A 123,016-nucleotide genomic window follows, 5' to 3' on the forward strand; every position below is an offset into this window, starting at 1 on the left:
AAATCTAAATCTGGATATGAAATGTCACAAGTTGTGGCATGGATCCACAAAACAACCAGTCTTGGCTCGGTCAATTCAGATTTTATTTCCCAGATCACATATCTCGCTGTAAATCTATTACGGTGTCAGCAATGTGAGGACCTCATGGTCGACTAATAAGGTCAAAACAATGTGCTGGCCTGTATCAGATCTCTCTGTGATCCACAGTAAAGGTATGAGGTCTTCACCTTTCAGCATGCAGTGTGAAGTCAATGGAGGGATAAATGTAATATGAATCTAATACATTTACAAGGAGAAACACTTGGATCAAATGGGGAGCTGTTGTGTTTCACAGAAAGATTTACAGATCTTTAGACAAACAAGTAGTCAAAAGTATTACTTCCAGCCAGTGACCTTCTCCTAACATGGCCGTGATCCAAAACTGGGTGTCAGAAATACATGCAGCCTAATGTCGTTTAGGATTACTGTATGACCCTGCGTCATAGAGATATTATCAAACCTGCTGAGCTGTTCTTGAAACTCTTTGATCCCAATACAGTCGATGGCAGAGTTACAGGAAGTGTACCTAAGCAACAGATAATTTCCAAGCCCAATATGGCCATGTTCAGAAACAGGTGTGCCAGAAATCGCTGAACTCCCCTTCAGCTGCAGCTGCTGGAACACAAGTGTCTCTGGGGGAGCAGGGGACTCTTCCTAGCTAAGGCTTCTGGAACAGAAAGGACAAGTGACAGCCCAATCCACTAGACGACCCCTCCAACGATCACTGTTTAGAAGTTAAACCCTTCACATCAAGTCGCACAATTGGAAGACTGATTTAAATTATGGGGAAATTGGGAAGTGTTCCTGTCTGCCTGTGAATGAGTTGAATAGAAGGTGTTGAATAGAAGTTTGTCCAGTTTAACTGCTGCTTTGGTAATAGGCTAGACCTCTATGGCAGCTGTTATATCTGGGATGACTGAAGACCTGATGATAGGAGCCTCTGCTTTATAGTCCTGCAATTTATCCCACTTAAGAGTTGTCTCAACTTTAATATCACAATCATCTCAATAATGTTGTACTCAATTTGTTGGATCGGGACCAGTGTTGTGTTCCGTGTAGCAAAACATTCCAAAACATACTACACCCTACCAGTATTTCAATCATCTTATCCACTCATATTGCTGACAGCGATGTAACTGCCTCAAACTGTTATTACACTCTGAAGTTAACCGCATAGCAGATGAGCTGGCTAATAAAATGATATATATATCTGGAGGCTGCTGAGGGGAGGACGGCTCATAGTAATGACTCGAACGGAGGAAAATGGAATGTCACCAAAAACACTATGTGTTTGGTGTCTTTGATACCGTTCCACTGATTCCGCCCCAGACATTACCATGAGCTAATCCCCAATCAAGGTGCCAACCTCAAGTATTCAGACCCCTTGACTTTTCCCACATTTTCTTAGGTTACAGCCTTATTCTAAAATTACACACAATACCCCATAAGGACAAAGCAAAAAAACATTTTTAGAAATTGTTGCTCATTTATATAAAAATGTAAAAATACTGAAATATCTCATTTACATAAGTATTCAGACCTTTTACTCAGTACTTTGTTGAAGCACCTTTGGCAGCAATTACAGCCTTGAGTCTTCTTGGGTATGATGCTACAAGCTTGGCACACCTGTATTTATGGAGTTTCTCCCATTATTCTCTGCAGATCCTCTCAAGCTCTGTCAGGTTGGATGGAGAGCACTGCTGCACAGCTATTTTCAGGTCTCTCCAGCGATGTCCAATCAGGTTCAAGTCCGGGCTCTGGCTGGGCCACTCAAGGACATTCCGAGACTTTACCCGAAGCCACTTCTGTGTTGTCTTGGTAGTGTGCTTAGGGTCATTGTCCTGTTGGAAGATGAACCTTCACCCCAATCTGAGGTCCTGAGCTCTCTGGAGCATGTTTTCATCAAGGATCTCTCTGTACTTTGCCTCGATCCTGACTAGTCCCTGTGGCTGGAAAACATCGCCACAGCATGATGCTGCTGTATACTGTATATATATATATATATATATACATACTGAACAAAAATATAAACACAACCATTTCAAAGATTTTACTGAGTTACAGTTAATAGAAGGATATCAGTCAATTGAAATAGATTCATTAGGCCCTATTCTGTGGATTTCACATGACTGGGCAGAGGCGCAGCCATGGGCAGGCCTGGGAGGGCATAGGCCCACCCACTGGTGAGCCAGACCAAGCCAATCAGAATGTGTTTTTCACTACTTAAAGGTATTTTTTTTACAGACAGAAACACTCCTCAGCACCCCCTCACCCTCCTCAGACGATCCCGCAGGTGAAGAAGCTGGATGTGAAGGTCCTGGGCTGGCTTGGTTACACATTGTCTGCGGTGGTGAGGCCAACTTTCAAAGTCTCTAAAACAATGTTGGAGGCGGCTTATGGTAGAGAAATTAACATTTAATTATCTGGCAGAAGCTCTGTTGGACATTCCTGTAGTCAGCATGTCAGTTGCACGCTCCCTCAAAACTTGAGACATCTGTGGCATTGTTTGGTGTGACTTAACGGCCTATTTTAGAGTGGCCTTTTATTGTCCCCAGCACAAGGTACACCTGTGTAATGACCATGCCGTTTAATCAGCTTCTTGATATGCCACACCTGTCAGGTGGATGGATTACCTTGGCAAAGGAGAAATGCTCACTAACAGGGATGTAAATAAATTTGTGCATAACATTTGAGAGAAATAAGCTTTTTTTGTGTGCATATGGACCATTTCTGGCATCTTTTATTCCAGCATATTTTTGTTCAGTATATCAATATATAAAATATATATCTCAATATACAACTGAACAATAATAGATACCTTTACATTACAGTTTTGATATATTTCTAAAAGACAACTCTAGCAACTTTTAGAGACACAGAGAAATTGGTTGACATGTAAATGAAGCAAGTTCTTCGTTCCAGTTCACATTCTTCAACGTCAATCATATCTCTTCTGTTTTCAAACATCTGCATTCAAATGTTCTTTGTGTCTCATATGTTGCAGATACTGTCTGTCAGGTAGAACAGGAAATCATGTTGTCTCTATTCAATACATTTCTATCAGCAATGTTCAGAACATTCAGATAGAAATATATTGTGAAGAACAGATATGGCTGTCTGTCAGATAGAACAAGGAATCATGTCAGCTCTATTTAATACATTTCTATCAGCAATGTTCAGAACATTTCACCTCACTGAATACACCCTGTTTGTTCAGGGTCAGTGTCCACCCAGCACATCAGTACAAGAAGCCCCATATCTGCTGGATACACTAGTTGAGCAGGGTGACCATCTGGAAGGATCCCATCAAGGCCTTTTCATTTCTTGGACTGTGCTCTCGTCTTCACGACAGCCAAGGTCTTTTAATGTGCAAAGATCTTGCAAGATATATGACCTGTGTGTTTCTTGGCTTTGCCTCAGGCCTCAGGAAGGATCGTATTAGGATGTTTTCTATAGAACTGGCTGGTTTAGGATTTCTGCTGCCACCATGGCCCATTGGTCAGAATTAATACCTCTGTAACCCTATAAAATGGAATCGGCCATTTCAAATCGAATCAAATTCTATTGGTCACATACACATGTTTAGCAGATGTTATTGCGGGTGTAGTGACTGGACTTGACTATGATCAGTATTTCTGCTGCCACCATGGCCCATTGGTCAGAATGCAATGAGGGGACGGAGATTAAGGTAGGAATCCAGGTTTAGGGTATTTATTACACAGTGGAACACAGAGTTCATAGGGGAGGGTTTGGAACGGATGTTGATTAAGGTTTAGGAGTTGGAGGTTGAAAGGCCGATAGGAAGGTTAGGTTGTGGAAGGATGTGGTGGTCTGGGTAGGAAGGTTAGGTTGTGGAAGGATGTGGTGGTCTGGGTAGGAAGGTTAGGTTGTGGAAGGATGTGGTGGTCTGGGTAGGAAGGTTAGGTTGTGGAAGGATGTGGTGGTCTGGAAGAGAAACAAGAGGGAAAAATATTAGGAACACAACATACTACATAGACTGAACAGTAAAGAGCCCAGTAAACAGCTACACAGGTGACCAGGTAGAGAGAATGGACTGAACAGTAAAGTGCCCAGTAAACAGCTACACAGGTGACCAGGTAGAGAGAATGGACTGAACAGTAAAGAGCCCAGTAAACAGCTACACAGGTGACCAGGTAGAGGGAATGGACTGAACAGTAAAGTGCCCAGTAAACAGCTACACAGGTGACCAGGTAGAGGGAATGGACTGAACAGTAAAGTGCCCAGTAAACAGCTACACAGGTGACCAGGTAAAGGGAATGGACTGAACAGTAAAGTGCCCAGTAAACAGCTACACAGGTGACCAGGTAGAGAGAATGGACTGAACAGTAAAGTGCCCAGTAAACAGCTACACAGGTGACCAGGTAGAGAGAATGGACTGAACAGTAAAGAGCCCAGTAAACAGCTACACAGGTGACCAGGTAGAGAGAATGGACTGAACAGTAAAGTGCCCAGTAAACAGCTACACAGGTGACCAGGTAGAGAGAATGGACTGAACAGTAAAGTGCCCAGTAAACAGCTACACAGCCCTTTTCTACTGCCTCAAAATTCAATATAAAAATGTTCTTATCATCCAAATTTCTAAAGTGAAGGAACAAATTATAGACACATTTCCAAAATTAATGTAAAAATAAAGATGTCTTGTTTTCATATTTCTTCACACCTCAGAGTTAATACTTGTTGGATTCACCTTCGACAGCTGTAATCACTGATACTTTTCACAACTCTTAGGGCAACAGAGTATATTCTTTGTTTCTGTAAAACATGGTTCAAGATGAAAAACGTCCAGAGAGGACCCCAAACACTTCTGTTATACTGACCCCAAACACTTCTTATTCTGTTATTCTGACCCCAAACACTTCTTATTCTGTTATACTGACCCCAAACACTTCTTATTCTGTTATTCTGTTATACTGACCCCAAACACTTCTTATTCTGTTATACTGACCCCAAACACTTCTTATTCTGTTATTCTGACCCCAAACACTTCTTATTCTGTTATACTGACCCCAAACACTTCTTATTCTGTTATTCTGACCCCAAACACTTCTTATTCTGTTATTCTGTTATTCTGACCCCAAACACTTCTTATTCTGTTATTCTGTTATACTGACCCCAAACACTTCTTATTCTGTTATACTGACCCCAAACACTTCTTATTCTGTTATTCTGACCCCAAACACTTCTTATTCTGTTATACTGACCCCAAACACTTCTTATTCTGTTATTCTGACCCCAAACACTTCTTATTCTGTTATTCTGTTATCCTGACCCCAAACACTTCTTATTCTGTTATTCTGTTATACTGAGCCCAAACACTTCTTATTCTGTTATTCTGACCCCAAACACTTCTTATTCTGTTATTCTGTTATTCTGACCCCAAACACTTCTTATTCTGTTATTCTGTTATTCTGACCCCAAACACTTCTTATTCTGTTACAGTGTCTCCTGACCCCTCCTGTCTCAGCCTCCAGTATTTATGCTGCAGTAGTTTATGTGTCGGGGGGCTGGGGTCAGTTTGTTATATCTGGAGTACTTCTCCTGTCCTATTCGGTGTCCTGTGTGAATCTAAGTGTGCGTTCTCTAATTCTCTCCTTCTCTCTTTCTTTCTCTCTCTCGGAGGACCTGAGCCCTAGGACCATGCCCCAGGACTACCTGACATGATGACTCCTTGCTGTCCCCAGTCCACCTGGCCATGCTGCTGTTCCAGTTTCAACTGACCTGAGCCCTAGGACCATGCCCCAGGACTACCTGACATGATGACTCCTTGCTGTCCCCAGTCTACCTGGCCATGCTGCTGCTCCAGTTTCAACTTCCACCTGACTGTGCTGCTGCTCTAGTTTCAACTGTTCTGCCTTATTATTATTCGACCATGCTGGTCATTTATGAACATTGAACATCTTGACCATGTTCTGTTATAATCTCCACCCGGCACAGCCAGAAGAGGACTGGCCACCCCACATAGCCTGGTTCCTCTCTAGGTTTCTTCCTAGGTATTGGCCTTTCTAGGGAGTTTTTCCTAGCCACCGTGCTTCTCCACCTGCATTGCTTGCTGTTTGGGGTTTTAGGCTGGGTTTCTGTACAGCACTTTGAGATATCAGCTGATGTACGAAGGGCTATATAAATAAATTTGATTTGATTTGATTTGATATTCTGTTATTCTGACCCCAAACACTTCTTGTTCTGTTATTCTGACCCCAAACACTTCTTATTCTGTTATTCTGACCCCAAACACTTCTTATTCTGTTATACTGACCCCAAACACTTCTTATTCTGTTATTCTGTTATACTGACCCCAAACACTTCTTATTCTGTTATACTGACCCCAAACACTTCTTATTCTGTTATTCTGACCCCAAACACTTCTTATTCTGTTATACTGACCCCAAACACTTCTTATTCTGTTATTCTGACCCCAAACACTTCTTATTCTGTTATTCTGTTATTCTGACCCCAAACACTTCTTATTCTGTTATTCTGTTATACTGACCCCAAACACTTCTTATTCTGTTATACTGACCCCAAACACTTCTTATTCTGTTATTCTGACCCCAAACACTTCTTATTCTGTTATACTGACCCCAAACACTTCTTATTCTGTTATTCTGACCCCAAACACTTCTTATTCTGTTATTCTGTTATCCTGACCCCAAACACTTCTTATTCTGTTATTCTGTTATACTGAGCCCAAACACTTCTTATTCTGTTATTCTGACCCCAAACACTTCTTATTCTGTTATTCTGTTATTCTGACCCCAAACACTTCTTATTCTGTTATTCTGACCCCAAACACTTCTTGTTCTGTTATTCTGACCCCAAACACTTCTTATTCTGTTATTCTGACCCCAAACACTTCTTATTCTGTTATACTGACCCCAAACACTTCTTATTCTGTTATTCTGACCCCAAACACTTCTTATTCTGTTATTCTGACCCCAAACACTTCTTGTTCTGTTATTCTGACCCCAAACACTTCTTATTCTGTTATTCTGACCCCAAACACTTCTTATTCTGTTATTCTGACCCCAAACACTTCTTATTATGTTATACTGACCCCAAACACTTCTTATTCTGTTATTCTGACCCCAAACACTTCTTATTCTGTTATTCTGACCCCAAACACTTCTTATTCTGTTATTCTGACCCCAAACACTTCTTGGCAGCTGGAGGCAAAGATACACGTTGCAAGAAACATCACCCATAAAAACCTCAAATCAGACTTTCTGTAATGCTCTCGCCAAGTAGTAGAGGGACTCCCTGAACAAGTTTTAACCAATTAGTTAAGTAACGATTTGGCAAAATTCCTTTAAGTAGTGGAACACTATAGTACAGAAGCTACACGTACCATTCGTGTGTCTTTCAAAAATGTTATTTGGGTCATCAAAGATGGTACACGTGAGCCGTGGCATGGTGGCTTATTATTCAAAACGCATGTGATCTAGACGTTGAGCTGATCTACCTACACCGTATATACACCATGACATCTCATGATTTTCACTGTTTAACCTGGTCATGCTCCTGGCAACCGCCAATTGCACATTGTGCATATAGTCTGGGATTAGGTCCCTCCATTATGTCAAAATGTTCAAGCTGAGATAAAATACTGGGGCCATTAATTCCCTTTCCAGTTTTGCCAGACTATAGTGCTGAATCTATAAACAAGTCAGACTGATTTCTGAGTCGACAGTTTTCCTCAAAAAGGATATGCACGTGTTCCCTTTGCTACTATAGAACCCTCTTCCCTTTGCTACTATAGAACCCTCTTCCCTTTGCTACTATAGAACCCTCTTCCCTTTGCTACTATAGAACCCTGTTCCCTTTGCTACTATAGAACCCTCTTCCCTTTGCTACTATAGAACCCTCTTCCCTTTGCTACTATAGAACCCTCTTCCCTTTGCTACTATAGAACCCTCTTCCCTTTGCTACTATAGAACCCTCTTCCCTTTGCTACTATAGAACCCTCTTCCCTTTGCTACTATAGAACCCTCTTCCCTTTGCTACTATAGAACCTTTTCCCTTTGCTACTATAGAACCCTCTTTCCTTTGCTACTATAGAACCTTTTCCCTTTGCTACTATAGAACCCTCTTCCCTTTGCTACTATAGAACCCTCTTCCCTTTGCTACTATAGAACCCTCTTCCCTTTGCTACTATAGAACCTTTTTGGAAAAAAAGAGCAGCCAAATGACCAATTAAACTGTTTAAATGACCCATTAAACTGTTTAAATGACCCATTAAACTGTTTAAATGACCCATTAAACTGTTTAAATGACCCATTAAACTGTTCAAATGACCCATTAAACTGTTCAAATGACCCATTAAACTGTTCAAATGACCAATTAAACTGTTTAAATGACCAATTAAACTGTTTAAATGACCAATTAAACTGTTTAAATGACCAATTAAACTGTTTAAATGACCCATTAAACTGTTTAAATGACCAATTAAACGGTTTAAATGACCCATTAAACTGTTCAAATTACCAATTAAACTGTTTAAATTACCCATTAAACTCATCAAATGACCCATTAAACTGTTTAAATGACCCATTAAACTGTTCAAATGACCCATTAAACTGTTTAAATGACCCATTAAACTGTTCAAATGACCCATTAAACTGTTTAAATTACCCATTAAACTGATCAAATGACCCATTAAACTGTTTAAATTACCCATTAAACTGTTCAAATTACCCATTAAACTGTTTAAATGACGTTTTGAAGAAGAGGTCTGTCAATTAAAGAAAAGACTCTGCGAGTCACAAAAGCAACTTGAGTTTTTTTTCTCCATTTTGACACCTTGATCTTGCAAAGTAATACATTAATCTACGAAAGGTTTCAAGTACGTGTTCATGTGTGGCTTTTGGAGCTCAAAACATGAACCGCAGACAAGGACGTTTGTTTCTCAGACGTACAGGAAGCTCATTAGAGGAGCGGCCAAATGCTGAATGAAGAGGATTCAAACACTTGAACTCCGTCACAAATGAACTGAAGGGACAGATTATCAGGGGAACTTAGAGGTGACAGTTCCTCATACATCTCCCCATCATATACAGTAAGTATATACCCCTTGACTTTTTCCACATTTTGTTAAATACAGCCTTATTAAAACACATGTAATCCCTCAGCAATCTACATACAATACCCCATAATGACAAAGCAAAAGTAGGTTTTATTTTTGCAAATGTATAAAAAAAAATGTTTTAAGTCTTTGTAAGAGTAAGAGTAAAAGTAAGAGTCTTTGCTATGAGACTCGAAATTGAGCTCAGGTGCATCCTGTTCCCATTGATCATCATTGAGATGTTTCAACAACTTGATAGGAGTCCACCTGTGGTAAATTCAATTGATTGGACATGATTTGGAAAGGCTGTCCCACATATAAGGTCCCACAGTTGACAGTGCATGTCAGAGCAAAAACCAAGCCATGGGGTTAAAGGAATTGTCCTTAGAGCTCAGAGGCCGGATTGTGTCGAGGCACAGATCTGGGGAAGGGTACCAACATTGGGAAGGGTACCAACAGTGGGAAGGGTACCAACATTGGGAAGGGTACCAACAGTGGGAAGGGTACCAACAGTGGGAAGGGTACCAACAGTGGGAAGGGTACCAACAGTGGCCCCCATCATTCTTAATGGAAGAAGTTTGGAACCGCCAAAACTATTCCTAGAACTGGCCGCCTCGCCAAACTGAGAAATTGGGGGAGAAGGTCCTTGGTCAGGGAGGTGACCTTCCAGAAGGACAACTCTCTCTGCAGCACTCCACCAATCAGGCCTTTATTGTAGAGTGGCCAGACGGAAGCCACTCCTCAGTAAAAGGCACATGACAGCCCGCTTGGAGTTTTCCAAAAGGCACCTAAAGACTCTTAAGACCATGAGAAACAAGATTCTCTGGTCCGATGAAACCAAGATTGAACTCTTTGGCCTGAATGCCAAACATCACATCTGGAGGAAATCTGACACCATCCCTACGGTGAAGCATGGTGGTGGCAGCATCATGGTGGTGGCAGCATCATGCTGTGGGGATGTTTTTCAGCGGTTAGGACTAAGAGACAAGTCAGGATTGAGACAAAGATGAACGGAGCAAAGTACAAAGAGATCCTTGATGAAAACCTGCTCCAGAGCGCTCAGGACCTCAGACTGGGGCAAAGGTTCACCTTCCAACCGGACAATGAACCTAAACACACTGCCAAGACAATGCAGGAACATCTCTGGAGAGACCTGAAAATAGATGTGCAGCGTCACTCCCCATTCAACCTGACAGAGTTTGAGAGGATCTGCAGAGAAGAATGTGAGAAACCCAAATACAGGTGTGCCTAGCTTGTAGCATCATACCCAAGAAGACTCGAGGCTGTAATCGCTGCCAAAGGTACATCAACAAAGTACTGAGTAAAGGGTCTGAATATTTATATAAATGTGATATCAGTTTTACATTCTTTTTTAAATACATTTTCAAAATAAAAAATAAAAACTGTTTTTGCTTTGTCATTATGGGGTATTGTGTGTAGATTGAGTGGGGGGGGGATTATAATCTATTTCAGAATATGCCTGCAACATAACTAAATGTGGAAAAAGTCAAGGGGTCTGAATAGTTTCTGAAGGCACTGTACATGATCTATAGAAGCTGGGTTTTCTTTTGAACTCCATCAAATCAATGCTTTAGATGGTTTGTAATCTCAGGTTCCTGCAGCAAATTCGGAATGTGCTCTTCTAATGGCAAATGTATATATTATTTAAATGACATTTCAGTGTTTCCGATTGCCACATCTTCTCCAGTATACCTTTTGTATCAGCATTTTCCACCACGCTAAGACAATCCTCACACATGTACTGAGCTTCCCTGTACTGAGTTTCCCTGTACTGAGCTTCCCTGTACTGAGCTTCCCTGTACTGAGTTTCCCTGTACTGAGCTTCCCTGTACTGAGCTTCCCTGTACTGAGTTTCCCTGTACTGAGCTTCCCTGTACTGAGTTTCCCTGTACTGAGCTTCCCTGTACTGAGTTTCCCTGTACTGAGTTTCCCTGTACTGAGCTTCCCTGTACTGAGCTTCCCTGTACTGAGTTTCCCTGTACTGAGCTTCCCTGTACTGAGTTTCCCTGTACTGAGCTTCCCTGTACTGAGTTTCCCTGTACTGAGTTTCCCTGTACTGAGCTTCCCTGTACTGAGCTTCCCTGTACTGAGCTTCCCTGTACTGAGTTTCCCTGTACTGAGTTTCCCTGTACTGAGCTTCCCTGTACTGAGCTTCCCTGTATTGAGTTTCCCTGTACTGAGCTTCCCTGTACTGAGTTTCCCTGTACTGAGCTTCCCTGTACTGAGCTTCCCTGTATTGAGTTTCCCTGTACTGAGCTTCCCTGTATTGAGTTTCCCTGTACTGAGCTTCCCTGTACTGAGTTTCCCTGTACTGAGCTTCCCTGTACTGAGTTTCCCTGTACTGAGCTTCCCTGTACTGAGTTTCCCTGTACTGAGCTTCCCTGTACTGAGCTTCCCTGTATTGAGTTTCCCTGTACTGAGCTTCCCTGTACTGAGCTTCCCTGTATTGAGTTTCCCTGTACTGAGCTTCCCTGTACTGAGTTTCCCTGTACTGAGCTTCCCTGTACTGAGTTTCCCTGTACTGAGCTTCCCTGTACTGAGCTTCCCTGTACTGAGTTTCCCTGTACTGAGCTTCCCTGTACTGAGTTTCCCTGTACTGAGTTTCCCTGTACTGAGTTTCCCTGTACTGAGTTTCCCTGTACTGAGTTTCCCTGTACTGAGCTTCCCTGTACTGAGCTTCCCTGTACTGAGCTTCCCTGTTCTGTTTCATGTCATCAAAATACTTGTAAAATAAATATTTTGAGGCACTAATGGAATTACTATACTACATTTTAGAGCTAAAAGTTCATTTTGGTTTTTAGTCTGTTTGTGCTCAGTGTCTGTCTCATAGTCATCTGGGACCAGATCATCTTTTGAGTTGTATTGGAGAGCATCTGGCTCAGAATCAAGATCTGAATGGGATACGAAGGCCCTCCACATGGGTTGGTCCGGCACAGACGTCCACCCGGGAGGCACCTGAGAGGCACCTGTAATAAAACACGACACTGGCTCAGTTTCCCAGATGCCAGGATAAGGAGACAAGGAGGGATTGTTCTAAACTGGCTACCCAAGTCAGTGCACTATGGGACAAGGGCAAGGAGGGATTGTTCTAAACTGGCTACCCAAGTAAGTGCATGATGGGACAAGGACATTGCGACACAGCCTGAGATCGATCCCGGGTTTGTATTGACGCCTCTAGCACTGCGATACAGTGCCTTAGACCGCTGCGCCACTCGGGAGGCCCCCAAAGTTAACTTGGTGAAAACACCTTTGACAGCCATAAAAGTTGTGAATCATTTTGAATAAGATTCCACCAACCTTAACTCAACATTGGTTGATTAATTAATGAATCTTATGCTACACAAAGATAAATAGCATTTTTCTAAACTAATCCAATCTATTAGAATTTAGACTTATTACACCCTTTACTGAAATGGTTGTTCCAGTTCAGAGGGTTTCAGTAGACATGAAATTAGAGCTCTTTCCCACGTACACCAGTGGTGTGTTTGGCATGGAAATAAGGGTTCTTAAGCAGACAACAGACCTACTGTCAAATATGGTGGTAAATCTGGGATGTCTGCACTGATGGACTGCCCTCTTCAATTCAAACCACGGGTTTATAATGGGGAGGCAGGGTAGCCTAGTGGTTAGAGCGTTGGACGAGTAACCAGAAGGTTGCAAGTTCAAACCCCCGAGCTGACAAGGTACAAATCTGTTGTTCTGCCCCTGAACAGGCAGTTAACCCACTGTTCCTAGGCTGTCATTGAAAATAAGAATTTGTTCTTAACTGACTTGCCTAGTTAAATATATATATAAAAATGGGGTTTAAGTCCTGAGGAGTAAGTTTCACAGATCCCCATCTGCTCAACAAGCAATAACAAGTCTAGACCCATTTAGGGAAAAAGCATTTTAATATATTCGGTAATGTTATACTTATCCAGATTTACCAGATGGTTCAAATTGCAATGAGTTAGATGCTAGATATCTTTGTCAGCATAGCGGAGGCTTCACACATAGCCGAGGCGTCACACTTTTATGAGAAAGCTATAAATAGAATCCACAGTGGCGGGAGAGGTTGGAATGAAGGCCCAACAGTCAGCCAACACAGACTAGATACATGGTGTCAGAAGGCAGTCATGGAGCAGTGAGCAGTTACCTACTCTGTCAGATTACATTAGTTGTAGGTTTTGTGAAATCTGTGGTTCTGAAACACAGTGACCCTCCATGCTGACTACATTGGAGAAGCATGCCAGATCTCAGAAACGCCTGGGTCTGCATATCAGCTAACCACATCATATGATATAGCAATTTGACGTGGCACGCAACCATTGGTTGACGCATTGCAACCAATAAGATTCTGTGGAATCCTAATCCTATATAAAGGTTTTGCCGCAAGGGAGTGCGAGGGCAAGTTGATCAGACACATTCATCCCACTCTGATGTCATCAGGGGTTGAAGAAGTGAAGCGGCAAGAAACCTTGTTGTGTTTGTTGCCGTTGGTTACTTCAATGTTGTGATTTTCATAGTTTCAGATGCAGTGTTCATCATGTAAATAGGAAGAGGGAAGTGGATTATGAACAGGTTCTGAAAGAGGAAACATTAAGTACTTGAGAAAGGAAGGTTATCTAAAAAGTCAGTCTGTGTGACACATGATTGTATTAGAGAAGCTATTAGGGTGATTCCTGAAGAAACTAGAGCAACAAAAAAAACATTATTTTATGGATTTTCACCTCATTTAATCCATATTGTTCAACATGTAAAAATGAAGTGGATTATGAACAGGTTCTGAAAGAGGAAACATTAACTACTGGAGAAAGGAAGGTTATCTAGAGAATCACAGTCTGTGTGCCACATTAGTGTAGCTATTAGAAAGCTATTGGGGAGGTTCCTCACCAAAATACAGATCAAATTAAAAAGAGGATTTATGCCATTTTCATTTTTTAAACATTTAAACATTAGAAGGGTTTGGAGGAAGCGTTTTCACATCATGTTAAAGCATAATTGAGGAAAACCATATTAAAATGGGATAATTTGTGACATTTAACGGCCCTGTTATGAGGTTCTCTGTAACGGCCCTGTTATGAGGTTCTCTGCTACGGCCCTGTTATGAGGTTCTCTGCTACGGCCCTGTTATGAGGTTCTCTGTAAAGGCCCCGTTATGAGGTTCTCTGTAAAGGCCCTGTTATGAGGTTCTCTGTAACGGCCCTGTTATGAGGTTCTCTGTAACGGCCCTGTTATGAGGTTCTCTGCAACGGCCCTGTTATGAGGTTCTCTGTAATGGCCCTGTTATGAGGTTCTCTGCAACGGCCCTGTTATGAGGTTCTCTGTAACGGCCCTGTTATGAGGTTCTCTGTAACGGCCCTGTTATGAGGTTCTCTGTAACGGCCCCGTTATGAGGTTCTCTGTAAAGGCCCTGTTATGAGGTTCTCTGTAACGGCCCTGTTATGAGGTTCTCTGCAACGGCCCTGTTATGAGGTTCTCTGTAACGGCCCTGTTATGAGGTTCTCTGTGTTGACCTTCATTCAGATTGATTTGCAAATTCAAGTTGATCCTAATTGTTGCCATATTGGCTTAGTTGTGACGGTTAATTAATTTAACATTTATCGATACCAACTCAGGAAGCCCGGTGGCCACCAGCTTGTTTTGCTACACTGTGCCTAATGAACTGCTGCAGTTAAACTGGACAACCTTCTATTCAACTCCTTCTGTTCAACTTCTTCTGTTCAACTCCTTCTGTTCAACTCCTTCTGTTCAACTCCTTCTGTTCAACTCCTTCTGTTCAACTCCTTCTGTTCAACTCCTTCTGTTCAACTCCTTCTGTTCAACTCCTTCTGTTCAACTCCTTCTGTTCAACTCCTTCTGTTCAACTCCTTCTGTTCAACTCCTTCTATTCTACTCCTTCTATTCAACTCCTTCTATTCAATACCTTCTATTCAACTCCATCACAGGCAGACAGGAACACTTCCCAATTTCCCCATAATTTAAATCAGTTTTCCAATTGTGCGACTTGATGTGAAGGGTTTAACTTCTAAACAGTGATCGTTGGTGGGGTCATCTAGTGGATCGGGCTGTCACTTGTCCTTTCTGTTCCAAAAGCCTTGGCTAGGACGAGTCCCCTGCTCTCTCAGAGATGCAGCTGAAGGGGAGTTCAGCGATTTCTGATACACCCATTTCTGAACAGGGCCATATTGGGATTGGAAATGATCTGTTGCTTAGGTACACTTCCTGTAACTCTGCCATCGACTGTATTGGGATCAAATGTTAGTTTCAAGAACAGCTCAGCAGGTTTGATAATATCTCTATGACAGAGGGTCATACAGTAATCCTAAACGACTTCAGGCTGCATGTATTTCTGACACCCAGTTTAGGATCACGGCCATGTTTGGAGAAGGTCACTGACAGGAAGTAATACCTAGACTTGTTCGTCTAAAGATCTGTAAAGCTTTCTGTAAAACACAACAGCTCCCCATTTGATCCAAGTGTTTATCCTTGTAAATGTATTAGGTTCATATTACATGCATCCCTCCATTGACTTCACACTGCATGCTGAAAGGTGAAGACCTCATACCTATATTGTAGACCACAGCGATCCAATTGAAAAAATGTACTTATTTAACTAGGCAAGTCAATTAAGAATAAATTCTAATTTACAATGACGGCCTCCCGGGGAACAGTTGGTTAACTGTTCCCCGGTAGAACGTAACGGCAGAACGACAGATTTATACCTTGTCAGCTCTGGCATTCGATCCAGCAACCTTTCAGTTACTGTCCCAATGCTCTAACCACTAGGCTACCTGCCGCCCCCGATACAGGCCAGCACATTATGTTGACCTTATTAGTCGACCATGAGGTCCTCACATTGCTGACACCATAATAAATTTACAGTGAGACGTGATCTGGGAAATAAGATCTGAATGAACCGAGCCAAGACTGGTTGTTTTGTGGATCCATGCCAAAGTATGTGACATTTCATATCCAGATTTAGATTTTTACTGGCTGTGGGGTGTCTCAGCCAAACTCTTGTCTGTGGTGATAAACTATTTTGCGAGCACAGACAAATGTACATATATTTAGTCTTACAAATGTACAACACTAATGAAAACAAGCTTTAAAAAAAAATGGTAACACTACCAAGGGACTCGTGACTGGAGTATAAAGGACTCACACTAGAACACGAGGGACTCTACTCGGAATCTAGGTTTAGGTGGCTTGACTACATCTACATATTACTCAGATACAAAGTATAACTCATTATATTACCTCGTTATGGACTAACGTGATACTATTACTGTAAAACCCTGTGTTACTGTAACCCCCTGTGTTACTGTAACCCCCTGTGTTACTGTAACCCCCTGTGTTACTGTAAAACCCTGTGTTACTGTAACCCCCTGTGTTACTGTAAAACCCTGTGTTACTGTAAAACCCTGTTACTGTAAAACCCTGTGTTGCTGTAACCCCCTGTGTTGCTGTAAAACCCTGTGTTACTGTAACCCCCTGTGTTACTGTAAAACCCTGTGTTACTGTAAAACCCTGTGTTACTGTAAAACCCCGTGTTACTGTAAAACCCTGTGTTACTGTAAAACCCCGTGTTACTAATGTGTTTCCCCAACACTGGTGCAATAACATCAATATGCAAATAAAACATTCCCAAGAGGAGAGTGATTGACTCGAGATAATATTTATTTTATTTTTTTACCTTTATTTAACTAGGCAAGTCAGTTAAGAACAAATTCTTATTTTCAATAACGGCCTAGGAACAGTGGGTTAACTACCTGTTCAGGGACAGAACGACAGATTTGTACCTTGTCAGCGCAGGGGTTTGAACTTGCAACCTTCCGGTTACTAGTCCAACGCTCTAACCACTAGGCTACCCTGCCTCTAACCGCTAGGCTACCCTGCCTCTAACCGCTAGGCTACCGTTCCTCTAACCGCTAGGCTACCGTTCCTCTAACCGCTAGGCTACCCTGCCTCTAACCGCTAGGCTACCCTGCCTCTAACCGCTAGGCTACCCTGCCTCTAACCGCTAGGCTACCCTGCCTCTAACCGCTAGGCTACCCTGCCTCTAACCGCTAGGCTACCCTGCCTCTAACCGCTAGGCTACCCTGCCTCTAACCGCTAGGTTACCCTGCCTCTAACCACTAGGCCACCCTGCCTCTAACCGCTAGGCTACCCTGCCTCTAACCACTAGGCCACCATACCCATACTCTTTAGTACATTTTCATATGAGAATATTACAGATGGACTTCAGGTCTTGCAGGATAATTATGCAGAGCCTGGGGTCAAGTGTTAACACACCCAGACAGTCACATGTACTCTTTTCCCCACCGGAGACCGGAGTTCAATCCACCCTCCCACCTCCCCCTCTGTTAACAAAGTGTTAAAAGGTAAAACATACAGTGGGGAGAACAAGTATTTGACACACTGCCGATTTTGCAGGTTTTCCTACTTACAAAGCATGTAGAGGTCTGTAATTTTCATCATCGGTACACTTCAACTGTGAGAGACAGAATCTAAAACAAAAATCCAGAAAATCACATTGTATGATTTTTAAGTAATTAATTTGCATTTTGTTGCATGACATAAATATTTGATCACCTACCAACCAGTAAGAATTCCGTCTCTCACAGACCTGTTAGTTTTTCTTTAAGAAGCCCTCCTGTTCTCCACTCATTACCTGTATTAACTGCACCTGTTTGAACTCGTGACCTGTATAAAAGACACCTGTCCACACACTCAATCAAACAGACTCCAACCTCTCCACAATGGCAAAGACCAGAGAGCTGTGTAAGAACATCAGGGATAAAATTGTAGACCTGCACAAGGCTGGGATGGGCTACAGGACAATAGGCAAGCAGCTTGGTGAGAAGGCAACAACTGTTGGCGCAATTATTAGAAAATGGAAGAAGTTCAAGATGACGGTCAATCACCCTCGGTCTGGGGCTCCATGCAAGATCTCACCTCGTGGGGCATCAATGATCATGAGAAAGGTGAGGGATCAGCCCAGAACTACACGGCAGGACCTGGTCAATGACCTGAAGGGAGCTGGGAACACAGTCTCAAAGAAAACCATTAGTAACACACTACGCCGTCATGGATTAAGATCCTGCAGCGCACGCAGGTCCCCCTGCTCAAGCCAGCGCATGTCCAGGCCCGTCTGAAGTTTGCCAATGACCATCTGGATGATCCAGAGGAGGAATGGGAGAAGGTCATGTGGTCTGATGAGACAAAATTATATATTTTTGGTCTAAACTCCACTTGCCATGTTTGGAGGAAGAAGAAGGATGAGTACAACCCCAAGAACACCATCCCAACTGTGAAGCATGGAGGTGGAAACATCATTCTTTGGGGATGCTTTTCTGCAAAGGGTACAGGACGACTGCACCGTATTGAGGGGAGGATGGACGAGGCCATATATCGTGAGATCTTGGCCAACAACCTCCTTCCCTCAGTAAGAGCATTGAAGATGGGTCGTGGCTGGGTCTTCCAGCATGACAATGACCCGAAACACACAGCCAGGGCAACTAAGGAGTGGCTCCGTAAGAAGCATCTCAAGGTCCTGGAGTGGCCTAGCCAGTCTCCAGACCTGAACCCAATAGAAAATCTTTGGAGGGAGCTGAAAGTCTGTATTGCCCAGCGACAGCCCCGAAACCTGAAGGATCTGGAGAAGGTCTGTATGGAGGAGTGGGCAAAAATCCCTGCTGCAGTGTGTGCAAAACTGGTCAAGAACTACAGGAAACGCATGATCTCTGTAATTGCAAACAAAGGTTTCTATACCAAATAAGTTCTGCTTTTCTGATGTATCAAATACTTATGTCATGCAATAAAATGCAAATTAATTACTTAAAAATCATACAATGTGATTTTCTGATTTTCTTTTTGTTTTAGAAAATTACAGACCTCTACATGCTTTGTAAGTAGGAAAACCTGCAAAATCGGCAGTGTATCAAATACTTGTTCTCCCCACTGTACATGTAAAAAAAGGTTTAACAGAATAATTACAAAAACAGTCAGTCAATATTAGTTAGATATGTAGCCGCCCAGCTTGGCAGCTCCATTATAAGGTCAGTGTTGGGCACTGCACTGTGAATTACTTCTTGATGTTCTTTCAGCATTTCTTTCCATTTAAAACAATTCCCGCACTGATCACAGCTGTATGGCTTCTCTCCCGTGTGTATTCTCTGGTGTTGCTTTAGATTTCCTTTCTCGCTGAAGGTCTTCCCACATTGGGAGCAGTGGAAAGGATTCTCCCCTGTGTGTCCTCTCTGATGTTGCTTTAGGACATTTAACCGACTGAAGCTTTTTCCACATTGAGAGCAGTGGTATGGCTTCTCTCCACTGTGTATTCTCTGATGTCTCTTTAAGTCTCCTGCCTGACCGAAGCTCTTACCACATTGCGAGCAATGGTGGGGCTTCTCTCCACTATGCATTCTCTGATGACTCTTAAGGCTTCCTTCCAATTTAAAACTCTTCCCACAATGATCACAACTGAACGGTTTCTCTTCTGTGTGAGTTATTTGGTGCTTCTTCAGATATGATGACAGACTGAAACTCTTCCCACACTGGGAGCAGTGAAAAGGTTTCTCTCTTGTGTGAGTTTGTTGGTGTTTCGTTAAATTTGATAACTGATTAAAACTCTTCCCACATTGGGAGCAGTGGAAAGGCTTCTCCTCTGTATGTATTTTCTGGTGTCTCTTCAAATGTATTGACCAACCAAAAGTCTTCCCACACAAGGAGCAGTGGAAAGGCTTCTCCCCTGTGTGTATTCTCTGGTGAGCCTTTACGGTGTCTACACGATGGAACCTCTTCCACGACTTCTTTCCTGTGTGAATAAGCTGGTGCCTCTTCAAAGTGCTCGGGGTCTGAAATCTCTCCGCACATTGACCATACGGGTGAGGCTTCTTTCTTTTGTGAATCTGATGGGGAGATTTGGGGTGAGTTGGACAAGTAAAACAGTCTCTGCAGTCTGTGCAGGGTCTTGGCCTACAAGTGTGCCTTCTCAACTCCTCTGGATCATAGAAACTAGTGAAGCAGTCCATGCAGTGGTGATGTTTCTGTCTTGAGTTCCTCTGTCTGTGTTTATGGTTTCCTGATGCTGTGGAACTGGGCTCACTGTCTGAACCTGGGTTGGAGCTCTCTCCTGTGGGAATATGAACAGATATGGGGATAGAATTAGAAAGGTAACATTGAAATGGGATTTAAAAGACTTTTGATGCAAGTAGAAGCAATATAATAGTTCTGGAATCCCCTGTGGCTGCCAAGGCAACAACCTCTCTCCGTACTCCATACCTGAACTTACCTGGGTCAGTGATACTATCTACTTCCTCCTCTTCCTCCTCTAGGTCTGGAGCAGACACTTCCCTGTTCTCCTCCTCTTCATTGACTGCTCTCTCCTCCTCCTCCTCCTCTTTGACTGCTCTCTCCTCCTCCACCTCCTCTTTGACTGCTCTCTCCTCCTCCACCTCCTCTTTGACTGCTCTCTCCTCCTCCACCTCCTCTTTGACTGCTCTCTCCTCCTCCACCTCCTCTTTGACTGCTCTCTCCACCTCCTCTTTGACTGCTCTCTCCACCTCCTCTTTGACTGCTCTCTCCACCTCCTCTTTGACTGCTCTCTCCTCCTCCACCTCCTCTTTGACTGCTCTCTCCTCCTCCACCTCCACTTTGACTGCTCTCTCCTCCTCCTCCTCCACTTTGACTGCTCTCTCCTCCTCCACCTCCACGTTGACTGCTCTCTCCTCCTCCTCCTCCACTTTGACTGCTCTCTCCTCCTCCTCCTCCACTTTGACTGCTCTCTCCTCCTCCTCCTCCACTTTGACTGCTCTCTCCTCCTCCTCCTCCACGTTGACTGCTCTCTCCTCCTCCACTTTGACTGCTCTCTCCTCCTCCACTTTGACTGCTCTCTCCTCCTCCACTTTGACTGCTCTCTCCTCCTCCACTTTGACTGCTCTCTCCTCCTCCTCCTCCTCCACTTTGACTGCTCTCTCCTCCTCCTCCTCCTCCACTTTGACTGCTCTCTCCTCCTCCTCCTCCACTTTGACTGCTCTCTCCTCCTCCTCCACCTCTGTGAGTGCTCTCTCCTCCTCCACCTCCATTTTGACTGCTCTCTCCTCCTCCTCCACTTTGACTGCTCTCTCCTCCGGGGACTCTGTGGACTTTGGTTCAGACATGGAAGGCTAGAGATGGATCCAAAAGAGGAAGCACATGTGAAAGGTGAGTTTCACAAAATACTGGAATATACAGCTTAGCAAATAAAGGAATAGACCATGCTAAATATTCCATGCACTAGGAATCCCTGCTAATAAAATGGAACTAGCTAGCTCACGTTGCTATGGTGATGGCAACGACAGCTAACGTCAGTAATGTGGAGTTATTATTTGGGTTATCTTTAGCTTACTGACCAGCCCTTGGTCATGATACAGTTCCAGTACATTACACAGAAGAGTCAATGGACGAAGGTATCTTCTGTAATTCATTCACAGATAGAGATCACAGCTACAGTACAGATCATTCACAGATAGAGATCACAGCTACAGTACAGATCATTCACAGATAGAGATCACAGCTACAGTACAGATCATTCACAGATAGAGATCACAGCTACAGTACAGATCATTCACAGATAGAGATCACAGCTACAGTACAGATCATTCACAGATAGAGATCACAGCTACAGTACAAATCATTCACAGATAGAGATCACAGCTACAGTACAAATCATTCACAGATAGAGATCACAGCTACAGTACAGATCATTCACAGATAGAGATCACAGCTACAGTACAAATCATTCACAGATAGAGATCACAGCTACAGTACAAATCATTCACAGATAGAGATCACAGCTACAGTACAGATCATTCACAGATAGAGATCACAGCTACATTACAGATCATTCACCGATAGAGATCACAGCTACAATACAGATCATTCACAGATAGAGATCACAGCTACAGTACAGATCATTCACAGAGAGATCACAGCTACAATACAGATCATTCACAGATAGAGATCACAGCTACAGTACAAATCATTCACAGATAGAGATCACAGCTACAGTACAGATCATTCACAGATAGAGATCACAGCTACAGTACAGATCATTCACAGATAGAGATCACAGCTACAGTACAGATCATTCACAGATAGAGATCACAGCTACAGTACAAATCATTCACAGATAGAGATCACAGCTACAATACAGATCATTCACAGATAGAGATCACAGCTACAGTACAAATCATTCACAGATAGAGATCACAGCTACAGTACAGATCATTCACAGATAGAGATCACAGCTACAATACAGATCATTCACAGATAGAGATCACAGCTACAATACAGATCATTCACAGATAGAGATCACAGCTACAATACAGATCATTCCAAGCAAACCGTTTGAAGCACTTATTCAGTCTTCCACAAAATAAAAAGTTTTTCCAAATCATTTATTTCATTTTCGCGCTTTATCAAACAATAACTTTGATATCAGGGGTAGAGTGAGGCTGCAGTAGCCTACTGGGGTTGCTCTTTAGCAAATTGTGAAATCACAATGTGTTTACAGTCATGACATACAAAACACACACAAAGTAGTTATGTTACAGGGAACTTTGACCCCGTGTCAAAAAATGGCTTGTAAACTTGTTTTAATGTGTGTCACTAGTAGATGATGAATTCAGTGTGATCACCATCGTAGACCATACGATGCCCATGTTATGCCATCTTAAAGATGTTGCCTCTGATCTGAGGACACACACACACTAGAGCCAGCTATACCCTTCCTGTGACAAATGTATTAGAAATAAACTGACATCACATTTACATAAGTATTCAGACCCTTTACTCTGTTTCCAGATTATAACCAGCGCACTTCTGTAAAAGCGTTACGTGGTTGCTGCACATATCATTGCATAGTGCAGGAAATACACACGAGTTCAGGGGCCTTGCTTTACAAAAGTTATCAATTTTCACTGTTGTATCCAAAACGGCTTTCAAGCGGCAGACATTCCCTTGGCAGCAAGAGCCTCTCGTGGATGCTGCTGTGGACCCAAGTGGCATCGGGAACAACTGCTTGCACGCGCGTTACCACTCCACTATGTCTCCCTGTCATGAGTTTTGCGCCATCAGTAAAAAAAAATCAACACGAGCAGCAGCTACGTTACGGACCGTTAATGGAATTCCCGCGAGAGTGTAGGGGTTAATGTGATTAGATGTTAACTATTTGACTAGGCAGGCTACCTGCATTTAACATTATGTTATTTCGCTGAACACGAGATGGTTTAATTGTATTTTTGGCAGTGAAACGAGGCTACTCAAGCGGGAAAAAACCCTCAACCAAATGTATAGCCCTGTTGGAAAATATAAATGGACTGATTGAAAATGTGATAAAAAAAAAAAAAAAAAAAAAAATATATATATATATATATGTATATGAATCAATGTTTTATTTGGCGTACCCCCGACGGCATTGCGCGTAACCCAGTTTGCTGCACATGCTTGGAATTAGTTGTAGCTATCGTCTCGTGCACCAAAGACTGAAGCGACGATGGGTTGACTGCGTTTTGCGAGTTTCTGGCTCACTTGACTGCTAACTAGATACATTTCGAGCCATATAGTTTAAAGCAAATGAGATTTGAAACAGACATTTGATTTGTAATCACTAAATGACTAATGAATACTGAAATGAAGTTGGCTAGCTAGCCTCCTTAGCTACCTAACTATCGGCCTAGTTAGCCAGGCTAACTTACTAGCCAGTGATCCGAGTAGCCAATGGATGTCATGTTAAAAATGAACAATTTACACTTCATATATTTTTGACATTGACACTCAATATGGGGATTCACAACACAGCGCACTGAATATAAACATAATTGCTTGCTATATACTGTTAGCAAGCTAGCTAGCTAGAGCAATAGGCGGCTAATTGTTGCTCTGGTGCACGTGGACAAATACTCCGACGACTAAATGATTCTTTCTGTATTTGCAAACGTTCTAGAATATGTTACAAAGCTTGATTTTCACCTTGATACTTGATTTAGAACGGTCTTGTAGCCCTCTTTTACCAGAACGAGATATGTGCTGACAACGGGAGAATACAGATCTGCATTCTCAAGACAGTCACGGCTGCGCTAGATGCTCACATTGCGCAACTCCAATTACAGCTTTCATTATGAAAATAATATGATATTCTACCCAGTTGTTTGGAGATTTTCAGGCCAGATCATATGAGAAGCGGCTTGAAAACCCACACTGGCGAAAGAAATAAACGTTTTTTTTTTACACAAGCAATCTGTTTTTATTTTATTATGGTTCGATAGGACCGTCTTGTTGAATGGAGCGACCACACATTGTTTTAATCACAACTTCACTTTTTAAACATTTCTTTCAGGTTGCATAATCATAACAATATACTATACCTTATTGACCAAACAGGTATCCTGAATGATTCCCTAACCCAGCATTAAGAAGGTATCCTGAATGATTCCCTAACCCGGCATTAAGAAGGTATCCTGAATGATTCCCTAACCCGGCATTAAGAAGGTATCCTGAATGATTCCCTAACCCGGCATTAAGAAGGTATCCTGAATGATTGCCTAACCCGGCATTAAGAAGGTATCCTGAATGATTCCCTAACCCGGCATTAAGAAGGTATACTGAATGATTCCCTAACCCGGCATTAAGAAGGTATCCTGAATGCAGTGGTTGAAAAAGTACCCAGTTGTCATACTTGAGTAAAAGTAAAGCTACATTAATAGAAAATGACTCCAGTAAAAGTGAGTCACCCAGTAAAATACTACTTGAGTAAAAGTCTAAAAGTATTTGGTTTCAAAAGTAAAAGTATAAATCATAAAAAAATATATTTTGACATATATTTTACATTTATTTTGACATATATTTTCAAATTCCTTATATTGAGCAAACCAGAGGTTTGTATTTTTTAAATTGTATTTACGGATAGCCAGAAGCACACTCCCAACACACAGACATAATTTACAAAGCATTTGTGTTTAGTGAGACCGCCAGAGCAGAGACAGTAGGGATGACCAGGGATGTTCTCTAGATACATTCGCTGTCAAAGCAGCCTGCGAGGAGAAGACAACCAGACCAGGCTGATGAAACGTAAAGGGTACCAGGTATCAACAACATTTCAGAGGAACATCAGCCACTGTGCAATGCAACCAGTCAGCTAGAACAAAGAGCAGCAGAGAAAGTACTAAAACACTAGGTGTATGGTATCTAAAGTCCACTACTTCTCCACAAAACACCAGCCCCTAGAGGTATGTAAAGTCCACTACTTCTCCACAAAACACCAGCCCCTAGAGGTATCTAAAGTCCACTACTTCTCCACAAAACACCAGCCCCTAGAGGTATCTAAAGTCCACTACTTCTCCACAAAACACCAGCCCCTAGAGGTATGTAAAGTCCACTACTTCTCCACAAAACACCAGCCCCTAGAGGTATGTAAAGTCCACTACTTCTCCACAAAACACCAGCCCCTAGAGGTATGTAAAGTCCACTACCTATCCACAAAACACCAGCCCCTAGAGGTATCTAAAGTCCACTACTTCTCCACAAAACACCAGCCCCTAGAGGTATCTAAAGTCCACTACTTCTCCACAAAACACCAGCCCCTAGAGGTATCTAAAGTCCACTACTTCTCCACAAAACACCAGCCCCTAGAGGTATGTAAAGTCCACTACTTCTCCACAAAACACCAGCCCCTAGAGGTATGTAAAGTCCACTACCTATCCACAAAACACCAGCCCCTAGAGGTATCTAAAGTCCACTACTTCTCCACAAAACACCAGCCCCTAGAGGTATCTAAAGTCCACTACTTCTCCACAAAACACCAGCCCCTAGAGGTATCTAAAGTCCACTACTTCTCCACAAAACACCAGCCCCTAGAGGTATGTAAAGTCCACTACTTCTCCACAAAACACCAGCCCCTAGAGGTATGTAAAGTCCACTACTTCTCCACAAAACACCAGCCCCTAGAGGTATGTAAAGTCCACTACTTCTCCACAAAACACCAGCCCCTAGAGGTATGTAAAGTCCACTACTTCTCCACAAAACACCAGCCCCTAGAGGTATGTAAAGTCCACTACCTATCCACAAAACACCAGCCCCTAGAGGTATGTAAAGTCCACTACCTATCCACAAAACACCAGCCCCTAGAGGTATGTAAAGTCCACTACTTCTCCACAAAACACAAGCCCCTAGAGGTATGTAATGTCCACTACTTCTCCACAAAACACCAGCCCCTAGAGGTATGTAAAGTCCACTACTTCTCCACAAAACACCAGCCCCTAGAGGTATCTAAAGTCCACTACTTCTCCACAAAACACCAGCCCCTAGAGGTATCTAAAGTCCACTACTTCTCCACAAAACACCAGCCCCTAGAGGTATCTAAAGTCCACTACTTCTGCACAAAACACCAGCCCCTAGAGGTATGTAAAGTCCACTACTTCTCCACAAAACACCAGCCCCTAGAGGTATCTAAAGTCCACTACTTCCGCACAAAACACCAGCCCCTAGAGGTATGTAAAGTCCACTACTTCCCCACAAAACACCAGCCCCTAGAGGTATGTAAAGTCCACTACCTATCCACAAAACACCAGCCCCTAGAGGTATGTAAAGTCCACTACTTCTCCACAAAACACCAGCCCCTAGAGGTATCTAAAGTCCACTACTTCTCCACAAAACACCAGCCCCTAGAGGTATCTAAAGTCCACTACTTCTCCACAAAACACCAGCCCCTAGAGGTATGTAAAGTCCACTACTTCTCCACAAAACACCAGCCCCTAGAGGTATGTAAAGTCCACTACTTCTCCACAAAACACCAGCCCCTAGAGGTATGTAAAGTCCACTACCTATCCACAAAACACCAGCCCCTAGAGGTATCTAAAGTCCACTACTTCTCCACAAAACACCAGCCCCTAGAGGTATCTAAAGTCCACTACTTCTCCACAAAACACCAGCCCCTAGAGGTATCTAAAGTCCACTACTTCTCCACAAAACACCAGCCCCTAGAGGTATGTAAAGTCCACTACTTCTCCACAAAACACCAGCCCCTAGAGGTATGTAAAGTCCACTACCTATCCACAAAACACCAGCCCCTAGAGGTATCTAAAGTCCACTACTTCTCCACAAAACACCAGCCCCTAGAGGTATCTAAAGTCCACTACTTCTCCACAAAACACCAGCCCCTAGAGGTATCTAAAGTCCACTACTTCTCCACAAAACACCAGCCCCTAGAGGTATGTAAAGTCCACTACTTCTCCACAAAACACCAGCCCCTAGAGGTATGTAAAGTCCACTACTTCTCCACAAAACACCAGCCCCTAGAGGTATGTAAAGTCCACTACTTCTGCACAAAACACCAGCCCCTAGAGGTATGTAAAGTCCACTACTTCCCCACAAAACACCAGCCCCTAGAGGTATGTAAAGTCCACTACCTATCCACAAAACACCAGCCCCTAGAGGTATGTAAAGTCCACTACCTATCCACAAAACACCAGCCCCTAGAGGTATGTAAAGTCCACTACTTCTCCACAAAACACCAGCCCCTAGAGGTATGTAAAGTCCACTACTTCTGCACAAAACACCAGCCCCTAGAGGTATGTAAAGTCCACTACTTCTCCACAAAACACCAGCCCCTAGAGGTATGTAAAGTCCACTACTTCTCCACAAAACACCAGCCCCTAGAGGTATGTAAAGTCCACTACTTCTCCACAAAACACCAGCCCCTAGAGGTATGTAAAGTCCACTACCTATCCACAAAACACCAGCCCCTAGAGGTATGTAAAGTCCACTACCTATCCACAAAACACCAGCCCCTAGAGGTATGTAAAGTCCACTACTTCTCCACAAAACACAAGCCCCTAGAGGTATGTAATGTCCACTACTTCTCCACAAAACACCAGCCCCTAGAGGTATGTAAAGTCCACTACTTCTCCACAAAACACCAGCCCCTAGAGGTATCTAAAGTCCACTACTTCTCCACAAAACACCAGCCCCTAGAGGTATCTAAAGTCCACTACTTCTCCACAAAACACCAGCCCCTAGAGGTATCTAAAGTCCACTACTTCTCCACAAAACACCAGCCCCTAGAGGTATGTAAAGTCCACTACTTCTCCACAAAACACCAGCCCCTAGAGGTATGTAAAGTCCACTACTTCTGCACAAAACACCAGCCCCTAGAGGTATGTAAAGTCCACTACTTCCCCACAAAACACCAGCCCCTAGAGGTATGTAAAGTCCACTACCTATCCACAAAACACCAGCCCCTAGAGGTATGTAAAGTCCACTACCTATCCACAAAACACCAGCCCCTAGAGGTATGTAAAGTCCACTACCTATCCACAAAACACCAGCCCCTAGAGGTATGTAAAGTCCACTACTTCTCCACAAAACACCAGCCCCTAGAGGTATCTAAAGTCCACTACTTCTCCACAAAACACCAGCCCCTAGAGGTATCTAAAGTCCACTACTTCTCCACAAAACACCAGCCCCTAGAGGTATGTAAAGTCCACTACTTCTGCACAAAACACCAGCCCCTAGAGGTATGTAAAGTCCACTACTTCTGCACAAAACACCAGCCCCTAGAGGTATGTAAAGTCCACTACTTCTCCACAAAACACCAGCCCCTAGAGGTATGTAAAGTCCACTACTTCCCCACAAAACACCAGCCCCTAGAGGTATGTAAAGTCCACTACCTATCCACAAAACACCAGCCCCTAGAGGTATGTAAAGTCCACTACCTATCCACAAAACACCAGCCCCTAGAGGTATGTAAAGTCCACTACTTCTCCACAAAACACCAGCCCCTAGAGGTATGTAAAGTCCACTACTTCTGCACAAAACACCAGCCCCTAGAGGTATGTAAAGTAAACTCCCTCTCCACAAAACACCAGCCCCTAGAGGTATGTAAAGTCCACTACTTCTGCACAAAACACCAGCCCCTAGAGGTATGTAAAGTAAACTCCCTCTCCACAAAACACCAGCCCCTAGAGGTATGTAAAGTCCACTACTTCTCCACAAAACACCAACCCCTAGAGGTATGTAAAGTCCACTACCTCTCCACAAAACAAAACACCGGACTGTTCAACCTAGTAGGTAAAAGGTGTATTGTGAAACATAGTTTCAACAACATACCTGTCTCAGCAGTCTGGGATACAGGGGCACAGGCAAGCCTCATCAATGACGAATGGCGATGCCAGTACCTTCCTCACACCATCACCCGAGAGATAGGTGAGATACTAGGACCAGGACAGCTCACATGTATGGCAGCCAATCAGACAATACCATTCATTAGTTGAATAGCTGTAGAGTTCAAGCTGAACAGTTCAGGTGTTTCCAGACCCAGTCTCCAAATAACAGCGCTTGTGTTCAGTGATCCTACTGATAGGTACAGGAGCCTATCATAGGTTTCAGTGTGATAGAGGAAGTAATCAAGGGGTCAACAACAACCGGGAATTACATGAACTTGCTATTTAAAGCAACAGTTTTTGTGACAAAACTATCGTTAGAGTTGAAAATGAGATGGAAACATTTAACTTTAACTACATGAAAATGTAAGCATAAAAGTGCTTGTTGTGTGCACTGTCATCACGCAGTGACTTTTACATTTGTTGGAAACACCACTGGTGGGAAAACGGCCATATTTGATTTATGCAGATGTTTTGTATATTCACATGAAGATCTGTCGCCAGTTGGATGGAAACCTAGCTACTGACTGTCAGAACAAGAGAAAACCCGCTGATGCACTACCACATTCCGAACTTGCACCTTGTGGATTCTACTATTCGACCTCGCAACAGTAAGTTGAGACCCCGACTGAACACTTATGGTGCTTATTTACATTTTAGTCATTTAGGAAACGCTCTTATCCCGAGCTGCCTGGGCGCCAGCCCTGCCAGGGTGATCACCTTCCAAATTAAAGACCCCCATTGAAACTGATGAAAATAGTGAACTCATGCTACAATTGGACTAGATAATGCTAAACCAGGTTGGAATTGTATTTAAATTGAACATAAAATTATTAGCTAATTTTACAAAAAAAGTGGATGTATTAGACTTCAGAATTGCGTTAGCGGTATACTGCACTGTACATGCGTACCTATGGATTGTTGATCCATGAAACCCGAGATCAGCCTACTTCAGGGACACCAACAGATTACAACTCTGAAGAGTTTCCACAAATATTAGCTTTGTAGCTATTTTTTGCTGGACATCGACTGTCCCAAATCAGCCCTTTTAGCGTATATAACATTCATATTGCACTGTAGCCTTACCTATGGAGTGCGCACCCATGACCTGGGCTATCAGCCTACTCAGTGACACCCACAGAACACAACTCGGACTATTAGCGTCATAGTTCTTATTGTGGGACTACTGTACATGCGCATATTGAGAAAAATTCACAAAATCTTTCTTTAATATGTTATCTTGTATCTTAATACCATTTTGTTTGGATGCAATGGTGATGTGTTGCTCAAATATGAATATTATTTGACAAACCCATCCCCATTACTTCCAAGCTAAATGATGTGAAGTGGTTTGACCGTTTTAGCAGTTCATCACCGTTCCCAGGTGTGTAGTGGAGGTATACATGTTATGCCCCTGAAAAAGGGGAGAAATAATCACGAGTGATAGTGTTTTTTTCATAATTCAAATTTTAGTGCAATATTTTACAAAAGTAACATTACAAAACAACAGAAAAACCATTATACAAATAACACAGCAAAATCTTATTAACAACGCACATGTTCATTCACAATCGACATAAAATGGCAGCTACTCTCAGTACGATGCTATTCTTCACTTCAACCGAGCAGGGCTAATATTACTCTCTGCAAACTTCCTCAAGATGTTACTAAGACACACCTTAAACACTCTTGACATGTTAGCGAGTTATTACATTTAAATTACTCTTTATCATCAATAACGTACCTGAAAAATGAGGAGAAATAATCACGAGAGTAATACGGTGTTGTTTTCTCAATTAAACTTTTAGTGCAACGAGAAAAGACCGCGATTTCCCCGGGAATATGGGTGGAGACCAGAGCAATCGATCTCAGGTTTATAGATTAAGAGCATTTCGTAGATCACAGATTAACACTTTTAGGCACCACAAAATCAAGTAATCAATATAACGTTTACACATTACAGAGAGAGAGAGACACATTCCTCTCACAATTTGTACCCTTTGACAGATTTTAACTTTAACACCATTATATGAATGTTATCAATCTCTATCAACTAATACTGAATGCATGATCTTTTTAACCTTAGATGTTTTAAGATCCTCACATACTATGAATTTACTAATACCTTTTAATGTATAACAGGCTATGGATATTTCCTTTAACCTGTCACATACACAGGTACATGCTTTACACTCACTTAGTGGGCATTGCATATACTTAATTCTTAAATGCATATACTTCAATCTTAATTCTTAAATCTCCACTGATACGTATCAGAGTAGTGTAGTGGACGTTTACCTTGTATCGATTAATAGGGATTACGGAACAGATCGGAATGTTTATCTTAAAATGTTACTGAACTGTTATTTATTCGCATTTTAGGCGCGGCAGTAGACCTACGAAATGCAATTAGCAGGAAAAACACGCACAAAAAAAACAGGCGGTTTCATAAACAGAGATGGAGAAACCCATTATGAAGAGAGGGGATTTAAAGATGCAACAACTATCACGGTTTGACGATATGATTAGCATCATGCCTTTAGGTGCTAGACAATGAAATAAAGTTGGAAGAAAACCCAATAGAACAGGAGAATGCATATGAGTACGTCTTTATACAAATGTATTGCCTCAACGTTTCTATGGTGGGATTTTAGCTATAGGCTAGTTTGAAGCAATGTAAGATTTGCCTCATAATATGACGTAAAACACAATGTCAAACAATTAAGGAACAGGATAAATATAGCGACGCTTATGATTGGCCTAGCCGTCTTATGGTAGATGGAAAGGCCCGCCCAAAAACATTCTATATTGAATGTTAACTAGCCTATGACTACCTGTCAGAATGATATCATGATTATTTGCGTCAATCCAGTGGCCATTCCTTTTGCAAATTCCCTCATATACTACAGAAACACTTATAATCAGACAATAGGGCTAGGTGCCTGCACACTTGAAACAATGGGTAACTACTCTCAAAAATGTAAATGTTAGATTATTCCCAGACCTCAAAAGTCGTCTCCTGATGTGGGTTAAGCATTGTTATGGATTTAGAACCTACAATTTTGTAATTTTCGGAGAGAAAAAATGTGTGACCTGAAAAATAAAAATGGGGAAAGTTTGAAACCTGTGAATTTCTAACTCCATTTATTAGTTTCAATAGTAGGCCTACTGCACAGTACCGTTTGGGTTGGCCTGACTGTGAAAGACCAATATGGGATTTATCATTTTAAATTTTAAGTCGAGCCTTTTGGAAAAATTTGGGCAAAATTAAAGTACATCCACTTCTCCAGGCACCACTATACCTCTGACGAAACAAAGCAACTTTTTACTCAAACTGTTTGTATTAAGGGTCGATAGTTCCATCTTGTGGTTGAACGGAGCTACTACACCTATTGCAATCTCTTCAGTTAGGTTAGGTAGTGATAATACAATAACCAGCATGAACAGTACGGTAATATTCCGTTTTTACATCATGGTGTGTCTCAGAACGCTGACATTGAATCACAAATAAACACAAACATAATGACACAGAAAAAGATTACACAAAGCTGAATGTGACATTTAAACCTATTAAAGGCAAACCTGACTAATTTAAAGGGTTTGGAAGTTTAGCTGTATCTGTGAGCTGTTGGCTAGAGCGCACGTGCCAATTTAACGCAACAGTTTTTAATAACAAAACCATCAGTAGAGTTGAAAGTGCGATGGAAACACATTGAACTTTAGGTTTTTATTTGGATACAATTAAACATGAGCAGAAAATTACATTTGGTTTTAGCTAAAATAAATCAAATGGGTTTGTTTTTAATAAGAAAAATACCAGATGTTTATCAGTTTCTTCAGATCTACAATGGGGGTCTAGTTGAAGTTAGTTTCTGGACCAGACCAACACTAGAGAAATGACATTCCCAATAGAGGAGTGGCTGTCAGTGTTGTAGTACTTGAGTCCAGTACTCAGACTGTCAGTGTTGTAGTACTTGAGTCCAGTACTCAGACTGTCAGTGTTGTAGTACTTGAGTCCAGTACTCAGACTGTCAGTGTTGTAGTACTTGAGTCCAGTACTCAGACTTGACTCGTAATCAATTCGCGATTTTCATGACTTGTGACTCGACTCGATCAGTGGTGTCTTAAGTGGTCAGAAATCTTGCTCTTTTGCAAAAATTCAACATACTAGAATACAGATGCCAAATATTACATCTATTTAGCCTAACACATGTGCAACACTAGCTAGGTTTCCATCCAATTGGCGACAGATTTTCATCAAATATTCTAAAATCAGCATAAAGATAATATGCACATTTTCCCACCAGTTGTTGCAGATATAGATTCAGTGCAAAACAAAATGTAGATTTTTTGCCTAGGTTTTAATGTACCTAAATAAAAAACAGTTACTGGCCCAACGCTCTAACCACTAGGCCACCTGCCGCCCCATATGATGATTGCTGATATGATGATTACTATATCAATATTAACACATAAGAGCATTTCCACCAACATTTCTCGCATAATACATTTTACAGACACAAAAAGATCCCCACCTTGTCAAGCATATTTTGTTTGGTTGACATTTGAAAAGCTTACAGCCAAGTTTACTCACACAAAAAGGTTAGATGGAAACTTGGTTAATGTAAATTTTAATTAGATGTAGATGCCCAGCTTGGTAACACAATTATAAGGCCATGGTCTGGCACTGCACTGTGCTTTGCCTTCTGATGTTCCTTCAGGCTTTGTTTCCATTTAAAACAATTCCCACACTGATCACAGCTATACGGTTTCTCTCCTGAGTGTCTTCTCTGGTGTTGCTTTAGATTTCCTTTCTCATTGAAGCTCTTCCCACATTGGGAGCAGTGGAAAGGCTTCTCCTCTTTGTGTACTTTCTGATGTTTCTTTAGGTCTATTACCCAACTGAAGCTTTTTCCACATTGGGAGCAGTGGCAAGGCTTCTCTCCTGAGTGTCTTCTCTGGTGTTGCTTTAGATTTCCTTTCTCATTAAAGCTCTTCCCACATTGGGAGCAGTGGAAAGGCTTCTCCCCTGTGTGTGTTCTCTGATGTTTCTTTAGGTCAGCTTTCTTACTGAAGCTCTTCCCACAGTGGGAACAGTGTTGTGACTTTATTCCTGTGTGGTGTGACTTTAATCCTGTGTGAGTTAGCTGGTGTCTCTTCAGATATGATGACACACTGAAACACTTCCCACACTCTGAGCAGTGGTAAGTCTTCTCTCCACTGTGTATTCTCTGATGACGCTTAAGGATTCCTTCCAATTTAAAACTCTTCCCACAATGATCACAGCTGTATGGCTTCTCTTCTGTGTGCATTACCTGGTGCTTCTTCAGATATGATGACAGACTGAAACGCTTCCCACACTGAGAGCAGTGAAAAGGCTTCTCACTTGTGTGAGTTAGCTGGTGTGGTTTTAAATGTGATAACTGATTGAAACTTTTCCCGCACTCAGAGCAGTGGTAAGTCTTCTCTCCTGTGTGTATTCTCTGGTGTTTATTTCGATTTCCTATATCACTGAAGCTCTTCCCACACTGAGAACAGTGAAAAGGCTTCTCTCCTGTGTGTATTCTCTTGTGAGCCTTTAAGGTGTCTACACGACAGAACCTCTTCCCACACTGAAAGCAGTGGTACGACTTATTTCCCTTGTGATTAAGCTGGTGAGTCTTCAAGCTGCTTGGGGTCTGAAAACTCTTCTCACAATGAGCGCACGGGTACATCTTCTTTATTTTGAGAGTTTGTTGGTGTGATTTGAAGTGAACTGGACAAATAAAACTGCCTCTGCAATCTGAACAGGGGTGGGGCCTACAAGTGTGCCTTTTCAACTCCTCTGGTTCATAGAAACCAGTGAAGCAGTCCATGCTGTTGTGATGTTTCTGTCTTGAGTTCCTCTGCCTGCGTTTATGGTTTCCTGATGCTGTGGTACTGGGATCTCTGTCTGAGCCTGGATGGGAGCTCTCTCCTGTGGGAATATGATAGAATCAGTAAGGAAACATTGAACGGGGCTTTAAGAGTATTTTGATACAAGCAGAAGCACTACAATAGTTCTGGAATCCCCTGTGGCTGCCAAGGCAACAACTTCTCTCCGTACTCCACACCTGAACTTACCTCGGTCACTGATACTATCTACTGCTGCCTCCTCTTCCTCTAGATCTGGAGCAGACACATTCCTGTTCTCATCTTCTTCTTTAGCTGCTCTCTCCTGCTCTTCTTCTTTGACTGTTTGCTCCCCCTGCTCTTCTTCTTTGACTGTTCTCTCATGCTCTTCTTCTTTGACTGTTCTCTCATGCTCTTCTTCTTTGACTGTTTGCTCCCCCTGCTCTTCTTCTTTGACTGCCATCTCTACTTCCTCTTTGACTTCTCTCTCCTCCACCTCCTCTTTGACTTCTCTCTCCTCCACCTCCTCTTTGACTGCTCTCTGATCAACCTCTTTTACTTCTCTCTCCTCCTCAATTCGTCTCTCCTCCCATTCCTCTTTGACAATCACATTAAGTTCCAGTGTTTGACTGCAGTCCTCCAGCTTCACTGAGACCATCTCTGGACCCTGCTGTGAGCTTCTTTGGGCTGGAACACCACAGCCAGAACCCGGGGACTCTGTGGACTTGGGTACAGACATGGAAGGCTAGAGATGGATCCAAAAGAGGAAGCACATGTGAAAGGTGAGTTTCACAAAATACTGGAACAGATTAGCAAATAAAGGAATAGACCATGCTAAATATTCCATGCACTAGGAATTCCTGCTAATAAAATGGAACTAGCTAGCTCACGTTGCTATGGTGATGGCAACGACAGCTAACGTCAGCAATGTGGAGTTATTATTTGGGTTATCTTTAGCTTACAGACCAGCCCTTAATCATGAATCTCTGTTCCAGTACATTACACAGAAGAGTCAATGGACGAAGGTATCTTCTGTAGGAGGGAGATTAAGAGCCCCGACGCTCGGTCTGAACATTAACACACATCGCTTGCGGTATGGTTTTGGAAGTATACAGACCTTATCTTTCATATCGGGGAGAAATAATAATAATTAAAGGTTTTATTTCGATTTTTCAGGGAGTGATGCAACACCCCTTACTTCCCACGGCTATGCCTGTATAAGGTCCTTGGACCTTAAGGAGTACTGTGGTCAAGTGAGCTGACACTTACAAAACACAGTAAAGCCATCGCACTTCAGTGTCCTCCTGAATTGTTGTGCGTGAATACTCAACACTTTACGGTATCGCGTGTTTTCTGGTAGGGAAAGGGTATACCGAGAGCAGCTGCACAACAAGCATTCAACCGAAATGTGTCTTCCGTATTTAACCCAACCCGCCTGAATCAGGGAAGTTTTCAAATACATTGTCCTAGAGAGATTTACACGGTTATCAAAACGTCACGCCTGTGTAAGCCTACACGAATTAGCCCTTAGTTTCAAAAAAAAAAAAATCCCCAACTGGAACCATTTTCCCTCATACTGTGGTACTCTACAGGGGGAGAAGAAAGCAAGAAAGAGGAGGATGACAAATCAGCACGTGGTATGCGTTGTCATGGTGATTTCAGAAAAACAAACGGTGCAAATAAACATCCGGTTGAAGAAAAAGCTGCTGCAGAAGGCAATATTTTTAATATTTTAACTCTTGCGGTAAATTGCGTCTACGGTGGCGGCATTTACCGTCGTGCTCTCATTGAACACAATGGCATCCGGTGGCCGTGAGTTGTATAATTTGTATTGTGGAATATTGAATACGTGTGCTTCAAACTGTCTGCTTGGAATGATTTTCTGCTATAGTCTATCAGTGCATCCTATTCAGTTTCCCTGCTAGAAAACAAGACATACCGTAAAGTGTTGTGTATTCACGCACCATATTCAGGAGGAGAATGAAGCGACGATGGGTTGACTGCGTTTTGCGAGTGTCGGCTCACTTGACTGCTAGATAAATTACGAGCAATATAGTTTAAAGTAAACGACTTCTAAAACTTACATTTGATTTGTAATCACTAAATTACTCTTGATTATTGAAAGCAACCTATCTATCGGTCTAGTTAGTCATGCTAACTTACTGGCCAGTGATCCGAGTAGCCAATGGATTTATGTCATCTTAAAAATGAACGATTCACACTTGTCTTAACAAATATGGTGATTCACAACACGGCGTATTGACGATAAGCAAACTTGCTTGATATGGCAGCTAGTTAGATATATAGCTAGTTTCTAATGGCTCGTTAGCAAGCTAGCTAGCTAGCTAGATCATTGAATAGGCTAATTGTTGACACGTTGATCGGAGGCACGTGGACAAAAAAATCCGACGACTAAATTATTCTTTCTGTATTTGGAAACGTTCTATAATATGTTAGATAGCTTGATTTTCACCTTGACACTTGATTTTGAATGTTAACAGGTCTTGTTGTTGTAGCCCTCTTTCACCAGAACGAGATATGTGCTGACAACGCGAGAATACGGAGCTGCATTCTCAAGACAGTCATGGCTGCGCTAGATGCTCACATTGCGCAACGCCATTAAATATTTACTGTTGGTCTATTGTTGTGGCTTAGATGAAGTTCCAATTTGATCGTCATTTTATGCAGAAATCCAGGTAATTCCAAAGGGTTCACATACTTTGTCTTGCCACTGTACATACGCTATCTTGTGTATAATGTATCTATACATTCATAGTTTAAGTTAGATATTAGAGAAGTTACATTTCAACTTCTGTAGGTCCTTCTACTACAGAAACAAACCAAAGGAGGCTGGTGGGAGGAGCTATAGGAGAACGGGGCATCGTAATGGCTGGAATGGGCTAAACAGAACAGTATCAAACATATGGAAGCTACATGTTTGACTCGGTTCCATTTAATCAATTTCAGTCATTATAATTGGTCCAAAGGGGGAGGGGGCATCCATTTAAGTTGTATGCTTTATTTCAGCAATAAGGCACGAGGGGGTGTGGTATATGGCCAATATACCACGGCTAAGGGCTGTTCTTAGGTGCAAGGCGGAGTGCCTGGACACATCCCTTAGCTGTGGTATATTGGCCATATATCACAAACCCCAACAGTGTTCTGACGAGGGAGCACATGTTCTATGCAGGGAAATCGCGCCTCATTAGCTCATTGTTATGGGACGTATCTAAATAAATGTAACTGGAAAACACCTTGAACAAATGCGGCTACTTTGCTGTTATTCTGGCTGCACTTTTAGACGTGACTAAATGTCTTAACAACCGAGCCAATATATCCTCCAAACACGGGCTTCTCTGGCATCGTCACTTCACTAACCTGTTGTTGTCGTCTCTTTTCAGAAGCAAAAGAACGTATTCCTGCATGAATTCACAAATTGTATTTTCTTCTTTACCTTGTAAAGAGTTTGCGTGGGCAAATCTAAGATAGTGATTTATTTTAGTTTAATGTTAATATCTAAATATAGCCTAGTGGTTAGAGCATTGGACTAGTAACCGAAATGTTGCAAGTTCAAATCCCCGAGCTGACAAGGTACAAAATCTGTCGTTCTGCCCTTGAACAGGCAGTTAACCCACTGTTCCTAGGCCGTCATTGAAAATAAGAATTTGTTCTTAACTGACTTGCCTAGTAAAATAAAGGTAAAATAAAAATAAAAATCAGATGTAACTTTTGCCAAGTATGAGATTATTATTAGCCTAATGTACACTTAAAGGCATCTCAAATTATATCGGGGCTCAGCTTTTCCCTGTCCTCTGTCTAACATTCAGAACATTCAGGTCCAGAAGATGCGCTCTGTTCATTCTCCAAATTATCATTCTATTGAAGTAATTAAACATGTTACCATAGAATGATCCGATATCACTATATCAGATTCAGTGTTTACTAGTCACATGTACAGGGTTGCAGGTGTGATTGCAGGGTACAGTGAAAATCTTAGGCTTCGAGCTCCAACATACAGGACTAAGTGAAATAAAATCATGAAAATGGTCATAAAAAAACAACAATATATATCAGGGGTGGAATGTCCATATGGGGAGTAGCAGGGGGAGCAGGTAGTTGACTAGTGGTGGCTATTCAGCAGCTTGATGGTCTGAGGTTAGAAACTAGTGGCCAGTCTTTGATGCTCCTGTACTGCCAGCGTCTGTGAGTGATTGAAGCGGGGAGAACAGGACATGGCTTGGGTGGCTGGGGTCCCTGAGGATCTTCTTGGCCTGGTGTTATAGGTGTCCTGTAGAGCAAGCAGTGGGCACCCAGAGGTGCATTCGGCTCCACGTATCCCCCTCTGAATAGCCTTGCGGTCCGCGGCAGTGGAGTGGCCTTACCAGGCCGTGATGCGACCCGACAGTAGGCTCCATATTTCTTCAGCATCCTGAGGTTGAAGAGTCCTTGTCGTGCCTTCTTCATCACCATGTGTGTGGTTACACCGTTTCAGCTTTTGAGATGTGTACGCCCGAAGAATTTGAAGTTGATGACGTCTCCATGGTGGCCCCATTGAGGACGGGGGCGTGTCCAGCCTGGTTCCTCCCGAAGCCCACCAACAGCTCCTTTGTTTTGCCTACGTTGAGGGAGAGGTTGTTTACCTGGCACCACACTGTCAGAGTGCCTACCTCCTCTCTGTAGGCGGTATTGTCATTGTTGGTGATCAGGCTTACTACTGTCATGTCGTCAGAACTTGATGATGGAGTGGGAACTGTGTGAGGTCACGCAGTCGTGGGTATACAGGGAATAAGGGAGGGGACTGAGGACACACAGTCCTGGGTATACAGGAGGGGACTGAGGACACACAGTCCTGGGTATACAGGAGGGGACTGAGGACACACAGTCCTGGGTATACAGGAGGGGACTGAGGACACACAGTCGTGGGTATACAGGAGGGGACAGAGGACACAGTCGTGGGTATACAGGAGGGGACAGAGGACACAGTCGTGGGTATACAGGAGGGGACAGAGGACACAGTCGTGGGTATACAGGAGGGGACTGAGGACACAGTCGTGGGTATACAGGAGGGGACTGAGGACACAGTTGTGGGTATACAGGAGGGGACTGAGGACACAGTCGTGGGTATACAGGGATTACAGGTGGGGACTGAGGATGCACCCTTGTGGGGCCCCCGTGTTGAGGATCAGTGTCGAGGAGGTAATGTTGCCTACCTTCACCACCTGGGGGCAGCCTGTCAGGAAGTCCAGCACCCAGTTGCATAGGGAGGAGTTCAGTCCCAGGGCTGTGAGCTTTGTAATGCGCTTATAGGGCACAATGGTATTGAAGGCCGAGCTGTAGTCGAGATGAACAGCATCCTCACCTATGTATTCCTTTTGTCCAGGTGGGTGAGGGCAGTGTACAGTGCAATGGCGATTGCATCGTCCGTGGATCAGTCAGGGTGGTAGGCAAATTGGAGAGGGTCGAGTTTGTCGGGGAGGGAGGTGATATGGTCTTTGACTAGGCCTCTCAAAGCACTTCATGATGACAGAAGGGAGTGCTACTGGTCGGTAGTCATTCAGTTGAGTTACTTTCACTTTCTTGGGCACAGTGGACATCTGGAAGCAGGTGGGTATAGAGGCGTGAGCCAGGGAGAGATTGAACATGTCAGAGAATACCTTTTCAAAGAACACATATCATACCTTTTTGAATCCAGTTTATTGTTGAGTGCATTCTGGGAAATAAAAATGTAGTCAATTCTTGAATAGCTTTTCTGACTTTGAGGGGGGAAAAGGAGTCATCTTCTGTAGCTGGGAATAATAATTTCCAGGTGTCCTGTAAATTATTTCTAAAGATACATTTTTTCACACCTGGTCTTGCCTGGCCCACATGTCGACATGTTATAAATCAGGGGTTATCACCCTCTTGTCAGTGCATTCGGAAAGTATTCAGGCCCCTTCACTTTTTTTCACATTTTGTTACAATACAGCTGTATTCTAAAATGAATGAAATTGTAGTTCTCATCAATGTGTGTAGATTGATGAGGATTTTTAAAAATCACAATACCCCATAAAAAAAACATAAATATCACATTTACATAAATATTCAGACCCTTTACTCAGTACTTTGTTGAAGCACCTTTGGCAGCGATTACAGCCTCTAGTCTTCTTGGGTATGACGCTACAAGCTTGGTACACCTGTATTTGGAGAGTTTCTCCCATTCTTCTCTGTAGATCCTTTCAAGCTCTGTCAGGGTTGATGGGGAACGTCGCTGCACATCTATTTTCAGGTCTCTCCAGAGATGTTTGATAGGGTTCAAATACGGGCTCTGGCTGGGCCGCTCAAGGACATTCAGAGACTTGTCCCGAAGCCACTCCTGATTTGTCCTGTTGGAAGGTGAACCTTCACCCCAGTCTGAGGTCCTAAGTGCTCTGGAGCAGGTTTTCACCAAGGATCTCTCTGTACTTTGCATCGTTCATCTTTCCCTTGATCCTGACTAGTCTCCCAGTCCCTGTCGCTGAAAAACATCCCCACAGCATGATGCTGCCACCACCATGCTTCACTGTAGGGATGGCCAGAGAATCCTGTTTTCTCATGGTCTGAGAGTCCTTTAGGTGCCTTTAGGCAAACTCCAAGAGAGCTGTCATGTGCCTTTTACTGAGGAGTGGCTTCCGTCTGGCTTCTCTACCATTAAGGCCTGATTGGTGGAATGCTGCAGAGATCGTTGTCCTTCTGGAAGGTTCTCCAATCTCCACAGAGGAACTCTGGTGCTCTGTCAGCGTGACCATCGGGTTCTTGGTCACCTCCCTGACCAAGTCCCTTCTACGCCGATTGCACAGTTTGGCCCAGGCGACCAGCTCTAGGAAGAGTCTTGGTGGTTCCAAACTTCTTCCATGTAAGAATGATGGAGGCCACTGTGTTCTTGCGGACCTTCAATGCTGTAGAAATGTTTTGGTGCCCTTCCCCAGATCGGTGCCTCGACGCAATCCTGTCTCGGAGCTCTATGGACAATTCCTTCGACCTCATGGCTTGGTTTTTGCTCTGACATGCACTGTCAACTATGGGACCTTATATAGACAGGCGTGTGCATTTCCAAATCATGTCCAAACTATTGAATTTACTTCAAGTGAACTCCTCCAATCAAGTTGTAGAAACATCTCAAGAATGATCAATGGAAACAGGATGCACCTGAGCTCAATTGAGTCTCATAGCAAAGGGTTTGAATACGGTATCTGTTTTCTATTTTTAATACATTTGCAAAAATGTTTACTACTTATGTTTATACTGTTTTTCGCTTTGTCATTATGGAGTATTGTATGTAGATTTGAGTATTTTATTTGATCTGTTTTAGAATAAGTCTGTAACGTAACAAAATGTGGACAAAGTCAAGCGGTCTGAATACTTTCTGAATGCGCTGTACAGTGATACGATAAGGTCAATGTCAGACAGACTGTTCCCATTCAGACTCATGCCAAAGCAGCCCCACACAATGATAAACCAACCTATCACACCACCTGGAAGGTGGAGAACCTAGAAATACCATAGAAATAGAATCCATAGAAAAGGGCTTGGAACCATAGAATTAGGAATTGGAACACTAGAATATAATTCACCTTCTTATGATGGTATAAAAGGTCAGCTCATTTTGGTCAACCATGGTTTGCCAGTGCTGTGATAAGATAGTGTAAAACAATGAATTTGACGATTATCTGCAGTTTTTTAGCTAGCTAGCCAGACAGTTTTAGAGGAATAATTCCATAAATGTTTCTAAATAACTACCAATATGCCGACATTCCATTCAAACAACCCAGTCAATCCACAGCCAGACACTGACTGAAATCTGTTGATGATGGAACTTAGACAAGTTGTAAATGAAACAAGTACTGATATTGTATCATATAATTGCACTCACAGCTTTCCTAGAAAAACACAAATTGAGACATTTATGGTCTGTTTACATTTATTTTAGAGGCTATAATAATTTTTTTATAAAATCCATATGAACCGTTGTTATAATTCTATGAACATTTTAATTTATTCAATTGTATAACATAATTTCTGATCTCACATGCCTTAATTGTATGTTCCTGTATAAGTAAAAGCAGGTAATGCATCACCTATGCCTCTACTGCCATTCATACCAATCATTTTATTTTTTAATTTAACCTTTATTTGACTATGCAAGTCAGTTAAGAACAATTTATTATTTACAATGATGGCCAAACCTTAACCCGGAAAATCTGTGGATGTATTAAACTTCAAAAAGGGACATGCAGCACTGTACAGCCTTATACTGTACAGCTCTTATTGCGGGACTTTGACTGTGGGAATTCACCTCACTATTCAGCCTACAATGTGTATTGAACATTTCTATGGCACTGTACAGCCTTCCCTATGGAGTGTTTTCTATGGCACTGTACAGCCTTCCCTATGGAACATTTGTATGGCACTGTACAGCCTTCCCTATGGAGTGCGCACCCATGAAATGGGGTATCAGCCTACTCCATGACCCCCACAGAACAACTCTGTAGACTGTACATGGCTCTTAGTGCGGGACTACATGCACACATCAATACAATTCATAAAGAAGGATTATCTTACATCTTCATACCATTTTGTTTAGGAAGTAATGGTGATGTGTTGCTCTAATAACATGTGACGTGGTTTGACCGTTTCAGCAGTTCATCACGGATTCCACTGGATGGAAGAAAGCTACTTTTTACTCTGTTTTTATTAAGGGTCGATAGTTTCATCTTGTGGTTGAACGGAGCTACTACACCCACCGTATTCATCCACTTCACTGACCTCTCTTCAATCAGGTCAGTTGGGTGGTGGCAATACAACCAGGCATCCTGAACGATGCCCAAACTTTGCACTAACAAGCAAGAAAAGTAAGGTAATGTAATCAATTTGCACAAATAAAACGTTCCCAAAAGGAGAGTAGCTGTCAGTGTTGTAGTACTCGAGACCAGGGCTCACGATTTTCATGACTCGACTCTGACATGGACTCGGACTCCACCTGTTGTGACTTAGTTGTCAGAAGTCTCTCTCTTTTGCATAATTAAACATATCTATTTAGCCTAACAAATGTGCAACACGAGCTTGGTTTTCATCCAATTGAAGACAGATCTTCATGTGAATATTTTAAAACCCACATCAATAAAATGTTTCCCACCAAACAGACAGATAACAAAACAGTGCATGATGACAGAGAGCACATAAAAGCTACTTTGCCATTTAAGGTTTGATGTAACAAATAAAAATCTTCCTTTAAAACCTGTTGCGTCGAGCCATCCCGGATCCGGGATCGTGAATACAGCCTCAAGCTCATTACCATAACGCAACGTTAACTATTCATGAAAATCGCAAATGAAATGAAATAAATATGCTAGCTCTCAAGCTTAGCCTTTTGTTAACAACACTGTCATCTCAGATTTTCAAAATATGCTTCTCAACCATTGCAAAATAAGCATTTGTGTAACAGCTAGCGCTGTTAGCGTAGCATGCTAGCATAGCATTTAGCGTTAGCATTAGCAGGAAACATTTTTACAAAAACCAGAAAATCATTCAAATAAAATCATTACCTTTTGAAGAACTTCAGATGTTTTCAATGAGGAGACTCTCAGTTAGATAGCAAATGCTCAGTTTTTCCTGAAAGATGATTTGTTTAGGAGAAATTGCTCCGTTTGGTGCGTCACGTTTGGCTACCAAAAAAACCCGAAAATTCAGTCTACAAAACGTCAAACTTTTTTCCAAATTAACTCCATAATATCGACTGAAACATGGCAAACGTTGTTTAGGACCAATCCTCAAGGTGTTTTTCACATATCTCTTCATGATATATCGTTCGTTGAAAGCCTCCTCTCTCCTCTCAATCACTGGATGACCGCGTGCAGCTTGTAGATTACGCATGAATTTACACAAAGGACACTGGGCGGACCCGTGGTAAATGTAGTCTCTTATGGCCAATCTTCCAATGATATGCCTACAAATACGTCACAATGCTGCAGACACCTTGGAGAAACGATAGGAAGGGCAGGCTCATTCCCGGCGCATTCACCGCCATATAAGGAGAAAACAGAGCTTCGAAAATTCTGCCCATTTCCTGGGTAATGTATCATCTTGGTTTCGCCTGTAACATGAGTTCTGTGGCACCCACAGATAATATCTTTGCAGTTCTGGAAACCTTAGAGTGTTTTCTTTCCAAAGCTGCCAATTATATGCATAGTCGAGCATCTTTTCGTGACAAAATATTGCGCTTAAAACGGGCACGTTTTTTAATCCATAAATTAAAAGAGCGCCCCCTATATCCAAGAAGTAAAAAAAAAATGTTTACTCGCCTAAAAAGGTTTGATGGTAATCTGGTTAGTGTCAATATTAATTATATATGTAGATGCCCAGCTTGGCAACACAATTATAAGGCCATGGTCTGGCACTGCACTGTGCTTTGCCTTCTGATGTTCCTTCAGGCTTTGTTTCCATTTAAAGCAAATTCCACACTGATCACAGCTGTACGGTTTCTCTCCTGAGTGTCTTCTCTGGTGTTGCTTTAGATTTCCTTTCTCATTGAAGCTCTTCCCACATTGGGAGCAGTGGAAAGGCTTCTCCTCTCTGTGTACTCTCTGATGTTTCTTTAGGTCTCTTACCCAACTGAAGCTCTTTCCACAGTGAGAGCAGCGGTGAGGCTTCTTTCCTGTGTGCGTTAGCTGGTGCCCCTTCAGAAGTGATGACTGACTGAAATCCTTCCCACACTGGGAGCAGTTGAAAGGTTTTTCTCCTGTGTGAGTTAGCTGGTGTCTCTTTAGGACTCCTGTTTGACTGAATCTCTTCCCACACTGATCACAGCTGTATGGCTTTTCCCCTGTATGTATTTTCTGATGTTCCTTTAGATTTCCTCCCTTGGTGAAGATCTTTCCACACTCAGAGCAGTGGAAAGTCGTATCTCTTGTGTGTACTCTTTGGTGTTTATTTTGACTTTCTTCATCACCGAAGCTCTTCCCACAATGGGAGCAGTGAAAAGGCTTCGCCCCTGTGTGTATTTTCTGGTGTCGCTTCAAATTGAATGACGAACCAAATGTCTTCCCACACTGGGAGCAGTGGAAAGGCTTCTCCCTTGTGTGTATTCTCTGGTGAGACTTTAATGCGTCTACACGACAGAACCTCTTACTACACTGGGAGCAGTGGTACGACTTCTTTCCTGTGTGAGTAAGCTGGTGCATCTTCAAGCTGCTTGGTGTCTGAAATCTCTTCCCACATTGACCACACGGGTTCATCTTCTTTCTTTTGAGAGTCTGTTGGTGTGATTTGAGGTGAATCGGACAAATTAAACTGCCACTGCAATCAGAACAGGGTCGGGGCCTACAAGTGTGTCTTCTCAACTCCTCTTGATCATAGAAGCTAGTGAAGCAGTCCATGCAGTGATGATGTTTCTGTCTTGAGTTCCTCTGTCTGTGTTGTTTATGGTTTCCTGATGCTGTGGAACTGGGCTCACTGTCTGAACCTGGGTTGTAGCTCTCTCCTTTGGGAATATGGACAGATATATATGGGGTTAGAAAAAAGGGAACATTGAAAGGAGCTTTAAAAAACTTTTGATGCAAGCAGAAGCCCTACAACGGTTTGGGAATCTCCTGGAGCCACCAAGTCACCAACTTCTCTCCATACTCCACACCTGATCTTACCTGGGTCACTGATACTATCTACTGCTGCCTCCTCTTCCCTTAGATCTGGAGCAGACACTTCACTGTTCTCCTCCTCTTCCCTTAGATCTGGAGCAGACACTTCATTGTTCTCCTCTTCCCTTAGATCTGGAGCAGACACTTCACTGTTCTCCTCCTCTTCTTCTTCTTTGACTGCCATCTCTACTTCCTCTTTGACTTCTCTCTTCTCCATTTCCTCTTTAACTGCTCTCTGATCCACCTCTTTTACTTCTCTCTCCTCCCATTCCTCTTTGACAATTACATTGAGTTCCAGTGTTTGACTGCAGTCTTCCAGCTTCAGTGAGACCATCTCTGGACCCTGCTGTGAGGTTCTTTGGGCTGGAACACCACAGCCAGAACCTGGGGACTCTGTGGACTTCTGTTCAGACATGGACGGCTAGAGATGGATCCAAAAGAGGAAATACATTTAAGGTGAGTTTCACTAAATACTGGAGCAGCTTCGCTAGTAAAATGATAGCTAGACCATGCAAAATATTCCATGCACTAGGAATACCTGCTAATAAATTCAATGTGCTGGCTCACGTTGCTGTGGCGATGGGAACAATACGGTGTCAAGTCCGATTCAAAAGTCAAACGCTCACAAGATGGCTCGCGTGAGCAAACACTGAGTGGATGGATGGGATTCAGAGATAGATGGGAGGGGTTTATGGTAGCTGAAGGGTGGTATTAAAAACAAACAAAAGATAACTATTGTAAAATACATTGTGTCCATAGAATGTATATAGTATGTATAAGCTGGAAGTAGAAGCCTAAGTGTTGTTGTCCTTTAGTTTACTTCAATTAGCGGAGGGGTGGTAGGGTTGATAATGAAGGTAAATATATTTACAAATATATACAGTACCAGTCAAAAGTTTGGACACACCGACACCTTCCAGGATTTGTCTTTATTTTGACTATTTTCTACATTGTAGAATAATAATTAAGACATCAAAACTATGAAATAACACATATGGAATCATGTAGTAACAAAAAAAAAGTGTTAAACAAATCAAAATATATTTTAGATTCTACAAAGTAGCCACCCTTTTCCTTGATGACAGCTTTACACACTCTCGGCATTCTCTCAAGTAGCAACACCTGGAACAGTCTTGAAGGAATTCCCACATATGTTGAGCACTTGTGGGCTGTTTTTCCCTTCACTCTGCGGTCCAACTCATCCCAAACCATCTCAATTAGGTTGAGGTCAGGGATTGTGGAGGCCAGGTCATTTGATGCAGCACTCATCACTTTCCTTCTTGGTCAAATAGCCCTTACACAGCCTGGAGGTGTGTTGGGTCATTGTCCCACTAAGCGCAAACCAGATGGGTTTGCATATCGCCGCAGACTGCTCTGGTAGCCATGCTGGCTAAATGTGGCTTCTAAATTAATCACGGACAGTGTCACCAGCAAATCACCATCACACCTGCTCCTCCATGCTTCACGGTGGGAACCACACATGCAGAGATCATCCGTTAACCGATGTTGTAAAAGTGTTACGTGGTCGCTGCCCATATCATTGCATAGTACAGAAAATACATGAGAGGTCAGGGGCCTTGCTTTAACAAAGTTAACCATTTTCAATGCAGTGTCCAAAACGGCTTTCAAGCCGGCAGGCATTCCCTTGGCAGCAAGAGCCTCTTGGTGGATGCTGCAGTGTCCCCAAGTGGCATCGGGAGCAACTGCTTGCACGCCCGTTACCACTCCACTATGTCTCCTTGTCATGGCTTTTGCACCATCAGTACAGATCCCAACACGAGCAGCAGCTACGTTTGGCTACATACAGACCATTAGTGGAATTCCCGCGAGAGAGTAACGGTTAATGTGATTGGATGTTAATTATTTGACTAGGCTTCCTGTATTTGACATTGTGTTTGTTATTTCACTGAACACTATACGGTTACATTTTATTTTTGGCAGTGAAACGAGGCTACTCAGGTGAGGAAAAAACCTAATCCAAATGTGTCTCCCTGTTGGAAGATATAAAATTGACTATTTGGCATACCCCAACAGCATTTTGTTATTTATTTTACCTTTATTTAACTTGGCAAGTCAGTTAAGAACAAATTCTTATTTACAATGACGGCCTACCGGGGAAAACAGTGGGTTAAACTGCCTTATTCAAGGGCAGAACAACATTTTTACCTTGTCAGCTCGGGGATTCGATCTATCAACCTTTCGGCTACTAACCCATCGCTCTATCCACGAGGCTACCTGCCTCTAACCACGAGGCTACCTGCCTCTAACCACGAGGATACCTGCCTCTAACCACGAGGATACCTGCCTCTAACCACGAGGATACCTGCCTCTAACCACGAGGATACCTGCCTCTAACCACGAGGATACCTGCCTCTAACCACGAGGATACCTGCCTCTAACCACAGGGCTACCTCAGTTTGGGAATACCTGCTCTACACCAACTCGAGCCGCCTACACGCCCGACCCCCACCAAGTCTAGTCAATAACTAAAATCTCTCCCCAACACAACTCCATGTTTTTGTTTTATGTATCAAGGGAAAAGGTTTGGAAAACAAAAGATGAATGAAAACACACAGAAACAAGTACAACCTCCATATAATTAATCCCATAGGCCTAATGGTACTGTAGAGCTCGTTTTACTTGCACACAATATAGCTGGGTCTCCCCCGTCCTGCGGCCCACCACCCTGCCCCTAGGGGTCCATCATCCTGCCTCTAGGAGTCCACCACCCTGCCCCTAGGAGTCCATCATCCTGCCCCTAGGAGTCCACCACCCTGCCCCTAGGGGTCCATCATCCTGCCCCTAGGGGTCCATCATCCTGCCCCTAGGGGTCCATCATCCTGCCCCTAGGGGTCCACCGCCCTGCCCCTAGGGGTCCACCGCCCTGCCCCTAGGATTCCACCGCCCTGCCCCTAGGGGCCCACCGCCCTGCCCCTAGGGGTCCACGGCCCTGCCCCTAGGGGTCCACGGCCCTGCCCCTATGTGTCCACGGCCCTGCCCCTAGGGGTCCACGGCCCTGTAGTGCCACAACCCAACACAACCCCACTCAGTTTTAGGATCCTCTACTAAACCCCCTCCTTAACTTAGGTACAATGCTCTCATTTAAACCAGAGACTGTACAGAAAATGAAATCACCTTGGCTTTTGCTTCGTGGTTAATTAGCTTCCTGGCAAGCTGACAAACTAGCTTGCCTCATCATTAGCCTGTTTAATAAGAGAAGACCAAATAATTATAACAATGATTTCAATGTTGAAATTGGAGATTAGCTAGCTGGTTTCTCTACTGAAAAACAATCATACTGACCTCATTATCGTCACTTTTCACCTTCCCATTTCCTCTTTATTGTAAAAAAAAAATCTGGATGGAGGGCAGTCAAGCCGTAATTGATCCAAAAACATTACCTTATTGTGTTCCAGTAAACTACTACAGGCTCCGTTGAAAATTATAGTAAGCAGTTGGAAGCGCAAACTGGACAACCGTTAAATTGAATTAAAACATTTGGTGTGAGGGAGAAAGGACGTCCATGTGGGGAGGTGGGTTATTTGTGAGAGTTCAGTAATTTCTGACTCTTCATGTCGTAAGTATTTCTTCAGATGAACACCTCTGCTCTGGAATGAATCTACTGCCTGCAGAAACGCAGTTGTGCTCGCTCGAAGTCTCACACTGGCAAGATCTCAAGTTTAATTTGTGCTTGCAGGACCACGGTTATTCTCTGTTGACTCAAGTGTTTGCTCATGAAATGATGTTTCAACGCCTGTTCGACTTTTGAAACGGATTTGACGCCAAACAACTATAGTCATGTGGAGCTATTATTGGTTTAGCTTACTGACCAGCCCTTGATCACGACTCTCAGTTCATTTACACAGAAGAGTTATAGCTTTAGCTTACTGACGCATTTTACTCTCACCCTTCTCACTAGCAAGGGACGATATCTAGTTAGATATCTAGCTACATTACGATGAATATAGTTTACAGTAAACGAGATCTAAAACGGACATTTGATTTTTAATCAGTAAAAGACTAATGATTTGATTATTACTGAAATGAAGTTAGCTAGCTAGCCTCCTTGGCTACCTAACAAACGGCCTAGCTAGCCATGCTACATTACTAGCTAGTGATCAGGGTTGCCAATGGATTTGTCATCTTAAAGATGAACACTTCATATATTTGACATTACTGTCTTGCTAACTAATATGATAATTCACAACACACACAGCGTCTTGAAGATAAACAAACGTGCTTGCTATGTCAGCTAGTTAGCGTCTAATGGCTAGTTAGCAAGCTAATTGTTGACACAATATTCATTGGGTGGACAAATAATCACAATACTAAGTGATGCTTTCTGTATTTGGAAACATTCTATAACTTGTTATAAAGATTGATTTTACCTTGACACTTGATTTTGAAAGTTGACAGCTCTTGTTGGTGTCGCTAAGTTAGCTAGAGACCCTTTTACGGCAATGTGAACTCAGCGACATTAACCACGCGATCATACGGGCTACATTTAAAAAATAAAAGTCCTCCTGGAAAAATCTTACATGACTATTACGGGACTTTCCTCTGGTTTTTAAAATCACAAGGATTATAGTTTAAAGGGACTTAAACATGCATTGAAAACTCACAATATATGATTCAAATCAATTAAAATATTGATTTACTGTCTATTTTTTCATAATTCCAGCTGTTGCCAGAAGTATGAATGGTTCTAAACTACTTTGAACTCTTTACAGAACAGGATTTAAATATGTTTTGAAGAGAACATTTTCCCCAAACCGCCTTGGGGGCAGATCCGAGGGGGACCAGTGGTGCAGTGGTCTAAGGTACTGCATCTCACTGCTGTCTAGGGTACTGCATCTCACTGCTGTCTAAGGTACTGCATCTCACTGCTGTCTAGGGTACTGCATCTCACTGCTGTCTAGGGTACTGCATCTCACTGCTGTCTGAGGTACTGCATCTCACTGCTGTCTAAGGTACTGCATCTCACTGCTGTCTGAGGTACTGCATCTCACTGCTGTCTGAGGTACTGCATCTCACTGCTGTCTGAGGTAGTGCATCTCACTGCTGTCTAAGGTACTGCATCTCACTGCTGTCTAAGGTACAGCATCTCACTGCTGTCTAAGGTACTGCATCTCACTGCTGTCTAGGGTAGTGCATCTCACTGCTGTCTAGGGTACTGCATCTCACTGCTGTCTAGGGTACTGCATCTCACTGCTGTCTAGGGTACTGCATCTCACTGCTGTCTAAGTACTGCATCTCACTGCTGTCTAGGGTACTGCATCTCACTGCTGTCTAAGTACTGCATCTCACTGCTGTCTAGGGTACTGCATCTCACTGCTGTCTGAGGTACTGCATCTCACTGCTGTCTAAGGTACTGCATCTCACTGCTGTCTGAGGTACTGCATCTCACTGCTGTCTAAGGTACTGCATCTCACTGCTGTCTGAGGTACTGCATCTCACTGCTGTCTAAGGTACTGCATCTCACTGCTGTCTAAGGTACTGCATCTCACTGCTGTCTGAGGTACTGCATCTCACTGCTGTCTAAGGTACTGCATCTCACTGCTGTCTGAGGTACTGCATCTCACTGCTGTCTAAGGTACTGCATCTCACTGCTGTCTAAGTACTGCATCTCACTGCTGTCTAAGTACTGCATCTCACTGCTGTCTAAGTACTGCATCTCACCGCTGTCTAAGTACTGCATCTCACTGCTGTCTGAGGTACTGCATCTCACTGCTGTCTAGGGTACTGCATCTCACTGCTGTCTGAGGTACTGCATCTCACTGCTGTCTAGGGTACTGCATCTCACTGCTGTCTGAGGTACTGCATCTCACTGCTGTCTAAGTACTGCATCTCACTGCTGTCTGAGGTACTGCATCTCACTGCTGTCTAAGTACTGCATCTCACTGCTGTCTGAGGTACTGCATCTCACTGCTGTCTGAGGTACTGCATCTCACTGCTGTCTAAGGTACTGCATCTCACTGCTGTCTGAGGTACTGCATCTCACTGCTGTCTGAGGTACTGCATCCCTGGTCCCTGGTTCGAATCCAGGCTGCATCACATCCGGCTGTGATTGGGAGTCCTGTAGGGCGGTGCACAATCGGCCCAGTGTCGTCCTGGGTAGAACATCATTGTAACTTATAATTTGTTCTTACTTGACTTGACTGGTTAAATAAAAATACAACCATGTAGAATAGGGAAATAAGGTTCAGCCGCCACAGGTCTGTTCAGCAAGAACAAGTCCAGATGTCTTCAGAACAGGTTTATTACCCAATGTATTGGTTCCTTAATGGATACCTGTGGATAGTATGTGTGTGGTTTGGTAAAGTCCAGATGTCTTCAGAACAGGTTTATTACCCAATGTATTGGTTCCTTAATGGATACCTGTGGATAGTATGTGTGTGGTTTGGTAAAGTCCAGATGTCTTCAGAACAGGTTTATTACCCAATGTATTGGTTCCTTAATGGATACCTGTGGATAGTATGTGTGTGGTTTGGTAAAGTCCAGATGTCTTCAGAACAGGTTTATTACCCAATGTATGGGTTCCTTAATGGATACCTGTGGATAGTATGTGTGTGGTTTGGTATTTCAACGGACACACAACAAGTCAAGCTGTAGGAAAACGAATCAGCTGTACACCTTGTCACTAGGAGATCTCACTCACTCTGACTAGAAAGGGAGAGGAGATGTGGGAATAACTAAGCCGTGATTGGCTGAGAAAGTGGTGTGACTTGTAGGTACCATATAAGGAGTGTTGGGCAAGTATGACAAACTACTGGAAAAGGGGTGCTGAAACTGCCAAATCAGAGCCGTGTTTTAACAGTCTGTCTCAGTCCCCAGTATCTATGCTGCAATAGCGTATGTGCCGGGGAGTAGGGTCAGTCTGTCCTATCTCCGTGTACAATGTGATCTTAGGCATGCTCTCTCCACATTCCCTCTCTCTGTCTCCCCTCTGGGAAGACCTGAGCCTGACCATGCCTCAGGACCACTGAGCCTGACCATGCCTCAGGACCACTGAGCCTGACCATGCCTCAGGACCACTGAGCCTGACCATGCCTCAGGACCACTGAGCCTGATGACTCCTTGCTGTCTCTGTCACCAGTCGACCCAGTTGTACTGCTGGTCCAGTTCCTGCAGCTGTGAACCGCAGACCTGATTCACTGGGCATGTAACAACGCATGGATACGTTCAAGAGCTGAAAGGATTTCTCTCTCTCTCTCTGTCTTTCTCTCTCTCTCTCTGTCTTTCTCTCTCTCTCTCTCTCTCTCTCTCTCTCTCTCTCTGTCTTTCTCTCTCTGTCTTTCTCTCTCTCTCTCTCTCTCTCTCTCTTTCTCTCTCTCTCTCTTTCTCTCTCGCTCTGTCTCTCTCTCTCTCTCTGTCTCGACCTCTGAATGCCTGGCTATGAAACGCCAACTGACAATCACTCCTGTGGTGTTGAACTGTTGCACCCTCTATAACCACTGTGGTGTTGAACTGTTGCACCCTCTATAACCACTGTGGTTATTACTTGACCTTGCTGGTCTCCCTCTATGAATGTCTTGAATAACCGTCTTGCCTTAATGTCCACTGTACTCTTAAAATGCGACAGCCAGAAGAGGAAATGCCACCCCTTAAGATTCTGGTTCCTCTTGGTTCCTGCCTTCTAGGGAGTTTTTCTTAGCCTCTGGGCTTCTGCATCGCTTGCTGTTTGGGTTTTTTGGCTGAGCAACTGTAAAGCACTGTAATTAGCTTTAAAAAAATTAAATACATTTGATTGATTTATCTACACGTTTTCTACTGTACCATTTACACTAAAGCAGTTATCCCTAACCAGCTGTTTGCTACTGTACCATTTACACTAAAGCAGTTATCCCTAACCAGCTGTTTGCTACTGTACCATTTACACTAAAGCGGTTATCCCTAACCAGCTGTTTGCTACTGTACCATTTACACTAAAGCAGTTATCCCTAACCAGCTGTTTGCTACTGTACCATTTACACTAAAGCGGTTATCCCTAACCAGCTGTTTGCTACTGTACCATTTACACTAAAGCAGTTATCCCTAACCAGCTGTTTGCTACTGTACCATTTACACTAAAGCAGTTATCCCTAACCAGCTGTTTGCTACTGTACCATTTACACTAAAGCGGTTATCCCTAACCAGCTGTTTGCTACTGTACCATTTACACTAAAGCGGTTATCCCTAACCAGCTGTTTGCTACTGTACCATTTACACTAAAGCAGTTATCCCTAACCAGCTGTTTGCTACTGTACCATTTACACTAAAGCAGTTATCCCTAACCAGCTGTTTGCTACTGTACCATTTACACTAAAGCGGTTATCCCTAACCAGCTGTTTGCTACTGTACCATTTACACTAAAGCAGTTATCCCTAACCAGCTGTTTGCTACTGTACCATTTACACTAAAGCAGTTATCCCTAACCAGCTGTTTGCTACTGTACCATTTACACTAAAGCAGTTATCCCTAACCAGCTGCTTGCTACTGTACCATTTACACTAAAGCAGTTATCCCTAACCAGCTGTTTGCTACTGTACCATTTACACTAAAGCAGTTATCCCTAACCAGCTGTTTGCTACTGTACCATTTACACTAAAGCAGTTATCCCTAACCAGCTGCTTGCTACTGTACCATTTACACTAAAGCAGTTATCCCTAACCAGCTGTTTGCTACTGTACCATTTACACTAAAGCAGTTATCCCTAACCAGCTGTTTGCTACTGTACCATTTACACTAAAGCAGTTATCCCTAACCAGCTGTTTGCTACTGTACCATTTACACTAAAGCAGTTATCCCTAACCAGCTGCTTGCTACTGTACCATTTACACTAAAGCAGTTATCCCTAACCAGCTGTTTGCTACTGTACCATTTACACTAAAGCAGTTATCCCTAACCAGCTGCTTGCTACTGGACCATTTACACTAAAGCAGTTATCCCTAACCAGCTGTTTGCTACTGTACCATTTACACTAAAGCAGTTATCCCTAACCAGCTGCTTGCTACTGGACCATTTACACTAAACCAGTTATCCCTAACCAGCTGTTTGCTACTGTACCATTTACACTAAAGCAGTTATCCCTAACCAGCTGTTTGCTACTGGACTGTTAATTCTATAGAAGTTGTCTCCATTAAAGGGGTGTGATTTGCTGTTAAAATACTTAAGTCGTTTTTTTGTTTTGTTTCTGTACTTTACATCACTACATTCCTAAAGAAAATAATGTATTTTTTACTCCATAGTTTTTTCCCTGACACTCAAAAGTACTTGTTACATTTTGACAGGAAAATTGTCCAACTCACACTTTGTTTGTAAATGATGTGTGTGTTGGAGTGTGTCCCTGGCTATCTGTAAATAAAGGAAATTGTGCCATCTGGTTTGCTTAATATAACATTTGAAATTATTTATACTAGCAATTCTATTTATAGCTTTGATACTTAAGTATATTAAAAACCAAATACTATTAGACTTTAACTCAAGTTGTATTTTACTGGGTAACTTTGACTTTTACGCAAGTCATTTTCTATTAAGGCATCTTTACTTTTAGTCAAGTATGACAATTGGGTACTTTGTCCACCACTGGTGATTTGGAGTCCTCAGACACTTTACCAATAGGATCTGGTTGTGTCTATATCAGGACGTTTTTTGTGTGTGAAAAAATCAAGTCAACTGTTACCAAAACTGAATTTTCATTACAGCCATTTGTTACCGTACTGTTGGAACAAGTTGTTTCCAATAAGGGAGGGTGATTTGGAATCCCCAGACTCTCTGCTAATAGGATTCAGTGTCATACCATCAAAGTTGGTGTTTTTTTTAGTTCTGCGGAATTTGAAGAACACTGAACTATTAAAAGAAAAAAAATTGTGCAAGCAATACATATGCAACATACAGGATGAGACATCTTGAACACATTGAGAGGAATTCAAATGGATTTAATTGCACAATGCTACTCATTCAAAAGGAGTGGTTGGTCAAATATTTTTTGTTCCATGGAGTGAATCTGTTGTTCAATGTGTTTATATGGACTAACAGCAGTAAGGACTATCTGTTGTTCAATGTGTTTGTATGGACTAACAGCAGTAAGGACTATCTGTTATTCAATGTGTTTGTATGGACTAACAGCAGTAAGGACTATCTGTTGTTCAATGTGTTTGTATGGACTAACAGCAGTAAGGACTATCTGTTGTTCAATGTGTTTGTATGGACTAACAGCAGTAAGGACTATCTGTTATTCAATGTGTTTGTATGAAAAAAAAAAAAACTCCCTAGAAAGGCCAATACCTAGGAAGAAACCTAGAGAGGAACCAGGCTATGTGGGGTGGCCAGTCCTCTTCTGGCTGTGCCGGGTGGAGATTATAACAGAACATGGCCAAGATGTTCAAATGTTCATAAATGACCAGCATGGTCGAATAATAATAAGGCAGAACAGTTGAAACTGGAGCAGCAGCACAGTCAGGTGGAAGTTGAAACTGGAGCAGCAGCATGGCCAGGTGGACTGGGGACAGCAAGGAGTCATCATGTCAGGTAGTCCTGGGGCATGGTCCTAGGGCTCAGGTCAGTTGAAACTGGAACAGCAGCATGGCCAGGTGGACTGGGGACAGCAAGGAGTCATCATGTCAGGTAGTCCTGGGGCATGGTCCTAGGGCTCAGGTCCTCCGAGAGAGAGAAAGAAAGAGAGAAGGAGAGAATTAGAGAACGCACACTTAGATTCACACAGGACACCGAATAGAACAGGAGAAGCACTCCAGATATAACAAACTGACCCCAGCCCCCCGACACAAACTACTGCAGCATAAATACTGGAGGCTGATTCAATGTGTTTGTATGGACTAACAGCAGTAAGGACTATATGTTATTCAATGTGTTTGTATGGACTATCTGTTATTCAATGTGTTTGTATGGACTAACAGCAGTAAGGACTATCTGTTGTTCCCGTGCCAACAGTCAATTGATGGTGGATGACCTCATGAACCTGTGCATGCCATATAATTGACATGGATGGATGTGCATAGCAACAAGCTGATGGAACCCAGTGCATAGCAACAAGCTGATGGAACCCATTGTCTGCACGGTGAATAAAAACCTAAATAAAAATGTGCTTATCTTGTCATTATTTTATTTTTACTTTACATTATACCCTGCATTATAGTAGACCACTGGTTAATACAGACAACAGCCTTCCCTTATGTCCATCCTCTACTTTTTAAAACCAGGTCATTATTATTAGTGATGTTTTTACCTTTATTTGACCTGGGAAGACATATTGAGACCCTAGGTCTCTCTTTCCAATGTGCCCTGTATAATACAATATAAATATACACATATAAACACAGTCACAGGAAGCACAAGTAAAACATCCCAAATCCCCCAGAGAAAGAGCTACATTAAGCAGATACGTGGGCAGTCTGGTGAAATGACATCAATATGCACATAACATGTCCCAGAGAAAGAGCTACATTAAGCAGATACGTGTGCAGTCTGGTGAAATGACATCAATATGCACATAACATGTCCCAGAGAAAGAGCTACATTAAGCAGATACGTGGGCAGTCTGGTGAAATGACATCAATATGCACATAACATGTCCCAGAGAAAGAGCTACATTAAGCAGACACGTGTGCAGTCTGGTGAAATGACATCATTATGCACATAACATTTTCCAGAGAAAGAGCTACATTAAGCAGACACGTGTGCAGTCTGGTGAAATGACATCATTATGCACATAACATTTTCCAGAGAAAGAGCTACATTAAGCAGACACGTGTGCAGTCTGGTGAAATGACATCATTATGCACATAACATTTTCCAGAGAAGTGTGTATCTTTGCTGTTAATGGAAGTTTAGTTCAGAAAGTAAATTTACTTTATGCAGATAGAAACGGAATGGATTTCTGCAGGATATGATCCACGTGCTGGAACTCTTTAGTACATTTCCATATGAGAATATTAGAAATGAACTTCCAAGTGTCACAGAATAATAACCTGTTGTATAGTGTTAACACTCGCAGCCAATCGCACGTCCTCCCCACTGGACACCGGTTTTCAATTCCTGTGTCCACCCTACCAGTCTCCTGTGTCCACCCTACCAGTTTCCCGTGTCCACCACCCTACCAGTTTCCCGTGTCCTCCACCCTACCAGTTTCCTGTGTCTACCCTACCAGTTTCCCGTGTCCTCCACCCTACCAGTTTCCCGTGTCCTCCACCCTACCAGTCTCCTGTGTCCACCCTACCAGTTTCCCGTGTCCTCCACCCTACCAGTTTCCCGTGTCCACCCTACCAGTTTCCTGTGTCCACCCTACCAGTTTCCCGTGTCCACCCTACCAGTTTCCCGTGTCCTCCACCCTACCAGTTTCCCGTGTCCACCCTACCAGTTTCCTGTGTCCTCCACCCTACCAGTTTCCTGTGTCCTCCACCCTACCAGTTTCCCGTGTCCACTCTACCAGTTTCCCGTGTCCACCCTACCAGTTTCCCGTGTCCACCCTACCAGTTTCCTGTGTCCTCCAACCTACCAGTTTCCTGTGTCCTCCACCCTACCAGTTTCCTGTGTCATCCACCCTACCAGTTTCCCGTGTCCACCCTACCAGTTTCCCGTGTCCACCCTACCAGTTTCCTGTCGCCCCCTGTGTTTTTGGCTGTCTAAATAAAAAGTGGTAGAAGATCAAATATATATTTTAAAAGAGGTTTAACAGAATAACAAAAAAAACAGTCAGTCAATATTAGTCAGATATGTAGATGCCCAGCTTGGCAACTCCATTATAAGGTTAGAGTTGGGCACTGCACTGTGCTTTGCCTCCGTATGTTCCTTCAGGCTTTGTTTCCATTTAAAACAAATTCCACACTGATCACATCTGTACGGTTTCTCTCCTGAGTGTCTTCTCTGGTGTTGCTTTAGATTTCCTTTTTCACTAAAGGTCTTCCCACATTGGGAGCAGTGGAAAGGCTTCTCCCCCGTGTGTCTTCTCTGGTGTCGCTTCAAAAATAATGACCGACCGAAAGTCTTCCCACACTGAGAGCAGTGGAAAGACTTCTCCCTTGTGTGTATTCTCTGATGTTTCTTTAGGTCTACTGCCTGACTGAAAGCTTTCTCACATTGGAAGCAGTGGTGGGGCTTCTCTCCATTGTGTATTCTCTGATGACTCTGAAGGCTTCCTTCCAATTTAAAACTTTTTCCACAATGAGAGCAGTGGTGAGGCTTCTTTCCTGTGTGCGTTAGCTGGTGTCTCTTCAAAAGTGATGACTGACTGAAATCCTTCCCACACTGGGAGCAGTTGAAAGGTTTTTCTCCTGTGTGAGTTAGCTGGTGTCTCTTTAGGACTCCTGTTTGACTGAAACTCTTCCCACACTGATCACAGCTGTATGGCTTTTCCCCTGTGTGTATTCTCTGATGTTTCTTTAGTTCTCTTAACCGACTGAAGCTTTTACCACATTGGGAGCAGTGGAAAGGCTTCTCTCCTGTATGTATTTTCTGGTGCTCCTTTAGATTTGCTTCTATACTGAAGCTCTTCCCACACTCAGAGCAGTGGTAAGGCTTCTCTCCTGTGTGTATTCTCTGATGTTTCTTTAGGTCTCCTGTCTGACTGAAGCTCTTTCCACACTGGGAGCAGTGGAAAGGTTTCTCCCCTGTGTGTATTTTCTGGTGTCTCTTCAAATTGAATGACCAACCGAAAGTCTTCCTACACTGAAAGCAGTGGTACGACCTCTTTCCTGTGTGAGTAATCTGGTGCATCTTCAAGCTGCTTGGTGTCTGAAATCTCTTCCCACATTGACCACATGGGTACATCTTCTTTATTTTGAGACTTTGTTGGTGTGATTTGAGGTGAATCGGACAAATAAAACTGTCTCTGCAATCTGAGCAGGAGCGGGGCCTACAAGTGTGCCTTCTCAACTCCTCTGGATCATAGAAACTAGTGAAGCAGTCCATGCAGTGATGTTTCTGTCTTGTGTTCCTCCGTCTGCGTTGTTTATGGTTTCCTGATGCTGTGGAACTGGGCTCACTGTCTGAACCTGGGTTGGAGCTCTCTCCTGTGGGAATATGGACATATATGGGGTTAGAATCAGGATCAGAGCATTAAAAAAAAGGTATAACAATATTTTGAAGATAAATACACAACGCAGAGACCGAGGACGAGAGGTCAATACAATACTAAAGGTTAAGAGGACAAAGTCAACAGAGCATTAACGATCAATAGGGACTTATCAATGGAAATAGTTGGTTTTCAGTTCAACATCTGTTAGGAATGTCAGTCTTGAAATCATAGCTACGTGTGGCATGTTCTCATTGGTCCAACCAGAAATAGGATACTTGTTATTTTGCCCATTGGCTAAATTGGTCAACCACAGGCTAGGGCTGGGTTATAAAGTACATCATGTCCCTTTGTTCTGTGGAGAGAATCACTGAGGACAGGGGAGAATGAACATCTACCTCCCTGCACAGTTTGTCCTCTTTTAATAAGAATAAACCTATTGCCCCCCCCTGATTTGCTTCGGGGTTTGTGTTATTGAAGAGTAACATCAATGCTAACAGGGGGTTTGTGTTATTGAAGATTAACATCAATGCTAACAGGGAGTTTGTGTTATTGAAGAGTAACATCAATGCTAACAAGAGGCTTTAAAAGACTTGATGCCAGCAGAAGCACTATAATAGTTCTGGAATCATTTAGTCATAGTAACCAGGAGTAGTAATAGTTCTGGAATCCCCTGGGGCCACCGAGGCACCTCCCTCTCTGTGTAATCCACACCTGAACTTACCTGGGTCACTGATACTATCTACTTCTTTAGTTCCTAGATGTTGAGCAGCTCCTTCCTTGTTCTCTTCTGCTTTCACTGATCTTTCCTCCACCTCTTCTTTGATATTTATTACTACCTCCTCTTCTTTGACTGTTCTCTCATGCTCTTCTTTGACTGTTCTCTCATGCTCTTCTTTGACTGTTCTCTCATGCTCTTCTTTGACTGCCATCTCTACTTCCTCTTTGACTTCCCTCTCCTCCACCTCCTCTTTGACTGCTCTCTGATCAACCTCTTTTACTTCTCTCTCCTCCTTGATTCCTCTCTCCTCCTCCTCTTTGACTATCACATTGAGTTCCAGTGGTTGACTACAGTCCTCCAGCTTCACTGAGACCATCTGTACCCTGCTGTGAGCTTCTCTGGGCTGGAACACCACAACCAGAACCTGGGGACTTCTGTTCAGACATGGAAGGCTACAGATGGATTCAAAAGAGGAAGAACAACACGTGAAAGGTGATTTTCACAAAATCCATAATAAAAGGGATAAACCATGCAAAATGTATGTACTAGGAATCTCTGCTTTAAAATGTATCTAGCAAGCTAACGTTGCCATGGAGAAGGTAATGATAGCTTTATAGCTACTTGTGTGTCATGAACAACAGAGTGAGCAACAATAGTGGAATCGGTGTTTCACCTTCAAATTAAAAGTCCCCCAAAGGAACTGATGCAAACATGCAAATAGTGGAATCCTGCCACAATTGGACAAAATAATGCTAAACAAGTTTGGAATGGTGTTAAATAAATCCAACAAGACAATAAGTTGTTAATTTGACCCCTCCCCAAAAAAATCTGTTGAAATCACATTGTGAACGTATAGACTTCAACATTGCATTGGGGGCATAGCCTGCTTTTCTTGCAATGTACAGCCTTACCTATGGATCATGGGTCTACGAAATGGTGTGACACCCACAGATTACAATTCTGAAGAAATAACACAAATATTTAACATCATAGCTCTAATTGAGGGACTTTAATTGTGAGAAATCACCTCCCCAGTCAGTCTACTGTGCGTATTGGACATTCATATTGCCATGTAGAACCAGGGTCTGTAGTGACGCCTCTAGCACTGAGATGCAGTGCCTTAGACCACTGCGCCACTCGGGAGCCCAATGACTTGACTTGAGATATTACCCTAATAAAAGTTCAGAAACTTTTGTTAAGGTCTGGTGAGGTATGGCTGGTATTAGTCTGTCTATGAAGACACAGCGCTCCACTGCTAGCTAAATCACGCCAATATAGTTTAGTGGCAATCAGTAGAAACAATACAGTGGACTCCACGCCCCTGGTACAGGGAAAAGCTGAGGAGTGGGGCTGGAGAAATGTAACCACTTTCAAATTCAAATCCATCCATTTTATCAAAATTATAGTTTTAACCATGTTTTGAGGCTATATAGTCTTTTTTTCCCCCCAAACGTTGGCATAAAACAAGGTTGTATTTTGGGTTCTGATGGGGTGCAACAGTTAAACTAAGCTCATGAGACATTTCAAGTTATATTCTTCAAGAACCAATGGAGGTGTATATATATATATATATAATCATTAATTTACAAGTCCAAGAACGGATGTAGCACCTGCTGATCGCCCCTTTAAAGCAAAGGAGAACTAAAACCGACATTTAGTTTGTAATCGCCAAAACATGAACAATGGTTACTGAAATGAAGTTAGCCACCTTGTCTACCTAACAAAACGGCCTAGCTAGCCATGCTAACTTACTAGCTGAGCAGGGTTACCAATGGATTTGTCATCTTAAAGATGAACGATACACACTTCATATATTTCAGAATGTATGATAACAAATAATATGGTGATTCACAACACAGCGTCTTGAAAATCAACAAACTTGCTTTGATAGCTAGTTAGCTTCTAATGGCTAGTTAGCAAGCTAACGACGTAGCTAGCCAGATCAATAGGCTAATTGTTGAGACAACGTTGATCCAGTGGACGTGGACAAATAATCCGACAACTAAATGATGTTGTGTATTTGGAAACGTTATAGAATATGTTAGAAAGCTTGATCTTACCTTGACACTTGATTTTGAAAGCTCTTGTTTTTGATGTAGCTAGCTAGCTAGAGACCACCCTGTTTGAGAACGCGATATGTGCTGTCGCCGCGAGAATACATATTGGGAGTTCTCCAGACCGCCAAGGCTGCGCTAAATGCGTACATTGCGCAACTTAACTAAGTAGAGACACTTATTCCAAAATCATGGGCATTAATATGCTTTGCTGCCATAACAGCCTCCACTCTTCTGGGAAGGCTTTCCACTAGATGTTGGAACATTGCTGCCAAAACAGCATCCACTCCTCTGGGAAGGCTTTCCACTAGATGTTGGAACATTGCTGCTATAACAGCCTCCACTCTTCTTGGAAGGCTTTCCACTATATGTTGGAACATTGCTGCAGGGACTTGTTTCCATTCAGCCACAAGAGCATTAGTGAGGTCGGGCATTGATGTTTGGCGATTAGGGCTCGCAGTCGGCGTTCCAATTCATCCCAAAGTGTGGTCGATGGGGTTGAGGTCAGGGCTCTGTGCAGGCCAGTCAAGTTCTTCCACACCGATCTCGACAAACCATTTCTGCATGGACCTTGCTTTGTGCACGGGGCCATTATCATACCTGTTGCCACAAAGTTGGAAGCACAGAATTCTCTAGAATGTAATTGTCTGCTGTAGTGTTAAGATGTCCCTTTACTGGAACTAAGTGGCCCGAACCATGAAAACTGCCCAGACCATTATTCCTCTATCAAACGTTATAGTTGGGACTATGCATTGGGGCAGGTAGCGTTCTCCTGGCATCCACTAAGCACAGATTAGTCCATTGGACTGCCATATGGTCTTGCATAATTCATCACTTCATATAACGCTGAGCTTTACACAACTCCAGCCAAAGCTTTGTACTGCACACGGTGATCTTAGGCTTGTGTGCGGCTGCTCGGCCGTGGAAACCCATTTCATGACGCTCACGACAAACAGTTATTGTGCTGACGTTGCTTTCAGAGGCAGTTTGGAACTCGGTAGTGAATGTTGCATTCCGAGGACAGACTATTTTTACGTGCTACGCGCTTCAGCACTCTCTGGTCCCGTTCTGTGAGCTTGTGTGGCCTACCACTTCACAATAACAATCACTTACAGTTGACCGGTTTAGCTCTAGCAGGGTAGGAAATTAAACTGACTGACTTGTTTGAAAAGGTGACATCCAATGACGGTGCTACTTTGAAAGTCACTGAGCTCTCAGTAGGGATATTCTACTGCCAATGTTTGTCTATGGAGATTGCATGGCTGTGTGCTCGGTGTTATACACCTGTCAGCAACGGCGTGGCTGAAATAGCCAAATCCACTCATTTTAAGAGGTGTCCACATACTTTTGTATATATAGTGTATATATAGTGTGTGTATGGTGGTACTAAATGTATTGCAGATATGTAGTGGTGTAATTTAATTTAAAATATACATATATTTTACCTTTATCTAGGCAAGTCAGTTAAGAACAAATTTTTATTTTCAATGATGGCCTAGGAACAGTGGGTTAACTGTTGAGGGACAGAGCGACAGATTTGTACCTTGTCAGCTTGGGGATTTGAACATGAAACCTTTCGTTTACTAGTCCAACGCTCTAACCACTAGGCTACCCTGCCACCCCAATGTTAAACGTACTGTTGTATTTTATACTTGCCTTATATACTTCTTTGGACCCCAGGAAGAGTACCTGCTGCCTTGGCTAATGGGGATCCTTAATAAATACCAAAAGCATGGCTAAAGGGGATCCTTAATAAATACCAAAAGCATGGCTAAAGGGGATCGTTAATAAGTACCAAAAGCATGGCTAATGTGGATCCTTAATAAATACCAAAAGCATGGCTAATGGGGATCCTTAATAAATACCAAAAGCATGGCTAATGGGGATCGTTAATAAATACCAAAAGCATGGCTAAATGGGATCCTTAATAAATACCAAAAGCATGGCTAAAGGGCATCGTTAATAAATACCAAAAGCATGGCTAATGTGGATCCTTAATAAATACCAAAAGCATGGCTAATGGGGATCCTTAATAAATACCAAAAGCAGCATGTCTCCTATTCATTAGATTTGTATTATATAGGACTACCATAATCATATTGCAGGCCATGTCTCTCTCTCCTTTTCTGACATGACTGGTTTATTCCCGCTACACTAACTAATGTTAGGCTACCATTTATCCATCGCTCAATCAATAGCTGTGACGGAGAAGTCCGTCACTGGCAGCGTTTGACACACACACACTCTCTCTCTCTCACACACACCTCCCTGCTCCATTATCACACAAGTTAACTTCGCGATCTTAGAACATACATTACACACTATTATTACCTCCCGTCAGTAACAGTTTATGGTATAAATAATATACAGACAAGCGTTCATGTTTAATTTAAGCAACGTTTATTGTACTTATTAATGTTATGGATGAGCACGTTGTTTGTTTGGTTCTGTTCCTCGCTCTCCGTCTCTGTAGCTTCCGGGTATGCTGGGATAAGGACCAGAGTTTAGGGAATCGGGCTGGCTTTGTAGTGCCTATCCAGAATGGCTTTTTCACGTGAATGGGCATATTGGAAGACTCCATGTCAGTAGTGATGTGATTGTGTAAATGTGTTATATTGGTATATTGTATCATGAGAAATGTGTTGCAATGTATATAATTTATTATGTTTAGCTGAATGGAAAATTTAGGCTTTGATGGTAATTGCTTAATTAATTAGTGTTTGGTATGTTCTGATGGGAGGGGCTTCCCCTACAAAAATAGCCTTTTTCAGTTCAAAGGAGGGACTATTTTGGGTTGAACTGTTGATGGGGGCAGCATTGTTTTTTAAGCTGTCTCCATAATGTATACTTTGGATGGAAGTACTGTTGTTTTTCTTCTGGATTCACTTTGTAAATAAACACCCAGAAGTACTGTTGTTTTTCTTCTGGATTCACTATGTAAATAAACACCCAGAAGTACTGGATTTACTATGTAAATAAACACCCAGAAGTACTGTTGTTTTTCTTCTGGATTCACTATGTAAATAAACACCCAGAAGTACTGTTGTTTTTCTTCTGGGTTCACCATGTAAATAAACACCCAGAAGTACTGTTGTTTTTCTTCTGGGTTCACCATGTAAATAAACACCCTGAAGCACAGAAGTACTTTTGCGGCTCTGCCATCTTTTTATTTGATAGGATGTTAGGTTTTCCAGTTTAGCCTTCTGGCCTTCTCTACGTGACAATAGCCATTTATCTATCGCTCATTCAATAGCCAACCATGCTACCATTTATCCACTGATCAGTCATTAGCCAACCATGCTACCATTTATCATTAATTAGCCTACCATTTATCCACTGATCAGTCATTAGCCAACCATGCTACCATTTATCATTCATCAGCCTACCATTTATCCACTGATCAGTCATTAGCCAACCATGCTACCATTTATCATTAATTAGCCTACCACTTATCCACTGATCAGTCATTAGCCAACCATGCTCCAAAGTAAATGGGTCGGTAGACTAATAATTGACAGTGGACTTATATGGGTAGGCTACAGTATCGCTGAGCGATAGGAACGTGACATCCTAGTCTAGTTAATCCCAGAGCCAATACCAAGGCAGGAGATGGAAACACAATCATGTATCGATAAACTAAATATTACAGCAATTTGTCTTTTGCATATAAACGTTGGCTGTAGGAAGCATTTAGGCTACTTTTCAATTGTTCAATAAACAACCAATCTTGCAGAATGGCTCCTTATTGCAGTTTCCGTTTGAAAAAGTCACTGCAAAAGATTGAAACATTCTGCCCACAACTCTACAGAAATGTGCTCAAATTTTATTTTAGGAACTGTCAGAGGGCGAGGGAGAAGATCAAGTTTTAATTAATATGTTTAAAATTGTTCTGTCGCTGACAAATATACTAAACAAAAATATGACTAGGCAGAGCAGTCATGGGTGGGCTTAGGCCCACCCACTGGGGAGCTAGGCCCACCCACTGGGGAGCTAGGCCCACCCACTGGGGAGCTAGGCCCAGCCAATAAGAAGTATTTTCCCCACAAAAGTGTATATTATAGACAGAAATGATGATGCTGGGCTAATTGTGCGCCGCCCTATGGACTCCTGGTCACGGCCGGTTGTGACACAGCCTGGGATCGAACCCGGGTCTGTAGTGACGCAGGGTAGTGGGCAGGGATACAGTGGGCAGGGATACAGTGGACAGGGATACAGTGGACAGGGATACAGTGGGCAGGGATACAGTGGGCAGGGATACAGTGGGCAGGGATACAGTGGGCAGGGATATAGTGGGCAGGGATATAGTGGGCAGGGATACAGTGGGCAGGGATATAGTGGGCAGGGATACAGTGGGCAGGGATACAGTGGGCAGGGATACAGTGGGCAGGGATACAGTGGGCAGGGATACAGTGGGTCGTTCCACAAATTTGGTGCCTTTTGCAAAGTGCAAAATTGGTAAAACAAAACTTTTGATTTCACATAATTTGAACATAATGTCATAAAGAGCACATGTTCAACTTCATAAAAACACGTGTTCCCATCTCAAGAGGTTCAATAAAACAATGACTGTGGTAAGTGGCGATTAAGTGCAGGGTTGGCGATATCTTTTTAAATCAGCCATCAATCCCCTTATGACAGGGGGAATGAAAGCTCGTTGTGTCCATCAGGCAATTGGCCGATGAATCGGTATCGGCTTTTGTATCCTCCAATATATATATATATATTTATATATATATATTTGTAATGATGACAATTACAACAATACTGAATGAACAATGAACACTTTTAATTTTAACTGAATACATCAAATCAATCTAGTCTCAAATAACATGAGAACAACATGTTAAAAGGAACCACCAGCTTTCATGGGTCTTCAATAATCCCAGTTAAGAAGTTTTAGGTTGTAGTGTAGAAAGCAGAGCTTGTCTGCCTGGTCCCCTGTCAGTCTGCTCCTCCACTTATCATAAATGTTCCCCACCTCACTGAACACTCTCTCGCTTGGGACCGAAGAAGGAGGACAGAGAAACTTCTTTGCCAGTGGAGCGAGTGACTGAAATCTGTCCTCGTTCTGCTTCCACCACTCCAAAGGCAAGCCGCTCTTTCTGTCAATGACAGGCTCTGTGAGGTAACGCTCCAGCTCAATGTCAAAACTGCACTGGACTCCAGCCCTGCCCTGTTGGCTTCCAAGGATTCTAGCGTAGAGGCTGTCCACCAGACTGGGTGGCTGATCTATCTGGACTCTTTGCCTTTTTGCACCTTGATCTGTGTCCTCCTCTTCACTCGTCCTTTCTGCTGTGGCTCTGGGATTCGGTTTCCTTAGTAGGTCAGACTCCTCCTTCAGCCACTCTTTTGCTTTCTCTAGTGCTCTCCCTGAGGCGAAGGCATAGCTCTTGTAACGTGGATCCAGGACAGTCGCCAGGACCAGGCACTTTGTCTCCTCGGCCTTGGAGAACCGCCGTGTCAGACTGTCCAACATGGTCTTCCGTAAAGTGTTGATGCCTTGAGTAGAAGAACCCTCCTGCTGCAGCATCAGCTTCAGCACCGACACACTGGGGATGATGCATGCTGCCGTAGAGTTGGAGTGGCTCATCTCCACGGTCACCTCCTCCATAGGTGCCAGAGTCTCAATTAGGTTAGAGACAATGTCCCACTGTGTAGCAGACAAACTGCTGATGTGTCCGTATTCATCTGCATACGCATTCAGTGCACGCCTCTGTTCAAACATCCTCTGCAACATGTGTAGTGTTGAGTTCCAGCGAGTTTGAACTGTTTGGATGAGGCTGTGTTTGGGAAGGCCAAGCTCTTTCTGAATGGCCCTCAGCCTCTGTTTGGCCAGTACAGAGTGGTCAAAGTGAGTTGAACAGCTCTCCAGCATGGCAATAATGTTTAGCACAGCTCTCTGACTGGATAGGCCGTCGTTGATTACAAGCTGTAGGGTGTGTGCACTGCAGCTGAAGTCTGGAAGCTCTGCCAGTCTCACACCTTTCATCATGTTTGCCCCACTGTCTCTGAGGACCAGCACTACACGTTCTGTGTGGATGTCCCAGTGTTCTAACGTGGTCAAAAACATCTCTCTGATGTAGTTTCCTGCGTGTGATCCAGTCATAGTCTTGACATTCAGCACAACCAGCTTTCTTGTCCAGACATCGTCAATGAAATGTCCAGTAAGGCTCATCAGGGACTCTGTAGTGCCTGACCAGCAGTCAGTTGTGAATGCCATGTGTGGAGCGTTCCCTGGTGCCACCAGATTCTTCACTTTCATCACAACTCTTTCATGTGTTTTATCTAGCATTTCTGTGCGAAAGAATGTTTCATCTTTGATCCTGTACAGGGGTTCAGCAAGAGTAATCAGCCGCTGAAAACCAACGTCAGACACCACTGTGAATGGCTGGTTGTCAGTGGCAATCATCTCAATAATTGCTTCATCCATCTTCTTCGCCCTTGGGTCTTTGTCCTGCCATTTGGGTCTTTGTCCTGCCATTTTGGGTCTTTGTCCTGCCATTTTGGGTCTTTGTCCTGCCATTTTGGGTCTTTGTCCTGCCATTTTGGGTCTTTGTCCTGCCATTTTGGGTCTTTGTCCTGCCATTTTGGGTCTTTGTCCTGCCATTTTGGGTCTTTGTCCTGCCATTTTGGGTCTTTGTCCTGCCATTTTGGGTCTTTGTCCTGCCATTCTGGGTCTTTGTCCTGCCATTTTGGGTCTTTGTCCTGCCATTTTGCTTGTTTATTAAACAGTTGCAAGAGTGTAGCCTGCGATGTCTGTGACGTGTCTGTATCACTTTTTCCTTGTGAAGAATTTGCGTTTGCTTTTTTCATCATTGCTTCCTTATGGGCGTTTGGGTGGATGTTCTTAAGGTGATTCCACAGGTTAGTGGTATTTTTGAATTTAGCCATTGCTGACCCCATGCTTATATCTTTATCACAAATAAGACACCTTGCTTTCCCTGGTGCCAATTCAATGTAATGGTCCCACACTGGTGCTCTGCTTTTCTCTGCCATCTGTAAAATTAATATCACACACACACACACACACCTCTCTGAAGTGACAAGGATACAGAAGTCTGCTTAGGAGACACAAATACTCTCAACTGTTTGAATAAAAATAGAGTTTAAGTTACCTGTGATGAATGTTGAAAACAAAAACTAATTTCTATATGCAGGAAATCCTATTTTAATAATGGGCATGGTAAGAACCGACGACCAAAGTGTGAGTCATAATTCCCATGACACCTTGTTTAATATTAATATTTCCCTAGTTTAATATTTCCCTAGTTTAATATTAATATTTCCCTAGTTTAATATTAATATTTCCCTAGTTTAATTTTAATAGTTCCCTAGTTTAATATGGATATTTCCCTAGTTTAATATGGATATTTCCCTAGTTTAATATTAATATTTCCCTAGTTTAATATTAATATTTCCCTAGTTTAATATTAATATTTCCCTAGTTTAATATTAATATTTCCCTAGTTTAATATGGATATTTCCCTAGTTTAATATTAATATTTTAATATGGATATTTCCCTAGTTTTAATATGGATATTTCCCTAGTTTAATATGGATATTTCCCTAGTTTAATATGGATATTTCCCTAGTTTAATATTAATATTTCCCTAGTTTAATATTTCCCTAGTTTAATATGGATATTTCCCTAATTTAATATGGATATTTCCCTAGTTTTAATATGGATATTTCCCTAGTTTAATATTAATATTTCCCTAGTTTAATAAGAATATTTCCCTAGTTTAATATTTCCCTAGTTTAATATTAATATTTCCCTAGTTTAATATTAATATTTCCCTAGTTTAATATTAATATTTCCCTAGTTTAATATTAATATTTCCCTAGTTTAATATTGATATTTCCCTAGTTTAATATTGATATTTCCCTAGTTTAATATTAATATTTCCCTAGTTTAATATGGATATTTCCCTAGTTTAATATTAATATTTCCCTAGTTTAATATGGATATTTCCCTAGTTTTAATATGGATATTTCCCTAGTTTAATATTGATATTTCCCTAGTTTAATATTGATATTTCCCTAGTTTAATATTAATATTTCCCTAGTTTAATATGGATATTTCCCTAGTTTTAATATGGATATTTCCCTAGTTTAATATTAATATTTCCCTAGTTTAATATTAATATTTCCCTAGTTTAATATTGATATTTCCCTAGTTTAATATTGATATTTCCCTAGTTTAATATTGATATTTCCCTAGTTTAATATTGATATTTCCCTAGTTTAATATTGATATTTCCCTAGTTTAATATTTCCCTAGTTTAATATTAATATTTCCCTAGTTTAATATTAATATTTCCCTAGTTTAATATTGATATTTCCCTAGTTTAATATGGATATTTCTCTAGTTTAATATTAATATTTCCCTAGTTTAATAATAATATTTTAATATGGATATTTCCCTAGTTTAATATTTCCCTAGTTTAATATTAATATTTCCCTAGTTTAATATTAATATTTCCCTAGTTTAATATGGATATTTCCCTAGTTTAATATTTTAATATGGATATTTCCCTAGTTTTAATATGGATATTTCCCTAGTTTAATACGGATATTTCCCTAGTTTAATATGGATATTTCCCTAGTTTAATATTAATATTTCCCTAGTTTAATATTTCCCTAGTTTAATATTAATATTTCCCTAGTTTAATATTAATATTTCCCTAGTTTAATATTTCCCTAGTTTAATATTTCCCTAGTTTAATATTGATATTTCCCTAGTTTAATATTGATATTTCCCTAGTTTAATATTGATATTTCCCTAGTTTAATATTTCCCTAGTTTAATATGGATATTTCTCTAGTTTAATATTAATATTTCCCTAGTTTAATATTAATATTTTAATATGGATATTTCCCTAGTTTAATATTAATATTTCCCTAGTTTAATATGGATATTTCCCTAGTTTTAATATGGATATTTCCCTAGTTTTAATATGGATATTTCCCTAGTTTAATATGGATATTTCCCTAGTTTAATATTAATATTTCCCTAGTTTAATATTTCCCTAGTTTAACATGGATATTTCCCTAGTTTAACATGGATATTTCCCTAGTTTAATATTTCCCTAGTTTAATATTAATATTTCCCTAGTTTAATATTGATATTTCCCTAGTTTAATATTGATATTTCCCTAGTTTAATATTGATATTTCCCTAGTTTAATATTGATATTTCCCTAGTTTAATATTAATATTTCCCTAGTTTAATATGGATATTTCCCTAGTTTAATATGGATATTTCCCTAGTTTAATATGGATATTTCCCTAGTTTAATATGGATATTTCCCTAGTTTAATATTGCCTGCTAACATTAATTTATTTTAACTAAATGTGCAGGTTTAAGAAACATATATAATTCTTTGTATTGATTTTAAGAAAGGCATTGATGTTTTTGGTGAGGTACATTGATGTTTATGGTTAGGTACATTGAGGTTTATGGTTAGGTACATTCGTGCAACAATTGTGCTTTTGTTAAATCATCACCCGCTTGGTGAGGCAGGCTGTGATTCGATGATAAATTAAAAGGTACCGCATCGACTATATGCAACGCAGGACAAGCTAGTTAACCTAGTAATATCATCAACCATGTGTAGTTAATTAGTGATTATGTGAAGATTGATTGTTTTTTTTATAAGATAAGTTTAATGCTAGCTAGCAACTTACCTTGGCTCCTACTGCACTCGCGTACCAGGTGGTCAAGCATGCCATGCAGTTTCCTCATGGAATGCAATGTAATCGGCGATAAATCGGTGTCCAAAAAATGCCGATGACCAATTGTTATGAAAACTTGAAAAACCATCCATGCCTTTAGTGTTTACATTAAAGACCGGATTTATTGATTTCACAATGGCCTATATTAAAAGGCATCTCACTGAACATGTATTTTTATATTGGATAATAATAGTAGTAATGGAACGACCCTGACATTTTAACCGGTGATATTTTTGGGACGATAACCAAGTGAAACTCATCCCACACGGAGAGCAGTGGTAAGGTTTCTCGCCTGTTTTGTATTCTCTGATGATTATTTAGGTATCCTTCCCAATGGAATCTCTTTCCACACTGTTCACAGCTGTACGGTTTCTCCCGTGTGTATCCTTTGTTGGTTATTTAGATGTCCTACCTGATGGAAACTCTTCCCATACTGATCACAGTGGTATGGCTTCTCTCCGGTGTGATATTTGAGGTGTTCATTTAGCCGTCCTGCCCGACTAAAGCTCTTTCCACATTGGGAGCAGTGGTACGGCTTCTCACCACTGTGTACTCTCTGATGTGTCTTTAGGTTTCCTGCTTGATTGAAGCTCTTCCCACATTGGGAGCAGTGGTGGGGCTTCTCTCCACTGTGTATTCTCTGATGACTCTGAAGGCATCCTTCCAACCTAAAACTCTTCCTACAATGAGAGCAGTGGTAAGGCTTATCTTTGTCCATTAGCTGGTGCCTCTTCAGATTAGATGACAGACTGAAACCCTTCCCACACGGAGAGCAGTGAAAAAGATTGTCTCCTGTGTGAGTTTGTTGGTGTGCCTTTAAATGTGATAACTGATTGAAACTCTTCCCGCATTCAGAACATTGATAAGTCTTCTCTCCTGTGTGTATTCTCTGATGTTTATTATGATTTCCTTCATCACTGAAACTCTTCCCACATTGGCCGCAATGGAAAGGCTTCTCCCCTGTGTGTATTTTATGGTGTCTCTTCAAATGCAATGATGAATCAAAAGTCTTCCCACAGTGGGAGCAGTGGAAAGGCTTCTTTCCTGTGTGAGTAAGTTGGTGCGTCTTCAAGGTGCTTGGGGTCTGAAATCTCTTGCCACATTGACCACACATGTAAGGCTTCTTTGTTTTGAGAGTCTGTTTGTGTTGTATGAGGTGAGTTGGACAAATAAAACTGTCTCTGCAGTCTGTGCAGGGTCTTGGCCTACAAGTGTGCCTTCTCAACTCCTCTGGATCACAGAAACTAGTGAAGCAGTCCATGCAGTGGTGATGTTTCTGTCTTGAGTTCCTCTGTCTGTGTTGTTTATGGTTTCCTGATGCTGTGGAACTGGGCTCACTGTCTGAACCTGGGTTGGAGATCTCTCCTGTGAGAATATGGACAGATATATGAGGTTAGAATCAGAAAGGAAACATTGAAAGGGGCTTTAAAATACTTTTGATGCCAGCAGAAGCAATACACCAAGGCACCAACCTCTCTCCGTACTCCACACCTGAACTTACCTGGGTCAGTGATACTATCTACTGCTGCCTCCTCCTCCTCCTCCTCCTCTTGGTCTGGAGCAGACAGTTCTCTGTTCTCCACCTCCTCTTTGACTTCTCTCTCCTCCTTGATTCCTCTCTCCTCCCATTCCTCTTTGACAATCACATTGAGTTCCAGTGTTTGACTGCAGTCCTCCAGCTTCACTGAGACCATCTCTGGACCCTGCTGTGAACTTCTCTGGGCTGGAACACCACAGTCAGAACCTGGGGACTCTGTGGACTTGGATACAGACATGGAAGACTAGAGATGGATCCAAAAGAGGAAGCACAACAAGTGAAAGGTGAGTTTCACTAAATGATAAAGGAATAGACCATGCTAAATATTCCATGCACTAGGAATCCCTGCAAATAAAATGGAACTAGCTAGCTCACGTTGCTATGGCAACGACAGCAATGTGGAGGAATTATTTAGGTTATCTTTAGCTTACTGACCAGCCCTTAAATCACGAATCTCAGATCCAGTACATTACACAGAACAGTCATTGACCCCATGACGGGGGTTTTTGAAGATAATCTTCTCCTCGGGGTCAAACAGTGACAAGGGTCTGTAGAGTTCAGCTCCGACTACATCGATTTCTTAAAAATGTAACATGGTAAATTCCATGTACCTCTGTCTGTCCTGTGTAGTTGCCTGCTACATAAGACAAACAGAGGTACAACATAAGGTGAAATGTAACCTCTCTGTCTGTCTAACATATGACTATGTATGTATAGATACTATCTTGTCCTGTGTAGTTGTGGTAAATGCTTACCATGTACCTCTGTCTGTCCTGTGTAGTTGTGGTAAATGCTTACCATGTACCTCTGTCTGTCCTGTGTAGTTGTGGTAAATGCTTGTACCTCTGTCTGTCCTGTGTAGTTGCCTGCCTTTGTCTGCTACATAAGACAAACAGAGGTACAACATAAGGTGAAATGTAACCTCTCTGTCTGTCTAACATAGTATCTATACATACATAGTCTATCTTGTGTGTAATACATGTCATTTTGAATAGAATGGATCGGCTCTATTTGGACATTAAAAACTCTTTCTACCTTCTTGAGAAGTCCCCGATTTATATTGGTACAATAATATGACATTCCATTCCATTAATCTTCTAACTCACTCCAAAATCTTCTGACATAAGAACAGTCCCAAAACAAAATGGTCAAGAGTCTCTGGGTCACAACCACAAAATAGACATTTGTTATCAATAGCTATTTTAAATCTGTGTATAATAAAGGTATTTTCAGGGTAGATTCTATGAATGAGTTTGTATGATACTCCTTTCACCTTATTAGATATACAATATTTATCAGACAACAACTAAACTTTGCTCCAGTTCACTTGTCTTAGGGCTGCATTCCAGTTCACTTGTCTTAGGGCTGCATTCCAGTTCACTTGTCTTAGGGCTGCATTCCAGTTCACTTGTCTTAGGGCTGCATTCCAGTTCACTTGTCTTAGGGCTGCATTCCAGTTCACTTGTCTTAGGGCTGCATTCCAGTTCACTTGTCTTAGGGCTGCATTCCAGTTCACTTGTCTTAGGGCTGCATTCCAGTTCACTTGTCTTAGGGCTGCATTCCAGTTCACTTGTCTTAGGGCTGCATTCCAGTTCACTTGTCTTAGGGCTGCATTCCAGTTCACTTGTCTTAGGGCTGCATTCCAGTTCACTTGTCTTAGGGCTGCATTCCAGTTCACTTGTCTTAGGGCTGCATTCCAGTTCACTTGTCTTAGGGCTGCATTCCAGTTCACTTGTCTTAGGGCTGCATTCCAGTTCACTTGTCTTAGGGCTGCATTCCAGTTCACTTGTCTTAGGGCTGCATTCCAGTTCACTTGTCTTAGGGCTGCATTCCAGTTCACTTGTCTTAGGGCTGCATTCCAGTTCACTTGTCTTAGGGCTGCATTCCAGTTCACTTGTCTTAGGGCTGCATTCCAGTTCACTTGTCTTAGGGCTGCATTCCAGTTCACTTGTCTTAGGGCTGCATTCCAGTTCACTTGTCTTAGGGCTGCATTCCAGTTCACTTGTCTTAGGGCTGCATTCCAGTTCACTTGTCTTAGGGCTGCATTCCAGTTCACTTGTCTTAGGGCTGCATTCCAGTTCACTTGTCTTAGGGCTGCATTCCAGTTCACTTGTCTTAGGGCTGCATTCCAGTACATTTTAGCAGAGGGAATAGTAACATATTGACATAGTTACATGACATAGTTTCCTTATATGGGGCGGCAGGGTAGCCTAGTGGTTAGAGCGTTGGACTAGTAACCGGAAGGTTGCAAGTTCAAACCCCTGAGCTGACAAGGTACAAATCTGTCATTCTCCCCCTGAACAAGGCAGTTAACCCACAGTTCCTAGGCCATCATTGAAAATAAGAATTTGTTCTTAACTGACTTGCCTATAAAGGTAAAATAAATAAATATATACATATTATTAAATTTATAGGTCTTCTAGTTGTATTGAGGCTACAAAACCCTCAACAGTTGCACTTGGAGTGTTGTTATACTCTCCTAAAAGAAGAATAGCACCTTTAGGGACAGCTCTAACAACACCTTTAGGGACCGCTCTAACAACACCTTTAGGGACCGCTCTAACAGCACCTTTAGGGACCGCTCTAACAGCACCTTTAGGGACTGCTCTAACAGCACCTTTAGGGACCGCTCTAACAGCACCTTTAGGGACCGCTCTAACAGCACCTTTAGGGACCGCTCTAACAGCACCTTTAGGGACCGCTCTAACAGCACCTTTAGGGACCGCTCTAACAGCACCTTTAGGGACAGCTCTAACAGCACCTTTAGGGACAGCTCTAACAGCACCTTTAGGGACCGCTCTAACAGCACCTTTAGGGACCGCTCTAACAGCACCTTTAGGGACCGCTCTAACAGCACCTTTAGGGACCGCTCTAACAGCACCTTTAGGGACCGCTCTAACAGCACCTTTAGGGACAGCTCTAACAACAATTTGATACTCCTCAGGAGTGAATGTAACATTGAGTGTTCTAATAAGTTCTGGATAATCATATAGTTGTCCATCATTATTCAATAATTGTTTCACCCAAATAATGTTGTTGTCAAACCAGTTCTGGAACAATAAAGATGTTTTTGTATTTTATGTCTTTATTGTTCCAGATTGTATACCTATGTAGGGAAACATTGTGTTTGTACATGAGGTTCCAAGTTAGAAGTACTTGTTAATGAAAGTTTGTAGCTTAATAGGGATTTTACCCAAATCAACGTTGCATTTTAGTAAGACTTCTAGACCACCAATCTGTTGGAATATTAAATTAGGGATGATATTCCAAATGCAATCCTTATTTCTTAAATAGTTTTGTATCCATTTAATCTTAAATATTATATTAGAGGTTTTACAATCCAGAGTATTCAACCCTCCCTCACCTTGGGTGATACATTTAACCGCTTTTCTAAAATAATGAGCTTTATTCCTCCATATGAAGTTAAATCATTTAGTATCAACCACTGTAGTTACTGACAGAGGAACATCCAAGGCAAGGGAGGTATGAACTCATCTGGACCTTCAGACTGTGATAAAGGTACACGCCCAGATAAAGATCTCTTAATAACCAGGAGTTAAATCTCTTTCCAATGTCCTCTACAAAAGGAGAGAAAATTTGATTTCTTTCTGATCTTTGCTAACTGTAATACCAAGATATGTGATCACATCTTTTACAGGGATATTACATTACTGAGTTTAAGTCACATCTTTTCCACAAAAATAATTCACATTTCCTGATATTCAGAGATAAACGTGATACATGTGTGGAAGGCATTAATACCCTCAACAGCTTTCCTGACTTCATTATGATCTGTTTTAGATTTTAAATGCTGGTGTCGTCAGCCAATTGGTCAATATTTGATCTCTTTGTCTTGTATCCGAATACCCCTAAAACTATCCTTATTTATACGAAGTGCCATAACTTGTGTCACCAATAAAAATAAGAAAGGAGAAAATTGGGCATCCTTGTTTAATTCCACGTCTAACATCGAATCTCTGTAAAGTTCCATGGGATAATTTAACAGAGCTGTTACTATTATTGTAAAGTGTCTTAATTACATTTTGAAAATATTGACCAAAACCCAAAAATTGAAGAGTCTCAAAAAGAAAATAATGTTCAACTGTATCAAATGCCGTGTAAAATCTACAAATAAAATAAAGTTATCTTCCATAATGTGCTCATTGTCGTCTATCAAGTCCAATACTAGTAGAATACTATTACATACATGTCTGCCCTTCATAAAACCAGACTGGGTTTCATCAATGATTTGGTCAAGACCTTTTAAAAAAAAAGTCTTTCTGAAAAGATGGATGCAAGTATCTTTGCATCATTGTTCATTCATGTGATTTGGTCTCCAATTGTCTAACATCATAGAATGTTTGTTTGGTTTGGGTAATTACAGAAATGAGGCCTTGTGTCATAGAAACAGGCAGGACCCCTAAATCAATTGCCTCCTTAAAAACATGAAACATAAATTCAATAATCTCCAATTGTCTTAACATCATAGAATGTTTGTTTGGTTTGGGTATTACAGAAATGAGGCCTTGTGTCATAGAAACAGGCAGGACCCCTAAATCAATTGCCTCCTTAAAAACATGAAACATAAATTAAATAATATCCTTCTGATAATATTGATAGAATTCACTGATTATGTCATCATTCCCTGGAGATTTGTTCTTTTAACCTGCCGATTTATTTTTTATTTAATTGATAGAAATAATTTGATCACAAGACTTTTGGAAGTCTTCATCTATACATTTTGCATAGTCTTTGACAGAGTCCTAGAAAGGCAGATATGTTGTTAGTAGGGCAGGCATGACTGGTATAAAGGTTACCATAGAATTCTGAAACATTTTTGAAACATCTTTTGGGATTTCATTTTCTGTGACATCTATATTAAGCTTATGAAAAGATGTACATTTAGAATTTTTTCTTTCTAAATTGTAAAATGATTTTGTATTTTTTCACCACCTTCCTCCAACCATCTCCTTCTTGATCTTACAAATGCCTCTTTTGCTTTCTCTTCATCCATTTCTAGTTGTAAAGAGAATAACTGAGCCTTTCCCTCTTCATCAAGGTCCTCCATAGAGATTAGAGAAAGTATTTCCTTAGTAAGTTTATCTTCCCTCAATCTTTTAAGTTCAGCAATTTCTTTACCTCTCTTCATGGCTGTTTGTCTTATTTCACACTTCCTGAATTCCCAATATTTCCCATAAGACTTAAATAGTTGGGCTTTCTTCCAATTGTCTTGTATAATATCTTTGTCATCCATCTTGAAATTATCATCTTCCAACAGTCTACTATTGAGTTTCCAATAACTCCGGTTCGATTTAACTTCAGATCCATTAATATTTAAAGATGAGAATATAACTTTATGATCAATAAGACTTGATGGTTCAATTGATACCTTCACTACAGAATTATCTAATGAATTAGAAATCAACCAGAAGTCAATTGTTGACTGTCTGAACATGTCCTTGTTACTCCAAGTGAAGTGCTTTTTATCAGGACATTTAGATCTCCAAACATCAACTAATCCAAGACGGCGGTTATTAAACTCAGGATTAACAATGCTGTTAGGAGGGGGGTATGTGTCAATCATCACATTAGATAAAGATTTACAATCTCCACCTAAGATAATTTTGAAATCCTGAAATACACATATAACTCTATGAGTCTCTTCTTCAAATTCTTGAAATAATATCCCGTTGTTTTGTTTGTTGTTGGATGCATAAATATTCCCTAATAAAAACTTTTCACTGTTGAAATTCACTGTTAAAATGAACCAACGTCCAGAGTGGTGAGTCTTCCTACTGACGACCTCCCCTTTAAATGCACCTCTTAAAACTGCTACACCTGCAGTGGTGAGTCTTACTACTGACGACCTTCCCTTTAAATGCACCTCTTAAAACTGCTACACCTGCAGAGTGGTTGTTGTCATATGATAACCAGATATTGTTACCACAATTGCATCTCAATAAGTGACATGCCCTCTTGGCTCTCATCTTTTCCCCCTGGGGCTTGACTGGAGTGCCGGGGTCGTAAGGTAACGGCCTGAGCTGGGGACTAGAGGGGCTCAAGTTGTGAGTATTGTGGTCCATACCATATTTTCATCACCCATTGGAGTATTTCCCCCCCCACAGTTACATTCTGAAGAGGAGTGCCCACAACCACACCATCTTTTGTGGTTAACTGTCCATCTGACGATCTCCCCATTTCTTTCCTTTTGGTTCTGGAAGTTTCCATGTGCGTTCTACAAACTAGTTTTTGAGCTAGCAAGCTTATCTGGCTATCTAGTAGTGTCGGAAACTTAGTTTTTATAGGTGGAAAACTTGCAGAACGTAATCAATTACTTTGGTAAACAAACTAAACCATATTCATACGGGGTTTATCACCGTAGAAATGAACTACCAAATGGTCATATTTGGGTAAAGAAATCCAATAATTCCTTCAACTACCAAAACAAATGATCTACACTGACCGCCATCTTGCGCGCCCACAGCGTGTTTACTAAAGGCTAGTTAGCAAGCTAGCTAGATCAATAGACTAATCAATGTTGATCGGGTGAACGTGGACAAATAATCCGACTATTAAATTGTGTTTGTTGTATTTGGAAACGTTATAGAAAATGATAAAGTTTGATTTTACCTTCACACTTGATTTTGAAAGTTGCCCGCTGCTGCTGTTGTTTGCCCTGTTTTAACAGAACGAGATATGAGCTGTTCCCGCGAGAATACAGATCTGTGTGCTCAAGACCGTCGTGGCTGCGCATATTGCGCAAATTCATTTAATATTTCTTTCTGAATAGGATTTATATTTTATTTAACCTTTATTTAGCTAGGGCAGGATAACATTATATTTTACCCAGTCCCAGATCATATGTGAATTGGCTTGAAGATCATTTTGGCAGTTAATCACGGTTCCAAACTGATCAAAGAAAGCAGTCTTCACTCAAACTGTTTGTAATTGATTTACGTGTCGATAGTGCCATCTTGTGGTTTACCGGAGCGACTACACATTGCATTCATCTCAATTTCACTGATGTCTTTTCTTTCAGGTTGAATAATCATACAAATATATTACATCTTAACGACCAAAACAGCTATTATGAAAAAATTCCCCAAATCCATAATTAAGGAACATGACAACAGTAACGGAATGTTTTCCTAGCCACCGTGCTTCTACACCTGCATTGCTTGCTGTTTGGGGTTTTAGGCTGGGTTTCTGTACAGCACTTTGAGATATCAGCTGATGTACTAAGGGCTATATAAATACATTTGATTTGATATTGTTGTTCCAATATAAATCGGGGACTTCTCAAGAAGGTAGAAAGAGCTTTTAATGTCAAAATAGAGCCGATCCATTCTATTCAAAATGACATGTATTACACACAAGATAGACTATGTATGTATAGATACTATGTTAGACAGACAGAGAGGTTACATTTCACCTTCTGTAGGTCCTGCTTCTATCAAAACAAACAGTACAAAGTATGGCAGCTCACAGAGGGAGGAACACTTTAAAACTGCAGGGGGGGTTTTGAGTTTGTCTTTACAGTGTGTGTCTTGACTCTCCGTGTGTGTTGGGTGAGATGGTTCTGGAGCGCAGACATCCACAGGTCAGGTACTGCATACTAGTGTGTGTGTGTGTCTCTGTGTGCCTGGCACTTGTCTGTGTGTGTGTGTGTGTGTGTGTCCATGTCTAGTTAGGGGAGATGGTCCTGGAGCGTAGACATCCACAGGTCAGGTACTGCATAGCCTTCATGCTGACGTGCATCAGGGGCCCCAGGTTGAACAACATATGGTAGAAGGCGTGCACCGACAGGCCGCCCGTCTCGTCTGCATACTTCAGTGCCACGATGGGCGTGTACAGCGGGTTGGTAAGGTTCCGGAACCGTGCAGAACTGCCCTGCTCAATCACCTTCTTAGTACACTACAGGAGAGTGAGAGAGACTAGTTAGTGCACTGCTGGGGGAGGAAGAGAAGGAGAGAGAGACTAGTTAGTGCACTGCTGGGGGAGGAAGAGAAGGAGAGAGAGACTAGTTAGTGCACTGCTGGGGGAGGAAGAGAAGGAGAGAGAGACTAGTTAGTGCACTGCTGGGGGAGGAAGAGACGGAGAGAGAGACTAGTTAGTGCACTGCTGGGGGATGAAGAGAAGGAGAGAGAGACTAGTTAGTGCACTGCTGGGGGAGGAAGAGAAGGAGAGAGAGACTAGTTAGTGCACTGCTGGGGGAGGAAAGGGAGAGAAAGAAAGAAAGAGAGAGGGGGGGAAGAGAGAGAGTAAAGAGAGTAGGCCAGACACACACTCAGGCAGGTGGACTAACCCTGGCGATGTCATCAGGGGTCTGTCCTAGCGTCTCAAAGATGTCGACAGAGGAGGGCAGGTAGACGTTTTTAAAGTAGTTGACGGTATCGGCATCGGCCCCAGGGAACTCTTTCTGACGGACGTCCTGAATCATCTTCGATTCAAACTCTGTATGGACCGGGCCTGGCTCTATCATAGACATACTAGGAGGAGGGAGAGGAGAGGAGAGGGAGAGGAGAGGGGAGAGGAGGGAGAGAAAGAGGGAGAGAAAGAGGGAGAGAAAGAGGGAGAGGAGAGGAGAGGGGAGAGGAGGGAGAGAAAGAAAGAAAGAAAGAAAGAAAGAAAGAAAGAAAGGGAAGAGGGAGAGGACGAGAAGGAGGGAAAGAAGGACGGAGAGGGAAAAGAAAGAGGGGGAGAAGGAGAGGGAAAATAAAGAGGGGGAGAAGGAGAGGGAAAAATAAAGAGGGGGAGAAGGAGAGGGAAAATAAAGAGGACGAGAAGGAGAGGGAAAAGAGGGAGAAGGAGAGGGAAAAGAGGGAGAAGGAGAGGGAAAAGAAAGAGGGGGAGAAGGAGAGGGAAAATAAAGAGGGGGAGAAGGAGAGGGAAAAGAAAGAAAGAGGGGGAGAAGGAGAGGGAAAAGAGAGAGGGGGAGGAGGAGAGGGAAAATAAAGAGGGGGAGAAGGAGAGGGAAAATAAAGAGGGGGAGAAGGAGAGGGAAAATAAAGAGGGGGAGAAGGAGAGAGAGAAGAAAGAGGGGGAGAAGGAGAGAGAAAAGAAAGAAAGCGGGGGAGAAGGAGAGGGAAAAGAGAGAGGGGGAGGAGGAGAGGGAAAATAAAGAGGGGGAGAAGGAGAGGGAAAATAAAGAGGGGGAGAAGGAGAGGGAAAATAAAGAGGGGGAGAAGGAGAGGGAAAATAAAGAGGGGGAGAAGGAGAGAGAGAAGAAAGAGGGGGAGAAGGAGAGAGAAAAGAAAGAAAGAGGGGGAGAAGGAGAGGGAAAAGAGAGAGGGGGAGGAGGAGAGGGAAAATAAAGAGGGGGAGAAGGAGAGGGAAAATAAAGAGGGGGAGAAGGAGAGAGAGAAGAAAGAGGGGGAGAAGGAGAGAGAAAAGAAAGAAAGAGGGGGAGAAGGACAGAAGAGAAATCATGTTTTTAATCGTATGTTTTAATTGGTCCGCCCCGACAAAATATACATATTAAATTAAAAAATAAAGACATTAATTTAGGAAACCATAGCTACTGGTGGGAGGGAGTGGATGGGAGAAGGAGGGGAGAGAGAGAGGTGGGAGGGAGTGGATGGGAGAAGGAGGGGAGAGAGAGAGGTGGGAGGGAGTGGATGGGAGAAGGAGGGGGGAGGGAGTGGATGGGAGAAGGAGGGGGGAGGGAGTGGATGGGAGAAGGAGGGGGGAGGGAGTGGATGGGAGAAGGAGGGGGGAGAGAGTGGATGGGAGAAGGAGGGGGGAGAGAGAGGTGGGAGGGAGTGGATGGGAGAAGGAGGGGGGAGGGAGAGGTGGGAGGGAGTGGATGGGAGAAGGAGGGGGGAGAGAGAGGTGGGAGGGATTGGAGAAGGAGGGGGGGGGAGAGAGGTGGGAGGGAGTGGATGGGAGAAGGAGGGGGGGAGAGAGAGGTGGGAGGGAGTGGATGGGAGAAGGAGGGGGGAGGGAGAGGTGGGAGGGAGTGGATGGGAGAAGGAGGGGGGAGAGAGAGGTGGGAGGGAGTGGATGGGAGAAGGAGGGGGGAGAAAGAGGTGGGAGGGAGTGGATGGGAGAAGCTGTGTTAGAGAGACTCACGTGACGTTAAACTTGAGCAGCTGTACAGCCAGACACTCACAAAACCCTTCCATGGCAAACTTCGAGGCAGCATACACGTCATTAAACACGACACCTGAGATCAGAGAGCAGTATTTCATCAGGATCCCAACTACTACCACATCTGCTGACAAGCATTATGTAAAAAAAAAAACATAAAGAAATTAGTTTCATCCAATTTTCAAATGAACAACAGACATAATATTCTACGAAACAGGCGATTTACATTGAATTTCTTCACATGGCTTCACCATTACATAAAAGTCCACCATTATATCATATTCTGATCCGTTTATGATGTTGTACACGGAACCATTGTCATCCTTCACCATCAAAACATAGATGTAGACATCACCTTTTCTGTGGCAGAATATAAAATGGCCGCCACGGCCGCCAGGAGGCGTTTTTGCAATGCCTCCATATCTGAAAATGTTCAGGGCCTCAAACTGTACAAGTGTACTGAGTTCCCTGCTTTTGTTAGAAAGTGAACATATCACATTTGCCACATATCGCTTGGACCACTATGATGTGTATCTCCTCCTCTTTTTCACATCAGCCAATCAATCAATCAATCAATCAATCAATCAATCAATCAATCAACCAATCTATAAAGCATAGTTCCATACCCTGTAGTCCCATGACACTGCTGACCACTATGATGTGAAAAAGAGGAGGAGATACACATCAGCCAATCAATCAATCAATCAATCAATCAATCAATCAATCAATAAAGCATAGGTCCGTACCCTGTAGTCCCATGACACTGCTGACCACTATGATGTGTATCTCCTCCTCTTTTTCACATCAGCCAATCAGCCAATCAATCAACCAATCAATCTATAAAGCATAGTTCCGTACCCTGTAGTCCCATGACACTGCTGACCACTATGATGTGTCCTCCCTTCCTCTTCTTCATATCTGGCATCACCTCCTTGATCATCCGGATCACACCGAAGAAGTTGGTCTCAAACACACTCTTCATCTCAGCTATACTGATGCTTTCCACCGGTCCCACCAGACCTATACCTGCATTATTAACTAGAGAGAGAGAGAGAGGAGGGAGGAGGATGGGAGAAGGAAGGGGAGAGAGAGGTGGGAGGGAGTGGATGGGAGGGGGAGAGAGAGGAGGGAGGGAGGAGGATGGGAGAAGGAGGGGGAGAGAAAGAGAGAGAGGTGGGAGGGAGGGAGGAGGATGGGAGAAGGAGGGGGGAGAGAGAGGTGGGAGGGAGTGGATGGGAGAAGGAGGGGGAGAGAGAGGAGGGAGGGAGGAGGATGGGAGAAGGAGGGGGAGAGAGAGGAGGGAGGGAGGAGGATGGGAGAAGGAGGGGGAGAGAAAGAGAGAGAGGTGGGAGGGAGGGAGGAGGATGGGAGAAGGAGGGGGAGAGAGAGGTGGGAGGGAGTGGATGGGAGAAGGAGGGGGAGAGAGAGGAGGGAGGGAGGAGGATGGGAGAAGGAGGGGGAGAGAGAGGTGGGAGGGAGTGGATGGGAGGGGGAGAGAGAGGTGGGAGGGAGGAGAATGGGAGAAGGAGGGGGAGAGAGAGGTGAGAGGGAGGAGGAGGAAAGGAGAGGTGGGAGGAAGGAGGAGGGAGAGGCGGAAGGAGGAGGAGGGAGAGAGAGGTGGTAGGGAGTGGAAGAGAGAAGGAGTGGGAGAGAGGGATGAGAGGGAGAAAGAGGGGGCGAGATACGTGGGAACGAGTGGAAAGGAGAAGGATGGGGAGAGAGAGGTGAGAGGGAGAAGGAGGGGGGAGGAGAGAGAGAAAAGAGGTAGAGAGGGGGAGGGAGAAGAGAGAGGAAGGAATAGGGAAACCAGAAGGAAAGAGTGACACCCCTGTTCACATAGGTGATCAGAGCACTCTCGTCTCTTCAGTTGTGTTCCAGTAGTCACCACCGGGTGGCAGTATAACCTAAGGCTTTATCCCAGTCTCTCACTACACTGAGTTATAACCAGGCTTTATCCCAGTCTCTCACTACACTGAGTTATAACCAGGCTTTAGCCCAGTCTCTCACTACACTGAGTTATAACCAGGCTTTAGCCCAGTCTCTCACTACACTGAGTTATAACCAGGCTTTATCCCAGTCTCTCACTACACTGAGTTATAACCAGGCTTTAGCCCAGTCTCTCACTACACTGAGTTATAACCAGGCTTTATCCCGGTCTCTCACTACACTGAGTTATAACCAGGCTTTAGCCCAGTCTCTCACTACACTGAGTTATAACCAGGCTTTATCCCGGTCTCTCACTACACTGAGTTATAACCAGGCTTTTATCCCGGTCTCTCACTACACTGAGTTATAACCAGGCTTTATCCCGGTCTCTGACCAGGGCCTGTATAGTACATATCAGCCATACTCAACTGGCGGACCGCGGTTCAGATCCGGATCCAGAAAGGGGTAAATACGGGTCCCTACTTTTTAGGAACTCAGTCAGGCTTTCAACTTACTGCTGTTGTGAGTTGTACTAGTAGAATGCACCAGGCTGATGAATGACAATATCCCTTGGCCATCTAGGACCTTGGCCACCTAGGACCTTGGCCACCTAGGACCTTGGCCACCTAGGACCTTGGCCACCTAGGACCTTGGCCACCTAGGACCTTTGCCACCTAGGAACTTTGCCATCTAGGACCTTTGTCACCTAGGACCTTTGTCACCTAGGACCTTTGCCACCTAGGACCTTTGCAAGCTAGGACCTTTGCCATCTAGGAGCTTTGCCACCTAGGAGCTTTGCCACCTAGGAGCTTTGCCAGCTAGGACCTTTGCCAGCTAGGACCTTTGCCAGCTAGGACCTTTGCCACCTAGGAGCTTTGCCACCTAGGAGCTTTGCCACCTAGGACCTTTGCCACCTAGGACCTTTGCCACCTAGGAAATGTGTGTGACCGGACCTTCTCAAATAGTAGTTGCAGTGGTGGATAAAGTACCCAGTTGTCATACTTGAGTCCTTTTCTATTAAGGAATCTTTACTTTTACTCAAGTAAAAGTGAAAGTCACCCAGTAAAACACTACTTGAGTAAAAGTCTAAAAGTATTTGGTTTTAAATATACTTAAGTATCAAAAGTAAAAGTATAAATCATTTCAAATTCCTTATTTTAAGCAAAGCAGATGGCAACATTTATTTTTTCTTTACGGATAGCCAGGGGCCAGGGGCACACTCCACACTCCACCACTCCACCACTCCAACACTCCACCACTCCAACACTCCACCACTCCACAACTCCACCACTCCAACACTCCAACACTCCACCACTCCAACACTCCACCACTCCAACACTCCAACACTCCACCACTCCACCACTCCAACACTCCACCACTCCAACACTCCACCACTCCACCACTCCACCACTCCAACACTCCAACATAACTTACAAACGAAACGTGTGTTTAGTGAGTCAGCCAGATCAGAGGCAGTAGGGATGACCAGGCATGTTCTCTTGATAACTGGGTGAATTAGACCATTTTCCTGTCCTGCTAAGCATTCATCATGTAACGAGTACTTTTGGGTGTCAGGGAAAATGTATGGAGTAAAAAATACATAATTTTCTTTAGTAATGAAGTAAAAGTTGTGAAACATATGAATAGTAAAGTAAAGTACAGATACTCCCCAAAAACTACTTAAGTAGTACTTTAAAGTATTTATACTGAAGTAGTACTTTAAAGTATTTATACTGAAGTAGTACTTTAAAGTATTTATACTGAAGTAGTACTTTAAAGTATTTATACTGAAGTAGTACTTTAAAGTATTTATACTGAAGTAGTACTTTAAAGTATTTATACTGAAGTAGTACTTTAAAGTATTTATAAGTACTTTACACCACTGAGGAGTTGAGTACCCCTGGTATACATCAAGCATCTAAGGAGCGATGATCTAGGATAAATGTTGCCTTCTAGAAGACAATGAATAAGACCTGATCCTAGATCAGCACTCTTAGTCTGAGACGCTTCATACATATGGCCACTGAACCGAGGTCAGTTTTACTGTGGCCTCTCCAGTCTCTCAATGAACTATGATCTGAACCGAGGTCAGTTTTACTGTGGCCTCTCCAGTCTCTCAATGAACTATGATCTGAACTGAGGTCAGTTTTGCATGGTTTATCCCTAATGGTTAAAGTCAGGATGGAGGGAGATATGTGTAGTATAGTTGAGAACCTACGACAGTACATAGTATTTTAGACGTTGACAGTGTCCTAGATGGCTCTGGTTTATAGATTTTTGTTATGACAGAAGTGTTGCCTTGCGTCATAAAAACAAAGGTTGTTTCCTTCCTGAGAACGTAGAGAATAGGGTGCCATTTGGGACGCCTTCAGAGAAGTCCATAGATCACACAGGTTGTTCCTTCCTGAGAACGTAGAGAATAGGGTGCCATTTGGGACGCCTTCAGAGAAGTCCATAGATCACACAGGTTGTTCCTTCCTGAGAACGTAGAGAATAGGGTGCCATTTGGGACGCCTTCAGAGAAGTCCATAGATCACACAGGTTGTTCCTTCCTGAGAACGTAGAGAATAGGGTGCCATTTGGGACGCCTTCAGAGAAGTCCATAGATCACACAGGTTGTTCCTTCCTGAGAACGTAGAGAATAGGGTGCCATTTGGGACGCCTTCAGAGAAGTCCATAGATCACACAGGTTGTTCCTTCCTGAGAACGTAGAGAATAGGGTGCCATTTGGGACGCCTTCAGAGAAGTCCATAGATCACACAGGTTGTTCCTTCCTGAGAACGTAGAGAATAGGGTGCCATTTGGGACGCCTTCAGAGAAGTCCATAGATCACACAGGTTGTTCCTTCCTGAGAACGTAGAGAATAGGGTGCCATTTGGGACGCCTTCAGAGAAGTCCATAGATCACACAGGTTGTTCCTTCCTGAGTACTGTGTAGTAGCTTGTTCCTTACTGAGTACTGTGTAATAGGTTGTTCCTTCCTGAGTACTGTGTAATAGGTTGTTCCTTACTGAGTACTGTGTAATAGGTTGTTCCTTCCTGAGTACTGTGTAGTAGCTTGTTCCTTACTGAGTACTGTGTAATAGGTTGTTCCTTACTGAGTACTGTGTAATAGGTTGTTCCTTACTGAGTACTGTGTAGTAGCTTGTTCCTTACTGAGTACTGTGTAATAGGTTGTTCCTTACTGAGTACTGTGTAATAGGTTGTTCCTTCCTGAGTACTGTGTAATAGGTTGTTCCTTACTGAGTACTGTGTAATAGGTTGTTCCTTACTGAGTACTGTGTAATAGGTTGTTCCTTACTGAGTACTGTGTAATAGGTTGTTCCTTACTGAGTACTGTGTAATAGGTTGTTCCTTACTGAGTACTGTGTAATAGGTTGTTCCTTACTGAGTACTGTGTAATAGTAGGTTGTTCCTTACTGAGTACTGTGTAATAGGTTGTTCCTTACTGAGTACTGTGTAATAGGTTGTTCCTTACTGAGTACTGTGTAATAGTAGGTTGTTCCTTACTGAGTACGTCGACATGTCTGTTCTTGATTCCGTCGATACACTGTTTGACTGACTCGTCCGTACACACGTCCAACACAGCTAGAGAGAGGCTCTTCCCATACGCATCACCTGCTGCCTCCACCAGCTTGTCTTTACGCTTCAGGTCTCGCATGGTGGCAATGACTGGAGAGAGAGAGGGGAGAGAGAGAGGAGAGGGGGAGGGAGAGAGGAGAGGAGAGAGGAGAGGGGGTGGGAGAGAGGAGAGGAGAGGGGGTGGGAGAGAGGAGAGGAGAGAGGAGAGGGGGTGGGAGAGAGGAGAGGAGATGGGAGAGGGGGTGGGACAGAGAGAGGGGGTGGGAGAGAGAGGAGAGGGGAGAGGGAGAGATTGGGAGGGAGAGAGAGGGGAGAGGGAGAGAGAGAGAGGAGAGAGAGGGAGAGAGAGGGAGAGAGAGAGAGAGAGAGAAGGGTCAAACAGAGTTCACTGGATTAAACCTGATAATGAGTAAACAGAAATTGAGCACTTAAGTGTGTGTAATACATTGGTGTTAGACAGAAGTTACAAACCCTGCATGTAAGTGCATGTTCGAGTATGGAATGTTTATATTATTTGTGTGAGTGTGGGTGGGTGGGGTTTACTATTGTGTGTGTGTTTGTGTGGAATGTGTATGTTGAGAGGTGAGGAGAGGAAAGAGCAGGGGGGAAACATTCTATAAGACATTATGATAATAATAATAATAATAATAATAATCATATTCCCAAAGGACTGAATTTACTATTGTTAATCTTTGTAGCTATTTCTCACCTCTCTCCTCTCCTTCCTTCCCCCTCCCCCTCCTCCTCCTCCCTCCCTTTCCTTCCTTCTCCCTCCCCCTCTCCTTCCTTCTCCCTCCTCCTCTCCTTCCTTCTCCCTCCCCCTCCTCCTTCCTTCCCCCTCCCCCTCCTCCTCCCTCCCTTTCCTTCCTTCTCCCTCCCCCTCTCCTTCCTTCTCCCTCCCCCTCTCCTTCCTTCTCCCTCCCCCTCTCCTTCCTTCTCCCTCCCCCTTTCCTTCCTTCTCCCTCCCCTCTCCTTCTTTATGGAAACCTTCCCCCTCTCCCTCTTTATGGAGACCTTCCCCCTCTCCTTCTTTATGGAGACCTTCCCCCTCTCCTTCTTTATGGAGACCTTCCCCCTCTCCTTCTTTATGGAGACCTTCCCCCTCTCCCTCTTTATGGAGACCTTCCCCCTCTCCCCTCTCCCTCTTTATGGAGACCTTCTCCCTCTCCTTCTTTATGGAGACCTTCTCCCTCTCCTTCTTTATGGAGACCTTCCCCCTCTCCTTCTTTATGGAGACCTTCCCCCTCTCCCTCTTTATGGAGACCTTCCCCCTCTCCCCTCTCCCTCTTTATGGAGACCTTCTCCCTCTCCCTCTTTATGGAGACCTTCCCCCTCTCCTTCTTTATGGAGACCTTCTCCCTCTCCTTCTTTATGGAGACCTTCTCCCTCTCCTTCTTTATGGAGACCTCCCCCCCCTCCTTCTTTATGGAGACCTTCCCCCTCTCCCTCTTTATGGAGACCTCCCCCCTCTCCCCTCTTTATGGAGACCTCCCCCCTCTCCCCTCTCCCTCTTTATGGAGACCTCCCCCCTCTCCCCCTTTATGGAGACCTCTCCCCTCTCCCTCTTTATGGAGACATCCCCCCTCTCCCCTCTCCCTCTTCATGGAGACCTCCCCCCTCTCCCCTCTCCCTCTTCATGGAGACCTTCCCCCTCTCCCCTCCCCTTCTTTATGGAGACCTCCCCCCTCTCCCCTCTCCCTCTTTATGGAGACCTTCCCCCTCTCCTTCTTTATGGAGACCTTCCCCCTCTCCCTCTTTATGGAGACCTTCCCCCTCTCCTTCTTTATGGAGACCTTCCCCCTCTCCCTCTTTATGGAGACCTTCCCCCTCTCCCCTCTCCCTCTTTATGGAGACCTTCCCCCTCTCCTTCTTTATGGAGACCTTTCCCCTCTCCCCTCTCCCTCTTTATGGAGACCTTCCCCCTCTCCCCTCTCCCTCTTTATGGAGACCTTTTCCAGGTCGGTCTCTACTTGTAGCACATTATGCTGTTCATATGACAGTTCATTCAGGGAGAAGGTAATAGGCAGGTAGCCTTAAGGTTAGAGAGAAGGAAGGAGGATGAGTTGATGTCCAAGGACCGTTTAGCTACATCAAATTATGGCGATCCTTTTATTCACCATTCACCACCATTCACCAACCCACTTTATCCCAACCCCTCTGAAAGACACAAAAAGATGTTACATTTTAATTTGACTAGTTTCTCACAGCAGGAAAACAATCCTGCAGCAACAGGACATTTGAATTATTATGTGGATTATGATTAATAGACATGTTTGTAGGAGTTGATACATTCAGAGATTTTACAGTGGAAATTACGAACTTTAGAAGCCCCCCAAAAATATCAAATTAAGAATTTTCTGCAGTGCAGGAAAATTCTCTGCGAAAACAGAGTGATCAAATTAAGATAGGACACCTGTATACAGGTTGGAGAGGTTGGAGCAGGGGGCTGCCACACTGGGCGCCCGTGGAGCAGTTGTGGGGGTTTTAAGTGCCTTGCTCAAGGGCACAACGACAGGCAATGGCATCTGGGATTTGATTCCAGCAACTCATGGGTCCCGTCAGACCCCGGGATTCGAACCGGCAGTACCTGCCGCCCCGTATAACTAAATCATTGTCAGTTAACTATCTGATGGACCGCTCAGTATCATCCCAGGGGCCGGCAACAGTCCACGGACCACAGGTTGCGTACCGCTGGTCTACATCTAACTGTGTGTATCACATGGTTCTGAGTATCCTATAATATCCTATACTACTATATACATAACAATTAGCCCTATACAGGTTAATATATTCCACATGGTTCTGAGTATCCTATACTACTATATACATAACAATTAACCCTGTACAGGTTTAATATGCCCCACATGGTTCTGAGTATCCTGTACTATCCTATACTACTCTATACATCTATATGTCCCTACCTTATACCACATGGTTCTGAGTATCCTATACTACTCTATACATCTATATGTCCCTACCTTATACCACATGGTTCTGAGTATCCTATACTACTCTATACATCTATATGTCCCTACCTTATACCACATGGTTCTGAGTATCCTATACTACTCTATACATCTATATGTCCCTACCTTATACCACATGGTTCTGAGTAACACCTGATTCCACTAATGAAAGGTTTAACGATGTGTTGATTAGTGGGATTCAACTGAATAGTGTTAAGGATTAAAACATAAACATGTTCGCCCCTCAGAACCAGGATTAAAAAACACTGTGTTATACTATTCTATAGATAGCAGCCAGACGGCCCTGAACTACCTGTACCTCACGTGTCTGCTGTCTGATTTAGCCCTGGCACTGTGGGCTGATCTTATTATGGGGCTAGCTTAGCGTTAGCACTCACCCGACAGCACCAAGAATACCCATCCCACCCCACCCTCTGGCTCGCCCGCGGCCCAGGATGAGGCCTCTAAGTGGGGCAGTAAGCGGCCCAGGCAGGGCCCCTCCTGGAGGTTTAGGTATTATCCACCAGGCATTAGGACACTGAGAGCAGTGGTAATGCTACTACTCTTACTGATTGGTCTCAGGTTAAGCAGGGATGAGACATAATAACCATGATGTGTAACTTACACACACACACTCTTACATACACAGAGCCTTACATAGCCCAGACTGCAGACACACTCTTACGTACACACTCTTACGTACACAAAGCCTTACATAGCCCAGACTGCAGACACACTCTTACGTACACACTCTTACGTACACAAAGCCTTACATAGCCCAGACTGCAGACACACTCTTATGTACACACTCTTATGTACACACTCTTACGTACACACTCTTACGTACACACTCTTACGTACACACTCTTACGTACACAGAGCCTTACATAGCCCAGACTGCAGACACACTCTTACGTACACAGAGCCTTACATAGCCCAGACTGCAGACAGACAATCATGTAACCATGCTATGTGTTATAATCTGCTATGTAAGTGATGTATGTTGTAGAGGTCGACCGATTAATCAGAATGGCCGATTAATTAGGGTAGTTTTCGACACCGATTTGGCCAATTTTTTATTATTATTATTATTTATTTATTTATTTTTTCTTCATTTAACTAAGTCAGGTAAGAACAAATTCTTATTTACAATGACGGCCTAGGAACAGTGGGTCAACTGCCTGTTCAGGGGCAGAACGACAGATATTTACCTTGTCAGCTCAGGGATTCAATCTTGCAACCTTACGGTTAACTAGTCCAACGCTCTAACCACCTGCCTCACGAGGAGACTGCCTGTTACGCAAATGCAGTAAGAAGCCAAGGTAAGTTGTTAGCTAGCATTAACCTTATCTTTTAAAAAACAATCAATCAATCAATCATAATCACTAGTTAACTACACATGGTTGATGATATTACTAGTTTATCTAGCGTGTCCTGCGTTGCATATAATCGATGGCATTTGCGAAAAAGGACTGTCGTTGCTCCAATGTGTACCTAACCATAAACATCAATGCCTTTATTTAAATCAATACACAAGTATATATTTTTAAACCTGCATATTTAGCTAAAAGAAATCCAGGTTAGCAGGCAATATTAACCAGGTGAAATTGTTTCACTTCTCTTGCGTTCATTGCACGCAGAGTCAGGATATATGTTTGGGCCGCCTGGCACGTTGCGAACTAATTTGCCAGAATTTTACGTAATTATGACATAACATTGAAGGTTGTGCAACGTAACAGGAATATTTAGACTTATGGATGCCACCCGTTAGATAAAATACGGAACGGTTCCGTATTTCACTGAAAGAATAAACGTTTTGTTTTCGAAATGATAGTTTCCGGATTCGACCATATTAATGACCTAAAGGCTCGTATTTCTGTGTGTTATTATGTTATAATTAAGTCTATGATTTAATAGAGCAGTCTGACTGAACGATGGTAGGCAGCAGCAGGCTCATAAGCATTCATTCAAACAGCAATTTCATGCGTTTTGCCAGCAGCTCTTCACAATGCTTCAAGCATTGCGCTGTTTATGACTTCAAGCCAATCAACTCCCGAGATTAGGCTGGTGTAACCGATGTGAAATGGCTAGCTAGTTAGCGGGGTGCGTGCTAATAGCGTTTCAATCGTCACTCGCTCTGAGACTTGGAGTGGTTGTTCCCCTTGCTCTGCATGGGTAACGCTGCTTCGAGGGTGGCTGTTGTCGATGTGTTCCTGGTTCGAGCCCAGGTAGGGGTGAGGAGAGGGACGGAAGCTATACTGTTACACTGGCAATACTATAGTGCCTATAAGAACATCCAATAGTCAAAGTACAAATCGTATAGAGAGAAATAATCATATAATTCTTATAATAACTACAACCTAAAACTTCTTACCTGGGAATATTGAAGACTCATGTTAAAAGGAACCACCAGCTTTCATATGTTCTCATGTTCTGAGCAAGGAACTTAAACGTTAGCTTTCTTACATGGCACATATTGCACTTTTACTTTCTTCTCCAAAACTTTGTTTTTGCATTATTTAAAAACCACATTTAAAGTTTCATTATTTATTTGAGGCTAAATAGATTTTATTGGTGTATTATATTAAGTTCAAATAAGTGTTCATTCAGTATTGTTGTAATTGTCATTATTACAAATAAAATATAAAAATTGGCCGATTAATCGCCTCCAATTATTGGTCCTCCAATAATCAGTATTGGCGTTGAAAAATCATAATCGGTCTACCTCTAGTATGTTGTGTACCTGTGTTATAACCTGCTATGTAGTTGATGTATGTTGTTTACCAGTGTTATAACCTGCTATGTAGTTGATGTATGTTGTTTACCAGTGTTATAACCTGCTATGTAGTTGATGTATGTTGTTTACCAGTGTTATAACCTGCTATGTAGTTGATGTGTGTTGTGTACCAGTGTTATAACCTGCTATGTAGTTGATGTGTATGTGAGTCTTTAGCAGGGGTTGGAGTAAAGCAGAACGTTTCCACGCACAGACACTTCCAGAAGGTTAAGAGTGTGCAAAGCTGTCATCAAGGCAACGGGTGGCTAATTTGAAGAATCTCAAACAGAAAATATATTTTGATTTGTTTAACACTTTTTTGGTTACTACATGATTCCATATGTGTTATTTCATAGTTTTGATGTCTTCACTATTATTCTACAATGTAGAAAATAGTAAAAAATAAAGAAAAACCCTGGAATGAGTAGGTGTGTCCAAACTGTTGACTGGTACTGTGCTGAAACCTGCTGTGTAAGTGTTGGAACCTGCTGTGTAAGTGTTAACCTGCTGTGTAAGTGTTGACCTGCTGTGTAAGTGTTGACCTGCTGTGTAAGTGTTGACCTGCTGTGTAAGTGTTGACCTGCTGTGTAAGTGTTGACCTGCTGTGTAAGTGTTGGAACCTGCTGTGTAAGTGTTGGAACCTGCTGTTTAAGTGTTAACCTGCTGTGTAAGTGTTAACCTGCTGTGTAAGTGTCACATTGCACCCTATTCCCTACATAGTGCAACCTATTCCCTACATAGTGCACCCTATTCCCTACATAGTGCACCCTATTCCCTACATAGTGCACCCTATTCCCTACATAGTGCACCCTATTCCCTACACAGTGCACCCTATTCCCTACATAGTGCACCCTATTCCCTACATAGTGCACCCTATTCCCTACATAGTGCACCCTATTCCCTACATAGTGCACCCTATTCCCTACATAGTGCACCCTATTCCCTACATAGTGCACCCTATTCCCTACATAGTCCACCCTATTCCCTACATAGTCCACCCTATTCCCTACATAGTGCACTACTTTTAACCATAAATCATGTTTTTTATGGAGATAAATCATAGACTACAGGTTTTTATAACCCAATATATTGGACTATTTGGACTTAATAACCTACCAACAGCATCGTCACCATTAGGCTGCTGTACACCACACACACACACACACACACACACACACACACTTTTCTGTGTTACAGCCTGAACTCAAAATGGGTTCAATCTTTTTTTTTTCGCTCACCCATTTACACACAATACGCCATAGTCACAAAGTGAAAACATGTTTTGAGAAAAATGTTGCATATTTATCGAAAATTTAACACAGAAACATCTCATTTACATAATTATTCTCACCCCTGATCAACACTTTGTCGAAGCATCTTTGTCAGCGATTACAGCTGGGAGTGTTTCAGGGTAAATCTCTAAGAGCTTTCCATGCCTGGATTGTGCAACATTTTTGCACATTATTCTTTTCTAAATTCTTCAAGTGCTGTCAAATTGGTTTATGGTCATTGCTAGGCAACCGTTTTCAGGTTCTGCCATAGGTTTAAGTGGAAACTGTGATTCAGCCACTCAGCATCATTCCCTGTCTTCTTGGGAAACAAATCCAGTGTAGATTTGGCCTTGGCTATCGGTTATTGTCCTTCTGAAAGGTGAATTCATTTGTATCAGTTATTGTCCTGCTGAAGGGTGAATTCATTTGTATCGGTTATTGTCCTGCTGAAAGGTGAATTCATTTGTATCGGTTATTGTCCTGCTGAAAGGTGAATTCATTTGTATCGGTTATTGTCCTGCTGAAAGGTGAATTCATTTGTATCGGTTATGGTCCTGCTGAAAGGTGAATTCATTTGTATCGGTTATGGTCCTGCTGAAAGGGTGAATTCATTTGTATCGGTTATTGTCCTGCTGAAAGGTGAATTCATTTGTATCGGTTATGGTCCTGCTGAAAGGTGAATTCATTTGTATCGGTTATGGTCCTGCTGAAAGGGTGAATTCATTTGTATCGGTTATGGTCCTGCTGAAAGGGTGAATTCATTTGTATCGGTTATTGTCCTGCTGAAGGGTGAATTCATTTGTAGTTGAATCTGTGTTTGAAATTCACTGCTCGACTGAGGGACTTTACAGGTAATGAGGGATTTATTTAAAAAAAAATCATGTTTAAACACTATTATTGCACACAGAGTGAGTCCATGCAACTTATTATGTGACTTGTTAAGTACATTTTTACTCCTGAATTTATTTAGGGTTGATGTAACAAAGGGACTGAACACTTATTGACCCAAAACTCTTCATCTTTTCACTTTTTTTGTATTAATTTGTAACAATTTAAAAATCCATAATTCCACTTTGACACGATGGGATATTGTGTGTAGGCCAGTGACCAAACATCTAAACGGTATACATTTTAAATGCAGGCTGTAACACAACATGTGGAACAAGTCAAAGGGTGCGTGAATACTTCCTGAAGGCCCTGGAGGTTACTCTCTTACCGTGATAGCGCTGTTTCTCGTCCTTAGCGAGCATCACCGCCATCCTTAGTCCGATCCCGGAGGAGCAACCGGTGATTAGCACCACTTTTTGTCCTGGGTTCGCCATGGCTCTCCTAACGTTTTCCCCTTAACGGTTCAAACAACTAACGTCGCTTCTCTTCTCTCTCCAGTTGGCACATCGGGAATGAGCAAGCAGCAACGCGAGTAAGATGACAGGGGCTTTGCGTTGAGAGCCCCTGTAAGCGGATAACACGCACACAAACACACACCGCGCTCCAGAGTCACATGGACAGCACAGACCTGCGCGAAGATTATCTAACGCGTAGGCTTCACTGTCGGTTGGTCACCTGGTGTGGCCTCCCCGCCTCATCTGTTGAACTCGGTAGAACAGTAATGACTAGGCCAGGGACGGGGACCTCCCCCGGGAACTCCCCTCCCGTCTGTTGTTTACGGTTGCGAGTTAGACTAGTAGAATACACAATGTACAATTTCAAATTCGTTTGCACATTGCAGTTTTTCTCGTTATTTCAATCACTGATAGTCACTCAGTTAGCCCATGTCAGCGAGCATTTTTTAGCTTGGTAAATTAGTCTAGTAGCCAGCTATTTAAACTTGTAGTAATCATGGCCAAATTACCACCTGGGGCCTCCCCCATTGATTTTGTTAGTCAATTTCACTCAGATATTACAGTAACAACTGTAAACATCTCTCTCCATCCTATGGCAAAATGTTACGAATTTCAGCAAACTTGCTTTAAACTTACAGCATTTTCTCTACACCCCATTGCAAAATGTGTAGAATTACAACATCATAACTTGGGGGATGGGTGGGGGGTAAAAACAAAATGAAAAATGTCATGAAATCAATGACATTGATTATGTGAGCTGAAGCAAGTGAAATGAACTCTGACTTCAGAATGAAATGTTGACTCTTCACGTCTCATAAGTTAGTTACCTTGTTATCTTGATACGTTAATAAATACACACTGTGTTAATTTTGGCATGTTTACCTGCATATGTACAGTAGATAGTAAGTCCATAATAAGTCAACAGTGATGTGAAGTACTTTTAAGTAAATACACTTTAAAGTACTACTTAATAAGTCATTGTTTTGTGTATCTGTACTTTCCTATTTATATTATTGCCAACTTTGACTTTTACTTCACTACATTCCTAAATAAAATAATATACTTTTTACTCCGCACATTTTCTCTGACACCCAAAAGTACTCGTTACATTTCGACAGGAAAATGGTCCAATTCACTCACTTATCAAGAGAACATCTGTGGTCATCCCTACTGCCTCTGATCTGACGGACTCACTGAACAGAGAAGATCTGTGGTCATCCCAACTGCCTCTGATCTGGTGGACTCACTGAACAGAGAAGATCTGTGGTCATCCCTACTGCCTCTGATCTGGTGGACTCACTGAACAGAGAACATCTGTGGTCATCCCTACTGCCTCTGATCTGGCGGACTCACTGAACAGAGAACATCTGTGGTCATCCCTACTGCCTCTGATCTGGCGGACTCACTGAACAGAGAAGATCTGTGGTCATCCCTACTGCCTCTGATCTGGTGGACTCACTGAACAGAGAAGATCTGTGGTCATCCCTACTGCCTCTGAACTGACGGACTCACTGAACAGAGAAGATCTGTGGTCATCCCTACTGCCTCTGATCTGACGGACTCACTGAACAGAGAAGATCTGTGGTCATCCCTACTGCCTCTGATCTGGTGGACTCACTGAACAGAGAAGATCTGTGGTCATCCCTACTGCCTCTGATCTGGTGGACTCACTGAACAGAGAAGATCTGTGGTCATCCCTACTGCCTCTGATCTGGTGGACTCACTGAACAGAGAAGATCTGTGGTCATCCCTACTGCCTCTGATCTGGTGGACTCACTGAACAGAGAAGATCTGTGGTCATCACTACTGCCTCTGATCTGGTGGACTCACTGAACAGAGAAGATCTGTGGTCATCCCTAATGCCTCTGATCTGGTGGACTCACTGAACAGAGAAGATCTGTGGTCATCCCTACTGCCTCTGATCTGGTGGACTCACTGAACAGAGAAGATCTGTGGTCATCCCTACTGCCTCTGATCTGGTGGACTCACTGAACAGAGAAGATCTGTGGTCATCCCTACTGCCTCTGATCTGGTGGACTCACTGAACAGAGAAGATCTGTGGTCATCCCTACTGCCTCTGATCTGGTGGACTCACTGAACAGAGAAGATCTGTGGTCATCCCTACTGCCTCTGATCTGGTGGACTCACTGAACAGAGAAGATCTGTGGTCATCCCTAATGCCTCTGATCTGGTGGACTCACTGAACAGAGAAGATCTGTGGTCATCCCTACTGCCTCTGATCTGGTGGACTCACTGAACAGAGAAGATCTGTGGTCATCCCTACTGCCTCTGATCTGGTGGACTCACTGAACAGAGAAGATCTGTGGTCATCCCTACTGCCTCTGATCTGGCGGACTCACTAAACACAAATGCTTTGTTTGTAAATAATGTCTGAGTGTTGAAGTGTGCCGTTGGTTATCCGTCAATTAAAAACAAAACATCTAAAATAAATGGTTTGTTTATGGGCTTGTAAGTCAGCATTTCACTGTAAGGTCTACTACACTTGTTGTATTCAGCATTTCACTGTAAGGTCTACACTTGTTGTATTCAGCATTTCACTGTAAGGTCTACACTTGTTGTATTCAGCATTTCACTGTAAGGTCTACTACACCTGTTGTATTCAGCATTTCACTGTAAGGTCTACACTTGTTGTATTTGGCGCACATGACAAATACAATTTGATTTGATTTGAAATGTGCCGTCTGGTTTGCTTAATATAAGGAATTTTAAATGATTTATACTTTTACTTTTGATACTTAAGTCTATTTAAAAACAAATACTTTTAACTTTTGCTCCAGTAGTATTTTACTGGGTGACTTTTACTCCAGTAGTAATTTACTGGGTGACTTTTACTCCAGTAGTATTTTACTGGGTGACTTTTACTCCAGTAGTATGTTACTGGGTGACTTTTACTCCAGTAGTATTTTACTGGGTGCCTTTTACACCAGTAGTAATTTACTGGGTGACTTTTACTCCAGTAGTAATTTACTGGGTGACTTTTACTCCAGTAGTAATTTACTGGGTGACTTTTACTCCAGTAGTATTTTACTGGGTGACTTTTACTCCAGTAGTATTTTACTGGGTGACTTTTACTCCAGTATTATTTTACTGGGTGACTTTTACTCCAGTAGTATTTTACTGGGTGACTTTTACTCCAGTAGTATTTTACTGGGTAACTTTTACTCCAGTAGTATTTTACTGGGTGACTTTTACTCCAGTAGTATGTTACTGGGTGACTTTTACTCCAGTAGTATTTTACTGGGTGACTTTTACTTGAGTCATTTTCTATTAAGGTATCTTTACTTTTACTCAAGTATGACAATTGAGTACTTTTTCTACCACTGTAAGTCAATAGGGCTAACTGGCTAGCTACTAGTACTGTTAGCTAGCCAGATAGCCACAAAGAATTGTTAGCTAGCTACTAGTACTGTTAGCTAGCCAGATAGCCACAAAGAATTGTTAGCTAGCTACTAGTACTGTACTAGCTAGCCAGATAGCCACAAAGAATTGTTAGCTAGCTACTAGTACTGTACTAGCTAGCCAGATAGCCACAAATAATTGTTAGCTAGCTACTAGTACTGTACTAGCTAGCCAGATAGTCACACATAATTGTTAGCTAGCTACTAGTACTGTACTAGCTAGCCAGATAGCCACAAATAATTGTTAGCTAGCTACCCACGAAGAATTTAAATATATCTAGTATAATATTTGTTTTAGGTAATTGTTGCCTGTTTAACTAGCTGGCTAGCTAGATTATTACGATTCACACATCTAGCTGATAATTATGAAGTAAAATATTTGCTTTGCTGCCGTTGTTCTGGCTGGAGGTTTCAGTGAATGAGGAGGGGAAGCACAAGGTAATACAGTAGGGGAGGTGCGAGTACTTCTCAAAGGTTTTGCTTTATGCATTCCCCACACTCTGGTCCTCACAAGAACGTCCTCAAGATCGGAGAATGCACACGTACGTACTGTAGCATGAGAGTGTGAAGTACGGTAGTATGCATATTGAGAAACACTGGTTAGAATACCTATTAGGTTGCTCAGGCAGGGGTGCAACTTTCGCTGGGGACAGGGGGGGGGGGGACATTGTATTTTTGTCCTCCCCAGTTTTATCATTGGAATGTGATACTGCCTCCGAGCAGTCGGGGGCTGTTTGGAGTGTTTTTCCGACTGGACAAATAATAATAATTACGTCCCCCCCCCCCCCACTTGTAAAACCAAAGTTGCGCCCCTGGGTTACTGTTTAATGATGTAATATATTAATATGTTGGCCTAGGTTGAACATTAAGGCATTGCTTTTCTGGCTGTGGTTTTTTTACCTCCATGTATCTTGTGTTTTTAATACATTTTAACCTGGTACTTTTTCAGACCACTTTTATTAATCACTTTCAGATCTTTATATTAGACGAAAACTGCTCAGACACCTCTTACAGTATCTCCAGTTGATCCTTGTAGTGAAGCTGAGGTGAAAGGACTGATGTTTGGCGCCACCTTGTGGCCTAGGTATCTCATTACGGAGGAAAACAGAAAGTCAAAGTAAGACACTCAATAATGACTAGATGGTCTTGTCTCTGTCCTAACAATGGGAGTTGTTGTCCCAAAGGCGGGAAGGCTGGCGATCTGCTTATCATGGATAGATTTTGACGTGAGTAAACCCTCTCGCTTTGCCTCTTCCTCTCTGTTTATGTCTAGAGAGATGTCAGAATTACAGATATGACGTCATCGTTTTAGAACTAGGCCTACGGGACCACAGTTTTCAAAACAACCAATCAACACAATCAACTTTATCCCATTTATTTTTATATTGCAAGCGTCTTGAGATCATGCAGGCCTAAACTGTGCTCATGCAGATAGTAGCTTATAACGAGCTACAATACGACAAATTTAGCAAACGAGACATAAGTGCATGGAGGCCGCCATCTTGCATGTCCACCATTGATTAAATTGATTCAATCGATTGAAATGTAGTTTATTTTTATACATATTTCATTGACAAGACAAACACGCACGCGCACACACACACACACACACACACACACACACACACACACACACACACACACACACACACACACACACACACACACACACACACACACACACACACACACACACATTGAAAATGTCCTACCTGAGGGAGGAGGGCAGGGCACCTTGGAACTATATCTACAGCAGGGAAAGGGGTAGAGTGTATGTCACCTGGATACCTGCTGGGTCCTGGATACCTGCTGGGTCCTTCCTGGATACCTGCTGGGTCCTTCCTGGATACCTGCTGGGTCCTTCCTGGATACCTGCTGGGTCCTTCCTGGATACCTGCTGGGTCCTGGATACCTGCTGGGTCCTTCCTGGATACCTGCTGGGTCCTGGATACCTGCTGGGTCCTTCCTGGATACCTGCTGGGTCCTTCCTGGATACCTGCTGGGTCCTTCCTGGATACCTGCTGGGTCCTTCCTGGATACCTGCTGGGTCCTGGATACCTGCTGGGTCCTGGATACCTGCTGGGTCCTGGATACCTGCTGGGTCCTGGATACCTGCTGGGTCCTTCCTGGATACCTGCTGGGTCGTTCCTGGATACCTGCTGGGTCGTTCCTGGATACCTGCTGGGTCCTTCCTGGATACCTGCTGGGTCCTGGATACCTGCTGGGTCCTCACATCTCAACATGTTTATGTGGTTGTGTCCAAAATGGTACCCTATTCCGTGTGTAGTGCCCTACTTTAGACCAGGACCCAATGCACCCTATAATATAGTGTAGTACCCTACTTTAGACCAGGACCCTATGAGGGATAGGGCGCCATTTGGGACAGAAGCCTGTGGGTGTTAAAGTGTGAGTGAGAGGGAAAGAAGGAGGGACAGAAATATCTAGAGAGACAGACAGACAGACAGACAGACAGACAGACAGACAGACAGACAGACAGACAGACAGACAGACAGACAGACAGACAGACAGACAGACAGACAGACAGACAGACAGACAGACAGACAGACAGACAGACAGACAGACAGACAGACAGACAGACAGACAGACAGACAGACAGACAGACAGACAGACAGACAGACAGACAGACAGACAGACAGACAGACAGACAGACAGACAGACAGACAGACAGACAGACAGACAGACAGACAGACAGACAGACAGACAGACAGACAGACAGACAGACAGACAGACAGACAGACAGACAGACAGACAGACAGACAGACAGACAGACAGACAGACAGACAGACAGACAGACAGACAGACAGACAGACAGACAGACAGACAGACAGACAGACAGACAGACAGACAGACAGACAGACAGACAGACAGACAGACAGACAGACAGACAGACAGACAGACAGACAGACAGACAGACAGACAGACAGACAGACAGACAGACAGACAGACAGACAGACAGACAGACAGACAGACAGACAGACAGACAGACAGACAGACAGACAGACAGACAGACAGACAGACAGACAGACAGACAGACAGACAGACAGACAGACAGACAGACAGACAGACAGACAGACAGACAGACATCTGCAGAGGAGGAAGAGAAAGAGAGAGTATAACATTTGATGATATGAGCTCCAAAAATAATCAGTGTACATTTACTAAAACATTGAGAAACAATCAAAACCAACTCACATGTCTCAATGTCAGCTTTAGCCAGTTTGCCAGCCTGGAAGTGAATCCTGAGTTAAGAACAGGTGTGCCACATTAGAGAGGTTATCTTGTTCCCATATAAGGGAACCCAAGTCTCCTGTAATCCACATGACTATAGAAGCACACAGAGTTAAAGCCCTAGGCGTTAGAAGACTCAGTTCACTGAGTTTAAGCCAAGGCATTGACTAGCTCAAATCTTTAGGTATCTAACGTGTGGTTATTCATACTATTCACTAGCTCCGTTACAAGAGGAAGGAGAAAGACGGCCGAGGTGGAGGAGAGGAGGAAAACTAGAGGAGAGAGAGAGAGGGAGATGAAAAGTAGGAGAGAGAGAGGGATGAAAGGTAGGAGAGAGAGGGAGGACAACTAGAGGAGAAAGAGAGGGATGAAAGGTAGGAGAGAGAGAGGGATGAAAGGTAGGAGAGAGAGAGGGAGGACAACTAGAGGAGAGAGAGAGATGAAAGGTAGGAGAGGGAGAGAGAAGGAGATGAAAGATAGGAGAGAGAGAGAGGGATGAAAGGTAGGAGAGAGAGAGATGGAGATGAAAGGTAGGAGAGGGAGAGAGAAGGAGATGAAAGGTATGCGAGGGAGAGAGAAGGAGATGAAAGGTAGGAGAGGGAGAGAGAAGGAGATGAAAGGTAGGCGAGAGAGGGATGAAAGGTAGGCGAAAGAAAGAGATATGAAATGTAGGAGAGAGAGAGGGAGATGAAAGGTAAGAGAGAGAGAGATGAAAGGTAGGAGAGAGAGAGGCAGGACACTAGAGGAGAGAGAGGAATGAAAGGTAGGAGAGAGAAAGAGATATGAAATGTAGGAGAGAGAGAGGGAGATGAAAGGTAAGAGAGAGAGAGAGAGAGAGAGAGAGAGATGAAAGGTAGGAGAGAGAGAGGCAGGACACCTAGAGGAGAGAGAGGAATGAAAGGTAGGAGAGAGAGATGAACGGCAGGAGAGAGAGAGAGACAGGAGGAATACTTTTTCTTCAGCGATTCGGACGGACAAGGCCCTCGTCCCCGTCATTCGCAAGAGAAAGAGACGGAGGCATCGTGGACGAAGGTGCCTTGTAAGGATCCATAGCCGAGAGGGTAATCTACCTTTACCATCGGTCCTATTAGCCAACGTACAATCAATCAAAACTAAAATAGACAAACTACGATCACGTATATCCTACCAAACGGACAGTAAAAACTGTAATATCTTATGTTTCACCGAGTCGTGGCTGAACGACGACATAAATAACATACAGCTAGCGGGTTTAAATGGTTTCTTCTTCAAGATAGAACAGCGACCTCCGCTAAGACAAGGGTTGGCGGTCTATGTATATTTGTAAACAACAGCTGATGCACGAAATCTAAGGAAGTCTCAAGGATTTGCTCGCCTGAGGTAGAGTATCTCATCATAAGATGTAGACCACACTATTTACCTAGAGAGTTTTCATCTGTATTTTTCATAGCTGTCTATATACCACCACCTTAGCGATGCTGGCACTAGAAGGCACTCAGTGAGCTGTATACGGCCATAAGCAAACAGGAAAACACTCATCCAGGGACTTTAATGAACCACGGTGATTGTACGTACGTACGTACCCCAACCAGAAGCCATGGATTACAGGCAGCATCTGCACTGAGCTAAAGGGTAAAGCTGCCGCTTTCAAGGAGCGGGACTCTAACCCAGAAGCTAATATGAAATCCCGCTATGCCCTCAGACGACTCATCAAACAGGCAAAGCGTCAACACAGGACTGAGATTGAATTATACAACACCGGCTCCGACGCTGGTCGGATGTGGCAGTGCTTGAAAACTATTACAGACTACAAAGCGAAGCACAGCTGCTGTTCAATGACACGAGCCTACCAGACGAGCTAAATTACTTCTATAATCGCTTCGAGGCAAGTAACACTGAAGCATATATGAGAGCATCAGCTATTGTATGATCACACTCTCCGCAGCCGATGTGAGTAAGACCTTTAAAACCTCTTTGGGCTAGGTGGGACGCTAGTCTCGACAACATCCGGTGAAATTGCAGAGCGCGAAATTCAAAATACAAAAATTGTAATAATAAACATTAATGAAAATAAAAGTGTCATACATCATTTAAAAGCTTAACTTCTTGTTAATCCAGGCACTTTGTCAGATTTCAAAAAGGATTTACGGCAAAAGCTGAGGACGGATTATCTGAGGACAGCGCACCTCATACACCAGCATTAAAAACATTTTCCAAACAAGCAGAGGCGTCACAAAAGTCAGAAATAGCAAAAAAATAAACCACTGACCTTTGAAGATCTTCCTATGTTTGACAATCCCAAGGGTCCCAGCTACACAACAAATGGTTGTTTTGTTCAATAAACTTCTTCTTCCCCAAAAAGTTACTTTGTCCAAACAAGTCAAACAACGTTTCTAATCAATCCTCAGGTACCATAATATGTAAATAAACGATACAATTTAAGACGGAAGGTAGTATGTTCAATACTGGAGATACATAACGAAGTGTGCATCCTCATCCACGCGCGCCACAAGACTACAGTCCAAAATGAGAGCCACCTTGAAAAACTACAATTACTAACTAATTTTTCAAAAAACAAGCTTGAAACCCATTCTAAAGACTGTTGACATCTAGTGGAAGCCATAGGAACTGCAGTTTGGGAGGATTTCCTTTGAATATCCCATAGACAAGCATTTGAATTGGTGGTGACCTCAATTTTTTAAAATTCTGGATGGATTCTCCTCAGGTTTTCACCTGCCATATCAGTTCTGTTATACTCACTGTAACGATTTTCGTAGGTGGAAGAAGGAGAGGACCAAGGTGCAGCGTGGTATGTGTCCATGTTTATTTGATGAACACTGAAATCACAAAAAATAACAAAGCAAACGACCGAAACAGTTCTGGCCGGTGCAGACACACAACAGAAAACAACTACCCACAAATCATAGTGGGAAAACAGGCCTAAGTATGCTTCCCAATCAGAGACAACGATCGACAGCTGCCTCTGATTGGGAACCATACCAGGCCAAACACAGAAATACAAAACCTAGAACAAAAACCTAGAATGCCCACCCCAACTCATGCCCTGACCAAACTAAAACAGAGAAACCCTAAACCCACTCCAATTTACATACCGCCCCAACAGATCCACAGGTGATGCAATCTCTATTGCACTCAACACTGCCCTTTCCCACCTGGACAAAAGGAACACCTATGTGAGAATGCTATTCATTGACTACAGCTCAACGTTCAGCACCACAGTGCCCTCAAAGCTCATCACTAAGCTTGGACCTTGGAACTAAACACCTCCCTCTGCAACTGGATCCTGGACTTCCTGATGGGCTGCCCCCAGGTGGTAAGGGTAGGTAACAACACATCCGCCACGCTGATCCTCAACACAGGAGCCCCTCAGGGGTGCGTGCTCAATCCCCTCCTGTACTCCCTGTTCACTCATGACTGCATGACCAGGCACGACTCCAACACCATCATTAAGTTTGCCGATAACACAACAGTGGTAGGCCTGATCACCGACAACGATGTGACAGCCAATTGGGAGGAGGGCAGAGACCTGGACATGTGTTGCCAAGACAACAACCTCTGCTTCAAGACAAAGGAGTTTATTGTGGACTACAGGACAAGGAGGACCGAGCACGCCCCCATTCTCATCGACGGGGCTGCTGTAGAGCAAGCCAGCAGCATACCACCCTGCATACCACTGCTGACTTCCGACGCCGACAGAGATGGCCGCCTCGCTTCGCGTTCCTAGGAAACTATGCAGTTTTTTGTTTTTTTACGTGTTATTTCTTACATTAGTACCCCAGGTCATCTTAGGTTTCATAACATACAGTCGAGAAGAACTACTGAATATAAGATCAGCGTCAACTCACCATCAATACGACCAAGAATATGTTTTTCGCGACGCGGATCCCGTGTTCTGCCTTACAAACAGAACAACGGAGTGGATCCCATGCAGCGACCAAAAAAAACTCTGAAAAAGAGGGAAACGAGGCGGTCTTCTGGTCAGACTCCGGAGACGGGCACACCATGCACCACTCCCTAGCATTCTTCTTGCCAATGTCCAGTCTCTGGACAACAAGGTTGATGAAATCCGAGCAAGGGTAGCATTCCAGAGGGACATCAGAGACTGTAACGTTCTTTGCTTCACGGAAACATGGCTCACTGGAGAGACGCTATCCGAGGCGGTGCAGCCAACGGGTTTCTCCAAGCATCGCGCCGACAGAAGCAAACATCTTTCTGGTAAGAAGAGGGGCGGGGGCGTATGCCTAATGGCTAACGTGACATGGTGTGATGAAAGAAACATACAGGAACTCAAATCCTTCTGTTCACCTGATTTAGAATTCCTCACAATCAAATGTAGACCGCATTATCTACCAAGAGAATTCTCTTCGATTATAATCACAGCCGTATATATCCCCCCCAAGCAGACACATCGTTGGCTCTGAACGAACTTTATTTAACTCTTTGCAAACTGGAAACCATTTATCCGGAGGCTGCATTCATTGTAGCTGGGGATTTTAACAAGGCTAATCTGAAAACAAGACTCCCTAAATTTTATCAGCATATCGATTGCGCAACCAGGGGTGGAAAGACCTTGGATCATTGTTACTCTAACTTCCGCGACGCATATAAGGCCCTGCCCCGCCCTCCTTTCGGAAAAGCTGACCACGACTCCATTTTGTTGATCCCTGCCTACAGACAGAAACTAAAACAAGAGGCTCCCACGCTGAGGTCTGTCCAACGCTGGTCCGACCAAGCTGACTCCACACTCCAAGAATGCTTCCATCACGTGGACTGGGATATGTTTCGTATTGCGTCAGATAACAATATTGACGAATACGCTGATTCGGTGTGCGAGTTCATTAGAACGTGCGTTGAAGATGTCGTTCCCATAGCAACGATTAAAACATTCCCTAACCAGAAACCGTGGATTGATGGCAGCATTTGCGTGAAACTGAAAGCGCGAACCACTGCTTTTAATCAGGGCAAGGTGTCTGGTAACATGACCAAATACAAACAGTGCAGCTATTCCCTCCGCAAGGCTATCAAACAAGCTAAGCGTCAGTACAGAGACAAAGTAGAATCTCAATTCAACGGCTCAGACACAAGAGGCATGTGGCAGGGTCTACAGTCAATCACGGACTACAGGAAGAAATCCAGCCCAGTCACGGACCAGGATGTCTTGCTCCCAGCCAGACTAAATAACTTTTTTGCCCGCTTTGAGGACAATACAGTGCCACTGACACGGCCTGCAACGAAAACATACGGTCTCTCCTTCACTGTAGCCGAGGTGAGTAAGACATTTAAACGTGTTAACCCTCGCAAGGCTGCAGGCCCAGACGGCATCCCCAGCCGCGCCCTCAGAGCATGCGCAGACCAGCTGGCCGGTGTGTTTACGGACATATTCAATCAATCCCTATACCAGTCTGCTGTTCCCACATGCTTCAAGAGGGCCACCATTGTTCCTGTTCCCAAGAAAGCTAAGGTAACTGAGCTAAACGACTACCGCCCCGTAGCACTCACTTCCGTCATCATGAAGTGCTTTGAGAGACTAGTCAAGGACCATATCACCTCCACCCTACCTGACACCCTAGACCCACTCCAATTTGCTTACCGCCCAAATAGGTCCACAGACGATGCAATCTCAACCACACTGCACACTGCCCTAACCCATCTGGACAAGAGGAATACCTATGTGAGAATGCTGTTCATTGACTACAGCTCGGCATTCAACACCATAGTACCCTCCAAGCTCGTCATCAAGCTCGAGACCCTGGGTCTCGACCCCGCCCTGTGCAACTGGGTACTGGACTTCCTGACGGGCCGCCCCCAGGTGGTGAGGGTAGGCAACAACATCTCCTCCCCGCTGATCCTCAACACTGGGGCCCCACAAGGGTGCGTTCTGAGCCCTCTCCTGTACTCCCTGTTCACCCACGACTGCGTGGCCACGCACGCCTCCAACTCAATCATCAAGTTTGCGGACGACACAACAGTGGTAGGCTTGATTACCAACAACGACGAGACGGCCTACAGGGAGGAGGGGAGGGCCCTCGGAGTGTGGTGTCAGGAAAATAACCTCACACTCAACGTCAACAAAACTAAGGAGATGATTGTGGACTTCAGGAAACAGCAGAGGGAACACCCCCCTATCCACATCGATGGAACAGTAGTGGAGAGGGTAGCAAGTTTTAAGTTCCTCGGCATACACATCACAGACAAACTGAATTGGTCCACTCACACAGACAGCATCGTGAAGAAGGCGCAGCAGCGCCTATTCAACCTCAGGAGGCTGAAGAAATTTGGCTTGTCACCAAAAGCACTCACAAACTTCTACAGATGCACAATCGAGAGCATCCTGGCGGGCTGTATCACCGCCTGGTACGACAACTGCTCCGCCCTCAACCGTAAGGCTCTCCAGAGGGTAGTGAGGTCTGCACAACGCATCACCGGGGGAAAACTACCTGCCCTCCAGGACACCTACACCACCCGATGTTACAGGAAGGCCATAACCATCAAGGACATCAACCATCCGAGCCACTGCCTGTTCACCCCGCTATCATCCAGAAGGCGAGGTCAGTACAGGTGCATCAAAGCTGGGACCGAGAGACTGAAAAACAGCTTCTATCTCAAGGCCATCAGACTGTTAAACAGCCACCACTAACATTGAGTGGCTGCTGCCAACACACTGACACTGACTCAACTCCAGCCACTTTAATAATGGGAATTGATGGGAAATGATGTAAATATATCACTAGCCACTTTAAACAATGCTACCTTATATAATGTTACTTACCCTACATTATTCATCTCATATGCATACGTATATTATGCATACTGTACTCTATATCATCGACTGTATCCTTATGTAATACATGTATCACTAGCCACTTTAACTATGCCACTTTGTTTACATACTCATCTCATATGTATATACTGTACTCGATATCATCTACTGTATCTTGCCTATGCTGCTCTGTACCATCACTCATTCATATATCCTTATGTACATATTCTTTATCCCCTTACACTGTGTATAAGACAGTAGTTTTGGAATTGTTAGTTAGATTACTTGTTGGTTATTACTGCATTGTCGGAACTAGAAGCACAAGCATTTCGCTACACTCGCATTAACATCTGCTAACCATGTGTATGTGACAAATAAAATTTGATTTGATTTGATTTGATTTGGCTTGCTTCTGAAGCTAAACAGGGTTGGTCCTGGTCAGTCCCTGGATGGGAGACCAGATGCTGCTGGAAGTGGTGTTGGAGGGCCAGTAGGAGGCACTCTTTCCTCTGGTCTAAAAAAAATTAATATCCCAATGCCCCAGGGCAGTGATTGGGGACACTGCCCTGTGTAGGGTGCCGTCTTTCGGATGGGACGTTAAATGGGTGTCCTGACTCTCTGAGGTCATTAAAGATCCCATGGCACTTATCGTAAGAGTAGGGGTGTTCACCCCGGTGTCCTGGCTAAATTCCCAATCTGGCCCTCAAACAATCATGGTCACCTGATAATCCCCAGTTTACAATTGGCTCATTAATCCCCCTCCTCTCCCCTGTAACTATTCCCCAGGTCGTTGCTGCAAATGAGAACATGTTCTCAGTCAATTTACCTGGTAAAATAACGGATAAATAAAAAAATAAAAAAATAAAAAAAGGTTCCTTGGTGTCCACATCACCAACAAACTAACATGGTCCAAGCACATCAAGACAGTTGTGAAGAGGGCACGGAAAAGCCTAGTCCTCCTCAGGAGACTGGAAAGATTTGGCATGGGTCCTCAGATCCTTAAAAGGTTCTACAGCTGCCCCATCGAGAGCACAACAAACACACACACACACACACACACAACAAGCACACACACACACACCAATCTACTGGCTCATTGTTTTTCCACATTAAAGTGATGAAACATGAAGCCTGATTACAGCCCTTACTGGAAGCAGAATCCTCCTCTGAAATAGGGATCCTCAGGCAGTGTGTGTGTGTGTGTGTGTGTGTGTGTGTGTGTGTGTGTGTGTGTGTGTGTGTGTGTGTGTGTGTGTGTGTGTGTGTGTGTGTGTGTGTGCGTGCGTGTTTGTGTGTGTGTGTGTTTGTTGTGTGTGTGTGTGTGTGTGTGTGTGTGTGCGTGCGTGTGTGTTTGTGTGTGTCTGCGTATGTTGTGTGTGTGTGTGTCTGCATATGTTGTGTGTGTGTGTGTGTGCGCATGCGTGCGCGTGCGCGCGTGCGTTTGTGTGTGTGTGTGTGTAAGGAGCGGGTTGGGCAGAGACAGGCAGTGGAATTTGGAATCTGAAGGAGCATATTTGTATTAGCAGGGCAGCCCAGATGTCCTGTCCTAGCTTGCTTGTGTCTCTCTCTCTTTGTGTGTAGTAATGAAACACTGTAACAAAAATATTTTTTACACATTTCAACTAATCATGATTACGTCACTGGTTCCACATCTTTTTATAGTTTATTCAACTTTTCGAGCTAAAAAAAAAAGTGTTTGGCTCCAACTTGAGAAAACTGGCATTTTAAAATGATGTGTTTCCTCAACTTGAGTTGTTCGTTCAACTTTAAATGATTTGGGGATTTTAACATAAAAATGTCCTTTCAAATGGTTTCACACACACACAGTGCTTTTAACATACAATGTTTTCAATTTACATATTTGACACATGTTGATATTGTGCATTTTCACTTAATTATCATTTAACATGTCCTCTTCTGGATCACGACATTATGATCTTCAGCACCATGTGTCAGCACCATGTCTATGTCAGCACCATGTCTGTGACAGACAGCACCATGTCTGTGTCAGACAGCACCATGTCTATGACAGCACCATGTCTGTGTCAGACAGCACCGTGTCTGTGTCAGCACCATGTCTGTGACAGACAGCACCATGTCTGTGTCAGACAGCACCATGTCTATGTCAGCACCATGTCTGTGACAGACAGCACCATGTCTGTGTCAGACAGCACCGTGTCTGTGTCAGCACCATGTCTGTGTCAGACAGCACCATGTCTGTGTCAGCACCATGTCTGTGTCAGCACCATGTCTGTGTCAGCATCATGTCTGTTTCAGCACAATGTCTGGCTTCCCAAAACTTCACCAAGACATTTAAAAATTATATTTTGTCTCTCACTGTTTCATAATTTTCCTTTCATTCACAAGGGGCTGATTGATTCTCACCGGAGAAAGCATTCGAACGAGCGGAACAGCGGCCCTCTGTCTCTGTATGTGTAGGACATCTATCTGATGCTGTCTGCTCAGAACGAGTATGACATTGTTACTCCCCGTAGCGTTGAATGCAAGGGGAAGCTAGCGAGCATTTGGCTTCCCTTGATAAACAGTATGACATTGTTACTCCCCGTAGCGTTGAATGCAAGGGGAAGCTAGCGAGCATTTGGCTTCCCTTGATAAACAGTATGACATTGTTACTCCCCGTAGCGTTGAATGCAAGGGGAAGCTAGCGAGCATTTGGCTTCCCTTGATAAACAGTATGACATTGTTACTCCCCTTAGCGTTGAATGCAAGGGGAAGCTAGCGAGCATTTGTCTTCTCGTTATAAAAGAGAATGGAATAATGGCCAATCAGCGCTGAGCTAAACTAAGCTCAACTGTGACTAGTCGTGGCGCCCCCAAAAAAGTGTCAAGGAAAACCAGCTTGAATTTTATCACAACAACATGAATTGTTGCATCTCGTTGTGTTGTTGTCTTCCGGTGTCTAGCTAGCTAGCCAACATTGGCCCTTTCCTAAATTAGGGATTTGGACTTGTGGTTTTACGTCATTCTCCATACTGGCCAATGACTATAATGGTGATTCTGACCCAACTATAGATTCATACATTGTGCCTCTTGTCTGAGAGGATGGAAGTTGAATACGGAGCTAGATGTAGAACGCTAATGTTAACTAGCTAATCGTTGCCCAGGAAAGGAAGTTAGAATAGCGAGCAAGCATTTTAGCCAGGTAGCCAAGGACAACAAAAAATGTAAAGGTTGTACTGTATGACAGAGTGATGGACAGTTTCATCACCATGACAACGGGAGGATGGCGTTGGCGTTTCTCTTCAGGTAGTGTGAGTCACCATGACAATGGGAGGATGGCGTTGGCGTTTCTCTTCAGGTAGTGTGAGTCACCATGACAATGGGAGGATGGCGTTGGCGTTTCTCTTCAGGTAAGGTGAGTCACCATGACAATGGGAGGATGGTGTTGGCGTTTCTCTTCAGGTAGGGTGAGTCACCATGACAATGGGAGGATGGCGTTTCTCTTCAGGTAGGGTGAGTCACCATGACAATGGGAGGATGGCGTTTCTCTTCAGGTAGGGTGAGTCACCATGACAATGGGAAGATGGTGTTGGTGTTCCTCTTCAGGTAGGGTGAGTCACCATGACAATGGGAGGATGGCGTTGGCGTTCCTCTTCAGGTAGGGTGAGTCACCATGACAATGGGAGGATGGCGTTGGCGTTCCTCTTCAGGTAGGGTGAGTCACCATGACAATGGGAGGATGGCGTTGGCGTTTCTCTTCAGGTAGGGTGAGTCACCATGACAATGGGAGGATGGCGTTGGCGTTTCTCTTCAGGTAAGGTGAGTCACCATGACAATGGGAGGATGGCGTTGGCGTTTCTCTTCAAGTAGTGTGAGTCACCATGACAATGGGAGGATGGCGTTGGCGCTTCTCTTCAGGTAGGGTGAGTCACCATGACAACGGGAGGATGGCGTTGGTGTTTCTCTTCAAGTAGTGTGAGTCACCATGACAATGGGAGGATGGCGTTGGCGTTTCTCTTCAGGTAGGGTGAGTCACCATGACAATGGGAGGATGGCGTTGGCGCTTCTCTTCAGGTAGGGTGACTTCAGGTAAGGTGAGTCACCATGACAATGGGAGGATGGCGTTGGTGTTCCTCTTCAGGTAGGGTGAGTCACCATGACAATGGGAGGATGGCGTTGGCGTTCCTCTTCAGGTAGGGTGAGTCACCATGACAATGGGAGGATGGCGTTGGCGTTTCTCTTCAGGTAGGGTGAGTCACCATGACAATGGGAGGATGGCGTTTCTCTTCAGGTAGGGTGAGTCACCATGACAATGGGAGGATGGCGTTGGTGTTTCTCTTCAGGTAGTGTGAGTCACCATGACAATGGGAGGATGGCGTTGGAGTTTCTCTTCAGGTAAGGTGAGTCACCATGACAATGGGAGGATGGCGTTGGCGTTTCTCTTCAAGTAGTGTGAGTCACCATGACAATGGGAGGATGGCGTTGGCGTTTCTCTTCAGGTAGGGTGAGTCACCATGACAATGGGAAGATGGCGTTGGCGTTTCTCTTCAGGTAGGGTGAGTCACCATGACAATGGGAGGATGGCGTTGGAGTTCCTCTTCAGGTAGGGTGAGTCACCATGACAATGGGAGGATGGCGTTGGCGTTTCTCTTCAGGTAGGGTGAGTCACCATGACAATGGGAGGATGGCGTTTCTCTTCAGGTAGGGTGAGTCACCATGACAATGGGAGGATGGCGTTGGCGTTCCTCTTCAGGTAGGGAGAGACACCATGACAATGGGAAGATGGTGTTGGTGTTCCTCTTCAGGTAGGGTGAGTCACCATGACAATGGGAGGATGGCGTTGGCGTTCCTCTTCAGGTAGGGTGAGTCACCATGACAATGGGAGGATGGCGTTGGCGTTCCTCTTCAGGTAGGGTGAGTCACCATGACAATGGGAGGATGGCGTTGGCGTTTCTCTTCAGGTAGGGTGAGTCACCATGACAATGGGAGGATGGCGTTTCTCTTCAGGTAGGGTGAGTCACCATGACAATGGGAGGATGGCGTTGGCATTTCTCTTCAGGTAGTGTGAGTCACCATGACAATGGGAGGATGGCGTTGGCGTTTCTCTTCAGGTAAGGTGAGTCACCATGACAATGGGAGGATGGCGTTGGCGTTTCTCTTCAGGTAGGGTGAGTCACCATGACAATGGGAGGATGGCGTTTCTCTTCAGGTAGGGTGAGTCACCATGACAATGGGAGGATGGCGTTGGCGTTCCTCTTCAGGTAGGGTGAGTCACCATGACAATGGGAAGACGGTGTTGGTGTTCCTCTTCAGGTAGGGTGAGTCACCATGACAATGGGAGGATGGCGTTTCTCTTCAGGTAGGGTGAGTCACCATGACAATGGGAGGATGGCGTTGGCGTTCCTCTTCAGGTAGGGTGAGTCACCATGACAATGGGAAGACGGTGTTGGTGGATCCTCTTCAGGTAGGGTGAGTCACCATGACAATGGGAGGATGGCGTTGGAGTTCCTCTTCAGGTAGGGTGAGTCACCATGACAATGGGAGGATGGCGTTGGCGTTCCTCTTCAGGTAGGGTGAGTCACCATGTTTTTTTCTACTTGCATGAACTCATGCACACGCACACGCACACGCACACGCACACGCACACTCAAATCAGAACCATGGACAGCCACATCATATTAAGCTTTTGTTGATTGGACTAAATATGTTGTTGGTATGTTTTAGTTGTTACTGTGTTGGACGAAGCAGAGGGGATGTGATGATGTTGAAGAGGTGCTGGAATAGTGGAGGCTGCTCCTGTTTTCATGTAGTCAACGTGTGTTAAATATGTACGTTGAAAACATAGATGGTAAAAGCGCGGTGTGTGTAACTAGTTCCACAGCCTTCTTTAGGTAAAGACGCTCAAATAATCATTTCTAGTTGAGTGAACATATCAGCCAATTTGACCAAACACATAATTTTAAGTTGACTGAATTTTCTGAAGTTGGAGATAAGTTTGGGCAAACACATGTTTAGTTCACCACCTAACACTTGGACTGAAAATTATAAACGTAATAATAATTAGTTGAAACAACTAGTTTGCATGAGCTCGTTCCTAACAACCACTATGAGCCTTATCTTCAACAGGCACGAGACAACCGTTTGTTAACCGCAACAGCTCCGTTCCCTGCGCGAGACAATCTTCGGGAAGGGAGGGATCAATGGAAGAGAGATAGAGAGAGAGAGAGAGACAGAGACAGAGAGAGAGAGAGACAGAGAGAGAGAGAGAGAGAGAGAGAGAGAGAGAGAGGAAAGTTTGAAGTTGGCTGGTTGCAGTGGGTGAACGAATATAGTTTTTTTTCAGGAGGAAGTGAATATAAGGAATTGCTTGCTATTTCTTTCTCCATCAGAAGGATATAACCAGATAACCAGATAAGAAAGAGAACGAAAAAGAAAGAGGGAAATAAAGTGTAAACGTTTTGATGGATTTGTTTCCCTTAGGTCAAACTGCACCTATTTCTTAACAGAAGTTGACTTCGAACCGGATAACAGTTATCGGGACAAACCAGTTCCAGTCTCTACCGTGTGCGCGCATGATATCATTACCCCATCAACCGGGTCACTGCGCGCTCCCAGACATGGACGCAGGTCCTCTCAGCAGCGGATAAGCACACGCGCTGTACCCGCGCAGTCTCGAGCCCCCTAAGCACGGGTGTGTGTGAGCCCCGTGGAGCTAAACGGTGGAGCCGGTACAGGAGGTATCGGAGCCAACCGCACTGGACAGTTCCCGGTTTACCGAGAAAGACTTTGAGCAACGAGATGGACCGAATATGGAGCTCAACGCCCGGGGCATCGCCTCCCCTCCTCCTTCTCCTCTCCCTCCTCTCCATCACTGTTTTTCACGAGGCGACAGCGGCACAGGCAGGTAGGTGATCTCATCAGCGTGTTTATTACCTTTATTAACAAATACATCCCACATAGACTTAGTAACAGCAAGAGCTCTATTGACGGTCCCATAGAGTAGGGCTACTGACACTTTTACTTTTGTATAATACACACACACACACACACACACACACACACACACACACACACACACACACACACACACACACACACACACACACACACACACACACACACACACACACACACACACACACACACACCTGGTTTGGGCTTGTTCAGTTGCAGGGCATGCCCCTGGGGTAGGCACGTGCTCCATTCCAACCAACTATCCTGCTCAAATCCCTGGTATTTGCCAACCAACCCGGAGCCTGTAGGTCTACTATAACCTGGTGTTATTGTCATCCAAGAGCACAAATACTGCTGTAGGTTTATAATTTACCTATAACTCAGTTTGATGAGGAAAATAGGACACAGCAGGCCTCTCTCTCCCCCCCTCTCTCTCTCTCACCCTTTCTCTCTCGCTCTCTCTCTCTCTCTCTCTCTCTCTCTCTCTCTCTCTCTCTCTCTCTCTCTGTCTCTGTCTCTCACCCTCTCTCTCTCTGTCTCTCTCTCTCTCACCCTCTCTCTCTCTCTCTCTCTCTCTCTCTCTCTCTCTCTCTCCCACACACTCTCTCTCTCTCTCTCTCTGCAGGATTCATTTGGTGTGAGTTAACAGACCTGTGTCTCAACTTGTCTTCCATACCTGTGACTGTACTCTTAACATACTGCTGCTGTACTGCATGTGTGAGTGCATGTGCATGTGTGTGTGTGTGCTACTGTACAAGAGTCAGATCTAGGTTTTCTAGGTTTTTGTCCTGCTACTGTGTTTCTGCCTCTGCATTGCTTCTTCTCTCTGGGGTTTTCGGTTGGTTTCTGTAAAGCACATTGTGACAGATGAAGGCTATCAGCCTGTGACCTGTGAACTCTAACCACGGTCTTCTTAGGTCAACTCAGGTCAGAGGGTGAACCCTGGAGTGTCTCTCTCACACCTGGGGCTGACACACACACACACACTCGCACACACTCACACACACACACTTCCACAACCCCCCCCCCCCCCCCCCCCCCTCCCCAAACCCCCCACACACCTGGTTGTCAGAGCACGACCCTGTGAGTTATGCTCATGGTCAACCTCAAGTGAAGGTCAAGTGTGTCTGAGTTACGGTTTTACCTGAAGTGGTTGAGTTGCTCTTTATGACTGACTGATCTCTTTATGTTTCTCTCTCTTAGTCTCATCTGTCTCTGTCTCTCTCTGTCTCCTCTCTCTCTGTCTCCTCTCTCTCTGTCACTCTCTCTCTGTCTCCTCTTTCTCTTTCTCCACTTTCTCTCTCTCTCTGTCTCTCTCTCTGTCTCCTCTCTCTGTCTCTCTCTCTGTCTCCTCTCTCTCTCTCTCTCTCTCTCTCTCTCTCTCTGTCTCCTCTCTCTCAGTCTCTCTCTGTCTCCTCTCTCTCAGTCTCTCTCTCTCAGTCTCCTCTCTCTCTGTCTTTCTGTCTCCTCTGTCTCTCTCTCTCTCTCTCTCTCTCAGTCTCCTCTCTCTCTGTCTCTCTGTCTCCTCTGTCGCTCTCTCTCTCAGTCTCCTCTCTCTCTGTCTCTCTGTCTCCTCTGTCTCTCTCTCTCTCTGTCTCCTCTGTCTCTCTATTTCTGTCTAACTCATTAAATACGTTGAGTAGTGGTTCAATTGTTTTGTTCACTACAACAAATATTCATGTTTGATCGTTATACATAGTTCAGAATACATCATGCAATTTAGTGGCCATAAAATAGCTTAAACACAAAACAGTTTAATATTTCAAATTTAAGAGAAGCATATGGTTGATGATGTCACTTTGTTACTTTAAGTGTTGACACTGTCCACCTCTGGGCAAGGTGTCCACCTCTGGGCTAGGGGGTCCACCTCTGGGTTAGGGGGTCCACCTCTGGGCTAGGGGGTCCACCTCTGGGCTAGTGGTCCACCTCTGGGCTAAGGCGTCCACCTCATGGCTCGGGGGTCCACCTCTGGGCTAGGGCGTCCACCTCATGGCTCGGGGGTCCACCTCTGGGCTAGGGGTCCACCTCTGGGCTAGGTGGTCCACATCTGGGCTAGGGGTCCACCTCTGGGCTAGGGGTCCACCTCTGGGCTAGGTGGTCCACATCTGGGCTAGGTGTCCACCTCTGGAATAGGGGGTCCACTTCTGGGCTAGGTGGTCCACCTCTGGGCTAGCGGTCCACCTCTGGGCTAAGGGGTCCACCTCATGGCTAGGGGGTCCACCTCATGGCTAGGGGGTCCACCTCTGGGCTAGGGGGTTCACCTCGTGGCTAGGGGGTCCACCTCTGGGTTAGGAGGTCCATTTGGATTTGAGCCATCAACAACAAGTTTGTTGAAACAGGGAGGTAGACAAACTTTGCTTCGAGAGCCTAACTGATTACACATGATCTACATTTGAACAGTTTATAGACATTCCATGTGTACATCTGGTGGGTTGAACGAAGGACGTAGTTGGCTATTCTAGATGGCTGAGACTGTCACTATTGGCTCCTCCCTTTCATCTATTTGGCTGGGGAGAGCCAATAGTATCACTCGTCTTGAGGATGTCAGCGATTGGTCGGATGATAATGATGTCATAGAGTCCCATATTTAATGATACTTCCTGGGGCCAAAACTATAAAGAATAAATGAAGGAAAAATACAATTAAAACAATGATAAGAAACGGAGCCCAAAGATAAAGGAGAATAATAAACCCACAGATACAGTTTATAGAAGCATCTAGAACTCCCTTTCTGTTCAGTGACATCACCTTTATTGAGACCCAAATTAACCATATAACTTTATTGAGACATATCCCCTTGAACAAGAGAAATAATAGAAGTAAATGCAAGTATTTTCCGTCCTGATTGACCCAGGGGATATTGTCTTGGCGAGAAGCAGCTTCCTGGACCGGTTCTGTCCTGGGATTGGTCAGGGCCACCTGTACCAGCTGGCTGCTGATAGGTTGAGATTTATATGTCTGGCTGGCTGTGGTATTCTAGATGGAGACAGAGAGGAAAGATAGACCGTGTGTGTGTGTGTGTGTGTGTGCGCATGTGAGTTAGTAGAACATGCTTGAAGCTACCTGGACAGGTTCCTGTGTCTGAATCATTCCTCTTCTCTCCATCCCCCTCTTTCTCCTCTTCTCTCCATCCACCTCTTCTCCTCTTCTCTCCATCCCCCTCTTCTCCTCTTCTCTCCATCCCCCCCTTCTCCTCTTCTCTCCATCCCTCTCTTCTCCTCTTCTCTCCATCCCCCTCTTCTCCTCTTCTCTCCATCCCCCTCTTCCCCTCTTCTCTCCATCCCCCTCTTCTCCTCTTCTCTCCATCCCCCTCTTCCCCTCTTCTCTCCATCCCCCTCTTCCCCTCTTCTCTCCATCCCTCTCTTCTCCTCTTCTCTCCATCCCCCTCTTCTCCTCTTCTCTCCATCCCCCTCTTCTCCTCTTCTCTCCATCCCCCTCTTCTCCTCTTCTCTCCATCCCCCTCTTCTCCTCTTCTCTCCATCCCCCTCTTCTCCTCTTCTCTCCATCCCCCTCTTCTTCTCTCCTCCTCCTCCTCCTCCTCCTCCTCCTCCTCCTCCTCCTCCTCCTCCTCCTCTCCTCCTTCTCTTCCTCTTCCTCCTCCACCTCTCCTCATATCCCTGTTGAATAACGGGTATATCACCTGAGCATGACATTGAAGATCCTACCTGTGAGGGAGTGCATGTGTGTGAGAGAGAGAATGTGAGACGACCCAGAGTGTGTTTTCTGATCAGAGCCAGCTGATGTCAGAGGAACGGCAACATGTGGCCCACATCCCTCCATCCAATTACTCCTCCCTTCTCTTTCCTTTCAATTCATCCCTCTGTTCCACTCCCC

At 43.5% G+C, this 123,016-nt stretch overlaps 6 protein-coding genes across 9 annotated transcripts in view; 1 reads left to right on the top strand and 5 right to left on the bottom strand.

The window, feature by feature from the left end:
- Window positions 1–19,009: 19,009 nt before the first annotated feature.
- On the bottom strand, window positions 19,010–20,530 carry LOC109876901 (gastrula zinc finger protein xLCGF3.1-like). The gene is made up of 2 exons (XM_020469247.2): window positions 20,412–20,530; window positions 19,010–20,252 (listed from the first exon to the last, which is right to left on the bottom strand). The coding sequence occupies exon 2, from the start codon at window positions 20,149–20,151 to the stop codon at window positions 19,123–19,125; it is 1,029 nt and encodes a 342-aa protein (XP_020324836.2). The 5' UTR covers window positions 20,152–20,252; window positions 20,412–20,530; the 3' UTR covers window positions 19,010–19,122.
- Window positions 20,531–33,028: 12,498 nt separating this feature from the next.
- LOC116358924 (oocyte zinc finger protein XlCOF6-like) lies at window positions 33,029–51,312 on the bottom strand. Of its 3 annotated transcripts, none has more exons than XM_031811346.1 (3): window positions 51,224–51,312; window positions 35,419–35,932; window positions 33,029–35,272 (listed from the first exon to the last, which is right to left on the bottom strand). In XM_031811346.1, the coding sequence occupies exons 2-3, from the start codon at window positions 35,924–35,926 to the stop codon at window positions 33,948–33,950; spliced, it is 1,833 nt and encodes a 610-aa protein (XP_031667206.1). In that variant the 5' UTR covers window positions 35,927–35,932; window positions 51,224–51,312; the 3' UTR covers window positions 33,029–33,947. The 3 variants fall into 3 exon arrangements, with proteins under 3 accessions (XP_031667206.1, XP_031667205.1, XP_031667208.1); XM_031811345.1 differs by lacking the exon at window positions 51,224–51,312 and adding an exon at window positions 37,661–38,701; XM_031811348.1 differs by lacking the exons at window positions 33,029–35,272; window positions 35,419–35,932 and adding exons at window positions 45,426–46,681; window positions 46,842–47,256.
- A 6,341-nt stretch (window positions 51,313–57,653) lies between these two features.
- On the bottom strand, window positions 57,654–63,769 carry LOC116358925 (zinc finger protein OZF-like). Its single transcript, XM_031811351.1, has 3 exons — window positions 63,625–63,769; window positions 61,568–62,016; window positions 57,654–60,841 (listed from the first exon to the last, which is right to left on the bottom strand). The coding sequence occupies exons 2-3, from the start codon at window positions 61,938–61,940 to the stop codon at window positions 59,526–59,528; spliced, it is 1,689 nt and encodes a 562-aa protein (XP_031667211.1). The 5' UTR covers window positions 61,941–62,016; window positions 63,625–63,769; the 3' UTR covers window positions 57,654–59,525.
- Window positions 63,770–68,382: 4,613 nt separating this feature from the next.
- On the bottom strand, window positions 68,383–81,632 carry LOC109876112 (zinc finger protein 391-like). Of its 2 annotated transcripts, none has more exons than XM_031811350.1 (4): window positions 81,519–81,632; window positions 74,853–75,132; window positions 73,764–74,716; window positions 68,383–70,614 (listed from the first exon to the last, which is right to left on the bottom strand). In XM_031811350.1, exon 4 carries the CDS (start codon window positions 70,328–70,330, stop codon window positions 68,492–68,494), a length of 1,839 nt encoding a protein of 612 aa, XP_031667210.1. In that variant the 5' UTR covers window positions 70,331–70,614; window positions 73,764–74,716; window positions 74,853–75,132; window positions 81,519–81,632; the 3' UTR covers window positions 68,383–68,491. The 2 variants fall into 2 exon arrangements, with proteins under 2 accessions (XP_031667210.1, XP_031667209.1); XM_031811349.1 differs by lacking the exon at window positions 81,519–81,632 and adding an exon at window positions 75,687–75,882.
- A 559-nt stretch (window positions 81,633–82,191) lies between these two features.
- Window positions 82,192–99,094, bottom strand: LOC109876113 (retinol dehydrogenase 8). The gene is made up of 6 exons (XM_031811352.1): window positions 98,714–99,094; window positions 90,413–90,574; window positions 85,836–86,015; window positions 84,960–85,053; window positions 83,194–83,377; window positions 82,192–82,802 (listed from the first exon to the last, which is right to left on the bottom strand). Exons 1-6 carry the CDS (start codon window positions 98,817–98,819, stop codon window positions 82,572–82,574), a joined length of 957 nt encoding a protein of 318 aa, XP_031667212.1. The 5' UTR covers window positions 98,820–99,094; the 3' UTR covers window positions 82,192–82,571.
- Window positions 99,095–118,496: 19,402 nt separating this feature from the next.
- The window catches only part of LOC116358831 (collagen alpha-1(XI) chain-like), an 88,365-nt gene continuing 83,845 nt past the window's right edge, over window positions 118,497–123,016 (top strand). Inside the window, 1 exon segment of the mRNA XM_031811071.1 lies at window positions 118,497–119,132. Coding sequence (XP_031666931.1) covers window positions 119,027–119,132 — 106 coding nt within the window. The 5' untranslated portion in view covers window positions 118,497–119,026.

The sequence above is a fragment of the Oncorhynchus kisutch genome, unplaced genomic scaffold (assembly GCF_002021735.2).
Source record: "Oncorhynchus kisutch isolate 150728-3 unplaced genomic scaffold, Okis_V2 Okis01b-Okis20b_hom, whole genome shotgun sequence".
Classification (NCBI taxonomy): domain Eukaryota; kingdom Metazoa; phylum Chordata; class Actinopteri; order Salmoniformes; family Salmonidae; genus Oncorhynchus; species Oncorhynchus kisutch.

Bases quoted from the DNA above. Each gene is read 5' to 3' on its own strand.
- LOC109876901 (XM_020469247.2), bottom strand. From the start codon at position 20,151: ATGGACTGCTTCACTAGTTTCTATGATCCAGAGGAGTTGAGAAGGCAC.
- LOC116358924 (XM_031811346.1), bottom strand. From the start codon at position 35,926: ATGTCTGTACCCAAGTCCACAGAGTCCCCGGGTTCTGGCTGTGGTGTT. The intron at 35,273-35,418 runs GTAAGTTCAGGT...ATATTCCCACAG, and splicing joins AGATAGTATCAGTGACCGAG to GAGAGAGCTCCCATCCAGGC.
- LOC116358925 (XM_031811351.1), bottom strand. From the start codon at position 61,940: ATGGTCTCAGTGAAGCTGGAGGACTGTAGTCAACCACTGGAACTCAAT. The intron at 60,842-61,567 runs GTAAGTTCAGGT...ATATTCCCACAG, and splicing joins AGATAGTATCAGTGACCCAG to GAGAGAGCTCCAACCCAGGT.
- LOC109876112 (XM_031811350.1), bottom strand. From the start codon at position 70,330: ATGGCAGGACAAAGACCCAAAATGGCAGGACAAAGACCCAGAATGGCA.
- LOC109876113 (XM_031811352.1), bottom strand. From the start codon at position 98,819: ATGGCGAACCCAGGACAAAAAGTGGTGCTAATCACCGGTTGCTCCTCC. The intron at 90,575-98,713 runs GTAAGAGAGTAA...CTCTCTCTCCAG, and splicing joins CGAGAAACAGCGCTATCACG to TCATTGCCACCATGCGAGAC. The intron at 86,016-90,412 runs GTAAGGAACAAC...CTCTCTCTCTAG, and splicing joins CAGACATGTCGACGTACTCA to TTAATAATGCAGGTATAGGT.